Source organism: Acanthopagrus latus, chromosome 1 (assembly GCF_904848185.1).
Source record: "Acanthopagrus latus isolate v.2019 chromosome 1, fAcaLat1.1, whole genome shotgun sequence".
In the NCBI taxonomy this organism is placed as follows: Eukaryota; Metazoa; Chordata; class Actinopteri; order Spariformes; family Sparidae; genus Acanthopagrus; species Acanthopagrus latus.
The window spans coordinates 22,623,619-22,764,354 of record NC_051039.1 but is presented as its reverse complement, the minus strand read 5'-3'; the positions used below and the strand labels follow the sequence as shown (position 1 = coordinate 22,764,354).

At 43.1% G+C, this 140,736-nt stretch overlaps 13 protein-coding genes across 23 annotated transcripts in view; 4 read left to right on the top strand and 9 right to left on the bottom strand.

Moving 5' to 3' along the window:
• LOC119022682 (lysyl oxidase homolog 4-like) overlaps positions 1-10,214 on the bottom strand; it is a 23,162-nt gene extending 12,948 nt beyond the window's left edge. Inside the window, exons 1-4 of one of the 2 annotated variants that reach the window (XM_037105090.1) lie at positions 10,182-10,214; positions 7,408-7,676; positions 6,674-7,329; positions 5,752-5,957 (exon numbers count right to left, since the gene is read on the bottom strand). In XM_037105090.1, the coding sequence (XP_036960985.1) occupies positions 5,752-5,957; positions 6,674-7,329; positions 7,408-7,675 (1,130 nt within the window). In that variant the 5' untranslated portion in view covers position 7,676; positions 10,182-10,214. Of the gene's footprint in view, positions 1-5,751; positions 5,958-6,673; positions 7,330-7,407; positions 7,677-8,562; positions 8,637-10,181 lie in introns of those variants that run through there. The other variant, XM_037104276.1, reaches the window with a different exon arrangement.
• A 2,046-nt stretch (positions 10,215-12,260) lies between these two features.
• tekt4 (tektin 4) lies at positions 12,261-16,014 on the bottom strand. The gene is made up of 7 exons (XM_037109064.1): positions 15,351-16,014; positions 14,923-14,993; positions 14,689-14,832; positions 14,525-14,611; positions 14,229-14,364; positions 13,128-13,282; positions 12,261-13,054 (listed from the first exon to the last, which is right to left on the bottom strand). The coding sequence occupies exons 1-7, from the start codon at positions 15,876-15,878 to the stop codon at positions 12,841-12,843; spliced, it is 1,335 nt and encodes a 444-aa protein (XP_036964959.1). The 5' UTR covers positions 15,879-16,014; the 3' UTR covers positions 12,261-12,840.
• A 1,096-nt stretch (positions 16,015-17,110) lies between these two features.
• LOC119032168 (polymeric immunoglobulin receptor-like) lies at positions 17,111-31,405 on the bottom strand. The gene is made up of 16 exons (XM_037121097.1): positions 31,081-31,405; positions 29,506-29,552; positions 28,981-29,307; positions 27,587-27,907; positions 27,117-27,413; positions 26,407-26,505; positions 26,101-26,208; positions 24,893-24,963; positions 24,239-24,375; positions 21,255-21,301; positions 20,601-20,933; positions 20,217-20,516; positions 20,044-20,127; positions 19,155-19,253; positions 19,014-19,060; positions 17,111-18,391 (listed from the first exon to the last, which is right to left on the bottom strand). Exons 2-16 carry the CDS (start codon positions 29,546-29,548, stop codon positions 18,266-18,268), a joined length of 2,439 nt encoding a protein of 812 aa, XP_036976992.1. The 5' UTR covers positions 29,549-29,552; positions 31,081-31,405; the 3' UTR covers positions 17,111-18,265.
• Positions 31,406-34,845: 3,440 nt separating this feature from the next.
• On the bottom strand, positions 34,846-39,664 carry metrnlb (meteorin like, glial cell differentiation regulator b). Its single transcript, XM_037111392.1, has 5 exons — positions 39,219-39,664; positions 37,588-37,771; positions 37,252-37,477; positions 36,132-36,191; positions 34,846-35,706 (listed from the first exon to the last, which is right to left on the bottom strand). Exons 1-5 carry the CDS (start codon positions 39,311-39,313, stop codon positions 35,390-35,392), a joined length of 882 nt encoding a protein of 293 aa, XP_036967287.1. The 5' UTR covers positions 39,314-39,664; the 3' UTR covers positions 34,846-35,389.
• A 6,599-nt stretch (positions 39,665-46,263) lies between these two features.
• b3gntl1 (UDP-GlcNAc:betaGal beta-1,3-N-acetylglucosaminyltransferase-like 1) lies at positions 46,264-61,468 on the bottom strand. Its single transcript, XM_037109307.1, has 12 exons — positions 60,268-61,468; positions 59,807-59,923; positions 59,604-59,703; positions 58,992-59,056; positions 58,178-58,243; positions 56,538-56,633; positions 52,629-52,724; positions 51,649-51,773; positions 49,306-49,441; positions 49,093-49,161; positions 48,779-48,853; positions 46,264-47,762 (listed from the first exon to the last, which is right to left on the bottom strand). Exons 1-12 carry the CDS (start codon positions 60,364-60,366, stop codon positions 47,682-47,684), a joined length of 1,125 nt encoding a protein of 374 aa, XP_036965202.1. The 5' UTR covers positions 60,367-61,468; the 3' UTR covers positions 46,264-47,681.
• A 4,055-nt stretch (positions 61,469-65,523) lies between these two features.
• Positions 65,524-81,561, bottom strand: epn3b (epsin 3b). 3 transcript variants are annotated; one of them, XM_037109282.1, is made up of 12 exons: positions 81,080-81,561; positions 76,554-76,785; positions 76,207-76,365; positions 75,393-75,476; positions 74,701-74,998; positions 72,114-72,232; positions 71,315-71,401; positions 69,260-69,383; positions 68,972-69,148; positions 68,791-68,886; positions 68,076-68,369; positions 65,524-67,202 (listed from the first exon to the last, which is right to left on the bottom strand). In XM_037109282.1, exons 2-12 carry the CDS (start codon positions 76,620-76,622, stop codon positions 66,904-66,906), a joined length of 1,806 nt encoding a protein of 601 aa, XP_036965177.1. In that variant the 5' UTR covers positions 76,623-76,785; positions 81,080-81,561; the 3' UTR covers positions 65,524-66,903. The 3 variants fall into 3 exon arrangements, with proteins under 3 accessions (XP_036965177.1, XP_036965190.1, XP_036965182.1); XM_037109295.1 differs by lacking the exon at positions 81,080-81,561 and adding an exon at positions 80,525-81,058; XM_037109287.1 differs by lacking the exon at positions 81,080-81,561 and adding an exon at positions 79,417-79,852.
• Positions 81,562-82,053: 492 nt separating this feature from the next.
• On the bottom strand, positions 82,054-96,323 carry LOC119029185 (mycbp associated protein). Of its 2 annotated transcripts, none has more exons than XM_037115838.1 (20): positions 96,140-96,323; positions 94,725-94,846; positions 94,450-94,570; positions 93,955-94,061; positions 93,447-93,630; positions 92,722-92,810; positions 92,380-92,530; positions 91,562-91,671; positions 89,234-89,361; positions 88,777-88,885; positions 88,013-88,205; positions 87,676-87,863; positions 87,437-87,583; positions 85,874-85,972; positions 85,566-85,690; positions 85,299-85,426; positions 85,072-85,220; positions 83,149-83,328; positions 82,230-82,354; positions 82,054-82,149 (listed from the first exon to the last, which is right to left on the bottom strand). In XM_037115838.1, exons 1-19 carry the CDS (start codon positions 96,189-96,191, stop codon positions 82,265-82,267), a joined length of 2,472 nt encoding a protein of 823 aa, XP_036971733.1. In that variant the 5' UTR covers positions 96,192-96,323; the 3' UTR covers positions 82,054-82,149; positions 82,230-82,264. The 2 variants fall into 2 exon arrangements, with proteins under 2 accessions (XP_036971733.1, XP_036971742.1); XM_037115847.1 differs by having other exon boundaries at positions 82,119-82,161; positions 82,242-82,354.
• Positions 96,324-96,912: 589 nt separating this feature from the next.
• On the top strand, positions 96,913-98,492 carry si:dkey-27j5.5 (dexamethasone-induced Ras-related protein 1). Its single transcript, XM_037104101.1, has 2 exons — positions 96,913-97,644; positions 97,809-98,492. The coding sequence occupies exons 1-2, from the start codon at positions 97,017-97,019 to the stop codon at positions 98,351-98,353; spliced, it is 1,173 nt and encodes a 390-aa protein (XP_036959996.1). The 5' UTR covers positions 96,913-97,016; the 3' UTR covers positions 98,354-98,492.
• A 6,518-nt stretch (positions 98,493-105,010) lies between these two features.
• Positions 105,011-114,173, top strand: LOC119026010 (GTPase IMAP family member 4-like). Of its 5 annotated transcripts, none has more exons than XR_005076991.1 (6): positions 105,020-105,069; positions 107,468-107,531; positions 107,739-107,810; positions 109,552-110,652; positions 111,336-111,511; positions 114,039-114,173. XR_005076991.1 is itself a non-coding variant. In XM_037110101.1 (4 exons), exons 2-4 carry the CDS (start codon positions 107,522-107,524, stop codon positions 110,487-110,489), a joined length of 1,020 nt encoding a protein of 339 aa, XP_036965996.1. In that variant the 5' UTR covers positions 105,011-105,028; positions 107,468-107,521; the 3' UTR covers positions 110,490-111,315. The 5 variants fall into 5 exon arrangements, 3 of the variants coding, with proteins under 3 accessions (XP_036965996.1, XP_036965974.1, XP_036965987.1); XR_005076990.1 differs by having other exon boundaries at positions 111,333-111,511; XM_037110101.1 differs by lacking the exons at positions 111,336-111,511; positions 114,039-114,173 and having other exon boundaries at positions 105,011-105,028; positions 109,552-111,315.
• On the bottom strand, positions 113,739-116,083 carry LOC119026040 (GTPase IMAP family member 7-like). Its single transcript, XM_037110128.1, has 2 exons — positions 114,940-116,083; positions 113,739-114,842 (listed from the first exon to the last, which is right to left on the bottom strand). The coding sequence occupies exons 1-2, from the start codon at positions 114,959-114,961 to the stop codon at positions 114,019-114,021; spliced, it is 846 nt and encodes a 281-aa protein (XP_036966023.1). The 5' UTR covers positions 114,962-116,083; the 3' UTR covers positions 113,739-114,018.
• Positions 116,084-116,403: 320 nt separating this feature from the next.
• LOC119026029 (GTPase IMAP family member 7-like) lies at positions 116,404-118,461 on the bottom strand. Of its 2 annotated transcripts, XR_005076994.1 has the most exons (3): positions 118,117-118,461; positions 117,042-118,005; positions 116,404-116,988 (listed from the first exon to the last, which is right to left on the bottom strand). XR_005076994.1 is itself a non-coding variant. In XM_037110114.1 (2 exons), the coding sequence occupies exons 1-2, from the start codon at positions 118,136-118,138 to the stop codon at positions 117,143-117,145; spliced, it is 885 nt and encodes a 294-aa protein (XP_036966009.1). In that variant the 5' UTR covers positions 118,139-118,461; the 3' UTR covers positions 116,404-117,142. The 2 variants fall into 2 exon arrangements, 1 of the variants encoding a protein (XP_036966009.1); XM_037110114.1 differs by having other exon boundaries at positions 116,404-118,005.
• Positions 118,462-119,014: 553 nt separating this feature from the next.
• LOC119022757 (claudin-9-like) lies at positions 119,015-120,210 on the top strand. 2 transcript variants are annotated; one of them, XM_037104014.1, is made up of 2 exons: positions 119,015-119,121; positions 119,361-120,210. In XM_037104014.1, exon 2 carries the CDS (start codon positions 119,542-119,544, stop codon positions 120,208-120,210), a length of 669 nt encoding a protein of 222 aa, XP_036959909.1. In that variant the 5' UTR covers positions 119,015-119,121; positions 119,361-119,541. The 2 variants fall into 2 exon arrangements, with proteins under 2 accessions (XP_036959909.1, XP_036959901.1); XM_037104006.1 differs by having other exon boundaries at positions 119,039-119,121; positions 119,340-120,210.
• A 3,996-nt stretch (positions 120,211-124,206) lies between these two features.
• LOC119023293 (solute carrier family 25 member 10) lies at positions 124,207-137,953 on the top strand. The gene is made up of 11 exons (XM_037105120.1): positions 124,207-125,300; positions 131,590-131,709; positions 132,459-132,573; positions 132,711-132,759; positions 132,895-132,936; positions 133,045-133,088; positions 133,178-133,248; positions 134,398-134,490; positions 134,579-134,656; positions 134,779-134,835; positions 135,175-137,953. The coding sequence occupies exons 1-11, from the start codon at positions 125,211-125,213 to the stop codon at positions 135,274-135,276; spliced, it is 861 nt and encodes a 286-aa protein (XP_036961015.1). The 5' UTR covers positions 124,207-125,210; the 3' UTR covers positions 135,277-137,953.
• The last annotated feature ends 2,783 nt before the right edge of the window (positions 137,954-140,736 follow it).

Here is a 140,736-nt window from a genome sequence, read left to right as displayed (position 1 = left end):
GAAATATGCACTCACATATCAGCTTTCCCTGCCTTGCCTCTGTAAAAACAAAGCCCTTTAAAACCCCGGCGTCGTTACCCAACGTTATGACTGCATGCTGGGAAACATGGAGCGAGTGATGTAAGTCTGAACCCTTTGTGAACTTGATGACTTTTATAAGCGTTGCCCAACTTCACACGGTGACAAAAAAAGCTTGTGTTCCTTATCGTTGCCATTGACACTGAGTTGTCCTACTAAGAGTTGAAACTCAGATGGTCAGTGATGCTCAACCTCTCACACAGGTCGGAGCCGAGTTATGACTTTCTCGCTCTTATAAGGAGTTTTAAAGGAAGGGAAGGGAACCACAGCATCATGCCTCAGGCGCAACAAACAGGTTGTGACCACAGCACTGCTGAGGACTTTCTTACTTCTCAGGATCTTCAGCTCGGTGCCAGGTTTTTTATGCGACTCAGACCACACAATGCCATAAGCCGCACTGGAGCGGGGAGCTGACTGTCAGGAAAGCAGAGATAACCTGTTATTATACCGCATGAATGCAAAGCTGCCTGACTGGAACAATTGGCTCACAAAGGAGACAGCAGGTTGCCACACTGACTCCACAACAGCCTCTAGACAGTCCCATCATCCCTCATGGAACGAAAACTCATAGGGGTCATAATGATGTACTTTCCATGAAATGTGTTTTTTAATATAATTACCACAGAGGCATAGAAGTATTTTAAGTGCGGAGGAGAGAAGGAACAGGGTATAAAGTCAATTGAGCTGAAGAAGTTACTGTCGGCCTCAAAGAGAGTTGATGTGATGAAACACGGGAGCTGGAATATGGCTTTAGCTCTTGCCTTCTGTAAGCGCAGCAAAGTGGGGGAGTATTTAAACATCTGTAAAAATGCGCTGAGCAACTTAACAGGCTGAGACAAAGCCAGTCACACCAAAAAAACAACCACACAGCCAGAGAGGGGAGTGCTGACACAGCAAAGGGTGTGCAGCAGGTTCAGCCGAGAGAATATTCGCGATCAGAGGATCCCTCAGACCATAATTACAGCCATCCCAGTGGACGCAAACCCCAGCGAAGAGCAGGCATGGACCACAGCCAGCACAGCGGGTTGCACCGGGAGGACGTTACGTGACTGTTAGCATGTGGGGATCAATATAAACAAGAGCCTGAAGCCGCGCTGTGCAGCTGTCAGGCTGTACCAAGGCACAAAATACTAACATATGCATACTTGCATTTCAATATAACATGAACAGTTTAGCAGGTATGTTTACCATGAACACTATTTTATCACTAAGTTATCCAGCTAAGACTGAATGGGGATATCAGCAGGTATTTGATAAACCAAGGTCAAAATTTTGACCCAATGATGGCATGTACTACAAGGAACTAACACCTGATAGTGAAACACTCTCAACACACCTGTATTCATTTTTAATGCCCGTTACTGGGTTGGTTCCAACTGTTTTTTATGCAGATGCTGAATTGAGCAGTCCCACAGTCTGAGCAAAGAAGCTGCTCTGTAGTCTGGTGGTGCGGCGCAAAAACAAAGTTAACTTTTTTATATATTGCTTTTATTAATCTAACATCACCCCAAATCGATTTTTTTTTTTTACCTCATCACCATTCATCCCCAAACAGCTGTATCTAAAGATGTCATGTCATGTCATTGTCTGTAACCGCTTATCCCTTTCCATGGGGTCACGGGTTGTTGCTGCTGGAGCCAATCCCAGCTTTGTGTGTTTAAAGATAAGATGTTATTAAAAATGTGTTGCCCTTTTCTTTCACTCGCTTCCGGAACAAATGCACATGCTGGCCAGCTCGAGAACTTCAGGCACAAGGTGGTGGTGATCACACTGCATTTGTCCACAGGGGCCACCAGAATCAACAAAAAAAATAAATAAAGTGCCTTGTAGCTGCTTCAAGGGATTGTTACAATTGTCCTGATGAGAACTTGAATGTTGTTGAAACCAGATTTCCTGGCAATCCATCCAAAAGTTCTTGGTGTACAATTACCTTAAAAACACAAATGTCAACCTCATAGTGGAACTTGTTTGTGAGGTCTGTATGAAATTCTGAGACTGAGATCTATCCAGGAGCTGTTGAGATGTGAGCCCCATCCTCTGGGGACCATGACTGTCTGTACAAATGTAGGGACTGACAGACATCATCTGTCATACAGAGGGCAATACTGGTCAGTGACTAAAAATGGCCATTGTTGCCTGTCACTGGATAAGATTTTTTTTTTTCTGAGAACTTCTACCTCAGGAAACATTTTCAAAAATACACCTAACATAAATATCTACCAGATGCCAATGATCCACCTCCTGCTTCTGGTTCTTTCTGTTGAAAAAAACCTTCTTCTCCTCTCAGTTGTTTACTGCCGGACAAAAATGGCTACTGCGTTCGTCTCCCACGTAGCTGGGTGGAGGTTTACAAAAAACAAACAACATTCCCCTGGCCTGCTCCAGTCTTTACACAAGCTGCTGGTTGGGTTCTTGGCACAGACATACGGTGTTCTCTGAGGTGTTTTTCAGGGTTGTTGTCCACATTAGCATGGGACTTAGAAAGTTAGCGCAATAGACAACAAGACTTGGCCAGGTGATTACATCCCTGCTCATTCTTTAAACTGCAAGAGCTTCTAGCTTGAATAACAAAGTGAGGATAAATTGGGTAAATGTTTCTCGCGTCGCTGCATCTGAACAACACGGCTCTGAAGAAGCCTTAAAGGATAAGACACTGTGTGAGAGAGTTATTCATCGCTAGTTCTGTGGCTGTGGTGGTGAACTGGGCAGCTGAGGAGAAGCAGCCTGTATCCTGCAGCAGAGCTGAGCTGAGCAGGGCACAAGGGGTAATTATTGGCTGCATGGGGAGACAGATGGTACAGGGCAGGTCAGCGGTCAGTACAGTCGTTCTGTTAGCCAAGCCATAAAAAGACCTCTGTGGGCAGACAGATGGACACATTCACATGTGCACAAGCCTATGTGAATGTGTAAGATGCTGCACAACGAGGGTGGAGGGAGGGATGTATTAGCGTGCACACGCACGCATGTGTGTGTGTGTTTGTGAGGAATTTGGGTTTTGATGGTATTTGTGTAAGGGCTTTGAAGGTTTGAGTAGGTGCTTGTGTGGGTATTTATGGCTAAAGTTAGACGGATGAGCTGAATTTATAGAGACAAAATAAGCCTGACAACCTGACCTTATTAGTTGAGCAAATGATTTGTGTTTGAGGAACAATAAAAGAGTTAAGAAAAAATATATGAAATTGAAAGCTGGAGTTCTTTTTCCTTTCCGACCTAGTCTCTGTGCTAGATAGCTATGTTCAACTAAATGTGCATCTATCACTGTAAGTCGACGTAAAACATGCCCGCGTGTAGCCGTGACTGTTGATATACAACTTAGGATCGCGTTACACTCTTCAGGTGAAGCATTCCAGAATGCCTGAAGTCAAGCTTGCGTCACTTGAAGCCTCAGCGTTTGCGTACTTGCACTGACCATGCCTCTGGACTAATTTTGATGAAGTGATGTGATATATGATTCTGCTGGTTCTGCTGACGAGTCTGCAGAGGATGTTTTTTTTTTTTTTTTTAACTTGACTGTTCCTGTTTCCTACTTCCAGTCCTTCTGCTTGTGTTAAGTGGAGCCGAGCGGAGAGCCACTTCTGAAACGCACTATGGCATGTCTGTCAGCATCATGAGCATTGTCTACAGCAGCCACAGTGGTTGCGTTGTAGCCAGGATGCAACACAGGCGCACCCGATGGAATCAAGCCACAAGTCAACCAACTGTTGAAATTTCTCTGTTTTGTTACCACCTACCTCTCTGTCATTGAGTGATAACTGAGTCATGTCTCAAGATCATGCTGGTTACATTACAACAGGCAGAGATGACTCTTTATTGTATGATGATCTCTTCCTCCAGTTTAAGCTCCATGGACTCGGTTGGGAGCCAATCCAAAGATTGCTGCACTTAGTTCCACTCCATATCCTCACAATTTTTGAAACACTGTCTGCAGGAGCAAATGCTGTTCAGCGCACTCCTCTTGTGCTCCTCCTACTCATGATATCCAGTTTTGGCATTCTGGATGAGCAAGAATTCCCATGGCTGGACATGCGCTCTAATCTTTCTGAGCTGCACGCCATCTCTTATGGGACTATGATTGCTGTTGGAAATCATTTGCTTCAGTTATCGATACTTCCCAGCCTTGTTACCAAGCTATGGCTATGGCTAAGGTTTTTATAACCAGTGGCCTCCCTGAAGTGTCCCATCCAAAGTGTTCCTGAGTGATAGCCCCTCTCTGCTCTTACCTTCATCACTTAACTCGGTTGTAAGGAGGAATCAAGTGGTTGACGTTTCCTGCTGCAACCTTCTCTTTTAAAGTGTTCTTTCCCTCGGTTTTCTTTGATCCTAAACCAGTTTATTGGCATTTTGACCTCTCACTTTTTTATGAGCTTTGATCACCCAGAAACATGAAGGACGTCATCAGAATCGTTGGCGTCACCAGTGGAAGGAGAACCACACCCACTGACAGACTGATCGAGCAGGAGGTGCTCTAGGAACTACAGACTTCCCCCAGTTTGATGGCCATGTCTGGCCCATAATGCACAGATAAGGAAATGATTTTAGACTCTGATCTTAGTTTTATAAGCCATTTTAACATGCTTGAGGAAAAAACCACAATGTTTGCCTAAGTGGAACATATCTTTTAAAACTGATAGTAAAGTCCTTTTGCTTATTTACAAAGCTTTAAATCAGTGATTCCTTTCAACTTGACAACCGGAAACAACTCTCAGATCTTTCGCTGACTTTCTTTGAGAAGTTCCTTTAGAGTCCAGAACCCTCCTCATCGATCTAAGAACAGCAGGCTGCCTTGGCATTTTAAAAATAGATATCCTTTTAATTTGACTTGTAATTTGGGTTAACTTTGCTGGTATCATTTTTAATGTTTCATTGTCATGTGATGCAACTGTTTTTGGTATTGTTTTTTCCTCTCACCTTCTATGATAATGATAATAATGATAATAATAATAACAATAATAACAACAGTTATAATAATAATAATAATAATAATAATAATAATAATAATAATAATAATAATAATAATTCTTTATAATCCTGAACATGTTCATCTGATCTTGTTTACTGAGGTCCTTCGGGCTGCATCTATGCATGAAAGTTGCTATACAGTTATCATTTGTATTCATGTGAAAGTGCTGCTGTACACAGTTTCCATTCGGGGGCTCTTAATTATAAGAGATTAGACACCCTGTAATGAGGGTTTCACGTAAGGACACACACCATAATGATGATGATAATCCTGTAGTCTGGATCTGACATTAATAATATACTCACTGAGACTATTTTAAAGGTCTCTGTGAGGCCCAGTCAGCCGATGGGGCAGACAGGCCTGGCCTAACGGGCCACAGCGGACCTGTCATGCCAAGTGTGGTTGTACTAATGACAGCGGTCGTGGTTAACCTCTACTACGGGGGGTGGCGAGCAGCAATCCAGGCATGGGGCCGCCTAATCCGTGATATTCCACCACACTTTTCCATCCCTTTCATAACCACATGCGCACACACACACACACACACACACACACACACACACACACACGCACGCACGCACGCACGCACACGCACACACACACACACACGCACGCACGCACGCACGCACGCACGCACGCACACACACACACACACACACAAACACACTCACTTCTTCTCTGCCACTCTCCTGTGTTCACTCTCACACATTCACCTGTAGGCGTTTTGGTCGAACGCTTCTGCATCCGGGAATCCTAACATGCCACAGACGACACGGCTGCTGCTGAGGTCCCAGCCATTGCTGCACACATGACGCCACCTCCCAGCATTCTTCACCTCCAGCACTCCTTCCGTCACCAGGCCGCCATTGTTGGTGGACAGCACAGCCCGGAGACGAGCCTCCTCCAAGTGAGCAGATCCCTGTCCACGAGAAAACAAGCAGTTTTTAGAGATGATTTATAACTCTGTATTTATCCTAAATTAAGACGTTTATGTAAACTCTTCCCTGCCAGAGGATAGACATGGATCTTTGTCAGACTTTAAGAAGGCTTCAGCCTCAGCCCACATCAACCAGGCTTTTGTCCTGCATTCTAAAACAGGATTGACTTGAGTCAATAAACAGGACTTTGTTTAACTTTACAGGCGGAGACAGCACGCAATCGAGAGAGGAATAACGTGATAAGATGACACGCCACGTCTCTAATCATCCCACTCTCTAATCATCCATAGTATGCACTGTAGGCAGCAGGAAGGAAACTAACAGAAAACACAGTTTGTTTAATGTGACTGAGTATGTGTCATGGTGATCACAAAATGGTGAAGAAAGTGTAAACTCTGCAAGTTGGAAGGGAAGAAAGCCAAACACAAGTGACAATTTCCTTTCATCTGACTTTCTTGTGTGTTTGAGGAGTCGGGGCTGTAGATCTTCTGGTGGTTTGGTCCTAAACTTAAAGTCCTGCTGCTGCCCAAGAGCTGGTTCTGGAGAAGGTCTGGTTTTGGGTTTGCCTCTAATTATACATGTCCTCTGGCCTGTGGCTGTACAAATGACATTTATGTATGGGAGTCTGAATAAAGCTAGATTGGGCTACTTTTTTTTGGGTGTGTACTAGAGGTTGTGTGTCCGTGTGTGTTTTTACCTGTGTGTATTGTGCATCTGTCTCCACTCCCATGTCTGGATAAACAGGCTCAGGTTCGACATGGTTCCCACTGAGCTGCTGATTTCTGTCGCTTCGCCGCTCCAGCTGGGACTGCCTGTCTACCTGTCCCCCTGCGTCTCGTCTCACTGCTTGTGGACTGGTCCTCGCTGTCTCCTGCCTCTGCCTGTAGGATGCACCGTTTGCCAGACGTGGAGGCAGCTGGTGACCCTGTGGCAGAGCTGTGTTGACCTGTGAAGTTGCTCTGGAACTGCCTCGATTCCGTCGCAAGATCTGGATCTCGTGGCCATTTTCCTGCGGGTTGATGTTGCTGCGGCGGGAAGCCGTTGGGTTGCGATGGAGGGCGATCTCGTGGCCTCTTGAGGGAGAAGAGGAGATGCCGGCTGGGGCTGGTGGGGCAGCTGGAGGAGACACAGACTGTGGTGGATTTCTCTGTCTGGACTGGCTTGGCTGTTGCCTGGAGGATGACGGGGTCTCGTCCAGGGAGACAGGTGGGGAGCCAGGTCTCCTTTCTGGGCTGCAAATGACCCCCAGGTCCTCAGCGTGGGTGCAGTCATTGATTCCCCAACCATTGGATTGACAGTCTGCAATGGAAGCCTCTGAGCCCCTGCAGCGCACATTGTCCAACCAGATCAAACCTAAGAAGAAAAAGAAATACATTAGTTGTTCTTTATCAGTCAGGTGTTAAAAGCTTAAACACCATCAACTGGACATACCTTGCCCCTGGCCAAACTTGGCACTGTGCGCCCACGTAAAGCCACGCTGGAAGCCCAGCTGTCGGCACACCACATTGGCCAGGTTGAGATCCACCTCGTCGTCACACACCGTGCCCCATGCGCCATTGTAGAACACCTCCACTCGCCCCTCGTTCGCACCGCGCCGCCCAACGCCTGCAAGACGCAATTGCACCCCCTGGGCAGACAGCGGAGGGGGGTAGATGAGAAGCAGGAGGAGGAGTGTGGAGAGGGAGCTGAGGCACAGCATCCTGGAGGGAAAAGAAAAAAAAAAACAAGAAAAAAACGGGATGATGGGAAAGGAATGAAAGTGCTGCAATGATGGGAAAAGAGAGGCAAGGCATGACTGACAACAGAGAAGTTGCATGTAAAGCTGCAGCCCCCCATAGGCTCATGTTGCCACAAAAATCCCAAAAATCACACAGGGCCATCAAACTCACATTCCATACTCTGACAAAACATATAATTAGAAACTTCTCCTCTAACCCTAATGGGACATTCCACTTTAAAATGAAAGATTGATAGATGTTTTTTATCCTTTCAAATAATCAGTCATTCAAAGGACAGTCAGAGGCTTGAGAAACACTGTGAAAACGTGGCCCAGTCAGGGCAGAGGGAGTAATAACCGAAGCTAAAAGTAGCCCCTGCATCCAGCCAACGGAAACTTTGGCTTTCCGCAAACCCTCAGGCTTAGCTGCATGCATTTAGCTAACAGACACAAAAGCAAATAAACACCATCGTAAAAATGTTCTCACACATAAATAAAGCAGCAGGTCTGCGCCTGTGAGAGACGTTTTGGTTAATGAGCAATAATTAATTCATCCTCGGGCCACCCCTGAAACCTGCCTCTCACAGCAGAGAAACTGGAGAGATAAGGAGTGAGAGGAGAGGAGGTGTGGAGGATGAGATTCACCCACACAGGGATCAGGCAAATTCTGCCCTCCATGTACCTACATACAGTACAAGCAAATATGTCAATTAAAGTAATGTGACTAATGAGGGGTGAACTAATGATGTTGAAGGGGAGATACATGTGGATGAGTTTTGGCGGCTGCAGGGATGAAATCAATGATGAATTCTGGGAGAAAAAGCTGAAGTCAAATAAATGAAAGAGAATAGTGTTGAAGCAGAACTCACCTATCTGTTGATCTCAGCCTGGAGTCACCGGGAGAAAGAAGGGAGCGAGCACCAGAGGGAAAGAAGGCAGTGAGTTTTCTCCTGCTGTCTCTCTATTCTCCTCTTTTCCCTCCCTCTTTCTTTTTCTGTCACTCCCTCGGATCCACTTCTTCATCCATCCCTCCCATTTTCTTCATTTACACAACAATTTTTTCCCCTCCCTTTTTTCATCGAGTCACGTTTTGTCCCGTCCATCAAAGAAAATGTGCAAAAAATCAAAACTGACCACCAAAATCAATTAAAGCAACCAAGGAAAGACAATACAGACACAAGAAATGAATTTCAGCTTTTGTTCCTCCAGATGTCAAATCAGACTACTTAGATTTAATGATTTTGTCATAATTATAATTGTGCACAGACTTGTTAACACTTGTTTCGTCCACACGCAGCATGTTGCTGTTCCGCAGCAGGTAGTCCACATCAAACCCACCTCTTTCTCCCAGGCTGGTCACGTGGTCGGGACACCACAAGACACGTGAGCTGGACTTATAAAAGACTGTCATTTCATAAGGATTTTTTTTCTCCTCATTTTAAACACTCCGGTCAGTCATCTATATTTGTTTTACTGTTTATGTATTGAATGTCGAATCAAAGTCGTACCCAATCCTCAGTCTCATCTAATTGTAGACCTCTATGTAAAAAAAAAAATGAAAAAAAGGGAGAAATCACTTTCCCCTCTGAAGTCTGAGAGACTGTGAGGGTGTGCGTTTTCATCCCACACAATGGCAAAATCATATGCACACACACACACACACACACACACACACACACACACACACACACACACACACACACACACACACACGGTGCTGGCACCATCCCATGCCCACAGTTAGTGGTGTCATGAAATAAATACTATGTAAGAGCAGAGCTGCCTGTCTGAACTCTTTCTCTTTGCATAAAGTTCAGTTTCATAAGAGCCTAAGTCGTGGCACCTCCTCACTTAAAGGAAGCTCTCTCTAAGAATAGAGACGGATGGTTGCTCCATGTTTAAATGAAGAAGGGAAGCGACTCCCAAAAGTGAGGCTACGGTGCTTTACAGCCACAGAACTGAATCCAGAACTGATGAAAATGTAACAGAAGGTCCACAGTGTTTTTATAGAAATGGCAGGAATGTCAAGAAAAGTGTTCTTTTGAAAGTGTTTCCATATCTCATATGTTTGAATAGCTTCTTCTCCAATATTATGTAGGTTTCAGTGCTGCTCAGCAGAGATTCAACATGAATGAATAACTGTTTTTTAAAGGAAAGTTCACCCTAAAATTAAAACTCATTCATTATTCCACTCACCCCAATGCTTTCAGAAAGTCAAGTGATATTTTGTAGTTCACAAGACAATTCTGGAGCGTCACAGCAAAACAGCAGTATGACATTCTCCTAAATAAGTTTAGTGAATGGGGACTTGTTTTAAAACATAAAGAACAACCAGATAAAACACAAAAATGGCCTCATACTGCTAGTATCAATGTTTAAATGGCTCACACATAAAGAATTTACTGCAAGTTGTATACTTATGGCATGTTGATAAGTTTAAGAGTTAAAGGTTCACCGAAAAATGAGAATTCAGTCATATTCTACTCACCTCCATGCCCATGGAACGTCAGGTTAGGTTTGGTTGTCCACAAAACATTTCAGGTGTATTTACACCCTGAAATATTCACTGTAGTGGCCAAGCATGAAGCACTAGTACACATCCTGTCTGAGGTGAGCGCACCATTTTGCAAATATTGTCTTTTTTAATCAGTTTGGGATCTCAGGGCTTCTGGAGAATTAGATTACTTCGGACTAGCGGCATGGAGACCATTTATGTGTTTTGGGGAGTTGTTTATTTTAGATTTTACACAAGTCCCCATTTACTTCTATTGTCTACGAGGAGGCTGTTCTGCTGTGAAACTCCTGAAATGTTTTGTGGACCTGACCTTCCATTGACATGGGGGTGAGTAGATAATGACTGAATTCTCATTATTGGGTGAACCTGTCCTTTAAAACTCCTGAACTTGTATACTCCTGAACTTGATAAGTTCAGGAGTATACAATTTGGAGTACATTATTTAAGTGTGAACAGTTTTACGAGTCAGTGGATCCTCCACTAGATTTTCTCTCTGCTTTTGTGTGGAAGACAGCTCCCTGGAGGGCCAGGAGACTAAATACTGAGGCTCAAGGGCTCTCTCTAGTGGAGTAAATCAATACTGTTGAACATCAGTCTCATACACAACAAATTAAAAAAAATAGGCTTAAGGCAAACTAAACATCTTCACAACCTTGGTCAATGTCACCAAAAGGTGCAGCAAAACATTAAATCACAAGCAATTTAGGGAAATAAAGTCATCAATTTGTGCAACCAAAGGGAACACTCATTTAGAGAAGACAATCAAAATCAGAGAGTAAATATAAATACATACAGGTTAAGAGAGTTATCCAGCAGCAGATTACCCTCAGAAAGATTACAATGAATTAAGAAGGGTATAATTTGAGCAGAAGTAGAAATATCCTGAAATATCCTGAAATATCAGTCAAGAATTTGGGTTAAGCTTCAAGGGGAACTGAATATTACAACATGCTGTCATATACCAATATACCATAATATGTACCATTACCCCACAACTATTTCATTACATTCTTTTGACTGTTTGACTCTCTGACTGGCAGGCTACAGTATGTGTGCTTTTAACACTGCAGTCAGCAACCCTGCGGCCCCACAGGGGACTGTCCTCGCCTCCCTCCCTCTTCACCCGCCACACCACAAACTTCATCATCATCTCCAGAAGTTCTCGGATGACTCAGCAATAGTTTGATGTATAATTGAGGGTGCTGAGGATGAATACAGGACTGCTGTGGACAACCTTGTCGCATGATGTGAGCCGAACCATCTACAGCTCAATGTGACAAGGACCAAGGAACTGGTTGTGGACATGAGGAGGACCAAGTTGCCGCTGACCCCTGTTCCAATCCAGAGGGTCAGAGTGGACATTGTGGAGGATTATAAGTGTCTGGGGGTCGACATAGATAAATAACTGGACTGGCTAAAGCACACTGACGCCCTCTACGAGTATGGATGTTCAGGATGTTTTATGAGTCTGTGGTGGCCAGAGCTATCCTCCGTGCTGTTGTGTGCTGGGGCAGCAGGCTGAGGGTCGACTGAACAGACTGATCTGCAAGGACAGTGACGTTATGGGGGAGGAGCTGGTGGTGGTGGTGTCAGTGAGTGTTCAGCCACAGGAGTACATTCAGTACTAGACTGAAGGAGACTCTGGAGGCTTTGTTTCTCTGTAATGTGCAATAATTAAGACAAACAATGTACGATAACCCATATTTCAACTGTAGCATTATTTATTTCCCTGTATATATGAATATGTTCTAGTAGAATGTACATTTCTTTACATTTTCTTCTATTTTTATTTGTATTGTTCTTGCTTATTTATAGTTTACATTTTTTGTGTATTTCCGTAGCAGCTGTAATGCAAAGCAGTTTCTCCCTTGGGGATCGATCTAGTATTTCTGATTCTAATTCAGAGTTTCCTTCAAGTGTATGAGTCAATTCATGACTCTGATAAAAAGTTTCTGATAAAAGTTTATACTTTATTAATTCTCTCCCACAGTTAGCCGAAAGGAACCAATTTCCAAACCAGTACAGACATCTGGAATCATTCTGGTGTCAGACTGCAGATAAATAATCACATTATTTTAATTGTATTGCACCCATGACTGCTCATGAGATTATGACGTGTGCCACTGATATCACATGAGTAAATAAGCAGTTTCTCTTCTATTTCTTTTAGCAGATTTTAGTATGATAATCGTAACTTGCGCCTCTGAAATATGGAAGTTGAAGACTACGTAAAAAAAGACTTCACTGCAGAGGAAGATCTCTACTGGAATCAAATACAACCCCGGTGAAACAATTTGAACAGTGCATCCAACTGAGGTCAGGCTATGTATTTTAGGGTCACATTTTCTTACTGCTTGTATTGTTTCAACTAACTGCCAATCAGCACATATTCATATTGTCCAACCTTCTCATTGTTTGATCAAATGTAAGGGTAGTGTTTCCTCCATATACATATAGGGGGGTATGAAAATGAGGAAATCACCCTGTCAGTGGTTGTCAGCTTCTAATAATTTGATGAACTTGAAAATTACACCACCACACATCACAGCAAAGAGACAAACCAATCTGGGATTTTGACTTTTAAAACAGCAAATCCAAAACAAATTCCAAAACAAACGCTGAGTCGCTGTCTTCAGTATCCTGACAGTGTGGATACTGTTGGGTACCGTTTGCGGTGGGTCATACACTTGTCCCTCTCGATGAACAGCGAGTGAGTTTTACAGTTTATGTCCTTCTCAAGAGTGATGCGGGACTCCTCCAGGTGCGACAGGGAGCCTCTGGCCTCGCTCAGCTGCTGGTGCAGAGACGCCAGCGTGGCATCAAGCTGCCTCACCTCCCCTTCCAAACTACAGACACAGGACACAAGTGAAGATAGAGGGAAAGAAGGGAGATGATAGAATGAGATGAGACAGGCTGTACCTGAGCTGGGGTTGGTCTCTGCAGAGCTCCATGTTGGGTCTGAGGGAGCGCAGGTAAAGTCTGGACTGAGCGACTCTCAGTGGAGCCTCTTTGTTGTGGATGGCCTGCTGGAGAGCTACAATGTTCCTCTCCTGAGCCGCAATCTGCTCCAAGATCTGCACACACCATCAATAAACATACAAGAAAAAATCAGTTAGCTCCTCTGTCTGCAGTGGTGGAATGTCATGTCATGTCATTGACCGTAACCGCTTATCCCTTTCCATGGGGTCACGGGGTGTTGCTGCTGGAGCCAATCCCAGCTTTGTCTCAGGGCGAGGGCAGGGTACTCCCGGGATAAGTCGCCAGCTCATCGCAGGGCCCTCACTGATGAGCAATGTGGGGTTCAGTATCGTGCGCAAGGACACTTCGACATGCAGCTCAGCCTTGCCCGGAGCCGGGATTTGAACTAGCGACCTTTCGATCACTGCTCTACCCACTGAGCTACAGCCGCCCCAGTGGTGGAATGTAACGAAGTAAAATAATTTAAATACTGTGCTTAGATTTACATTTCGCACTTGAGTACATTGTTTTCATGCTACTTTATACTTTTACTTCACAACTTCTGTCAGAGGAAAATATTTTGTACTTTTTACAAAATACACATTTATCTGACAGCTTAAGGCATTGACACCTTGCAAACTAAGATTTCTATATAAAATAACATTCAAGAGCTTATAAAACATGATGTTCGTACATATCAATATATACAAGTAAAGCCAACGTGATTTGTTGATTGACAAGCTATTTTGATGGTGGCTTGAGTCATGTTTCAGGTACAAACATTTCATGGTATGGCCTTTTCCTTATAATAACCATAAAAACATTTTTTTTATTGACAACTTTTGGTTGCAGTGAAACAAGCATTGTGAAAAAATGCCTGTTTCTATCTGAATTTCCTGAATCTATAAGGAAAATAAAGGAAACGTAGAGAATGTTTCATAACCATTTCATAACTACAATTCCTTGTAGTATGTTGACAGAAATTATCCAAAAACCCCCTCCACCACTGTCTGTCTGTCTGTCTGTCTGTCTGTCTGTCTGTCTGTCTGTCTGTCTGTCCACCTGGGGGAGCTTGATCTCCAGCAGGGTCTTGGCCTCTATCAGCTGCACACAGCGCTGGCTGAAGGCTTGGTCCACTCTGGAGCACTGGACTCTCAGATCCTCCGTGGTGTCGTGCAGCACTCGCTCCACCAGCAGTCTGACACACACACACACACACACACACACACACACACACACACACACACACACACACACACACACACACAGCTTCACTATGTCTAACTGAAAACTTTAAATAACACGTCACACTGTCATGTTCAGCTGCCACCACCCCGCGGCAGATTAAACAGACTGACCTGAGACTGTTGGTGGCCTGTTCCTCCTGCATCGCCTTGGTCAGGTTGTCTTGTGTAAACTGTGTCCAAGATGTGCAGTTACACACCCTGCAGCAGACCAGAGGACAGGTTGTCTCAAAATCATGCGAGCTGTTTCGTAGTTTCCAGTGCTAGAGTTTACTCACTGGTCCTGCAAGGTGGCGGAGCTGGGGTGGTGCTGTGTATCTGGGCTCATGTTACTGTATCTTCCACTGTGGTCATCTAAGTTGTAGGCCTGGTACTTATCGGACCAGTCCAACTCCAACGTCTGCTTGGCCTCTCTGTTCATCCTGACACACACACAAAGACACACACACAAAGTAGGAGCCTCAAACCGAAGGAGGATATTATAGGAGAGTTTAACTTGTTTTGACACTCACTTGATCTGACAGACAACCTGAGCTGTAGTCCTCTTCAGAAGAGCCTGGACGCTCCGGATCAAGTCCACCTCCTGCAAAACACACAGCCACACTCCATGTTGATGTGTATGACATTACCTAACGAATATAGCAAACTACTCTCAGCCTATTAAATTGAAAGCAAGGTTGTTAAAATAATACTGTATTTGTCCTATTAATAATTAATTAATCTAACTATCATTTTATTTAAACATTTCACATTACATATATTTAAATGGTCCTCATTGACGTCCTCATACACAGCTCCACTTGGTCCATACAGTCTACTTATAGGACAAGTCCCCCCCTCAAGAAATTAAGTGGCCCATCTGTTCCCTCTATACAAAGTGTCTGTGTGCGCCCCTGCTCCTAGACTACATCATGCTGTGTTGTATAACTTAACTGCTCACCTGTAACAGCTCCTCTTCCACAGAGTCCCGGACCAGGTCTGGCCCCAGTCTTCTGGCCCTGCAGGTCAGGTTGTCGGTGGCGATGGCGTACGGAGCCTCGGAGGCGTCCAGCGCCTTCTCCAGCCTCTTCTTTAGCGCCAGCAGGGCCTCGGTGTCGGCCCGCAGCTGGTCGATGTGCCGCTGCAGCTCAGACTTCCAGTGGTGGATCTCCTGCAGTCTCTCTCCCAGGAGACGTGTTCCGTCGGCCTGGTTCTTCAGCGTGTCCGCCTCGGTATCCTGGTAGAGAACCTTGGACTCTCGCTGGACGCTCCTGGCCGTTTGGCCGTCGGTACCGGCCCGCTGGAGGATACTGTGGTAGTTGTAGAACCACTCGGACGGGCGGTATTTAGCGGAGCGGTACCCGGCGGTGGCCGAGCCCGAGGACGGCTGCGGGAGCTCCGGCCTCACTGGGGGCTCTTTGTCCGGCCCCCGCAGAGCCACAGCCCTGCTGTCATAGTGCGGCCTTGACACTAAAACCTCGGAGCTCATTTTCTTACACTTGAACAACAGGTGCAAGAACAATGAGGTGTTAAAAGCGGATTTTGAACCAAATTAAAAGCAGCACGAGTGACGCGCAGCTCCCAATGTCCTGCATCAGAGCTGTGTTTGTTTGGTGTTGCCTGGTTACACCTGCTGACAGGAGGCTCGGGTGACTGCCGAGCAAATGAACTGATGTCAATTAACTCAATGCCATTATGCTACACAAGAGAATACGTTAAAGACATAGGCCTGTAGTGATAATGATTTACACTGTCAGTCAAAAAGTATTTGTGTGAAATGATAAATGGAAGTTACATGCATGCATGCAGACCAGGGGATCAAACCAGCAACCTTTGTAGCTGGCCCTATCCCTGAGCCACAGACACCCACAAGTTCTGTATAGCAACAATCATGGCCCCAAAAGATGTTATTGTTTTGTAATGTACTGTTTGCTTTCTGATACTGTGACCTCACTACCACCTATATCCTCGCACCCACACTGCACTGCAAAGCATCATGGGCACTGAAACCAAATATCAGTAGAATGACTGTGTAACCAGAGGGGGCAGGATCAAAAGACAAAACTTTCTGTTGCACTTTGGAGAGCAGAACGGAAGCCGTACATCTGATCTAACACGTGTTGACCAAGCATGCAGATCTCTATTGAGCTCACAGTTTGAGGTCTGAACGTGGAATGAATTTCATAAATATGAATTTAGAATACGATAATATGCAAGACAGATGGGTGCAAAGGCATACATTCGGAAATGTATGTGCATATAGAATTTATACCGAAATGGAAAGTTCCTCCATGATACTACTGTTTTATCTGGTCCATCTCTCCATCATGTTGACGACAGATATCAGGCCAGTTTGCCACCCATGTGTTCTGACAGTCACACTGAGAATTGTTGCGTCATCAAGCACAAACCCTAACAGTTTTATTGATGTGGTCAGTTTGCTAAAGGGACAATACATTTTAGATGTTAAGCTAAACATTCAGACTATCTTGTTTTTCTTCAGTCATTAAATGTTGAAAATGGCTTCCTGCTCACAGTGTACAAACATGATCTTGAACACGATGGCACTTGTTGTTTTTCTTGTGTTCCAGGAGGTTTCATGGCAGTTGACTAGAGGCAAGCAACGATTGCATTGAAACTGAGAATACCGAATACAAATGTGGTTTCTCAAAGTTTAGATTTCAAATTGAATTTATTGTAGATATTTCATATATATATATTCAGATATTTTGATTTCAAATCTCATCTGCCCTGTCGGTACTCCATAGAACCGCTAGAGGTTTGCTTACCCACACTGGAGGAACTCTATGTTGGAACAGAGTTTTAGCTAAATGCTAAGAAAAACGTTTCAGTGTTGAGTAATAAAGCTGAGAAAGACTTCCAAAAAGACTGTTCCCAGAGACATGAGGTGATGAGTCAACAAACTGGCAAATGCTGTGTCATTAAGATTCAGGGACTCAGGCAGTCACAGGCACTGTCACGCAATGGCTAACATTTCTCTTCCTTACCAGGAAAACACACACACACACACACACACACACACACACACACACACACACACACACACACACACACACACACACACACTAGTTGATTTTGAGTCAAACTTACATACACTCCCTGCTGCCAAAAAACAAAAACAGTCCCCAACAAACGCACTTCAACAGCCCAGAGTTACACCACAGTACTTTATGTCTTCAAATGAATTATGTTGAACTGCTCAATCATTTCAAAAAACGGTTGACACTGTGCTGATAATGTGTCATTCCACCACTGATTATTAGTGGTGTGTTTATTTAGTTACTTTTAGAAAAGTTGCAAATACACTGCCAAAACACATGTGGGATATTTAGATTATACAGTCATCTGTACTTTTAAAGAAGCAGTGCAAGTGCATTAAAGATCTTATTGAAAACATTCAGCCACTAAATGTGATATTCCATCTCCTACATTCCAACATCGCTGTTGTTTATCTGCCCCCTCAAGTGGTTGCCAGGTTGTTGCACTAGCTAACATGGGTGGTGTTACGAACTGAATGTTAATGGTACCTGGCAAATGTAAGGGCAGTAGCTACAGTATGCCGGCCACACACTGTATGAAATCAGTCATTATGACATTTCTTTCCACAAACTGGCAACTACTAAGACTCTTGATCCTGACGAAACACTGAACCCATGTGATACCAGTGGTGTTATTCTGTTGACTGAAGGACCTTGTTAGGAGCTGGAGCCAATGAACCAAACAATCATTGTGGACCCGACAGACATTTTAAAACTATCTTTTGACAATGATAACAATGTTTTCTAAGGAAAAGAGATTATTGTATTCTTCACCTTAATGTATTACTTAAAAGGTTTTATCAGCATGATCTTTAAACTAAAATTCATTACAGTAGATACCTTCTGTCAAGGTGATGTTTTGATACACAGACTCTTGTTGATCTTCGACCTGCTTGGAGGGGCCCATGTTTGAGTAAACTGCAGCATCGTCAAGTTCATAAATCTGAAAGAGAAGAAAACATACGAAAAGATGAACAGGCACGGTTGCACTTACGAGAGCGGTGTAACATTTGGCTAACGTTTGGCTCCTGAGCGCTAATTTGTGTATACTGGTAAAAAAAAAAAAAAAATATTTGGCCTCTCTCTGGCAGCAGAGACTAAACATGGTGATGTCAGTCGTCACTCGATCAATTTGTCCATCAGGTTTGTCCTCATGAAGTCATCTTTGCGTCTTATGGACTTTTTATTTATCATCACTATCAGGCTTAATATTATAACATGCATATAGTAGCTATTTACGGAACACATTCATGTTTCATATGGAGGCCAATGTGAGATATGCACACAGATAAAGAAAACAGAAATATAGTAGATGATAGAAAAAAAGAAAAATACTCAGTTACATATATAAAGGACCTTATTGATTTATGTAATGATGCCATTTTCTGTACATTCATCTTATTTCAAAGCAAGTTGTCACTCCACTTTAGTGTCTCTAGGATGAACGGTATAAGCAGCATGTTCTACAGCATTTGCCACACTTTTATGAATGAATGATCATTTTGAATGATCATTATCGCCTCTTGGATCTTCTTGTGAGATTTGTGTCATTCATGTTCTCTTACTGTAGTCGTATCCATGGTTATTTTCCTGTTGACGTTGACTCCAGGTCCTGGAGACACACAAGTGTGCAACGTGACATGGTGATTCCCAGCTTCATGTGCAAGTGACTGTGTGAATTTGTGCATGTTGTGTGGGATGCATACCTCCTGCTTTGCATTTATAAACCATGACCAGGGCGAGTGCCAGTATCAACAGGACAACGGCAGGCACGCCAAGAACCACGGCGTGCATGGATGTAACATCTAGAAAAATACAGAACAGAGAGAAGAACACTTCCTGAAAACACACATCAACAGCACGACTCTGACATTCATGTTATATGAGGACATTGGCCTCAGTGTTGGCTCAATGCACCATGTGTAATTTCTGCTGCTTGGGGTCTCTCAATTAAAACAAAACAGAGGGACAATACAATGAGTACGATATGAAACTCCTGCTGCTGGGGAGCTCTGCTCAGCTGCTCGGAGCCGGCTAGAGATTCTGGATAAGGGCACGACCCTAAATAAACATCTGGAGTCACTTCAGATTGTCCCTTTTGATCAGGAACTGTTAACTGATGTGAGAGGAGCTCAGAAATTACTTTTACAATTTTGGGATTAAAATGCAGATTGATCTTCCCCTCCTGTTTATCAACCTGCAGCAGTGATCCATGCATCAGAAAAGAGTTTGGTAAGGTTGACTGCCGACTGGAGCAAGAGGGGAAATTAACTGAATGCACCAAGAGTTGCCTTGAACACACACACACCATCGCCATTAAAGCACCAGCACTGCTGATGAATATCTTATCAGTGACTCAGGCACAAATTGTTTCATTGAGTTAAGTTTTACGCCTTTAAGTTTTCCCTATCCCCGAAATAACAACTACATGAAACACACCGTTTCCTTGAGTAAACTTGTGTATTTCTCTGGGTTTGAATCTTGTCAAGGAGAAAAAAAAATTTACACAACTTAACAAAATGTAGAACAAAGGTCTAGGTGTTTTTAGACAGTCCGATAGACCTTCAAATCACATGAGTGCAAACACCCACATACCTTTGATACGGTCGCCGGGCACGAGTGTTGATTGGAACCCGACAGTGATGTGAGGGGTCACAGTGCTGCTCTGCTGTGGGAAGACTGTCACATAGAACCGCTTGTTTCCACAGAGTTTTAAAAATAAAATATGTTCATCTGTTGTTTTTATTCCTGTTGTTTTCAAATCTTACCGACTGATAGCTGAATCTTGGTGTAGTTATCGGGTCTCCACAGCGGGTCTGACCCACACCAGTATGTCCCAACATCACCTGCCTCCAGCTCTGTGATCGTCACCATGAAAGAGCTTGATGAGAGATGATCTTGTACTGAGAACCTGCTTTGACTCGTTGCCATGTCTGTACAGTTGCTGTAATGGGCTCCCCTACAGAGGAACTTCCTGTGGCTTCTGTGCTGTGGTGGATAGGGACACTGCAGAGTTAGTGGACGTCCTACGATGCCGCTCAGTTTGTTTGCCTTCACACAGCACCACTCTGTTAAAGTAGAAGGAGTTTAAAGTATTTGCACATCTGATAAGACATCTGCAATCATCCAATTTCATTGCTCTATTTATTTACTTGGCTCAACTTTCACTTTTACTTCAGAAGGGTAGTCATCAAATCCAAATTTGGACACGCCACACCAGTATTTTCCAGCATCCGTACGTCGAAGATCAGGGATGGTCACGGTGAAGACTTGTTTCTCTTTGTCATCGCGGATGGAGTATTTGTTCCTCTTCGCCTCCGTCGTGCTAATCAGAACATCACTGTCACTGCCACAGTCATTCCTGCACAGGTACTTCCTATTAGACATATATCCCCTGTCATAGGGACAGGACACTGTGACTGTTGTCCCTTCGTAGCCAGACACATCGATTGTCTTTGCTGCGTGTGTCACACAGCTCAGAGGAACTGCGAAGAGAAGACACAAGGAAATAGAAACAACTCTGGTTACAGGTCTTGATTTTAATCAGTAAAATACAAAAAACCCCCCAAAAAAACAAAACAAAACAAAAAAACAAAACAGAAGAAAATCTAACCCATGTTTGGAAAATTAAAGAACTAAGAACATGATGACAACAGTGTTACGTTTGGCTAAGTTTGAGTTGTTCTACAGTTCTTCACCCTAAATGAGTTTAACTTTACCTGTGATTAAATTACTAAACATCTAATAATTTTAATCTCACGGATTTTGACAAGTCCATTAAATGTGTTTTTGCAATTTGAACTTACTGCAGAGGATGAACAGCAGGTTTTGAGGGCTCCACATCTTGATTCTACTGCAAGGCAGGGTGACAAGTTACAGCTGAAGTAGCTGTGAAGGTGTGATTATTATCTCTCACCCCGACCCCCCCATACACACACACACACACACGCGTGCACACACACACACACACACACACACACACACACACACACACACACACACACACACACACACACACACACACTCTTTCTCTGACATTTAAACCTACTCAACTCTGTCATCAATAATGAATACAAACATTGCCTTTATTTCACTAATGGTACCACTTTAAATTAAGGTCCTAAGAGTTGTGGTAATAAGAGTTAGTTGAAGCTGCTGTTGGTGTTTTAGCTAACTTCCTGTCCTTTTTGCGGTTAGCAACCCCTCCCTGCTGTCACCCCATGAAAGTAGAGTGATAATCGCCAGACACAGCAGTCAACAGGATGATCGATTGAGATCTCTGTCCTGATCTCTGATTAGATAAAGAGGGCACGAATACCAGAAAATGTCTTTTCTCTTTTATTACATGAGCAGGGGTAGGGGGGACATGGGTTACTGACCAAACACTAAATAACAGTGATTACTGTTGGAAAATAGAGCTATTTAACACTTATTTTAATGAAAAAATCACTTACAGCAGCCCTATCAGACCTTAAGGGATAGTTATAAACATTATGTGTTAGTAAGACTGCATAGGTGTTAATAAAGCATGATACACATGCTTATGGTGGGAGTATAAAAAATTATAAACTCTTATAAGAAACTTATTAGTATAACTCTTAAGAAACTTGTAAACAGGTCATATATTGCTTACGAGCACTAATGAGTTTCTTGTGTTGTTTGTAATTGCTTTACATTGACATTTACTGAACACCTATTCTGTCGTTGTTAAAGGTCTAATATGAAAGAACTTGCCACTCATCAAATTAATACTCTCAACAAAAGGGGGGCAGCGTATCACCAGAGAAGCCGCTAACTGTTGCTAACTGTAGATGCCTTTGGATTGTTAGCTCAGCTAACCATGCAGCAAGCAGTCAGGTTATCTGGCTCTGCCTGGACTAGGAGCTCAGTGCACTGGAGAGGTGGTGTTGCTGTTTACTGTTGGACTAGTACAAAGTGGCTTTGGGCGAACTGGTTTGCATGCTAACTTTGATAGCTACCAACACATAGATGCCTTTGACAAAACCTCAAACTGTTATTCCTTCACATTCTGTTGATTATTTTAGAAAATCTTGAATTTATGAAAAACATTTTTTATTGAAATAAAATAAACTTTAAACCTGTGCTAAGTTTTCTTTTTGATTCATTAAGATGAGCAGATTTTAGACTGTCAAGCACTTAATGACAGCTGACTATGCTGTTTGCAGCTGAAGGTGTGAGAGCAAGGCCTTATTAAAAATATTACATCCTTATAAGGGCTGTATTACCTATTAACTCTTTACAGGCTTATCAGGGTTATTACAAAGACGTTAGTGTAAAGTCTTACCAATTTTTTCCACTTTTGGAAAGCTCTCTCAACCTGCTTTCAATAGCCATGGTAAATAAAGCTAACATCCCCTGGCCTTTGTGAAAACAAACATATTTACTAACATGTCAAACATTTTGTGTAAGACCTCCAAAATGGATGACTGCAGATTTCCATCGCACACTGAGTTTGCAGGCCTGAATCTTTACAGTAAAACACAAAGCAAGTGTGGCTAACCATCTTAGTGCATGATATGTGTTTAATTAAGTAACCTGAGCCTATATGCAGCTTTCTGCTCTCCGTCACCTCCATTCAGTGTGGTGCTGAGGTGAGATAGTTGTTGGATGTGTGAAGTTTGTATGAGAAACATCACCCCGTCTGTGTAACAAATTAAGTCATGCTGACCACATGCTCAGCACAACACCACTCGAGTATACAATGTGTTGCACTCTGCAGTTTTGGGGAAGATATTTGAATCAGAAGAGAAAGCTCTCGATAGATTTGTATGCCTGAACAAACTAAATAAACAAACTCTCTTTGTTTTCATGACTGAATAAGCAAACTGACCTTAATGGTCCCAATTTCACACTGTTTTACTGGCGGACCCTGCCCTGGAAAATGTCCTATTGATTCTTCTTTCCGTAGATCAACAATCTGATACTGGATTCAGTGTAATAGTGAAGGGCACCAGCAGAGGGCACATGCTGGCACACAACAATGTGTGTGTGTGTGTGTGTGTGTGTGTGTGTGTGTGTGTGTCAGGATGAACAATGCGGCCTCAGAGACGTTAGAGTTGGACTGGTCTGATATGCAACAGACCTATAACTTTGTGGAAGATACAGTAACATGACACAGAGCCAGTTATATAGAGTTTGGTAATTAAGTTCAGTAATTTCGAACATGGGGGTCGGGCCCCGCAAGTTTAATTTGAGGGGTCTTGACATGATTAATGGAAGAGGAAAGAGGAAAAAGGTTCAAGTACACATGTATATCCGGATTTTTTTACTGTTGAGAATATGAGATATTTTGAACTGTCTCAAATTGTAATTTAAATAAAACCATCTGATAAATTTAGAAGAAACTGTCTCTGACAGAACTGCTTACGCCTCAGGTACACCTGCATTCTTTCTATGGCAAAGTAAAGAGCGCCTTCGAGAAGCTAAACATATTAAAAATGTTAAGAAACCTTGCACAATATTCAAACATAAAATACACATATGCATGTTGTATTAAGCTGAAAGGGTTTAATGACAAGGAGTGCAGGCGTGCTTGACAGTTTGATACATTGACAAAAACAAACCTAACAAGTGTAAAGGTAAAGAGAAATGAAGTGCAAATAATCAGATTACTTTAGCTTTCAGGCAGAAAAATTTAAAAAAAAAGGTTGGAACACGGTGGTATGTGAGTATGTGTTGTTCAGTTGTTGAGACCAAACAAACAGGATCATACGGGTCCAAGTATGTCCTAAAGATGTGATGTTTCCTCTCAGGTTTGTGCGCTGCTCATCTCCTGGCTTTCATTGGAAACTGGTTACAGTAGACATCATCTGCTGTGTTTTGATACACAGACTCATCACCTGCATCGTCATAGTGATCATAGGAGTTGCCCTGGTTCATGCACACTACGTCTTGATTTGCATAAATCTAAAAAAGCAAAAAAGAATAAAAAATATATATATCACCAAACACTTAACAGAGAAAAGGGTGGTGTTACGCAGATGTGAAATCAAGATGGTATGCACACATTTTATTATTCACTTAATGCACCACAATATCCACCACTTAAAATGGTCTAATGATCAGCTTTGTGTTCTTGTGCTCAGTACTTAGGTACATAAAAATGCTTTCTGATAGTCACTATCAACCTCCAGACCGCCTTATTTTGCGGTAGACATTCATGGCCACCAGAGAAAGACCTTCCATGTGTTTGGCAACGACTCAAGTTTTCCGCCAAATTGTCCTTGTGCACCCGAAGAAATACCAAAATCTAATAGACCAGAAATTCTCTTACATGTTCATGCTCCCAAAGGGATGGAGACATCTGTATAGTACATTAGAGGGTGTAATAGACTCCAGTGAATTATCAGTGAGGTGTTTACAATATGGTGTCTAATGAACGCCACAGCCTCATTGGTCTACCAGCAACGCTTTGTTTACTTACGTCTTCTGCTTGGATCACTTTCTCTGCTCGCGCTGCCTTGGTTTTGTTGCCGCTGTCGGCGACTTCGGCTTCTGGAGACACACAGCAGAAGAAATGGTGACATTGCTTGTTTGCTTGGGTAGAAGGGTGGGAAAATAGCCTCTATCTAAGGTGAAAGAAAAATTGACCCCCCCTTATTTTCTTAATGTCTTGCTGATTGCAAGAGGATAACTTGTCCGTGTTCCTTACTGCCTCATGTTAAATGTGGTTAAAGCAACTCAAAATGAGCCATCACACTTCATGGACGTTAGATAAATATTCAGACGGTTTTATGGCTGATGTAGGCACTCAGAGACCGTGTTGGAATATTGTTCGGTACTGTACAGTGTATTATTTTCTCAAGGTAGCTTCCACTGTTTTAACCTACCTAACTTGAAATGGCTACATCTTAACTGTGTGAAGAGAATACTTTACGTTTGTTCGACACGTTTCGAAGTTAAAAAGGTGGCGAGTAGTGAATTCCTAAGCACATTTTGGTGAAAAGTATTCAATTTGGAGTTCAAGAGTTTTCTGTAAAGTATGGTAAATTTGTAGCAGTTTTGTGGCCTGGTAATTGTTGTTTAGACGGACACCACGTGATTTTGCTCTCTGTAAACGGACTGAAGAAGTTCTATAGTAAAAGGATAATATATGTGATATGTTTTTATTGTTTATTTACTGTTTTGTTGAATTGTTCTCATGCATTCGATATTGTAATGATGCAGTGGTGTTCAACTTACATGCAAGTATACCTATTGCTACAATACAGGAAGTTGGATTATTTCCTTTAACTTGGTAGGCCACTTTGAGTGGTTAGTGATGTGTGCATTTTGTGACTGTTAGTGAGGATACACTATATTTGATGCGTTCAAGTGCTTGTTTTTGACACAGAAATATGTTGTGGTTAACAATAATGTTGAGAAAGCTGAAGAATATTTTTGTGCTGGATTGCTGCCAAGCGACAGGCAAAATAAACACGGCATGCGAGTAGATCGCAGCCGGATAACTTGTCTCTGTTCCTTACTGGCTCACAGCTGCACAGCCACCCACGACTGTGCAGCAAAATAGCCTCTGGCCGAAGTACCCCTAGGCTAGTGGCCAGTAACATTTGCTATTGTGTATATGTGTGTATGCCTGTGTTTATGCATGCATGGGTTCTGTGCATGCATTCACCATAATTTAGAACATACCTTGCACTTTGTGACATTTGAATTTCCAAACTAAGACCAGGACAGCAAGCATTAGTACGAGCACCACAGCGGGCACGATGAAAACCACAAGATGGGTCTTCTTTGCATCTGCAACAAAAAAAATGAACAGAGCAAACTTTACACTTCCTTAAAACACAGCACTGTGAAGCAAACATCTCACTAATCTTATCACAATCTTTGAAAAAAAACAGGGGAAGGAGCACTAAATACTCGAAACTGTGGTGTCATATAATTCAATGTATTCAGTAAGTGTACTCCACATGTCCCCCCCACGCACACACACACCTATGGCAGGTGTTCCAGGGATGCCGACTGATGCTTGTGATCTTACAGGCTCCTCCACAGTGGTGTGAGGGATCATAGTGCTGCCCGGCACGTGAGAGTCTGGCAGGAAAAAAAAGCCTGTTAATACGGTAAACAAATATTCTGATCGTTAGACTTGTTAGCTGCAGGGCACAACGTTTTGTACAGATATTTACAATCCCTGGGTGTTTTTATATCAACATTTTATTTGTAAATATCACTGTGATTGTCAGTTTCATGACAAACCTTTTTTCATAAAAATACCTCAACAGTTGTTGGATGAATGACTGAGTGACTGTGTAATTATGAAGATTCCTTGACATTTCATCTGTGGAAAGTGATCGAATTACAGCTAAAACAAGTGATTACTGAGAGTGCGTGGTTTTGGGAGTCCAGGAGAAAGGCAGAGGGATTAAATCCATTATGTCATGGTGACATGATGCCAACTGAGCCTCAAAATAACTGGCATCAAACCCAGTGATGTGCACAAGGGGGGGCCTAATTGTTGAAAAATGCGTGCTAAAGTGCCCTCTTGGGAGCCAAAATGTGCGCTAAAGTGCGCTTCTTTTTGCCCCCTGCCCTTCAAAAAGTCTGCGCACGCCACTGATCAAGCCTGTATGCAACTTACATTCAACTTCACCGTCATATATTGAGCTGTGTTCTCTATCAATTTTCTCTTTTAATAATCTTACCTACGGATAGCTGAATCTTGGTGTAGTTAGCGGGTCTCCACAGTGGGTCTGACACACACCAGTACGTCCCAGCATCACCTGTTTTCAGCGCTTTGATTGTCACTGAGAAAACGCTGGAGGTGAGTTGATCTTGCGGCATGAACCTGCTCTGACTTGTCATGTCTGTGCAGTCTTTTCGGTGGTCACCCTTACAGAGGAACTTCCTGTAATCCTTGTGTTGTGGTGGATAGGGACACCTCACAGTCACTTGACTTCCCACGGTGCCGCTCAGTTTCTCTGACTTTACACAGCACCACTCTTTTAGAACAGGACGTGAGAGCCATCATTTTCTTAAGAATCTAACAACACTGCAGCCTCTTTGTAGGTCAGATTAGAAATGATGTGCATGGCTCAACTTTTCTTTCAAACATTTGACATGTGTAGGGTAACGGCTTACTCCTGTAGGATGAGGAAGAATCATTTTCACTCACCTTTGACTTGCAGGTCAACGGCAGTGAAAACATCCAGGCCGGTGTCTCTGTGCACACCACAAAGGTACCGCCCAGAATCTGCTTGGATCAAGCTGATAATCGTCACTTTGAATGTCTTCACCCTCGTGTCATCCTGAAGCCTGAACCTTCCACTTTGCTGGCTGGTAGAGTTGATCAACGCCTGCTGCAGACATGTGGAGCTCAGGTTTCCTCGGCAGACGTACTTCAGGTTGTTCTGGTCCGCAGGCGCATATGGACAATCGAAGGATGCTGTAGCTCCCTCGTGAGTTTGGAGTGTGATGGATTGGTCACAGCAGGTGTCTGCCAGTGAAATAAACAACATCACAGACTGTCGCAAGTACAGATGTATAAAAAAGCAAAGTCACAATGTAAAATAAGACAAAAAAAGTGTACTGAAGTGAAATGCGTTGAAATACAGTAGATTAAATGTGAAAGTGTTCATTATGCAGACACAGCTCCAGTATGGCTGTATGTGTTCCTTGTGCTGTTTGTCCTGTCCCCTCTGGCCCTTGAGCGATGAAGTGCACCTGGCCTCACAGAAAAGTGCTAAAAGGGTAACTTCACCAATTTTACTCAGTAAAGTGGAAAAAGTAGTATAAGGCCTTTTGTGGCTCCAGAGGGGGTTATGTGTAATCAGATAAATTGTTTCCAGTAATGTCATTCAGTCATACATCGTGGGTAGTGTAAGGAGGAATGTGTGGAATTAAAAAGGCAATATCTCTCTGCTGTATCCATTCACACAATTTGTCTTTAAACTGCTTGTAATGAGCCAAACAGTGTTATAGGAGTATCAAAAAATGCAATTTGGACACTGAGCGACATTGCTGGAAACAAGTCATCAGATTAGGTGCAGTGTCCAATTTCCAATTTCTACTTGACACAGCATATTGTGCTTTTATTCCATTACATTTATTTGATAACTTTAGTTACTAGTGACTTTGTAGATTGCAGGCGTCATCAGAGTCATACTAGAATGTTTTAGAATTCATGTAGTTAATTTGCAGTCAGATAGAAAGAACAACAAAAACATAGATTCCATGTTTTTTTTTTAAATGCTGAATATCAGACACAATAATGGGCCAGGTCAACAATCAGACGACCCATAGTATAAAGTGCATGTGTAAGTATTACTTTTACTTGTACGTTTGATACAGAAGTACATTTATTGCCGGAAATGACTACTGATACTTAAGTACAGTTAATATGAGACACTTTCAGACTTTTACTGTAGTACTATTCGTATGGATGACTTTCACTTTTACCAAAGTAATATTTTAAAACAATATATCTGCTTTTATTTAAATACAACCTCCAGCTACTCTATACAATACTGGTAAAATTTTATTTTACTGTTTCTATTGTTATTTACTTACCTTGTTCTACTTCCAGCCTTACTTCACTGTAGATGTCCTTTCCACTCCTTTCCACCACACACCAGTACTTGCCAGCATCTGCACGACTCAACTTAGAGATGGTCACTGTGAACACTCGACTTGTTTTGTCATCTCTGATGGAGTATTTGCTCTCCCATGCTCCCTCTGTCTTGACAACAACATCCTCGTAGGCACAGTCGTTCTTGCACAGGTACTTCACATAAGAGTCATATCCCTCTTCATAGGGACAAGGAACATCAACCTCTCTCCCTTCATATCCATAGACATGGATCAACCCTGCTGCTCTGGTCACACAGCTCAGAGCAACTGCAAGGAGTAGACAAGATGGAATTCATCAAAACAAACAAACAAACAAACAAACAAACAAACAATCAAACAAACAAACAAACAAACAAAGCATTTGGAAATTGTCATATATGTTCCCATTTTAGGTTTAAGCAGCCTCAATTTTGTCAATTTTATCTTATCATAGACAGAAACATGGGTAGCTGTAATGAAACATACCGCAGAGGGTGAACAGCAGGCTCTGAAGGCTCCACATCCTCATTCTACTGCGAAGAAACAGAAACACATCTAATATTAAAATTGCCATGGTGGGTTAGGGTGGTGACAGTGTGACAGTGTGACAGTGTGCACTGCAAACTGTCACTTCCTCATTCTGATCACCAACCTTGACCAATATATATATATATATATATATATATATATAGAGAGAGAGAGAGAGAGAGAGAGAGAGCGAGAGAGAGAGATATAGATATATATATAGATATACTGTATATCGATAGATATAGATGTACCTATGTGGTACAGAGGAAACAAGCTCCACTTCACTCCAGTCAGGGCAGTGGTAATTAATATCTACATTCATTGATTTTATGGCATCCTTGTTAACATCCGAAGTACAAACAGTTCCTTTAAGATCATAGTTTGTGAAATTTGCTTTACAAGTTCAATCAAGTGTTCACACTGCTGCCACAAAGGGGCACTATACCCTACCCTATATACTCATACACTGACACAGTAAATGGTACATAAATAAAACTCATAAATGAACTATCAATCAGAACATGGTTATCTGTCTGATATAATTCAATATTTTGTCTTGTTTGGGAGAAATATTTTAGGAGTGCTCAGAAAGTGAAAGTGAAGACACTTTCACTTTCAAGTTATGAGATGCAATGCACACTGACATGTCTGAATCTTAATACACAAGAATAAAGTGGTGGCCATCTGGCTTTCAAATAAACCTTTCAGAGGTTTTATAATGAAATACTACAGGCTCAAAGAAGTACTGTATTTCACAGTAGTTGTAGTAACTGTTGTCTTTTAAGAAGATATAAATACAGTAAAAGTAGACCACAAGAAAAACATACTCAATATTACCGACCTGTATTTGTTATTTTGTGGCGGAAACAACCTTCAGAAGCTCTCATTCATAAAATCAACAGCTAGGAGCTATTAAATGTCACTCAACATCACACACATTGTACGCTGCTAAAGACCCTGCCCCTTGCACTTCCTGAGCCTGCCACTGACTGAAGAACCAGTAGCTGCAATTCTTCCGATGGCAGGCTTCATATTCAGACCCACATATTACAACACCCAAGTTTACAGGAGAAACACAAGTTTTGGTCTCTATTGCTAATTTTTCCACTAATCACAACTGTAAAGGCTTGAATTTTTATACAACTCAATTGTTTAAAGTTCAGTAACTAAATAACTAATTAATGTCACCATGAAAGAGCTAATAAAGTGATACTTTTATCAGCAAAGTTATGTGTTTCCTGTGAAAACAGGCATCAGTCTGTCTCACTCCCAGTGGACACCGTCCGACCAGGAAGGAAGAATGAGAAGAAGACAGTGGCTAACATTGCCAAGGGAATACGGTACTGGGTTGTCTTTTTTGCCAGGTTTGGGGAGACAGGCAACCTAACAAAATGAAATAAAAAGTGCCACAAAGCAACGTTACAGGACCAAACAGTAAAAGTAAAAGAAACACGCTTAAAAGTGGAGAAGTATCTGTCATCCTGTCTGTCCTAATGCCTCTGTCACATTTCACAAACAAAAACTTTTACTCACCATGTGTTTGTCTCCTTCCACTATTTTGTTGTTGTAGTTACTGTCTTGCAAAAAATTACCACGACCTCCCGACTTAGACTTCAATGAACTTTCCCCCAGAAAACAGCCTCCCTCACTGTGAGTGAGAGAGGCAGACAACATCTTAGTTTACTGATGCAGTGATTACGTAAGATACGTAATTATGTAACATAGAGCAAAAAACAACTTTCCAGGCTCTTTGGTGGGTCAGGATCTTGATCACAACACAGTACAACATCATCAATAAGATTATAAACAGTCAGCAGGTACATGTATAGATTGACAGGAAGACACCGGGCCAACACCTTAAAAAAAACACACACACACACACACACACACAGACGTCATCGTCATGACAGGTACCATCACGCCTCTTTAGGATCTGCAACGCCAGCTTTCTGTGTGAATTACACACTGGTGTGTCCTCACGCCGGAGCTGCTTGGTTCTGTGTGAACAAACAACGGCAGAGCATTGGTGAACCGCCACTGCAGAGATAATGCAGAGTCTGTGTGAAAAGGGCTACTCTGTCTACAGGTACCACGAAACCCCATAAATTCCTGGCCTCCACCATCATTCTTGAAGGCTATGTACAGTCTGGAGCTGCTCCCAGACAGGCAGCTGGTTATCAGAACGTTTGTTCGCACTTGCTTTAGCAACAAGGAAAGCTATCTGTCCAGAGCTGCTTGAGACAAAGCAGCAGTGGGAAAACCAGCAAAATAGTTTCTCCATTAAACGTGACCCAATGTCACCCAAAATATTGAATAAAGTTATAAAGTTGTGTTTTCAATCATACATTCAACGCAGCGTCATTAAAATGAAGAAACTTTTTATTGGACAGACCAAAAAAAGATCAACATATGCCCCTGAGTGCAGGATGAGTCATCCACATTTGAAATGATTTTACAGGAAGTTACAAACAAAAGTAGTATTCAAAAAATACCCTTGCAATAGTCTTACTGCCTCTGCTGGGCCTGATACTGGTGTATATGCGAGATATGGAGCAAGACATACGTGATGCAAACACTTAACCAGCGATTTAAACCTCACAGGAACTTCAAGGGTGCGGCCACTTCTGGTGACAGCTAGTCGCTGGCTGTCATCAAACAGGTTTCATCACCATGACATCATGCTTTTTCATCAGAGCTTCAGAGCCTTATTCTGCCAGACAACTGTTTTCACAGGGTGAGCAGAAATTCTTGATGTACTTTATGTGGCAACAAAACCAATTCATAAAAACCTTTAAAAAAATCATTTTAGAAATCCATTTAGCAATGTATTGATGCAGGATGTTCTGAGTTGTGTCTCTGACATTACTTGAGCACTGAATTCTAAACATTACCAAAAATCATTTAGCTCCTCAGACAGAAACACTGAAAATGTCAAGAATCATTGCAGTTGTTATTCTAGCAGTAAAAGGAGTGTAAGATCTGCAGTTAAAACACGTTTGGTTTTAATAAGATGATCTTCAGGCTGAATCCTTCTCTGTGCGTACAGCTTCATAAGATGTCACAATTAGCTCGGACCCTCTGTAGAAACCAGACATATTCACGGCCTGAGATATTGTGCCACTGCTACAACCACTGACCCCACCCTGGCCAGTGCATTATAAAATACCAGTGGCGGTATATGTGGGTGAAAGCATGTGTGTATTTTCCCTGAGCTCAGCCATTCCCTCGACTCCAGCTGACCGCTCAGCTGTGCCTCTCGCATACTGCGGCACAAACTGTTTCCATATCCCGCACATTCTCCCACCGAAAGGTTAACATTAGGACCCCTGTGCAGCGGGGTAAGTGCGTCCCGAATTAGCGAGGATGCCAAGGCGAGCTGAGCTGTTGCCAGGTTGGGTTGCCAAGGGGGGTTTTGGGTGTTGTACCGTGGGTTGGGTTTCTGCAGTGTGGCCTGTTTGCATGTCGGCAGTGTGCAGGGCGCGTGTGTTGTGGTCTTCTCAAGCTACAGCCCAAGGCAGACAAACACACAGGCACACGCACGCATGCACACAAACACACACACACACAGGGGAGGGGACTGTTATATATAGGCGACCCTCTCAAGTCTTTAGGGCCTATCTTAAACCTTAAAGCTATGTGCCATGTCTCCCTCTACGTCTTACTCTCTTGACTTCTCTCTCACACACTTTACTCACATCAGAGGAAGTCAGTTAACGTCACAGAACTGACTGCTGCATCTGAGGCTATGATTTCTTTTGCAAAATTCATCAAATAAATTCAGTCTCGAACTTGCACTGACTTTGTGTCAATTCCTGTGGCCCTCAGGTGAATTCAGGCCCATCCTATCTTTGTTTGCACGGTATGCAATCTCAACCGCCACTAAAACTCACTTTGCTTTCTGTCTGAACAAACCTTAAAAGTCCGGGTAACTCAGCCCGCTGCCTTGATTTTGGCCATTCTTTATATAATCAACTTCATGGGAGTGCAACTCTTTGGGGTGGCCCTTTAAAGGTGTTATTGATAACATTCAGCCACGAAATGCACCATTCCAACCCCCCCTCCCCGTTCCATCACATTCACATTACACCACCACTGTTTTTCGAATCAGCTGCCCCCTCAAGTGGCTGCAGGTTTGTGCACAAGCTAATGTAGCTAATGCTAGTTAATGTCGACATTAGTTAACATTAGCAACGTTAGCTAGCAAATGCTGGCTAACATTAAAAGACCCCGGTACCATACTAGGTATTTCCTGTGGAAATGAGGCTCTTCTCTCCCTGTCTGTGCACCACTGCAGACTGAAACCACAGAAACGCTGCTTTCACTCACCTCAATGTTGATTACTATGCATGCCGGGAATTAAGGAATAATACAGTGGAAGTTTAAGGGCGATTTCATTTCGTAGTACAGTTTGCCACTGCAAAGGGAAGTGTGTGTGTGTGTGTGTGTGTGTGTGTGCGTGGGAGGGGACATTCCACACATTCTTGCTCTTCCTGAGGAAAGTGTCACACACACACACACAACTGCTGACAGCAGTGCAAGGGAGAGGTGGGCACACACCCCTCTAAGGTCACTCACACATCCGCCTCTTCTTTCAGCTCTCCACCCATCAAGCTCTCATAGTCTCAGCCGTCCATCCATCTGATAGTAGTTGAAATTTTGACAGGAGAGTTTCGGCTGCTGTCAGGCCCCATCGCCGTCCTGTAGCCTCTTGTTAGTCTGAACATTCTGTGTGCGATATTTCAGGCCTCAAGAGTCTGTTCTCATGAAACTCAAGGGGAAAAAACATTAGCTACTGAACTGGACCTGATCGTCTACGTGGAAAAAATAATCACCTCTCTTGCTTTTACTCTTACTCTCAGCTATTGCATGAACACACACACACACACACACACACACACACACACACACACACACACACACACACACACACACAGGCTAGAGGATGCCAACAAGAACAGTGGCTCGTCAAAGCTCCGTGGGGGTAGCTACGCCAGCAGTGACGCACTGCTGCTCTCCTGCCAGCTTATGGTCGTCGTTAGGTGGACAATACGTCTTTGTTTGTGTCCATGTGGACCGACCGAGAGGCTGGTGACTTTTGATGCTTCATTTTTTTGGCCCTACTATTAACGTCAGTCGCCTTTTGTTTTTATTCATCTGCAGCGCTACCACACTGAGCCTGGCCTTGCCCCAGAGTGTGTGAGACGAGACTGAGTTGCTAATGGAATATAAGGAAAGGCCCCTAATTGAAATGAAAAATCTAATATATACACCTTTTGTGAATTAAACAGAAACACAAGCTGAAGGACGGCGTTTTATTTTCTGGAAATATATAGACCCTTTGAACTCATTAGCAAAACACACAGACACACACTTAGTACATGAAGACTCACAGAGCTGCACACTGTTCACTTCTGTCAGAAGACTCCTAAACTTTACAGAAAGCTTTTTACAAAGCAAACTTTCATTTCAAGAATGATCACACAAGCGGTATCGTCACGAGCATAAAAACAGAAACCGGTAAGGCACAAAATTAATTTAAGCTCATCGTTCATTCATTCATTCATTCATTCATTCATTCATTCATTCATTCATTCATTCATTCATTCATTCTATCACTGTGTCACTCCTGCACAACCACATTTACACAAAAAGCACAGGCAGCACATTGGCTACTGAAATGTTCAGACTGTCTTTTCTTCTGCAAGGCAACAATAAGTTGCATGGCGCCACAGAATGAAGGCCAGAGGGCCATTTTCTGTTTATTCCTCTTTGCGTCTTTCTCACCGACTTTTTTTAAGAGGCGCTCCACCTTGTGTCGCCCAGGGCCATGAAGAGAGATCTCTCAGTCCGTGTCTATCTGACATGGGTTTTTTCCTGCTTTCTGCGCTCTCACATACAGCTTCAGGAAGTCCTTGTAGCGAGGCGCGCAGCCAAGCCAGGCTTCGCCAAAATGAACAGAGCCAGTCAAAAGGTACTCATCCCGTCCAGGATGCACACCACACTGTGCTGGAACACTGATGTGTCCACTCCAGCGTCTTCCTCTGGCTCCACTCCAGGCAAACACCCTGCTCTTCTGTCGGAACAGCCGACTCAGAGTCACCATGGCAGCAGTGTGGTCGTTAGTGCCCGGCGCCACTCGATGAAACGTGCCACTGCCGGCTACAGAGACAGGAACAGGAGAGATGAAGAGGAGATTTAATCAATCAATCAATCAATCAATCAATGAAAGAGTGTGCCTATGTAACTTAAACTTCTGAAACAAACGACACTGACAACAATAAAACCAATATTATGTGCACCATTACCACTACCTCTCAATATCATGTGCAATACTACTCCTCATTTTTAGTAACGTTTAGTAATGTGTGGTCACCATGTTGTTATCACTTTCAATATTCCCACTGTTTCCAGTCTTCGTGCTAAGCTAACGTGGTTCTGGCTCGGGTTTTATCAATATCGCAGGGACGTGAGCGCGCTAACGATCTCCTCATCTGACTCGCCACAAGAAATGGAAAAAGTGTGTTTCCCAAGATGTCAAACCATTCCTTCGATGTGTACATGTGTGCCTGTGTTTGTGTATTTACCAAAGTCACTGGTGCACACAGCCATAAGGACCTCCTCATCAGAGCAGGGTTTGCAGGTGACTAAAATGGAAAACGTGAAAACATTGAATACTTTCACAAAAGAAAAAAACAACACTTTTTTCTTCTTTTTTTCCATGATTCATTTTCATTGGTCAGTCGCATTTGTATCATCCTGTGACTTTTGCCACGCATACTCTGCTTCCTGTTCTCTCTTTCGCTGCTTATGAGACCAAAGAGAGACATCAAGAGAGCATGTGAGTGAGAACAGCAGGTGAGGGGGGAGGCGTAATCACAGAATTACCCCTTGACCCCGTCAGCTATAAAAACAGCTATAAACCGTCCAGACACACACACACACACACACACACACACACACACACACACACACACACACACACAGGCTGTCTTCTGTCTCATTAGGAGAGCGCTTGACTCATATGGGTGGGCTACCCAAAATTCCCTGTCTTGGTTTTTGTCCGGGGGGGGGGTTGTTGGTAAGTCTGTTCTTGATTGACAGTTGAGAGACGATTGGCTGACCCTTTTGCTTGGCCCTAACGTGACCTTTTGATTGGTCTGCTTGTTTTCATAAGTCTATCTGTGACAAGGGAGAGTGGGAGTGAGGAAGTGGGGGAGGTATGGGTGTTGGAGCATGGAGGTGAGATGAAGAAATAGGGGTGACACAGAAAAGTGGCCTTTTGTCAACTTCACTTCATGTCAGCGAGAAGACGGCCTGTGTCAGGTCTGAGGAGTCTAACCAGTTGAATCATTTCTTTCATAAACAGACAGCACGAAAAACAACTTCAAGTAAACGCAGTCTCACTTAAGACAGTTCAGCTACTGCATTGGTTATTGTGGTTTAACTGTGTTTTTTCACAGAAAAATAATTTACACAATGGTTTCCATTCTCAACTTAAATGAATTAGAAATTGAATTAGGCATGTAGATAAAACATTCAGTGTCACTGTTCACACAGAAAATCACAACACACGTGACTTTTCCTGGTGGAACAAATCTCAGTGCCTTTAAAAGCCAACAACACAACACCAGGGCCAAATAAAAATAATGAATAATACTAATATAATGCAATTCTACTAGTACTACTGCTAATGAATTCTCTTACCTAAACCAGGGTGCAGGTATGGATACATGTGTGTCCCGGGGCCCTGACTGGGCACCAGCTCGTACTGGAAAGCTGTGATCCTCCGGCTGATGTCTGTCTGAGGGATGGCCTCCACAAAGAGAGCTCCCTGTGCCAGGCTGAAGCAGCGCACCGTGTCCAGAGCGTGGTCCTTCTCTGCCAGCAGCAGCGTCAGATCCCCGGCACGCTCCAGATACACATGAGAACCCTGAACACCAAGGACCAGGAGCGCACGTATGAGCTCCATCCATCTGACACATCATACTGCAGTGGTTACATTCTGAACATTCATTTCTTATACGTGGCGCCATAATGTACCTGGGAGTGCGTGTGGGGTTTGATGCACACATGGAGACCTGCCATGTGTCCAGATGAGGGCTCTGTGTTCGGCCGCAGGTTGACAATGATGGCTCCTGTGGGGTAGAGCCACTCCAGGGACCCCTGAGAGCAGCGTAGGTAGATCTGCTCCACATCTCGACGGTGAGACTCGTGGCTCAAACCGCTGCGGATGACAGGGCAGATTACATTTCTGCAATATTTTTAACAACAGGCGTGCAAGTTTGCTCTCTGGAGATTTGGATCGAGTGCCTAAAACCGTCGAGCAACCAGCAATAAGGAAACTTGGATCCAGGATCTTCAGAGCCCTAAAATATGTTCCTGTATAAAAATCTATGATGCCGGAGTTATGGAAACATGCAAGGGATTTAATAATACTGCAGCACTCATTAAGAGCAACTCTGGCGCAGCTGCCTGCCAACAAATCTCTCACTTCGGGCGGATGAGGTCGCTCGTCTCTGATGTGCATAAGCTACCTCAACACCAGGAACTGATTGGGCTATTAAGTCGTTAGAAGTCGGTGGCCGAGAAACTTTACAACACACAGTGCAAAGTCATTTTTTATGACTTGGGGACTTGGAGGCGTGATCAAAGGCCCCATATAGCCATATTTACTCAAGATAGGAACCGGAGCAGAGACATTCCTCTGATCACAAGGAGAGTTCCATGATCTTAAAGGGGCAGTATGTAGTTTTGGATTGTAGTTTGTGTTTGCGTTTTTATTCATTTATCTTTTATTTTATACCTAAAGAACCTAAATAATCAAACTCTCTTTGTTTTCATGCCTGAATAAACAAACTAACCTTAAGGGACAACACGACTTCATACTGTTTACCCTGTTCATATGTGGCGGACCCTGCCATGTTTCTAGCTTCAGACGGGGCTCTGAGACCTTATTTTTCCTTCTTTGTTTATCCAGTTGAGTTTGTATCATTACTTCACTTCTCTTGTTTTTGAGTTTGAATTTCTTCTCCAAAACCACACAGTGCCCCTTTAAAGTGGAGAATCTCGTCAAAACGGTTCAATACAGGCGCTTCCTGACCAAACTGAATTGTTATTACCAGTTCCTTTCTTGGACGGATTTAGAAGAATAGACTTTGATACAAATGCCCACATGAATTTACGGAGATCTGACGTCATAAGATTTCTGAGTAGTAACCACAAGCAGCGGCACAAAGCGGCCAGTAGCATCCTCCGCTGCCTTTCACTGCAGGAGGATGTGAGAGTCACTCATTCTACTCTCTGACCTTCCACTGCCCTTCCCGAGGGTTACATGGAAATCTTAATCGAACACCCATGCGTGTAGTTACCCCATTTGAGATCCCCTGTAATGCACAACAGAACCGGTTCAAAGACGCAGCCTCCCTCTCACACACGGCTGAAGCTCCTCTCATGACTCCCACACGACTTACTATCCACAGATATTAGTGCAAAGTTCAAGATCACTTCACAGAACAACCTTACGATTGTGTTATTCCTGAAGAAAATGACTCTAACGTGCCGATAACATCCCCGAATCGCGCGCTAGGTGTGTTTTCTTTGTCTCCGGTGGTAACAGTACACTCTCCTTCTCTCATCGGTTGCTTGCTATCTGCTCCTGATCTCATCCTCACCTTCCTCGCCAGCTGCACTGGTCGCTGGAGTACTGCGCCACCGCCCCGCACAGGAGCGCAGCGGTGATCCAGTGCGCAGCCCACGGCCGGAGCATGGTGGCCCGTCCGCCCCGGCGGTCCCCGGATCCCGCACGGCAGACCAGCGATCCCGCGCGCTCTGCTGCTCCCGAACCGCAAAAAATCCAGCCGCGAGATATCCCCCAGAGATCCGTTCGGCGCGCGCGGACTACATGGCGGGTTCAGCCGAGGCAAACGATGCGTCCGAGGCAGGAACACATTTTGACGAGAGATGTCGGGGAAGCGGAGCCGTGTGTGTGCGCGCGCTGCAGGACTGGGAGACTGTTAAAAACACTTCTGCTGCGTGCGCTCTGCGTCATGTCACCGGGGGCGCGTGCCAGAAGCGGAGTAGACTGGAGTGACACGCGAGCGGCCGCTCCAAACCACCCCCACATGTTCCCACTGAAAGATGTGTGTGTGTGTGTGTGTGTGGGTGTGTGTGTGTGTGTGTGTGTGTGTGTGTGGAGAGAGAACGCCCTCGAGCTTCTTATTTCAGATTTAAAAAGTGCCATCAAACTTTTACGCACGTGAAATCGGACCATTGATTGGTAAAGAGCACTCACCAGAGCCCGAGACAGTGATAATCAATAATTGGAGCAGTGTTTGAAACGTTCACCATAAAGAGATAGAGAGTAAAAAATACAATCAACAAATTAAAAAAATCAATAAATCACACAAACGGTCAACTTTTACAGTTTTAATTCGCTTCCATTCGGCCTATCAGCTCCTTGTGTTCGGTTAAATCCGCTCCCAGTGCCAGGGACAAACAGTATGAGCCTGTGTGTCTGTGTGTGAGTGTGTGTGCTTTGCAAACAGATGGATCGTATTAAAGCAGTGCAAATGAGAGCAGCATGCAGGTTTGGAGGAGCAGCATCCAAAGACTTCTGCCGCTCCCTCAGACCTTCACTAAAAAAACTCGGCAGTCGGTAAAGATATTTGGGATCGTCTGTTTTTTTAAAAACACCTTTTTCTGTGTCATTCCTGTAATTCAACAGTCGACCTGCCTCTTGGGAAAAGAGAAAGGGGCCTTGACAGAACAAATAGTCACACGTGTGCTCCAAACGCCTGTTTGGTTCTCGGGCGGTTTTCCCGTGAGAAAACAGTCGGAACAGCAAGCATGTAACCGACTCGTCACATTCCCCCACACAGCCAGAGCTATGTAACGCATTTCGAGAAATACCGAAACACAGACTCCCCTACACACACACACACACACACACACACACACACACACACACACACACACACACACACACACACACACACACAATGCTATAGTAGGCCTCTGTGTTGGGATGGCCAGTTAAAGCATCAAAACTCATTCAGAGAGATTTTTATACGAACATTTTATAATATTATTAAAATATTATTCATTTCCCTTTTTGTGTTGAAGCCAAAGGAAACTGCAAAACACTCAAAGTGATCTGAGTGAATGGAGTCTGGAAACACTTTCTGACAAGGCACCCCACAGGGATGGAGCCATGACATGTTTTTGTGGGCTAACCAGGAAGTTAGCATCGCCCTGGTTCCCTCCACAAAGCCTGAGGGATTTTTAAATTGGATTTTGGAATATCGCCAAAAAATAAAATCTGTGGCAAACACAAGTTTATGATACTAACAGGTTTTGTTTAGCAAAGTTAATCTTCACAGATGAACACGATATATCGCTAGAGGTAAAAAGCTAATGCTACAAACAGACTACACTGCGGTCGCATGACTTAAATGTTACCACCATTAAGCGTCTTACGACTCAATTACTATGCAACCTCCAAGTTTTAAAGTTAGAGTTAGAATAGTTTTGAACTAAAGTCCACTTGTTAAGATGGTGAGTAGACGAGTCTGCATCTTTGGGATGACGATGTCTAATGTCCCTGACAACCACCTGTTAGCAACTGCTGATTTTAAGATACGTGACCGGTTTATAATCAAATTAAGGATGAATTTTTTGACGTGTAACAAGTCATGTAAATATCTTAAGCATGTGGTAACCACAGCCCCTCTTTCAGGCATTAAGCCGAAAACCCATTCAAAAAACCCCACTGACTTTGAGATGAGGGAACCGGGTGTGCAAAAATGCTACCTGATTTCCATGTTTTGGACTCATTACTGCATCAATCTATAGGCAGTTTATAAGTCGTAACTTATGGCTTCAATCAGTGTGTGTTAACGCTTTATAGATCAGTTCAGCCAGTAACGAGTACAACACTTATGGGAAAGATCCTTTTGATTTATTTGACCAAAAACATGAACATTCTTACATGCTGCACCTCTAAGCTTAGGTGCATTGGCATATCCCTCTATCAAGTGACCTGACAGGCAAGGTGATTTTCTACGCTTCCCCTCTAATGCACAAAACATGTTCTCCCGGTTCCTGGATTTGAAAATGACGCAGATTGAAGCCCAGAGATCTGCAGTCTGACCTGAGTCTAATCTTGTCACCACAGCCGAGGAAGTCTGAGCCGCTGATGTGCCGTTTGACCTCATGTGCTCCTTCACCATGTGAAGTATTTACAGAGCAGCAGAGCCTCTGACCCGCTCCCCTTCTCCCCCCCGCCGTCACCTGGCTCTTCTCAAGAGGCCTGACAGGAGGAACGCTCCGTCTGTCCACACACGGCTTCCTCACGGAGCCACACACACACATTCCTCTATCTCTGATTTCAGTCTTCATGACCTTTATTTCCTCACAACTCGCGCACAGCAGACTCCTCTCTCTTTTTAAAAAACCTTTATTTACCCGCGGGGGCCAGCGGAGCAGCTCCCAACTGGATTTGCTTGGGAGGTTAAGCGCCTTGCTCAAGGGCAGCTTGACAGCCGTTGCTGAGAGAGGAGGAAACATCACTCAGCAGCACCAACAACTTCATGCTGAAGAAAGCATTACAAAAGCAGTGGAAATAAAAATGAATGAAATGCTTATTCAGGCAGACCAGCTGACTGCACAGACCTATGGCAGACACATACCTTTATTTCCTGTTTAGGCAGAGGAAGTAATGCAGTTGCGGTTTTGGGACCGTCTCTTGAGAGGGAAACACAGCAGCATCTCTCCTACAAGTCATATGAACTGTGTGCTAGTATCTGCCTGTTTACACCGAGGATAAAAAGTGCAACACTTCTGCATTGAAATGAAGAAGAACTACTGGACCTTTGTTGCATATTTTGTCAAGTAATTGCATTATTTTTCCTCTAACAAAGTTATAATCCAGAGAAATCCATCATGTTATTCAAGGTCAAAGTTTGATTCATTTGGTCGCCCGTCGCTACAGCTTCTAACATCATGGAGTGAGCTGGAGAGTAAGGAATGGAACTGAGCACATGTGAATAAAATGTCAACACATTAGGCTTTGTGAGTCTGTGAACATTTCTGCGTCTGAGTCTAGATGATAGATCACACAGCAGCCTCCCACATCATGCTCAGGGTGGGGAACTTTGGGTATTGCTGCTGTGTTACGGGTTGCAATTGTATAAACGTAGGTAGTCTGACAAATTATTGACATTATGGAGTTTCCCAATTGACCAGCAATCAAAAACATGACAGATAGTGAAAAATCTGGAGGCACACTCAGCGGTATGTCAAGAGAAAAACAACATATTTCATAAGTCCTTAGCCAACGTTAGCATTCAACAACTTCCCTGCCTTTTGTCTACAAGATGTGTGTTGAAATTTCTGAAGTAACTTACACTTTTCCTGATTGTATTACATCGAAACAGTATCCTATCAAATAATAAGCTGGAACGTGGTTGAATGCTAATGTTAGCTGTTGTCTCTATGATTGCTGATCAATCAGGAAACAGTTAAATGATAACAATTTGTCAGATTGCCAATAATCTGACTTCTGGCATCCCAGAACACAGCAGTATGGCATTTAAAGCTTCCCAGCACTGAGTGACGAGCGTGGTGTCGGAGCAAAATGGCCCCTATGGGCGAATGGTCTCTGGTGGTTGTTGACGGCAATAAGTCCCATGATCCCACACTACTTCAAGCACGTCATCGAACTCCATTTTTCCATTTCCGTTGTTTTCACTTAGAGATTCCTAGGGGCAGAAATGATAAACTGTGCTTCAAATATTTACAATATCTTCAATTTAAATAATCTGAAAGGTAGTTTAACTACATCAAGTCATGTGAATTTCATGAAGCTAATTAGCTTTAACAGAAGCATCACCAGGTGATTTGGTGCTGCATTGATTAATTTTGTTATATTATAACAAAATGAATAATCACAATGTTTCATCAAAGAGGATTATTTTGTCATCAGCAAGAGAACAATAAAGTAAATTATCGTGGAAAGAGAGAGATGTTGAAACACAGGAATGTGGTTAAAGTTCCAGGTGAATGAAAAGGCCTTGAGTGTGTGACCTCTGTCAGCTCTCTTCACCCAAACACACCCAACTTTTATCTCTTCTTCTTATCAGCTGCACTGCCAGAGAGCACACGGCTGTGTCAGTGCATATGTGTGTGTGTGCGCGCGCTTTGTTTCCACGCACATGCACGTTTGTTTGACCAGCGAGGGCAAGCAGGCTCTGGGGTCAGGGTCATTCATTGTGTGTGTGTGTGTGTGTGTGTGTGTGTGTGTGTGTGTGTGTGTGTGTGTGTGTGTGTGTGTGCGTTATCAGGTCTGATGTCTGCAGAGAGACAGAGTGTAAACACTGAGTAAAGCTCTGTTTACGCTCTTTCTGAGTCTCTTTCATAGATTCTCCATTAGAGCTCGCTCTGATCATCTACCAAGTGCTTCATCACGAGGGCAGAGTGGGTAAAGCAGACAGGATGTATGTAGACAGAGTGCGGCCTTAACTTAAACAAATCACTTTAGTTTGTTACATCCTTAAATATATGGTCTCCGTTCGGTGGACATTCATCCAAAGCACCTTATAGCTCTGTGACTGTGTATATGAGAGTGACCACAAATAACTGTCAGGCCTGCTGTTCACTCAAATATTTAGCAACAGTCCTGGTGAGCACAGGTGATGAATGTGTTCAGCGTGTGTCCCATAAAAAGTTATGAGGGATTAAAAAAAGCCTCAAAAATTTACTTAGGCACAGCAGTGATTTGACCTCAATGCAAATGTAAATATATGCTAACATGCTGATGGTGAAATGTGAACTGTTTTTAAGCAAATGCAATGTTTATCATGTTCCCCATCTCAGTTTATCGAGTTAGCCTGCTAATGTTTAATGATTAGCTGCAAAGGTTAAGCACAACTGAAGGAAATGGGAATGTCTTTAGCGTAGCATGAATTGATTAATGAATTAAGGTATTTCTAACACTCATCAACTTTTGACCTGATAGTGGAGCTTGGAGGAAAATTCTGTGGCTCACCAACATTATCATAATTTATCTGGAATGTCAAGGTACTCCACAGAAAAATGGTTGATCTGAAGGTGGAGGATCATTGATTTCATCAGGATACATCCTCCACCTTCAGATCAGATTACATGCAGCTTCCTCTGGAGCCACAAAATACTTTATACTACTTTTGTCTTTCTTTTTTTACATATGCAGTTCACGCTTTGTGTAAAATTGGTGGAATTACCCTTTAAGTTATAGATTTATACAAACAATTGTCCAAAGAATTCAAATCTTGCAAAGCAGAGCCAAATGATCAACATTAATTAATTAATTATTATTGATCAAAAAATAATCTGCAATTATTTTAATCATTTAAGTTAGTCTTTAAGCAAAAGTACCAGACAGTGAACTAAATATCTATAGCTTTTACACTGAAAACAAGCTATCTGAATACACCACCATGGGTTTTAGGAAAATATAACGAGTATTCTGTACTATTTTGTCCCTCCATATAGACAAAAACTATGACTCAATTAACCAAGAAACTAATCATCGGATCAATCAGCAATTATCAGTGGTTGCAGCCCTTCTGCAAACAATGACATGTCTAAGGAAAACACCGTCTGGTTTCAGTGTTTGTGTATAGAATTACAGAAGGGGAAGAGGGTCTAGATGGAGACTAAGTGCTAAGTGGATGTGATATTTTTCTCAGCCCCTACACAGCACTGTACCGTGGGTGGCAGAGGCCTCAGGGTTTTCACCTCAAACCCCAGGCTGAGTCAGGCCCAAACAGTCTTACAATTTATCAAAAACAATGAATTCAAGCCAAACTTCTAATATGGTGCAGTGACTCTGTGCCTTCACACCACTGTGCAAATGTACGTTCAGTCTATGATAACAAACAAAAGGTAGTGAAAATAAAACTCTGGCAGAGTTGAAGACCCTTCTCCAGTTTTTTTACTGCCACTGCTGTTTCCTTACAAACTGCTGCGGCCAGATTTACAGTAAGGCGGACCACGTCGCCGACCCAGGAAACACCGCGGGAGATTTTGTGGGGAAAGGTCTGTTTACCTTTGGGCAGAAAAACTCCACAGTCTGTGAGGTAAAATAAACTTTTTGTGTGTGTTTATGTATCAGAACTGTTCCCTCTTAAAGAGGTTATTGTTCTTTAGATTTCATAAGAGACCCAGGGAAAGAGAAACAAATACGCAGTATCCATGGTTGTACATTTGTAGCAGATGTGTGTGTGGATTTGATTTTGCACGGTTGCATCAGAGAAGACTGTTAAGAAATCAGTGAACCAGCCAGGCTATAAAACATCTCACCCTCAGTAAGCTGAACGTTCTGCGATGACACGCTGATAGTTTCCTTCAAATTTCCAGTATAAAGGTAAGCACATACCAGTCTCAGTCCACTCAAGATAATAGAAAACACAATAATTTTTTATTCCTACAATGGTTAACACTGGCAATCATCACATCCTCTGGCACGTTAAGAGTGAAATATAAGGGCCTTTAACATGGAATTCATTGCCAAATCATCTTGTCTTGTCTTCTTTCTCGCCAAATCTTTCAACTCTGGGTCAGGTTGTGGCGACCTCTATCAGCTTAAACATCCTTGTTTCAGCTTGTAAAAAGCTGTCAAAAAATTGTCTCTCTTGCCTAAGTTTTTGGCTATTTGATAAGAATATCAACACCACTTTAATATCCGCCGATTGAATATGAAGCTATATCCAAGAGTCTTTACACAAAGACAAGAAACAGATGGAAACAACAAAGCTCTGTTTAATCTATATAAAAACTGTAGAAATGAATACTGCACCCATATAGCCATTTTTATCACTGATACACTAATACTATTATTGACTTACAAGCACTGTGTGGTTTGGGGCCTCACACATCTCTGATGTCCATGATCAGAACCAAACATTGCAGAGGAGCCTTCGGTTTCTGAAACAAACTCCCAGAACATTTGAGGTCTGCTCCAACCCTGTGGTCTTTTAAACACATAGTAAGTGTTCTGAAGCAATGAAGACAAAAGACATAGTGTAATGATGACGTGAAGTAGCGTGGAATCATGGGAGTCGTCATTGTCGAGCCAAACTCTGCCAAGAAAAATCTATCTGACATCACTCTGGCAGAGATCAGGTTTCAGGCCAGGTAAAGTTTTATTTACATTATGTTAAGTTAGTTCACCAACTTCCTTCCTCATTCTCTGAGGTATCATCAGGAGTTTACCTACAAGCTACTGTATTGTGACGAGTGACTGAGATGAAACAGGTCATTTCCTTGTTTAACATCACAGATCTCTTGGGGTTTGAACATTGTTGGAAACACAACTCAATGGGATATGTAACAAAGACTGAGTTGTTTTTCAACATTTTAAGGCTGAAAAGTTATAAGCATGAAATGAGGCTTCAAACATTCCTGTTTACCTCTGACTTTCCAGAGGGCATTTAAAAATATTACATTTCTATATGTTTGCTCTTCTTACATCTTTTAAATCTACTTTATTTCTACTGTTTTATATAAATCATTGTATCTATTTATTTAATCTTGTATAAATTGTCTTATTTCTTGTGTTTTTCTAGTTTATGTAATTTTATGATATCATGTAAAACATTTTGAAGTGCCGTTGGCCATAAAAATTGCAATTCATATAAACTTGCTTTGCCCAAACAAACACGTTATTAAATGTTTAGGCTCATTTTTGCTCATTTGTATTTCCTTTTGTTTCCGGTCTTTGTGCTAAGCGAAGCATCTCCTGTCTGCCGCAGCTTCATATTTAATGGCCAGATATGAGATGGTGGTTTCAGTTTTCCCCCAGTGCTGTGGATCAGGTGTGAGGCAGAGAACTCAGGGCTGGGATGTGTCGTTCCGTCAACTCTGCCAAGTAAAACTTGAAGAACATTTCCACATTCTTTCCCATGCATGAAAAACATCTTTTAACACTTACAATAAATAATAACCATCTCTTTCCTTTGTCTTGGTAGTCTCCATTCCAGTGTCGAGTTCACGTTTCCTGTTATCACCTGCCTGCCAATCCCTCAGTCCTCTGCCTTCCTCTCAGCTGCCTGTTAAGTCTGCAGGGATCCTCCTGTCTTCTCCGTCACCCTGAGCAGTCAGTTGAAGTGGAAGTAATCTATTCCTTCCTTTAGCTGCAAAGAGTTGAGGTTCTCCTCGAGGACGCCTCCTGTCATGTCCTACGCATTAAACAACAATACGAGAGAAGCAACAGGAACAGAAAGCATGGTAGAAGGTCAACGCCAAAACATGAGAAAAAAATGTATCTGCTTTGTGTTTTAGAGGTGCTATTTGTAAGAGAAGTTGATTTTTGAGTCTCATTCCCAACGCTCTGGGATTGTAGGACAGGCCGGCCGCCATCCCAGTGCTGCAAGAATAAGGCTCAAACATGAACCTTTCTTACAAATGGCACCTTTAAACGAAGGAACGAAAGTCCTTCATGTCCTCAGTATTCTGTACTGCTTTACCTACTGAACTACAGTCAAAGGTTATATACAGTACACTCGGTTTAACAAAGTTCACATGAATTTGTTGATTACATTTATTCAACATCTAGGCATAAAAAAAACGTGTGATTGAGTCCAGGTGTTTGTGTGTGTGTGTGATATAGAATGAGACAGAGGGAGGATAATTGAGTCCAGATCTCCTCGTCCTCTGACTATAATTACTTCTCCCAGTTCCCATAATTGAGCAATTAGTAGCCCCTGTAGGTGGGGTCACTCTGGATTTGATGTCTGAATCTGGCTAGGTGGTAAATAGGCAATTAGTGATTTGGCTGCCAGAACGGCCGTGCGCGTGTGTGTGTGTGTGTGTGTGTGTGTGTGTGTGTGTATGTGGTACTTTAAATTAATAAAAACTGAACGAATAGAGTGAATCATAGGAAAAGGCTAAGCAATAGTTATCAGTATTGCAAGTCTTCTGGAGCACAACATGTTCAAAAGTCGACAGTGGCAAAAACATCAAATGTTTGTACAAGCATCATGTGATCAAAGATCAGGCTGCTGTCTCTACCCATTTCCTGACTGCCGAGTGTTTGTGTGTGTGTGTGTGTGTGTGTGTGTGTGTGTGTGTGTGTGTTATGTCCTGTGCCAGGCACACGCCCTTGATCATTATGTCGTTAACTTAGATTACAGACCTGAGGGACAGGCGGCCAGAAACAGCAAACATACAACACACAAACACGCTTTCTGCTCACCAGTTTAACACAGATAATGAAAGGGGCGGAGGCGTCTTTATAGTGCAGTACTGGGATTTTTGGCTTCGGTCTTTGCTGGAGGGATATCAGGAGAGAGAGAGAGAGAGAGAGAGAGAGAGAGAGAGAGAGAGAGAGAGAGAGAGAGAGAGACCCAAAGCACATATCATTGTTGGTCACAGCTTCATAGAAATCTGATTCAGCGGAATAACGCGGTTGTGACCTTTTGATTTGAATCTTATCTTATGAAGCTTAAAAAGCTCATCCTTGGCTTGAGGACCTTGTTTACACTGAATCACAATGATGGTTGACCTCACCTTGGATTCCTCATACGTGTAGAAGCCTTTCTGGATCTTGTTCTCATCGACATCGCAGAAAGCCTTCACCTGATAAATGAATCAGAACGGTGGTGAAGGACAAAACGAGACTTTTTCCACCACCTCTACCCACTGACAGGCAATACAACAGTAAGAAATTGAAATAATTTGGCTGGTGATTCACATCTGACTGCATAGCTGCCGGTAACGTACCTTCTCCTGATTGGTCGGGCTGAGGCATCGGTATAGCTTCCGGCCCTGCTTCCCAGCGTTCCATATGGTGAAGCTCTCCCATTGGCTAAGAACTCTCTCCTGCAGGAAGTCCACTCGCAGCTTCCAAATGGTTTCTCTGGAGACGGAGGAGATGAGTACAGGATGAGAGGGTGGATAAACGCAGGAAGTGTACATGCTTTAAATGAGAGATGCTGTCAAGATTGATGGATTCTCTGAGTGTGAAAAAGACTCTGAACTGAGGAAGAGGAGCGGACAGATATACTTTACGCACTGATGCGATATAATGAAGTACATTTACTCAATTTGACATACTTGTATTTTACCGTTTTCATACTACAGCTGTTTTTGTGGCAAAACGGGGACTTTAACAATATCAGACAGGATGTTGTAATGTGTATATTCCACCATCACCTCCTTCTGACTGAACTGACTATGGGCGACTTCACTAACCACGACTGAATGATATTTAAATGGAGTGTTTAGATCATTTGGCTAGATTGTCGATGTGTTTACAGCCTGTCTGATCGTCTGACTGCTTGTGATTTTTTTCGCATGCCAGACTGTTTTAGTGAAGCCGCCAAGTCCTCGGATCTCAGTGATCACTTTGTTGAGCGCGACGCTGAAAACAACTGAAAACAATTCAAGATACAACCTCAGAATTACGACCTAAACTGTATTAAACTCAAACAATCCTCGCTCCTCTTTGAACACATTTTCCAAAAGGATTCACTGTATTTAACAAAAAAAAACTACAGACAGATTTTACAAGTGGATAGAAAAATGGCGCCTGTTTTAAATTGGCTCGTTTTCCTGTTGCATGCACCTTGACTGATATGCACAGCTGTGCACAGGCGCTTCACACACACACACACACACACACACGCGCACACACCCCTTTACACTCAGATTTGTCTTCACACTTTATTCAGATTCTTACCCCTTTCTTCCTCTCTCTCTGTCTCTCTCTCTCACACACACACACACACACACACACACACACACACACACACACACACACACACACACACACACACACACAGATATTGAGTAACTATACGGATATATGCACGGGAGGTGCTGCACTCTCATCTCCTGATGAGAGTCTAACATTGGGCCTCACTTGACAAACAAACCCAAACCCACCGCCATGGAGGAGCGCGGGTGGTCTCCAGACTGATCCTCTGTACATTCTCCATACAGGCTTTGATTCTTCTAAGACACGGCAAAAACATGGCAGCGACTTACTATAAACTCTGTCTGTATACACATACTGAAGCCTTCATCCTCCTAATACCCTGCAGATCAAGAGGCAAACACACTTTCACGCACTCTGGTGTAGATTTGCATGCGCACGCTCACATTTCTAAACACAGCCCTTCTGTGTTAAGAAGCCTCTCATCTCAGTTACTCATTGGCACCATCTTAACTTCATTTAAACACACTTCTCACCTCACCGACATGGCCTCTACTATTACGTGTGTGTGTGTGTGTGTGCGACACAGAGAGAAGATGATGGTTTCATTTGCCTACAGAGAGGAAGTAGGTAGGCAGTGGCCGAGGAGGGGTGACAAGAAGTAGGGGAGAGTGGAAAGCAGGCTTGAAATAGCCATCCAAAAATAGACAGATGATAGATGAAGACAGAGAGGAGGATGATCGGTGAAGGAGTGCGTCAGTGTGGGCAGATATACGAGCAGCGGACAGATGCAGCGGAGGAAGGAAGGAAGGAAGGAAAGACGGTAAAGGAAAGGAGGGAGGGATAACAGGAAAAGGTGAGATGAAAGGGAGAGAGCTGTGGGGGAGGAGGGGAAACAAGAAAGACCCCCTCCTTTTGCTGCGTTTAACATTTTGAGGCACACCTGCAGACTCTGCATGACCTTTGCTGCAGTGCAGGCAGCAGCAGGAGTGATAGGTCTTTCACCCACCCACCCACACACCCACCCACACACACACACACGCACGCACGCACGCACGCACGCACGCACGCACGCAAGCACGCAAGCACGCAAGCACGCAAGCAAGAAGATCAGATTCCCTACCAACAGTGTGTGAGAGATTCTAAACATTCCAAGGGGAGAGGAAAACAGGTTGAATTCCTGATTAATATGCTGGGAAAGTGTCAGGAATTCCCAAAACATTCTAAAAATCTGAAGATTATGAAACATACGTCCGTGTGTGTATATATTAGTGTGTGAGAGAATCAGGCCCTGAGAAAATCTGGGATGCCAGCAGGCAGCTGTGAGTAGGTGGAGGATCAACGCTGTGTCCAAGTATGTGTGTGTGTGTGTGTGTGTGTGTGTGTTTGTGTTTGTGCGAGGGACTGACTCTTTCACAGAGTGTGTGGCAGCCTTCTCGTGGTAACGGTAAACCAGCAGGCACTGGTCAACTCTGGCCACGCCCCCTCCTTGGCGAATACTCTGGTAGAAGAAGAGCAAGTCCTCTGGTACTCCCTGGAGAGGGAGAAGTATAGTGTGACAGGATCAATATCAGTATTACAGTTGTATATTAGTCTGACTGATGCATCACATGGCTGTCATTATTGGCCGATACTGGCCTACCACAGATACATTGTAGCGGCTAATATTTTGTTGGATATTCATTGATATGAAATAAATTTTTTGTTTTTAGAGAAAACAAAGAAAACTAAATCTTTGCCTTATCAATAATGATTCAATATCCAATATAGTTTACTGTTTCTGTGCACTGATGTCATTTTAGACAATAGAGTTTATTGTACACTCCTCCTGAAATCAATTAAAATAGTAACCTGATTATTGACTCAATTGCTCAATTCACTCAGTCTGCCATTGTTCAGTCCAGTTCAGGCGTTTGTCAAAAACAGCGCATTTATTCCACTTGGAACAAAGAAAAGTTTATACCCATTGCTCTTTGACCTGGGGAGCCTGTATCTCCAACCAGATGACAGAAGAACAAATTCCTCCCAGACTGGATGGTCAGAGCAAGCCAAGATCGACCTTGCACTCCTCAGAATTTGTCTATCTCAAATATCTGACATAGAAAGCTGCTGTGTCCTAAATATCATGCCGGCAGTTTTTATATGATATTGGACAGCCGGCCTATTTGACTTACTCAACAAATCTAAGTTGTGGCTAATGAATCAGAGGTTTGGAGCGAGGCAAACGTTTTAAAATAAAGCGAGCAAAGAGAGAATATGGAGCTCAACTGGGGGTGGATTGACACTTGGACTGTGTTAAATTAGGGTAAGCAAGAATGAGATAAACAAGAAAAAAACACTAACGCAGAGTGAGAAGTCTTTGGGAGCAGTAATGGGTGTGAACTCTGACCTTGCCTCCCTCGTCAAATGGTCCAACCTTCAGGGACCAGCTCCTCGAGCAGAACCATGTTGGCATGACGACTGTGGGACCATGAGACGTGTATACCTGAGACACAAGAACAGTTCAGGCTATGTGTACAACATTTGGACATACACAGTCACATAATAACTGTCATACACTACTGTATACAGCGTTCATAGTGTACAAAGACCTTCATGGAAATGTTTAATCTGAGAACTCAGGAACCAACATGTCTATTTCTACATGTCTTGCTCTATCTTAAACATAGTGGAACCACACAGCTAAGAGATCTCACCTGAAACCACAAAAATGAAAGGAAAAGCCAACATTAAGTGTGTTAGTAATGTGTTGGGTCACTCCAAGTCAAAAGATATTCCCCCATTTGGTGCATTGACAAGGACAGGTTAAACAAGATTAATGATATGAGAGGAAACTACAGCATGATGAGTACACCTGATAGAGAGTATAAATAAAGTTTTATCATTTTCATATAAAAATCACTTCATGTTAAATGCAAACAAACAAACAAACAGGTCTGCACTCAGGTTTCCACAATCCTGAAAGAGTGACATGTATGTATTTACATTCATCTTCTGCAGTTCATCAAGCCCCCCCAGTCACACACACACAAATACACACACCTGGTGCAGGAAATAACATTTTATTTCAGCTTCATGAATAAAAGAACTTCTATTCGTGGTTAGAAACCTCTCTGGGATTTGGCAGACAGCTCAGGGATTTTTCCCAGTTGGCTTTTAAGGAACAGACAGTTGAATGGAGAGGGACTCGGCGTAAGATAACTTTGAATACTCCAAACAAAACAGGTTAGAGTGCAGCCACATGAGCTCTCTTGCAGAAGTGCACGCTTCCTGGAGTGTGCAGGGGGAGGATATGAAATCCCACCCTCTGGCACGTGATCGTTGACTAATGAGTTTGTTTTGGCCTCTATTTCTCTTTCTAACCACAACCTCTTTAATACATCAGGACCACTTTATGGCCTCTAGAATTCTTCTCTTTATACCCCCATCTCGTGCCTACGCATCTCTCCAGATCCCCCCCCCCCCTTCTTGTTCCTTATTTTCATCTGTGTGTGAGTGAGTGTATGCTTTGTACAGCAGTAGTGTTTCTGTTTGAATCAGGGGGTCATTCCAGGTGGATATTTCTTCGTCACAGTGTTTCAAATGCTGAGCTTATATATCTGTGTGTACATGTGCATGTGTGTATGATTGTTCTTGGTGGAAGTGGAACACTACTGCATAACTGTAATGCATCACAGATGAAGGAAATTGTGAAAAACATCTGGATTCAGCCAGTTGAACAGCTGGACAGAATCGAGTGAGTGAGTGTGTGTATGTGTGTGTGTGTGTCTGTGTGTCCACCTACGTACCACTCCTCTCCCTTCTGTTGTAATATTGCAACATTTTGCAGATGTATGCTGTGGCCAGAAGCATGAATAAGAGGAATAAGAATGAGTTCTGGGAAACCAAGGGGACAGAAAGGGGGACACAGTCAGCGTGGATGGGAGAAGTAAGTGGGGTTGGGCAGGTTTAGGATAACCATATCTAATGTACTGCAGATGAACGCTCAGGTTCCAGCTCTGGATCAGGTTAAACGAGCACCACCCTGTGTAAATCTCTGGTTTAACTCCCTTAGATTCAGTTTCTTTTACCCAGAAACTGAAAGTAAGGGCACATAAAGTAAAGCAAGAGAAGGGGAAGGGAAAGGAGCTGCTTTTAAGCCCGCAGAATCAACGTATGATCTCATTCTCATGCTCCATGAAACTTAATATCATATAAATATCCTGGAATGTCTGCTAAGGAGTTATGCAGACGGTGTGTGTGTGTGTGTGTGTGTGTGTGTGTGTGTTTCAGAGAGAGTGAGTCCAGGTTGTCTTGTATCCTTGGTGACAGTCTGTTTTGTTCAGTTGGTTTCCATCTCTACATAAATAGAAATAGTGCCAGTGATTTACTTATCATTCGGTGATTAATGGGGCTATCTTGTGTGGTCAAGGTTTTTAGTTGTAAAAGTTGAAAGTGCAAAGATTTTCACTCAAAAACACCTTAAGGGGCAGTGTCTAAGATGTGGCTAAAATTTGAAGGTCACCCCAAACAAATAGGGAATATCATCTGACGATAAAGCAAAGAGTCGCTGTCCAGCTGCCTGCTGTATGTTATCTCCTTCACACATGGCAGGGCGCTGCTGAGGACCCAAGGAATTTGCTGCAATTTGGACACATATTCAATATAAAAAAACTAAACAGCGAACACCGCTCTGTGCAGCAGCGGTGGTGCGGCTTCAACGCTCTGACCCCATGCCTCACACATGATCCCCCTCTTGTGATCTCATGGGGAAGTAGATGTAAACAAAATGGAGATCATTGTGGTGCAACAACTTGCGGAAGTTACAAAAAACTAAACCAAAGCAAAAAGTTACATGAGTCTGGAAGTGTTAGGTGACAAAGTCAGTAGGGACTGTCTATTCTTCAGCGAGAACTGGAGGTGAGATTTGAAGTTTCTGCAAAATGCAGGATGCTAGCTAACGTCAGCTCCCAAGTGAATGCAGCTGAACTGAGAAAAAACAGCACAGACCGATCCCAGTTTGAAGACAGGTGAATTACTACGGCTCCGACAAGGGCCCTGACTCCAAGAGTGGTTAAGCGGGAGAGGAGTGAGAGGAAGTAAGGTCTTCACATCTTAATTTCACATCTGACTCGGTGACCTCAGTGAGAATTATTTCGACAGAACCACTGGTGATTGTTGTGAGTGAAATGTGTGACAAAGCAGTTAATCTTTGGGTGAAATTTGAATTCAGATGGTGTTCAGTTTTCTGATAGTAAGGAAAACAGAAAATGGTTAATTTCCTTAAATTTGACGGCTTATTTTGTTTATTTATGTGAAGAAAAAGCTAAAAGAGCTTGTGAAACATAGAAAACTGTCCACTCCTATACATCTCCCAGTTGAAGCAACAGGGAGCTGTCAGATGATAAAGTGGTTTTACAAAACAGGGGTGCTGCTAGCTGGTTAGCAGTATTGTGTTGCAGTAGAAATCTCTGCAACACAATACATAGACGTCACACTCTGCTGATGATGTCTGTTCAGTTTCTGAATATCTTAAATTAAAGTTATGTTTACATTTTACATTGTCTGTTGTCATAAAGTATTTCATATCTATATATTTTTTTCTGATATAAACTGTCAAAACATCAACATCAGTTTCTCTAATCACAGCGTGATGTGAGTTTAATTACGGACATCACTGTGCCAGAGTAGCGACATGTTATCAGTGTTGTTATTTGAAATGATCTGATCAGGTGATATTAGAGGTGAGACATGTCAGATGACACATGGATCCTGACCAATCAGAACTTGCCATCTTCATTTATTTCACCATCTGCAAAAGCAAGAAGCTCTGACTCCAGCTGCTCTGGCACAACAGCAGCCATTTTTCTGTTCTGGGCCATAAAACAAGCGGAGGCTGAGCCTTTTTGCCTTTGGATTTGTTTACACTAACGATACTATTGTCTATAGTGATGCTAATATGTGACAACTTTCACACAGCAGTATACTACAACAAGAACTATCTCAGCTGAAACAAAAACACGATAAATTGAACTTTCCACTGCCAACAGTTTCCACTATGGACTACCCCCAGCAGACAGCTGGCAGTGTGACAGTCTGTTTCCTGTGGTGGGACTGAGATGGACAGAGAGATGCTGCATCCTCCGTCCAGCCTGCTGCCACATTTCCGTGGAAACTGCAGACGGCAGGTACGTATCCTGTTTCTGTCTGACCTGGCTGCTGCCTGGCACATGACCTCTTCCATCCACACACACACATACACAGACATAGCATGTGTGCCCAGACACACACACACTGTGCCAGGCTGGGGGGTATTTACCTGTGTGATGAGCTGATCCTGACTGATTGTGTTGATCCAGCGAGTGTAACGCTCAGTAGACCCCTCTGGTATCCTCTGTACTTTACAGCCAATCAGCTATCATGAAAACACACATACATGTAGAGTGTTTATGAGCATGGCATGTTTTTTTGTCAGAAACCACTGGAAACGTTTCCAGAAAGTCTGGAAATTGCTGCCATACATGTTACTAGAATGTTTCTTTGTCATGGATTAGTGTAAAGCTGTAAATCACTTCTGTTTTTGACAGAATAAAGGTACAGCTAAACAATCGAAAAAACACATCAATGTTTAAAGGTCCAGCACACAACATTCAGCTTCACTAGATGACAGGAAACAACTGTTTGCTATGAAAAGATGTACTAGAGTAAAGATGTCCTGAGCTGAGCGTGACGTCACATTCCCTCTTTGCATCTTCTGTTTTTTGTTTTGGATAGCCAGTCCAGCTCCTTCCAGAAGCTTTGGACTGCTCAGTTTATAGCTACAGTGAGCAGGATTGGGGACAAACAACAGAATCAAGACTGCATTTGCATGAAAATAGGTCTACCTAGCCTTCCACACTTCAAAAGTAACCCATTTCCGCAGGAAAACAGCAGACTTTCGCGCGAAGCAAATATCACATCCTCTCGCTTGCCTAATGTACTTACATTGCCACTTGACGTGGTCACCTCTCTCATGTGTTGAGGGGATGTTTTTACATACAGCGGCCACTACAGTTTCTTCTATACGCTTGGAGAGAGAAGATGTATTTAGCTGGTTGCGACCTGCAGCCTCTCCACTAGATGCCGCTAAGTCCTCCCCACCAGGTCCTTCACATCAATAAATCTGTCGATGGTTGGAACACTAATTTACAACAAATTCATCAGTTAACTGTTTAAATCAATTTTAACCAAAAACCTGCCTGTTCCAGCTTCTGAAATGAAAATATTTGCAGCAGGTTTTGAGCAGTTTTTTTTTTTTAAAAAGGTCACAGTTGGCTCTGAAAACTTGTGATGGAAACTGTCCTGACATTTGACAGGTCAAACAATTCACTGATGAAAACAATGGTTAGTTAGATAAACATTATGTAGAAATTGGCATTTTTCTGTGATTTGGCGCCCCCCACTGTTACACCACCCCCCCATATACATATGCCATCAACATGTAGTACAGTGATAGTATAACAATAAAGAGGGCCTTACATGAAGAAGAGAGAGGTAACGCAGAAGTGAAAAAAAAACAGGACCACACATTTATCCAACAGCCTAAAATATTACAGTCATAACAGAGGGAGTCAGGTTGTTTGTGCAGGGCAGCAAGCCTGCTGTCTCCATGCTGTCTCCCTCACTTCCCTCACACACATGACCTTTAACCTCTGACCTGGCAGGCCACAGAAAGCATCAACACCGGATACTCATGTTATGCATGCCAACTGCATAGAAGCACACACGCGCGCACACACACGCGCGCGCTCACTGACGCCAACAACATGAACCTTTCTGATTTTCAGGGAGGGATCGGTCAGAGAGAGAAAGGAAAGAGGAGGGAGGGATGCAAGGAGTAAAGAAGGGGAGGAGGGGTGAGGGGAGAATGAAACAGAGGGGGAAGGAAGTGAGTAAGCGAATACTTGAGGGAGAACTTACAGAGTTTGGGTGGAGGAGAGATGCCTCATACTGCAGGCGAACTCTTTCAGGCAACATAACATCATCCTGGAAAACCAAAGATTATTAACTAACACACAGATGACATGTTAATTATAGTAAATATAGTTTTACCATTACCTTATATGTGAGCTGTCAGTATCTACAGTATCTATACCACAAGCTAGCTAAACATCTATTTCAGAGTGATAGGTAGTTTACGAGCAAGCCAGATAGCTCGCTAGCAAGACAGTTTACCAGTCTCGACAGGGAAACTGCAGTTTTACAGCAGCTACTTCACATAAGAAACGCTGACATAAAATAACTTGTGTAAAATGGAGACACAAAATTAGCAGAAGTATAACAGAATAAAAGATATATTGTATGACTCAGAAACAAAATAAATATGAATGTGAGGTCACAAATTCAGATGTTGTGGCCTTCGATTTGCAGTTTTAACAACTCAGCCTTCGGACAAGTGACCTTAAGCACCGACAGCAGACATTCACATGACCATGCACATATAAGACACACACACACACACACACACACACACACACACACACACACACACACACACACACATATCAAGTACGACTCTCAGCTCATTAATCATGTGTTCTGACAGGTCTGACAAACAGTCATTGAGCTGCTGATGTGTCTACGTACAGCCTGTATATTTGAACAAACCAACATGATCTAACTAGTTTTGACTCACTACTGTATGTTTTATGGAAAACATCTGGAGAGTGAAATTAAACATGTTCTCTGACACACACACGCACACACACACACACACACACACACACACTCTTACCGCATCCTGAAAGCACAAGTATTGTCCACGACTCTGAGATATTGCCTTATTCTTGGCATATCCCACTGAAAGAAAAAACAACAGTGTATATTTATGTTAGTGAGTGTGCATTTCCAGTATGATATTCAATCATTACATGTGGCAACATCAAAAATAACCTAATCACAGTTGCACACGAGGCAAGGGGCCCATCACAGTGATCATCACGCTGTTTTACTTCTGTCAGACCTCACTGATCCCTGATAAAGTCCATCCCTGCAAAAATACTAACAACGGTCCATTGGCAGATAACCCCGGTCGTCTGTGAACACCAGACACAAACTGGTCACAGGATATTTCTGGGAAAATGTCACGAGAGTCTGAGCATATAGATCTAGCTCTATGACAAGCTGAAGAATCTGAGATATGATTGAAAGCTCCAGAAAGGCTAGTAACTGACCTTTGAGTTACATGTGTTGTGCAATTTAACTGATTTTAGGGCCCCTCATTTGTCTATTCTTTCAGTCAACATATCTGGCTTCATACGTAATGAACTTCTGTTCATAGTTTGAACAGATTATCCAATCAGGACCTGGAATTGATTGCCGATCAGCAACCTAAAAGTCTACTGACCTCCTCGGGGCTGTGCAGAGTCGTGACCAGAGATCACTAAAGAGATGCCCCTCGCCTCCAGCCTCTCCCTCCAACCCTCCACCACTTTCCTGGAGTCATCCTTACGGACACAAACATACACAGCATTGAACGTCAACTGGGGTCTCACATTCTGTGACAAATTAACCTCTCGGATCATTAAATATGCCAACAAACGGACTCACAGTGCTTGCATCGTCAAAGACAGAGAGCTCCATGGTCCCAGTGAAGTCCTGGTGTAACACGGCCTGCAGACATTCATCCAGCCAGCAGGATGCATTGTACATCGGCATGACAATACTCTGATCTCAGAAAACACAGGGAGGGATTTTTACAGTCAGTGTACTCAGCAAAAAAAAAAAAAAAAAAAAAAAAAAGAAAGAAAGAAAGAAAGAAAAAAAGAATAAAAATCCTAGCACAGCATGAAAATAAATAAGAGGATTTAAATTGGAAAATGGATGAAACTGCTGCTTGGGACACTCCTTAAAGACGAATTCTGATTGATTTCTGGGACAAATGATGAATGTACAGATTTTTAATTTAATTTAATTTTAATTTAACCGTGTCACAAGAATACCCTCGTTCTTATATTATCTTAGTACATCACTGTTGGCTGCGCACGGGAGAGTGTCAATCTGTCACCCACCACATCCACTGCCCTCTCCTCCTCCTCCTCCTCCTCCCGCCCCCCCGGCGGTGCTTCCGCTTCAATGTCGTCGGTGCGGAGCCGCTTCGGTGGGTTCATGTCTGAGCCACCCCCGGTCCCGCTGCCCGGAGAGTCCGCTACTTATCTGGGCAATGAAGCAGCCGCAAGCCGACGTCTGAACTCAGCAGACTGAAAGTGGGATGCAACACAATGAAGTTGAGCCGAGTTGTGTTCAGAAGGACTCGGAGACGAGCAGTAACTCACGCGCGGTACATGTGAGAAAAGATATCCGTTACAAGTAATTTTTTTTAACTGTTCTGTAACGCTAATGGATCCAAGTCAACACAAACATATTCTGTTGGACCTCTGTGCATTTAAATGACGGTAAAGGAGACAAACTTGGCAAAACGTGTACTGAAAACTCGCTGCGTGGGGAACTGCTTCACAACTTCCGCAAACACTGACTTCCTGACGCTCATTGGCTCGTGCAAAACACGGACAGACACCGGATTAGCTGGAGCCGACTGTCAATCATCTAGAATAGTGACGTCTCAGATAGCTTGTGGAAAAGCTGTTGGCTTCGTGTGTGTGTGTGTGTGTGTGTGTGTGTGTGTGTGTGTGTGTGTGTGTGCGCGTGTGTCGCGGAAAAGGCTGTTTTGTGATTTATTTATTTTTCTCTCAAGTAAATGCATATCGTAAAATAATAAGACCGAACATTTCAAATGAAAATATACAATGTGACGGAATTTGCATACATTCAATCTCACGGAATAAGCATTTAAAATATTTAATACGCATCATTTAGATACTGCTTGAAATATTTCTTCTATTTGTCTGGAATAACCCTTTCAAGAATGTATGTTTTGTTTATTCAGAAGGACAACTACAGAGTGATTGAACTTTCTTTTTTTCATTTTCAAATACATTTCTGATCATTTTTGGATTTTGAAGACAAATACTAACTGAAAAATGTTCCCTTCATATCTCCGTAATTGTTTTGTTTGCAACAGTGCAGCTCTCAATTCTCTTGAATACTGAACCACATCAGTGTGTGTTTTTTTATGTTAACGTTGGCAGCGTGGGAGGTTTGTCTTGGTGAGCTGACAGAAAAACAGGATGGGCTGAAATAGTGTTTTTGACTGTTTTCATTTTCTCTAGTGTCAGTGTGTGTGTGTGTGTGTGTGTGTGTGTGTGTGTGGTTTATTGCAGTCCATTTAATGGTATGTTTTGTACCAGTTCCTGGTGCCGCATCAGTACGTGTGAGTTAAAATGGCACTGCACTGAACTTAAGCAGCGATACTCCAACAGTTTTAATTCAACAGCATCACTCCTGGATTATGAATTATCCAAACTCTGGAGTACAGAAATCACTTTAATCCTTCTTTTAATCCTTTAATTGATGTGTTTGGTTGCTGTGACAAAACAATTCATGAGCACTAAAAAAAGAAAAAAAGCTGCTTAACTTCTTGCCCACTTCCTCTTTACTGTAGCTAAAGTCCCCATGATATTTTTAATGAAGACCTCAGTTTCACTTCATAGAAACACAATCCTGTTAAATCAGGACACCACTCAGGCAGGATGTTGTTCAGAGATTGTGCTGCAGTATAATTGCTCCCACATTGCAGCAGCATCTCCACCAGACTTTGCTTAATTTATCACTTTGAATGCGTCTTTAAATTGGACTGATGCCTCACTGCAGGCCAGGAACAACAGCTCCAAATGGGGGGGCATACCAAGGCCAGGATCAGGGATTATTCTCTCATGCTTGAGTGCATGATAAATGGGATCAAGAGGGAACTTGTGCTGGCTGTGCAGACGCTAACACTGTGCACACACGCCTGCTTGACAGGATAGTTGGTAAAAAATGACGGTGTGTACTCTCATGAAAACAGCTAACAAAGATAAATGTTGTTAAATGTTTGGAACACTGTGAGAGTCCACAGACACCTTCCATTGATCCCTGCAGGAGTGTTGCACCAGGGCCTGTGAGGCAAAGCAGATATTAATTTCTGACTCATAGAGATTAATAGTTTCAGACAGCCATGCATGATGAGCTAAGAGTCGAGCATAGTACTCAGGTGTTTCACTCCCAGAGGTTCAGGTGGAGGTTATGAGTCCCTCTGAGTCTGTTCAGACTGTGGCTGTGAAGTTTCTCCAGGTCGTTGCACTGCAGGTCCACAGGGTCTCTGATACACTTTTGCAAGAAAACAAAATACTCTGCACTCGCTCTCACGACCGGTCTCACAATCTATCACCGCCGCCTGTTTGCCAAATCAACACCACATGGCGATGTCGCATTTCAAACGTGCACACGAGTTGAGTTACGGCATCTGGAGGTCGAGACTGCAGCTGTTTCGATCTGTGATCCGACTGCATTTGCTTTTGCTCGAGCAGAAGTTGCAGACATTAAAGGGATGGGAAGAGTGCGAGACGGGGCCATGATTGGATTTCCTTCATGCTGTTCTGCTTTGGGATTTGTGCCTAGTTGACCTTTTAAGAGAATTTTTGGTGGTTTTAATTTGAACCTGGCGATTTATCCATTGTCTTCTGGTTTTGGCCCATTACAGATATATTGATATCGGTCAATATGAAACTGTGATTTGTGTGATTTATAAATGAAGTAAATTTTACTGTTTCAGTTCACTAATGTCATTTTAGACAATAAAGTTTAGTATTAAACTGTAGAGTATCCTATTGGTCAGGCTCTAGTTGTAATCTATCTAGTGTAACCACACACACACACACACACACACACACACACACACACACACACACACACACACACACACACACACACACACACACACACACACACACACACACACACACACACTGATAGTAGATACACAACACTTTGACAGGGGCCATTGTCAGTCGTTCTTTCATTTTAAAACTTGTCCAGAGAAAGACATTTCCACAACAATGGGCTGTGCTGCCAAGAAGATTTCCCCTTGACTCTAGTGGAAAATGATGTAATGGGTAAAAACTGAAAAAGCCCAATTTCCATGATCCCAGCGACCAAAGCATTAGTTTTATGTGCTGATTGTCTTAAGAGCAGGATAAGTTGAAGGTGCAATATGTAGTTTTGGGGCAGAACATTGATTTGGAAGAGAAAGTTCTTCATTGATGGACTTTTTTTTCTTCCCTAAACAAACTAAATAAACAAACTTTCTTTGTTTTCATGACTGAATAAACAGAACAAACAAAGTGACCTTAAAGGACAACACAGTTTCATGCTGTTTTACTTTGCATTTGGAGGACCATGCCACCTTTCTAGCTTCAAACAGTGTTCTGAACCCTTTTAATTCTCTCTCTCTCGCTTTGATGTGTACATCCTATAAACATGCTAGATGTGAAAGTCAGTGGTAGATGTATTCAGATCCTTTACTAAAACTACACCGTTTTAAAAACTAAACACAACAACATACTTGGTACTGGGCAGGACGAGTGTGTAAAATTGTAATCTGTGAAGTGAAGTGGAGTGAGGTGAAATGTACAATATTTGCCTAAGATGTATTTGAGTAAAAGTATAAAAATGGATACACTCAATTAATGTACCGCACATTTTCACTTGGGTACCGTACCTGAGTAAATGTACTTTCTTCAGTGAGAGAGAAGAAGATGTTTACAGCAAAGATCATCAGTTTCCTTTCTTCAGAGGGTGTTGGGCGTTCCCATCATCAGTGAAATCAGCTGCTGCTGTGTTTGGCTGGATTTAAAAAAGCACACGCACACACACAGCTGGATGTGGTGTTACCGTGTAACACCTCATCACCACTGTGGTACAGCTGTTGTTTTTCGGTGCTAATTCTTGGAACATGAAGTGTGCTGGCTGCTGTCTGAGTCACTCACAGACATGTAGTTGTGTGCATTTTGAATCACAGTTGTGAAATCTGACTGGATAGCTCGAGAGCAAAACTGCAGGGTGCAGGGTGCAGAGTGTGTTGATACCACCATCTAGTGTTGAAAGAGCTGACCAGCTCGTATCATCTCCACGCTTTCCTCAGCAGCAACCAACAGTGCACACACTCTGGCCTTGGTTGCTGTTATGTTAGTGCATGCGTGAGTGGTGGACAAGCAGAACATTTAATAGCTGTTTAAATGAATGCAGCTGTTCTTAGTAGAGTTTGGTCAAAGAAAGGAACGTGCCCTCGGCTGATTCTGCAGCTCCCATGTGATGATGTATCGGCAATGTTAGCAAAACAGAACAAACAGAACAATGTTACTATTGGTAGCCAGATAAAATCTATCCTGCGACACATATGGGACGCAGTAGGGCCCATTTTTACATGCCAGGATGCTGAGTAGGCCCTGTAGGAGACCCCCTGCTGGAGGGGCGTCAGTGAGGATGAATGACTTTTATTTCATTTCAGACACCCGATCTGTTTTAAAAAGATAGCAATGCTGCTTAGGCATGTATTTCATTGTTAAGTAAACTCAGTGGTTGTACTGCAATGCCCCCCCTTCTCCCAATGGGAACAGTTCACTGCAGGCTGAAGCTTACTGTCATATTATGAATTAAAAAGCTCTGCAGCGGGTGATTAAAACCACCCAGAACACAATTGGCACCCATCTCCAGGGCATCAGTGATACTGGTGAAGTGAGGTGCACAGAGCCAAAAGGACTCAGCCCAGCCACAGTCTGTTCACTAAATGTTAACGCACTAATCCTAAGTCCCTTTTAGTTCCCTTTGTTCATATCATCATCATTACTGGCTTATCTGTGACTGATGTTCAATTCTGTCACATTTTGTTGGGCGGTGGCCAATGTGTCCGCCACCAGTGGCAATAATAGGATAACTGTAAATGCTAAAATGTAGCATAGCATTACCATGAGTCAACCTGACCCATGAATAGGAATAAGAACTGATAAGATGTTATTTATACTGATGCCATTATTGATTCTGCTCGTGGTTCAGATTCTCTCCTCTATTGATTCCTGATCAACCTTGGTCGGGCTGGCTGTAGACTGATATAGTGGTACTCATGTTACAACATAGTATATTGAGCGTTGGTACCGCAGAGGGAGTCGTTCATAGAGTGTGTATGCGTATGTGGCATTACTGTATTTTAAGTCCCTGTTGCATAAATGCAGTTTGTAGACACGAGTTTGCCGTCATTGTTTCCAGAAAACATGAACCAGATCATTTTCTCAATAAATCATTGACGAAAGACCTGTTATAAATGTGTAAGAAAGAATGAAAGAAATGAGTGTTTCACTCATCAATCAAACAACTGAACACTGGAGAAATTATAATGCAAACACCATTCATTTATTGGTATAATGTTCTATAATACTTTATAGGTATCATTCTGTTAAATACATATGTACTAAGCCTGTGTGTGTATCTATAGGCAGGCATTTCACATTCAGGTCCAGGTTCAGTGCAGTGATGACCAAACATCTCGTCTCGTCAGGTCCTTTGGATCCTGACACAGAAGTGAACGAGGAGCCGAGGAGACGAGCCCGACACACCGGTCAATCATCTGTAATAGTTTCGCCTTCTCACTCCGCCTTTATCTCTTCATCTCTCATTTTTTTTTTACGATCAAGTCACTGATCTTGTCGTTTTTACTCTCTGTAGACTAAATGCCTTTCCATTCGTTCCTTGGGTTGAATCTCATTGGAGGAGGGACAGAGCGGTCTCCCTGAGGTCCTCCTCAAATGGCGCCAATATCAACCAGCCGGGAATGGATTGTGGGTCAGCTGTAGAGACAGGCACGCGGGTCCGATAGGGTACAATCAGTGATCAGTTTAGGTCCAGGTTGTGACAGTAAGGTCTAGCGTAGGCTGGTTTAGTCCAGTTTTGAATCCACTTGGATCCTCTTGGGGTTACTTGCCTTTAAGGGCAATCTAACTTAGGACCAGATGCTATGGAGCTTGCAGGGTAACAAGGCAATGCAAAATAGATATAAGTATGTTGGTGTAAGAAGGGATACCTGAGTCAAGTCAAGTTCTTGAACTGTCTTGAATCTCACAGTAACACACTCCTGGGGCCTTTCTCCGGTGATTCAATTGGGCCGATAAAGCTCAAGATACCGTTTGACTCGGCAGAGAGAGAGAGGATTTATTTGATGAACTCGTCTCAGGTGCTCGGGTAGAATAGCATAGTTTGGAGTCTTGGGGGAGTGGGATGCATTCATGCTTTTGTCGGTGAAGCAGCAGCGGTAAGGGTCCTTGTGAATCTCTGTGGACAATCAGAGTTTGTGGCTTCATCCAAATCTTCTAAGGAACAGCTTTGTCTCTGTGGTCAGAGGGAGCTCTGAGTCGTCACTGATGATGGGGAAAAAAGGCATCGAGGGGACTGTTGAGATACACCCTGTTAGTTTGGTGGCGTGTGCATGTTTGTGTCTGTGCACCCTTAAGTGCGCCTGAGTGCGTGTGTGTGTATGTGGGAGTGAGCGAGTTAGCTTTTCTTCAAGAGTTCAGGTTATATAGCAGCTGATGTGTCTCTAGACAGACACACATACATCCAGTCCAAGGTTGATCCGCTTCAAGTGCGCACAATGACATCAGACCAGGATCTGCAGTCCAGTTCAGGCTCATTTGACATTAGTCTCCTTGTAGTCAGCATAGATGGATCCAAAAAGAGTCCATTTTCCCTCTGCAGGCCAGAGCGTGAAAGATGCGGGCGTCTCAGAGGAAGGGGTTGTGGCTGTGTGTCTGTGTCTGCGACTGAGTGCGGTGCGCCGGTCGGGGAGAAAGGGGGAGCAGCGGCTGCGGGAGGTTGGAGGGAAGGTCCAGGAGTCCGGCAGGAGGTTGTGTAAGAGAGGAGGGGAGGACGGGTGGCTGGTGGTGCAGAGGGAGGGGCAGCGACGGGCTGTAGGAGAGCATGTGCGGGGGCAGCGGGGACGTGGAGGAAGGTCGCATCTGGTTGAGGGTGAGGCGAGGCTGGTCGCAGTGGAAGGGGTTGGTGGGAGACGGAGCACTCAGACCTGAGAAGACAGAAACGGGGGGAAAACATTTTTTTTTTAACAACATCACATTAATGTTCCTTCTTATTCCTGGAAATGTTTTTGAAAATCCTTATCGCAGTCAAGCCTAACAAAAACTCAAAGCCGTAGTTGAACTATTGGGAGTACGCGCGTGGTTTAGTACTCTTTTGAAAGGTTGTAAGGTGCACTCTGTAAGTGCTGTCAGAGTTTGAAACACACTGGAATATTTATTTGTTTTGGTCGCCTACTTTTATTAATGCAAAAATAAGCCTGAAGATGACCTGTAACTGCTGTTGTTAGCTGGAAAACACAATGGGTCCACATCAAATTATAAAATGAGAAAACAGGATCACTGGAAAGGAAATGAACACGCAGCACTTGTTTTTCTGATTGAATATCCATGTGCTGGGCAAAGAAATTAAATTTTATGATCTCAATATATAAGCATCAGGGGCAAAATCTCATTGTAGTTCTTCTTTATTTACACTAACTTTGTGTATATAAAATAGTAAAAAAAAAACCCAGAGTGCTTTGGGGGAACAAACAGCCCATTAAAGAGCAAAAAAACGTAAGACTACATAGTCTATGAACAGTCTATGAACTTTTCAAGTTTATGGATTTAAATACTGTAATTAACATATATTACAGGATTTGAAATCTCATTGGCTACATGATGCACCAGTCATCCAGAGACATCGGGCGTGTAAGTGGCTCAGGAGAGAGGAGAATGACAGTGGGCCACTTGTATACACGATCACAGATTGGCTGTTTCAGGCTTTAGGGCGGGCTTAGTTGCTGACTTTTTAAGTAGAGAAGGTTTTTAAGTACAGAATGTGAGTTGTTCTTGTGTGTTCTTGAATGGCTGTTGGTTACCTGAGAGGAAGGGGTTGTTGTGCATCTTGCTTGGCGGGTTGGAGGGTATCAGAGCGTCTAAATTGACCAACGAGGCTCCTGTGGGTCCCAGAAAGGCCTCAGGGGTTCGACACACACGTGTAGGCGGGGCGCTGAGTGGGGGTGCTAGCCGGGACAGGTCAAACATCTCTGGGCTGGACGACTCCCGTCCGTTTACCTGGGGTTTCACTGGAGGGTCACTCCCAAATGGATCAGGATTGGAATCTGCATCAGCAAACGGGTCAGAGTTCACTTTAAACCCGAACAGCTCCGCATCTGCATCAAGACAAAGACAAAAGATTATTAAAATAGTTATTGGAGCATATGATACAATATAATGATGTATGGGTGACAAATCAAAGAACAAGCCAACATATTGTGCACAATGTCGTAGTGAGCTCAACAACAGCTTTTGGACTCATCTGGAGGGATGAACACCATCCTTATTCTTAGGATATTTGGTGTTTTGACGATGGTGGTGCGCTGACATGATGCTCCAAAATTTCACTTATCTTAATTAGGTCAAAATCAGGTGCCACTGAAAACTACAACCTATGATTCACATGGTTTTTAGGACTTTCAGTGACCCATTTAGCTCTGCAAGGAAAGTAATAACAAGGACTTTACATTATAATGTAATGTAAAAACAGTTCTACGACATATGACAATCCACAGTGTCTGTCCCGTACCACCCTACCTGTGGGACTAGCTGGTTGAGGGGAGGACACCTGCGGAACCTCTTGTTTAGGCTTCTCCTCTTCCTGTGCAGCAAACGGATCTCCTCTATCACCACCTGCACATGGCCACGGTAAAATCTTTAATTCTGGGACACAGAAATCCTCAACATACATAATGAGACCTGTGTTTTTGAAGGGTACCTCTGTCTGTTGGGCTGTCCCACGCTTGATCAACAGGACTGGAGGAGACCTGCGCTCCCTCCCAGGGGTCTGTGCATGAGTCGGGGCACGGAGCCCAAGGATTGGCCGCATCAGAGGATGAGGGAGGGGCTGGCCCCGCCCAAGGGCTGCCTATCACAGGAGTGCTGGAGTGGACCGCTGTGAGGAGTGACACGACTCAGTGTGTAGCATTAAAAACATACAGAGAGGACACGATGACAGTAAGTGGAACATCTTGTGGCCTTTGTGTGCTTGTGATGAACCACTCACCTACAGAGTCCCAGGGGTCAGAGGTGGCGTTACAGGTGGGTTCGGCAGAGTTCCAAGGGTCACTAGGTGGAGGTGGGGCCTCAGATGAGGTGCCAAATATGTCCACCAGATCCAGCATGGCTGACTACAGAGGGGACAGAAAACTTTTCTGTAAATATGTGCCAAATATTCTCGGGTTGGCAACCAACACACACGTGAAAGGCTGTGTCTGGACACACTGTTCGGTTTGTCTGTTCTGGGCTACGGTAGAAACATTGTGGTGTCACATGTCGAACTTCACTGACTCTCCCTCTGTAGATATGTAAAACTCATTCTAAGATAACAAACATTTCAGGTGATTTTACACCAATGGAAACTCAGTTAAATATAATATATTCTATTTCTGCCAGTACATCCTCCTAGAGCCTTCACAATGGACCTTTAATGAGAACACCTCTGAGGAGGAGAGTATGAGGTCTCCTACAGTTACTGTGACCGTGATGCTGGGGCTGAATGTTCATCCTATGAACCCCATGTTCAACCAGATTTAATCATTTTCATTTTTCCAGACACACTGAGGGATAGTGTGTCTTTATGGTTTGAAAATTCTGAAAAAAGAAAAGACAACGTCACAGTTTATTTGAAGCTGATGTTGGTCTTTATTCACCGACCGGTAAATGGTTAGTTCATTGTACAAAATACAAACTGTGTTGTTTCCCTTGAGCCTGTACAAGAACAAGTGTTTACAGTGTGTTTCGCTGCCACTTAACTGAATACACACATTAACAGTCTGACTTATATAATCATTCACTGGCCTGTTATTGTGGAGTCAGAGGGACACATCAGAGAGACACAATGAGACTACCTGACATAATGCAGTGAAAAGCGCTTGAAGTGTTTCAGAGAAAGCTTGTCGGGCTGCGGCTGAGCTCCACTGTTTACTCCGCAGCAGTTGGCAGAGCAGACAGCAGAGCAGTCTGATGACAACGTTTTGTTTACTGCTCAGCCGCACATATGGGATCACTGTAACAGCACTCTGAGGGACGCTCACTTTGTGTACATACAGCAGAGACAGAGTATCTGTCATATCTCACACAACATGTTAACATATGTGATCTTAAAACCCTCTCAGACTGGCTGTGCAGTATGACGACATGTTAAGTGTCTATTTGGAAGTGTGATGCCATTAAAAACTGTGTGAGTCCTACACATCTAGAACATGTAATTGTGATATCATCAAAAAATGGCATCTATTATTATTGTTTTGTTTTTAAATGACATTGACCACACCTTGATTACATCCACATAGCCTCTCTTATCTACCTTCCTTGGATATTTCAACTCTTTTAAACACCGTTTAATTACATTCTGAACATGAGGGGACCAGTGGCAGACTCAGGATGTTTGAGGGGCAGGGGCGAACAGAATGAAGGTTGTGACATATTTATAGTACAGTATAGTATTTGTCCACCGGAAGGGCAACCTAGAGGTGCACTTTATCATGTTTCACCTACAATATGGGCATCCAAGAGGGCACTTTGGGGTGGGTCGAACCCCAACCCTAACCCCCCCCACCCCCAGAGCACCTGAAAGCTCCATGAATTCCATGATAAACAACGTAATATGATCAATTACACGCCATGAGGACCTTTACATAAGGCAGCTGGTGACTCTGATAGGCTCTTTGATGGGCCAATGAGTAAAGGAGCTACGAGATATGAGAGTATGCTTTCAGGGAAATGTCATGCTGAGCTCAAGGTTAGACGAGACAAAGTCATTGTCATTCAGCAGGCATCTCTTTCTCCTCTCTCGCAGCTCTCTAGTGTTTCTCGCTCAAACCTCCCTCATTATGCTGATCTATGTCTTTTCTGTCTCGTTTCCCTCCCTAGCCCACAGTCCGCACTATAAACTCTACTTCATTCTCCAAATGTCTGCCAGCAACCACCTACAAATGCACTCGCCCACCTCTCCATGCAAACACACACTCGTGTAGCACGCATACACCCACACAAGTACTGTACAGGGCACTCGTGCGCGCACACACACACACACACACACACACGTTTTTAAACTCACCTCCTGTGTCCCTGACTGGCTCTCTCTCCTGCTCTCATCCAGGGCCTTCTGCAACAGCGACTCGTCTCCTTGACGACAGCACTGCTCCTGCAGGGGCGGCATCGTGACATCATCAACATTATCGCCGTGGCATCAGGCGCAGACGCACTTACGCGCACACACACACACACACACACACAGACACACACACACACACACACACACACACACACACACACACACACACCAGCATTAGTGAAACGGCCGTTGGTTTTGGCCCAGTAAGATGAAGGCGGCACTGGTGGCTTTTTTGGGCTGTTGAAATATTTAGTTGACAGAGAGCAGAAGCTGGTCCAGAGCAGAGCAGAGAGAGAGAATGTTTCAAATGCAGAAGTTTAAACATTCAGGCAAAACCTAAAGAGCCTGAGAGCCACTGGGAGACACAGCTGAGGTCCTGGGTGGGAGCAAGCCGGCTACAGAAGGAAAAAGGTTAGATGGCCGCAGAGACGCACATCAGTTGAGATGTAATTAACAACAGAGGATTAATAAACGTGGATACTGAATGTTCAGGAGCGAGGCATTTTTCTGTGTGTATGTACCTGCTCACGCTCCTTTTGGCTAAGGCTTTAGGCAATCTGTAGCTGTGTATGTCTCCATCCATCTCTATGGTAACAGGGGAATGAACGGCTAGCTAGATGAAGGTGGGCGAATGTTCAGATTTTTGTGTAACAGAATTTTCATCATTGGAATCAGCAAGACGTATGAGACATGTGGTTAGAGCACAAAGAAGGCGTGTGTGCGTGTGTGTGTGTGGTTTCACCTTCTGACTCTCCTCCCTGCTCATGGCTAAGGCCAGCTGGAGCTGCAGCTCCTCCTCACCGCTGGTCTGCGGTCGGGCCTGCTCCAGATCTGAGGCGGCGCGAGGGGACGAGGACGAGGCTGCAGATGGGAAAAAGTGATGGAGTTTGAGGGAGGTCTCAAAGATGGCGCACGTGGAGGAATGGTCGGACTGACGTGGGGTTGCAGGAGACACAGGAAGTGTGGGGCTGATTTGAATAATTTCAGGCGGACACTGCAGTATTGATAATCTATGTGCTGGATTGTCCAAAGTGCTGGGCTACAGCACAAATTGCATTTCACTTGGGGATCAGCCTGAGTACAAGTGTGTATTTTTAACACCAGATCCAATTATTCACACATTGCCAATACATGAAATAAGTTGTGCTCCGTGTAAGATAAGCACATACAGTCCATGGTTTTGTAATAACGATGACAGAGTGAAAGCAGCCGCTCATAATGATGAACCTACAGAGAATTATCACCTGAATCTGCAGCTTCCTTCTGCTTTATGAAGCTTAATATTGAGTTCCAGCTCATTGTTTTCCTGCCCAGTCTGCAACTTAACTGTTTTGGCTCGCTGTCACTCGTAGGTATCATTTACACTCGGGACATGTCCCCACCACTTTTTAAAAATGCTAATTTTGTCTCCATCACTTTTTAAAAAGCCAGTGGGTAAAATGAGCCAAGGTAACCCTCAACAAAAGGAGTCATGTTACCACAAATGGACAGAGTGGTAAGCAAACTAGATTTGAAAAAAAAAGAAAAGAAAACGATTATTTACATGCCGAATTATCAATCCTGTATCTTAAATAAGACAGACAGATTTGGAAACTACATTGTGATAATATCAGACTTTGTAAGTTACAAAACAAAGCTATAAACTTAACATTGCATTAGTTAGCTTAGTATTATTGTTCATTAGATGATAGATGTCAGCATCTAGCCACCGTAGCTTAAGGTCTGGAGATGATGGTACATAATCAGATGGTAAATGACATGCAGCTGGGAATCAAACCAGTAACCTTCTGATTGCTGGACGACCTTCTTTACCTTCTGAGCTACAGATGCCTGTAATGGTGACCCCTCTTTTCTCCTTGACATAGTGCAGTTCAATTTGCTTGAATTTAAATGAACTGCCCATTTCTATTTAAATGTAGCTAACTACTGTTCTCTTCTAGGGTCATGATTGGTTGAACTTGGCCCTTGAATTCTTGGGCACTCCTTGTTTCTCTAACGTTAAAAAAAGTGTGCATGAGGATTAGCATGATGAGTGATGATGAGTATGTTCGTAATTCATGAGGAAAACTAAGGAGAAACCACACTACACGGATGAAATAATGGATACTACAGTTACAGGCCACAGGGCCTCAACTTTCCATTTTCCATTTCTCTTCTCTGAACTAATCCGCTTACCTGAACAGTCAATCAGAATGAATTGACGCTCACTGATTGCACTGACAATGCCCGACAAATGACGGTCAGCCTGGTGAGTAGGGGCTTTGAAAGAAAATGTTGTCATCAGAGTTCTTATATTCCCTCCACTTTTTGACACAAAGTAATGTTCTTGTCCCTGTTTTTTCTGGGGAGCAGCTGTGTGCAGCTCTTCAATGGAGATTGGGCGGCTGGCCACTTGTACAACCAACCAGTTAGTCCAAATCCCTGAAGCCTTTTCTTTCCCCAAACTGAAAAACACTCTTTAGAGCAATTCGAAGCAAAAATCTGTGCTCATTGTTGCCCCTTATGTGAGGGGAAAATCACCATCATGACTTCGGTTCTCACCAGGTCATAAAAAACAAGTGGTTGTGAGTGTCTCTCTGGCCTCCGGGGGCACTAAAGGGCCGTTTACGGCTTCTTTGCATTGTTGTGGTACGTCACCACAACTGAGGCGAAGAAGATGCTGCCCTGGGAAACTTACATAGACAAGCAACACCAAGGTGAGAATTATGCTTGATCGGAACAACAAACAGTGTCTTTTATTTTTGCGGTTTTGTGGTTTTCAAATATCTCCCACGCAGCAGATGGAACAGACATGACTGCGGCTATTAAAAAACCCTGCTCAGCACCAGACAGCTGAACAGGGTTTTTTTTTTTAACAGCCCCTTCCATTGTATTCACGCCACAACACCTATGTTGTTCGAATTATCTGCCCCCTGAAGTGGCTGCCAGTTTGTTTCACTCCCCAGGGTTGCTAACACTAGCTAATGTTTGCGCTGATAACACTAGTGGGCTCGCATTAACGTTACTAATTCTGCCTATATGACAATGCTAACACAAGTTAATGCTAGCTAACATCAGGGCAGTACAGTATGCTGGACTCATAATGACGAAATCAGTAATTTTTATCTGTCTCTTTTTCAACAAACTGCAAACTACCAAGATGATGATGAAACACTGACAAAACGTGATACCACCAGCATTAGACTATTGGCTCGCAAACCTGGCAAGAGGCTGGAAATGATTTGTCCACATAAAAACATGACATTTAAAGGTAATGAAATGTGCAAAAAAAAGCTTGTTTGTGCTGCCCTCTACTGACCACAAAATCTCTAAATACCCACAATACTCACAGTTGAAGGAGGATGGAGAGCCTCTGGAGCGGCTGAACTCCTCCCCGTACAGCACAGCCATGCTGGGCTGGCTCGTCCTCCTGCCTGGGTGGTAAGACGGCGGTATCCCTCCATACACACCCCCACCGCCTCCACTGCCTCCCCCAGCCATTCGCTCTTTGGTCTTGAGGGCTTGACTTCTCTCCTGGCGGAGCCGCTCCTCGTCCCGGAGGAGACACACCAGTTGGCGTGCTTTTTCTCTCACGTTGGCCCCCTGGTCTCTGCCGTCACGGTCGACGTATTGGAAGTCACGGAGCGTCTGAACCACACGTGGACAAGAGACATTTCCATGACCTTTTAGAGATGAATATGAGCTGAGCCTCAGAAAAGTAATGGCATTACAGTTTGATCAGAACTCAGCTAAATGATCATTTACTCTCAACTTTGTTATTTCATTCCAAGGTTCTAGTAAAAATGTAGGTCATGCAATAAACAGGGAACAAGATTATTTTCTCAACTGGTTTATTTTTTTTTCAATGTTTGAATGTATTTTTACTGTTATTTATACTGAACATAGCGTAATTTTTACTGATTATGCTGTTTTTTTTTCCTTTATGTTTTCCAAGGTAACAACTGGCAATGATCAAATGAACAATAAACCAGCTCTGAGCCGATCAGGCCGCTGGGGTTCTCGTCGTGTTGCGGTCCAGTACCTGAATAGTGAATGCGTTCTCTCGGCACTGCTGGGCCACTCTTTCTGATCCTGTCTTCAGCAGGTAATCCAACAGAGTCAGGGCCTGCAGGCAAATGCAGATTACCACACTGAATTGCACTCACTCACAGATTGACAATATATTTAACAAAATAATGCCCTATCACACAATTTTAAATAAAGTGAGAACTAGTTCCTGGATCCACATCAAATGTTAATGGGCATCTATTCTGGGCTGAGATCCATCCTCCATACAAGTTTCACCAAAATCCATTCAGCAGTTTTTGTGTAATCCCTCTGACAAACCAACCAGCCAACAAACAAACAGATATGAGTTAAAATACAACCTCCTTTACAGAGGTTAATAGTCAACCTCATAGTGACACAAAAGGAAAAAATAAGATTATCAGCGCGGCCATTAACCTCGCGGGACCTTGAATATCTGCTCTAAATTTCACGAGCAGTTCATCTGAAAGAAGACGTTTCCCTCTGAGCCGCAAATGTCAACCTGGTGTTGGAAGTGGAGGAGAAGTCAGGAGAGCATGGCTGAAACCTGAAAGCGGCTGAATTTTTCAGAGGCAGGCAGAGGTGTGAAGGTGAAGTGTGTTTGCGGAGGGAAAGAAGAATCGATTTTTTAAGGGGAAAAGGTGAGGGGAGGGAAGAGGCGGTGAGGAGCAAGCGGTCAGAGGGAGGCTTAATAAAACCAAACTAAAGTCAGCGAGCAGAGAGGAAGAGAAACACATACACACAGGATTTATGTCCTTTTAAACTGAGTGTTAACAGCCGACAGATGACAGTGTCTTTCATTAGGTTACCTTGTAGACATGTCTCCAGTTCTTGCCGCTGTCGTTGAGGCGTTTCCACACCATGCCCATGACCTCGGCAAATGCCACCACGTTGAAGGTCAAGTCAGCGATCTCTGACATGAGAGACGATGACGGGCCCCATGGATCATTGGAGGTGGCCTCGCGGACCTACACATCACCGGAGGACGGGCAAAGAGGCCTATTTGTTAACATAAGTATGTTTATTTCCTCCATGTAGTGATGTTTTTTCACCCAGCACCAATCCAAACGTCAATGTTAGTCCAAACTCTTCCCAACACATAAAAGCTCCTACACATCAACAACACTTGATGGAGAGCGAAGATCATTTAAAATACCTTTATCTCCGCCTCTGAATAGTTGTGCACAATATTCTTCACCTGCCGGCGTAGGGCTGAGGTTGTCATGGTGACAGGTGATGGAGGATGTGGAGGGAAAGACAGTGGCAAACAAACACTCGACAGATGAAGAGAGGTGGTGAATGGGGGATCGTGAACTGGAGGAGGAGGAGAGGAGCAGTAGCTATGGTGATGAAGGCTCCTCTTCTCTGTCAGGAGTTACAGGACACCCCTGTAAGTGAGAGATGGAGACAATATATTAAACATTTTCTCATAGTTTTAAGGTACTCTGTCACACCCCAGTCAAACCAACCCCATATGGATTCAGGGAGTAATGTTGACTACAACTTCAGCCATGTTATACTCTCTTCATTTACATTTTGGTCAATTAGCACCATCGAAACTATGCCGAATCATCTGTTAGCGGGTGCTGTGTCCCTGGATTTATAGAAAAGTATCACAGGATTAGTTTGATGTGGAAGAAAACTTAAAAGCATGAAGATTCTCAGGCAAGTTCTGGAGTCACAAGGAGGCTCCTTTTTCTACGATTTACTATCTCACAGTTCCGACTAACGTGCAGATGTTGCCGCAAGAGTAACGTTTACTGTGTTCCCCATCTTAGTTTAACATGCTAACGTTTGACAGTGAAACTACAGATGTCATCGGTTTTGCAGATATATGCACGTGAACAACTGTGCCGGACAGGTTGAAACGCTGACGTGATGACGGAGCTAGGTGACGAGTTAAGGGATAAGCAGCGTTACTATACTCCACACTGAGAGAGGGCCACATCATCATCCAAACTGTAGGGCTACATCGCTCGCATGGTTAGAAACAACAAGTCAAGGTAAAAGCTGCCCTCGCTGATTTACTGCTCGGCTATTTATGTCAATATGAAAACACCCAGCAGTGTAAACAATGACTGATTATAGTGACTGAATGAGTGGCTCATAATTGCGGCCCACTCAGGAAGTAGGACATACACAAGCTCTGGCACTCAGGTGTCTGATGAAGCTTCTCGGTAGCTTATTTTATTCAGGCCACACACACACACACACACACACACACACACACACACACACAACCCATTTCTCTCTTCCAAATTCATATTTCACAGAGGACACGGGGGAATTGATCATTAAAGATTCCTGTGATACTTCTCCCTCTGCGTGCGACTCAGCCAGCACTGGAGCAGAGCTGAACTAGGGTGACCTCACTAAACTAAACCTCCTCTCGGCAGTGATCGTCTCACTATGAAATGTCGCATCGCTGTCGATTGGGGAAGTGACATTTGGAAGGATCAGGTAAGCTCCTGGGTGTCCCAACGCATCATCTGCAACTAACAAAATCCACCGGTGAACTATATAGCATTTCTTTAATTAGTGATTACTGTGCAAACACAAATGTTCACTTGCTTTAGAGTTTTTTTTTATTCAAGACTAAACCACTATGTCTTCCAGTGGTGAGTGTATCTACAGAGACTGTATGTCTTAGACACATTAGATTTGAGATATTGTTATATTCTAATATAACAAGGCATAAGTGTTAAAATGTAAAGTGTCATTTTATTCTCACAATCATGAGAATGTGAATTAAATTCCATTTTGAAGTAATAGTTCTGCAATAATTTAATAATGTAATGTTGTTTTTTTTTAATCTATTTCATGCCACACTGGGATTATGAGACAAAGGTTTGAGTTCAGCGTTCCCTCTTTTGGCTGTGAATAGAAGAACATTATTACCAGACGGCTCGCTGTAATCACTACTTACATTAATAATTCTGTGTAACAATTACTGGCTTGTTCTTCCTTCCTTTTATGTTTGATTTATTTTTCATGTCACTGTCCACTGCTGCCCAAAAGCAGCTCACAAAGACTGCCACAGTGAAACAAGTCACAGGACGCCTCATCCTGCCGAAAAGCAAACATCAGCAGAAGCACAGAGGACCTGAGATGCACACAGCAGGGACCCAGACAGAAAACTCTGAGAGGAGGACGACGAGCCTGACAACATTTGTGCATGTGAGCAACAGAGACAGTGAAGGGCAGGAAGAAGAAAGTGAGGCTCAGCAACTTCAATCCAGTATCACCTTTCTGCATAATCATCTTCAGCTTTGTGTTTGGACACACACACACTCTCTCACAAGTGCACACACACACACACACACACACACACACACACACACACACACACACACACACACACACGCGCGCACACACACACACAGACACACACAGGTTATTAAAGGCTGGTGCTGTCAACTGTATGAGGTGTTTGAGACTATTGGTCGTTACTCCTCTTCATCCCTTTATCTGACCCTCACACCACAACAGATAATTCACTTTGTGGGAGTAATGTGATCTTTTTCTGTACTCTAAAAAAAAAATCTGAGAGGACAAGGGGAACGAGTCATCGGCTGAAAGAGTGTGCTTATGTTGCTGTTCAAATCATAAACACATCCACCATTGTAACAGAAGATGTTTCCCCTTTCTGCACAATTGTGAGCCGAGTATGTGCTGCTTCCATTCACCCAACTGTTTATACTGTCTATATACAATGTTTTGTTTTTTATTTCATTACATTCTAAATTGAAATATTTCATATACGTCCTACGTGTGTTTAGCATGAAGGGGTGACAGGTTTTGTGCAGCCCTGTGTTGTAAGATTACACAATTAGCCTTAATTATGGCTTAAAAAAGCAAAAAGAGCCAGTGTTTGATTTGTCTGTTCTGGGTTACTGTAGAAACATGGTGCAACATGGTGGACCCTTTGCAAGGGGACCTGCGCTGACTGAAAACATCAATTTGTGGAAGATGGCCAGAATTCGAAGGTAGCTCCAAAAACAAATGGGGCAGCATATCACCTGAGTAATGAGGCAAGTGGTGCGCTTTGCTAGCTGTCCTTGGCTGTCGTCGGTTAATCAGCTGTTTGCTCATTGTCAGCTGTGGAGCCAGTGGTGACAGAGTTTGTCTGGATTGAGACCATGGTTCACAGGGGAGTGAACCAAGGTCCACCATGGGCAACAGCACCCAGCTCAACTGGATATGGGAATAAAGTACAGAGGTGATTTACAGCAGTTCCAGCCAAGACCATGAGGTTGACAAGACACAGCAGGCAGGAACAGGAGAAGCATACAGCAGGGGTGGAGCAGCAGAGAGTTGGACATCACCGGCAGGTAAAAACGTAGAAAATATTTTCACATTTTACCTAATGCTCAGTTAATGAGGCAAATGAGCTGCTAAAAGCAAGAAACTTGAATTCAGAGTGTGTACAGTTGTCTTTTTCTGTTTAGAAAAGAAAACAGAAGTGAGAGCATTTCTTCCCCTCTTGACATTTTGTGAGTTTATTTTGTTCATTTATTGCATTAACAGCTGGCAGAATCTTGCCTCTTGCCAGCTCTGATTAGCATGCAAACTTCTGTAGACTATTCTGCAACACAGCACAAATACTTCTTTGAAATACCATCACCACTGTTGTTTCTCAACACTCTGGTGATTATGTTTGTTTACTTATTAAAAATACATGTAAAATTCCGGCCATGACTTACATACTGACCCTTTGGCGACACTGTCAGTTGAGGTGTAAGCAGCACTGAAATGCTGGAGTTGGTTTAGGTGGAGCTCATTTGAACTACTACAGCTTTTAATGTGTACAGTCGAGGAAGACTCATGCAGCACACACTCTCACACTCTCTCTCTCTCTGTCTCACACGCGCGCGCGCGCACACACACACACACACACACACACACACACACACACACACACACAAAGAATGATGTAGTCACTCGGGGACAAACTGTGGAGCTGCTGTGTGAACAATCCAACAACTCCATGCACACAGTGACAGCCCCCGTGTTGGTCTCACTGGGATGCGGGTACACGCTGTGACTCACCGCCACAAGCGCTACATTCAAATGACTCATCTGAGTGTAACAACATGAATTCCCTCCGGGCCACAGCCGCTCGGTCACCTGGTGCAACCATCAGCTCAGGTCGTGACGCTCAGCTCCGGGGAGACAGCCGCTCTCCACTTGCAACACGACGACTCCATCACACCGGCTGATCCGTCCACGTTAGTGACCGGGTGCGTGTAAAGTTCGTGAGTTCGTGAGCTCCCGTATGATGCGTCAAAATGCCCAAACACGGACATCTTACGTCACCCCGTCGTCCACGTTTATGCACGCGCATGCGTGCCGGGGGAAGCAGGTGTACCGTGTTTTTCAGGTGGCTATGGGGAAGGGGGGGTGCGCCCATGGTGGGTATGCATAATGCATTTCTAATCCCCCTTCCCTCCATTACACACACACACACACACACACACACACACACACACACACATACACACACTTGCAGTGGATTCCCTGTGCGGGTTGCCATGTGTAGCACAGAATCCAGCGCGAGGCCAGCTGCCACTGGAGTGACATGTAGGTCGGCGGCGCAGCTCCGCGCACTGCAGACCGCGTGTTCCCGTTACGACTGTGTTATCAGTGTTGTTACTCTCATCCCAGCGACACGCAGCAGCCTACCTTGCCCATCGCTCATCTCCCGCCGTGTCCACAGAGCATCCTCGCCTCTCTGCCACCACCTCTCCAAGTCGCCGTTAATGCTGCGTGCCCTCCGCTGGGATCGGGTAAGCAGGGCAACCACGGCGGTCCCCCGCCCTGCACCTAGATCCGGTCACCGTGAGAGGAGAGGAGCCGAGCGGCGCGCGTTTTGAGGGGAGCCGCTGAATGGGAATGTCAGCGGCTGAATCCCGGCCTACCCTGGGTGACGCGAGCCGCTCGGGCAGGCAGTCAGCGGCGAAATCCGCATAGGACAAGGATAAGCCATACACAGCACACGGCAGCTCGCTCACTCCCTCTCTCACTCAGGCAGCGGCGGCGGCAGCAGCAGCAGCAGCAGCAGCAGCCCTCATCCACACAAGCACACGGCACCGGCAGTATGGCAGGTCACGCACACACACCGCAGCGCAGCGCAGCGCTCAGCGCACGGCAGAAACAACGGGGAGCGTGAAAGGAGAGGCGGGCACGGGGGCGAGTCTTTGCAGAGTCAGCGGTACTGGTAACCCCAGTGGTGGAATGTAACTAAGTACATGTACTCGAGTACAAAGAATACATTAGAGGCACTTCATACTAATACTCCACTACCTGTCATTTTGTTTCACAATTACTTTTCACAAACTAAAGCGTAAAAGAAGGTCTCCAAATTGTGTGACTTTGAATTTCTTCATCCCAACTACAAAGTGTCCCTTTAAGCTAAATGAACTCTTTTAAAAAAACTCTTTTTTTAAAATAAACCCTTCCTGTATTGGCTACACTGTCACAACACTGAACAACTGCTACTCTGACATCTGACATGGTTTTGGATATGCAGGACTTTAACTTGTAGTTCAGTATTACACAGTGTCTTATTAGTACTTTGACTTTAAAGCTGAATAATTCTTCTGCACTGGTGATGAGTGTGAAAGAGTGAATAACACAAATGAATGAACAAACGTTACTCCAGATCCACTGTGCCAGAGGAACAAAGAGTTTTATTGAACAATATTAGGTAAAAACAGAGAAATCTATGTGACACATTTTATTACATTTAGTGTATATATATATATATATATATATATATATATATATATATATATATATATATATATATATATATATATATATATATATATATATATATATATATTGACTGGCTTCTGTGCCTGGGTCCTAATAGTGTGTGTCCTGTTCATCTCCCTCATTAGGCTCATCAAGCAGGTCACACATGTTGTCCACCAGGTCCTCCATCAGAGCATAAACCTGCCAGATAGACAGAAAAAAAAATCTCTCTCTCTATATATAGATTACTGATCCACAGGATGTAAGACTCTGGGACAATCTAAAAGAGTACTCGAGGGACACAGGAGAGATAGTTAAAAATAAAAGAAAGGTAAAAAATAGTAACAATGGCCGAGACGATCTCACTTTTAATCACTAGTAAAATACTACTAGTTTAATCACTAATATAGATCAAAGCTGTATAGAAACTGGATACTACAGTTTCCATGTTGCAGGAGGATAACGTCTAAATGGCCACTTCTTTTTAACGTCCACCTCCTCCTGTAATGCCAGTCACAAACCTAACCCGAGATGATCCTGATGACACCTAAACAACAACACACTGTCGAAAACTCCTCCAGACATTTACATCCGCTAAGGAGGTTATGTTTTCACCCCTGTCTGTGTTGGTTTGTGAGCAGGATTTCACAAAAACTACTGAACTGATTTTCACAAAACTTGGATGGACGATGGATCACAGCCCAGAATGGACCCAATACATGTTTTGTATGCATGTGGGTTAAAGGGACATATCCAGGACATTTCTTGTAAAGTGCAATATATAAGATTTTTAGTTTAAAGTATTCAAAATTTATTTATCAACAGAATGTAAAGAGATGAAAGTTCAGAGAGCGTTTCAGTTTCTGACAAATGTGCGCCGCTGAGTGCCATTCTAGTTTACAAGTGTTTTCACAGGTTGAGTGGTACTCAAAATTGGTGTCCTGAAAAATTTGAAAAAATAAAAACCGCATGAAAAGATAAACAAAAAGACTTGCCTTTTTGTGCAGGAGCCTCGTGTAAATGACCATCAGCCCCGGCTCAACATTTGGGTCATCAGGAGTTTGTGGACGGGCGCTCTCTGCACGTGTGTCGGTCAGCGAGGCCGGTTCCTGCCCTTGCTTCTTCATCGTGTGTTTCCCCGCTTCATCCCTTCTTTTGCCCTTCTTTCTGCTGTCCTGTTCACATAATGGATGGATAGAAGACGGACAGAGTTAGAAAGAGAGAAATGCGTTGGTGTGAACTGCCGATGAATGGCGGTGGAGTATCCGCTGGGGAGTTGACACTGGTTTGGCTGATAAGTGGATGCATGCGTCATACGTAATTGAAATGACCTCCCACATACTTCAAGCCGTTTGTTATGTCCTGTGCTGCTTGACTTAACGTATAGCTGTGTGTGTGTGTGTGTGTGTGTGTGTGTGTGTGTGTGTGTGTGTGTGTGTGTATGTGCGGGCGCGTGCACCACAGATGGCTTGGACGAGTCTGAGTGCTATTACTTCACACCATGGGCACACAATTGGAGAGCAGGTGCACGTTTTCACGCAGTGCTCAGTTACCATGGTACCCTGTGAGTAATAAGGCTGTACCTACCATGACTCAACCATCACACAGAGGAGAAAATCACTCAGCAAAATATGGACAAAACTGTGTCTCCAGCCTATTTCTAAATTTAATCTCAAATCCTTTTTTTTTTTTTTTGCCTTTGATGGCTGACAATAGAAGCATCAGAAGAGAGATCTTACACGTCCAAGAAGACCAAAAGGGGTTGTTTCTGCCACCAGGATGCAGCATCTCGTGTCTATTTGAATGTCACAGTCAGCCTCCTCATTAATATTCTTCGGTCTTTGTGCTGACTATGAAAAGTTGCTGAAATTCAGATTTGTGAATAGGACGATGCAAAGTGGCTGTAATGACGATGGGCGCAGGAAAACAATCATCCGCATTCAAATGAACGGCTGCTGTAAGTGACATTTTCTACTCATTATCTCACCTGCCCAGTCACACTGACATGAGACATGACTGGCCACATTGAAATACTTTGAAATACTTTCTCTGGGGAAACAAAACGCTGCAACACACACACACACACACACACACGCACACACGCACACACACACACACACACACACACAGACACCAACGAACACACACTTGCTCCCAGGAATTTCTCGCGAAACAACGTGAAATCAGAGAATGTTGTGCCCACAGAGAATGTCCCAACCACAACTTCTCGGATCAAACTGTTGGGGCCGATGGTGGACTGTGTCCTAGGCCGACAGAGCGCAGGACTACACCTGCTGGACAAGGACAGGTGGACACTGTGTTTTCAACGTTGATGCTTGTTGGTCACACACAGTCACAGCTTGTGGACAGTGTTCCCCAGATGTCAAACTCTTAATATGATGATGCTGACCACATTATCCTCAGCATCATGTTGCTGCTGCTGACATACACCCTGACACAGATTCACAAGATGCACTGCATGTTGATGTATAATTGTACATGCATAACTGCAAAAAAAATTCATTTCATTCTGCAACCTTGTGTTGTGTAATGACCAATAAATTACCATTTACCTTGTCTCCTGATTGTGCATGAATTAGCCTCGAACACTAAAAATACTGGTTTCACAGTTGCATTTTGTGGCAAAGGTGCCCCTCCATTCTTTGTTTTAGAAAACTGGCCTGTATGACATAACATTGTAGGTGTATGCAATAATGAGAACCAGGCTGTAGGTGGCTTGTTTGAAGTGGTGATTCATGAAACCCAGCTGAAGTGATGTGTTGTGTCTTACAATACATGATATTTCATTCATGCTCATAATCTAAATATGTTAGAATCGGCTGCCACTAAGTGTCAAAATATTTGTCCCATCTTGTATTATATGATCGGCTACAGGAACACATTTACTTTCCCTTCACCTCCAGTGATTTTTCACTTGTTGCTGACTTGGACTCTCCTTTGTTGACATCTTTAAATCTCGACCTCGACCCCCTCCGCTCCTCTTTAGCAGCTGCTCCCCCCCTTTTCTCACTCTTCTTATCGTCATCGTCTTTGCTGTCGGCCATATCTGTGATATAATAACACAGGTGTGAGCGGCATGAATCCGAAAATCCTCCTGTGTCTTAAAAGAAAGTCTAAATCTCACCAGCATCAGAGATTTGGGATTCCTCCTCCTCATTGATCCATGTGTCTTTTTCTGGAAGGCCCAGAAGTTTTCTGAGCCACATGGCCTGACTAACCATCATGTCCAGCAGTTTCCTCCACAGCTGCAGCCTGCAGGGGGCACCACACACCACCATAACCTGTATGTTCACCACACTGGGTGTGCAACTGAGGAGCTTGGGTGTGTGTATAAAGCTGTCAAGATGCTACAACAAAGATGCTACATGACTCATGTGTGTTGATGCCTCACCCCACAGCTGCTGCTGTTAGATGATGTGTCGGTTCAGTAGGATCACAAAGCTGCAGAAGCAGAGAGTTGAGCTGGGCCAGACCCGTTTCCTGAGCTGACTCTGGTTCGGGCAGGGACAGCAGAACCTTACGTAGGGGGAACAGATGAATGGACAAATATGTTACGTCTCTGACGCCTCATCATGAAATAAAAATGTACATATGTGTACACAGTGCATTCAACAACCATATAACATGCTGAATCGATAAATCAGCTAAATTCACTGCTACACATACTGTCTAAGCATCACATATACATATCATCTGTACCTGGTGGAGTGTATTAACAGAGAGGTCCCAGATGTGTCCTGGCTTCACCTCTTGCCACAGCCTCTTCAGGTCATCCACTGGCTGATCACGGTACTGCAACTAAAATAATTGATGGGGCAGTAACAAAAGCATGAACATGTGACCACAAGACCACAATGAACAGAACTTGCTGTCAAGCTCCAGAATGATGATTGCCATTGTTAGTTATGCTCATCTAACAACTGTAATGCATGTCATTATTGTTATTCTCCCCACAAGGGAAGAGAAGAAATATGTGCGCCGCCTTTTGTAGTGTAATATGAGCAACAGCTAAGAGAGCTGTAATCATCCTAATATTTGATGATGACAGATGTGACATTGAAAAGAAAGGTCACCCAATATTCCATTTACAGGTGAGATGGGCTATAATAAAAGATCGTATTTTTTTATGTTGGCTTACACTTTCCTATGTTGTTTCCAATCATTACCTCCACATCTATGGCTTTCTGCCATATTTACCCACCCCGGTTCAATATTTTCCCCACTTGACGTTTAAAAAAGGTACTGCCCAATGTCAGTCCTTGCATTTTCTCAAATATTAATAAACTGGTATTTTTCCTCATCACCATAAACATACGTGTGTTCAATCCAAGGTTTAACCAACCTCTTAGCCTGCTTACTCTCAGCATCTACCACCCTATATCTAAAATATCTGTTGGTGAAATGTTGGAGAAGAGTATCAATCTCGATTTAAACCTCTACACAGTGCTGGGACAACCTAAATAAAGGTGACAAATGATTTACTCCTCCCCCGCCCAGTGGTTGTCAGTTTGTTGCACACTGCAGCTAATATTAAGGTCAATAACTCTAGCTGATGTCAACATCACAAATGCTAGCTATCTAACTACTGTTACGCAGGACAGTATGCTGGGCCCATCCTGTAAAAATCAGCATAATAGATCATTTTTTGTCAAATGTAGCTGTGGAGACTTATTCACTAGATCAAACTAATCACCCTCCCAATTAAAGCCAAGTTCCTATTGTACTGCCATGGCAACATAAACTCTTTATATTTCCCTTCGTACAGTGCAGAGCCAGTAGTGCCTGATTTAAGATATGAGCAGTTATGATCTATCATAGGTTAATGAGCTGTCATGAATTACGATGGCAGTAATATAACTGTGGCGAACAAAATGAATGGAACAGAACAGAACAGAAGTCATTAAAAGCAGGTTGCGAAGGGGCAGCCATGATGGGCTGATTGTGCCCCTGCCCACAGTCAGAGAATTGTCAAAGAGGAACAACACCTTCCTGGGTCATCTCACACTGACCGAGGTGGTATAAATTAAACCATGAAAGATGTCTGAAACATCGGCGACTCATGAAACCAGGCCACCCAGATGCATGATTAGCAACGTGTCTCAAGCTACATGTGAAATAAAAAATTACAAATTGTGCGTTGTCATGCTCGGTAGACAACACTGGATATATTTATATTTTGTACAAACTCCAAGGAGGGTTTGCACAAAGTAAGACCACGACGTCACTGATCACTAAAAGAGTGGCTGAATCAGTCAGAATAACCTTGGGGTTTTTGCTTAAAAACTCTTGCTCTTCAGTGATGTAGAGTTCTGCAGGAGAGCTGGGTCTCTCTGGGCTGTGGACCCCCCGTAGCATCTCATACACAATCGACCGACACTGTTTCACTGCCACTATCTTTTCCAGCTTCGTCTGCACACACAAGAAACACAGACAAAAACACATATGGGTGTCTGTTTGTGCAAAAGCGTTAACAGCAGACACACAGTTTAATTGTACGGCACCTCGAGGAAGAGCCTCTGGTCTGCAGTTTTGTCCTGGTACAGCGACACTCCCCTCAATGTGACCTGTATGGAGGCTCCTTGCAGCAACACGGGGTGGGTATTAAGCTGCCACTGTTCTGTTTTGATGCCCGGCGTCTCTGATTTAAATATGAACACCATCCGCTTGGTATCACCTGGAAGGATCACATCTTGGATTGGAAGCGGGGGAGCAAAATAAAAAGCAGAGAGGCTGGTTGAGCACTGGTTGAAAGACACAGGGTGACGGGCTGACACAGGGACAAACAACGTGTGACGCAAGAGTGGTGCCAGCAGGTGTCTGATTATGTTTGTTTGTTACCAGAGGAGGAGTTGAAGTGGAAGCACAAAGTCTTTCTTTGTGACCGCAGGTTAGGAAAGTGGCATGGCACGACAAGCTGCTGCCAGCTGTAGTAGATAGCTGTGCTGCCCTCATTGTGGAGCTCCAGGTGGGTTGTGGCAATTTCTCCAGTCAGGGTCTCAAAGATTACTGTGGCACTGATTCCCACTTCTCCCTGATCCACGAGCGCAGGAGAAAGAGACGTGTGACAGTTCAAAGCAATACAGGACTCAAGTGCAAAAGTCAGCAAAGCAAAGACTGTGTTTTGTACAGTATGTTTACCACAACAGCTCACCATTATGGTAATTTCCAGCAGAGTCATGTTATAGTCATCACTCTGAAGATTACAGTTTCTGGTTTTAATAATAATAATTCTAAAACATAATTATACAAATAATTAATATAAATGACTGTTTATACTGTTTTTACATGTTGTGAGGTGAAAATGATCTTTTAATATGTAGAATCCCCAGTTACTACTTATTTTTCATCAGAGCATGACAGGCAGAGTGACACTTTGTGCAGGAAAATAACACTTTGGATGTTTCCTCTTTGACTGGGCCACACTAGTAACTTTCACTTTCAACCCACCAAAGGAAAAAAGGCTTCAATCGATTCCAGTCATTTCTTCTTTAGTCCTGATTGATGTAAAGATGCACTCAACAAATCAATCTTGGAGCTTCTGGATACTTGGAATACCCTGGACAAGCTGTATGGAGCCATAGTGATTAAAGGACGCTCTGTACCTGGTTAGTGGTAGAGTTTCCAGTCCAGGGAGCAAGCAGACCACAGAACCTCAAGGCAGGAAAGGGTAGAGTGTCTGACCAAACATCATCATACTGTGCCAGTGGATCACTGAGGAAGACAGAGAGACAGAGGAACCACAAGTTAGACAATATGAATATGTATGCTATTATTATCAGTGACACAATTTAGCTGCTGCAATTAATGATTATTTTCATCAAAGATTAACTGTTGAGTCAACAATAGGTTAAAACAAAGGTGAAAAAATGCTAATCCCAGTTTTCCAGATTCTACGAATTGCACCTTTTGTCCAACCAACAGTCCCGAACCCAATCACATATTGACATAAATGTGTGTATATATAGCAGCATTACTGGCCCATTTTCCACTTATTCCAATTAGAAAAATGTAACTTTTGTTAGGAAGTATGGCAAACATAATCAACATTTTTTTCCTCACAGGTTCGCCTTCTTCGTCTCCTTGTACTCCTTCTTCTTCTCTTCTTCCTTTTCCAGTGAGGGACTACGACACAGTGTGACAAAAGTGCATGGCTTGCCTAAGCCAATCGACTCCCGTGCATAGATGGTCTGTAATCAAAGTGACACAGACAAGTCAGCTGGTTCCTGTAGTTGAAAAGCATTTTAGTCCAACTTCAATAGATATGTATGTAAGTCCTGGTCTCTCATATCCAGGCAGTACAGCCGGAGAGAAAATTAGGAAATATTTATCATTTTTCTGATTATTGGAATCAGTGTTTATTCAGATTGCTGATAAAATAAATACACTATAAAAAGTGCTAATTGTCTCAGATGCAGACTGCAATCTGCTAAGTAACTAGTAGCTAAAGTTATCAGATAAATGCAGTGGAGTTAAAGTGCAACACGTTCCTCCAAAATACAGTGGAGTGGAAGTATCAAGTAGCAGAAAAATAGAAATACTCAAGTAAAGTACAAGAACCTCAAAATTGTACTTAAGTATAGTACTTGAGTCAATGTACTCAGTAAAACTCAGTCAGACAGTTAGATGAGGGTTACTGCCCCAAAAAGCTACCAGGACAAAGTCACGCTGCAGGTATAAAACAACTCGTACATATCGCAAAAAATGGAAATGTAATTGTCAGGTTTTTCTGGTCATAAAATCAGTGATCTGTTGATCTTTGCAAATTCAAATTCGATACTCTAACAATATCATAGCTGTCAGAATCACAACACCACTAGTTTCTCCTGTATTTCAAACTTCTCCACTGTAGCACTCGTGACTTGATTTCCTTTCTCTCCTCCCTTCCACTGGGCTTTCCGTCTCACTTTTTGTCTGCAACAAAGCAACAGACAAGTTGGCTGCTGACAGGACAATCTGTCTCTGTCTGTGTGTTAGTCAGAAGGCACTTCAGAACTCAAATCACCTCAGCATCACGAGCCTCCAGCATGACAGCCACCAATTCCTCTTATGTCAAATATGCGTGCGTGTGTGTGTGTTTTCAGGGGTGTGTGTGTGTGTAAAGAGAAGGAGAAATAGTGAGAGGAAGTCATTTGAATAAGACTTCCCATCATCAGCACCTGTTCCTCGGAGTGTTAATAAGATTTATTGGGAACTGGCTGTGCAAAGAAGTGCAGATTTATTTATTCATTTATTTAAGTGTTTATGCCAGAACCTCCTACCCCTGCTGATGGAGTCATTGTGATGCGGACAGAGCAGTAAGGCACGTTCGGTCCCTTCTCCTGGGCTCTGTTAGTCCACAGACCTCAGCAGTGCTACTCTATGAGTGGTCACGCTCAAGATTTCATAACTGTACCGCTGCTGTGTTAGGATGTATTTAAACACAGAATGTTTATACCATGGTGCTTAATTTACTATCTCATTATGCGTGTGTGTTTTACAGGTAATCAAATTATATCATCACATATTCGCCACAGTATTGTGACCAGCCCTTCTGTGTGTGTTTTTCGCCCTGGTGCCTGAAAGCGTGTGTATACGCGTGGGCGTGCTTGTGCATTTGCTTGTCTGCCTTGCCCGTGTGATGCAGTTTGTTCCATGTACAGAAAACCAAGAACAGTGTGGCCGATGATGGGTGTTCTCAAGCTGTTGTGAAGAAAGTGATCATGAGCAGCTCCAGCAGCTAGAGACAGAGTGTCCTGAGGGTGTGACCAGCTTCAGCGTGATGTGTGGTTGGACAATTGGTCCGATGACTGGCTGTTTGTGTCGATGTGCAATCTAGATCTGTAATTATGAACATGCATTTACAAGTATGTATACTTTATACTTTATACTAAGTGATGGTTTGGCGGTGGCATTATTGACCTGGCAAATTATCAGATCTGATATAAGGCAGATTGAGACTTACAAAATGAGTCTCGTTCTTACGAGTCTGCTGAGGGCAGATGCCTTGAATGTGCCTTGAACTTGACAGAAACAAAGTTCATAATTTGTGTTAAAGAACTTACTGCACTTGTTGTAAGGAACTGCTAATAGCTGATTCAACACACTTTTGATGGTGTCAATTTGGTGGTAATACCTCAAAACATGCTGCACACAATCCTGTCCTGCAGTCTCTTGTTACACATACAGTACATGATATTAACTGTAGCACTTGGCTCAGACTATATATTGGTCCAACTTTAGCAGAAAACCTTTGTCCAATCAACCCTCTACAGTTTTTAAAGCTCATCAGAGAGCATTGGCTTTAATACAGGGGCCTATTATTGAGGTGTAATAGGACCAGTTTTATGAACTTGAAATGCTACTGAGCAAAACCAGCATTCACAGTTAAAGTATCAATGCTTGTGTTACCTTTTTGCTGTCCACATCCTGAAGGACCTCTCCAAGCTCCTGGCACTGGTGATGCATGTGCTCACTCTGGTCCAAAGTCTGAGAGTCTTGGCGCAGAGTCTCCTCTCCTCCTGCAGGATGAAACGTTTCCGGCATTGAGAACACAGTAGCTTTTATTGTCTTTCCTAGTTCGGATGCAAACATTCACATCCACTTCAGGTTGCATTACCTTCTCCTAATTTTAACAATCCTCTTGGAAGATGTTTTTGGATCACCCTCATTGCCTTACCATATGAAGTGGCTGGATTTTGAGGATCAGGTGGTCATCAGGTGGTCTAGCGAATCCATCTTTACAGGCTTGTGACCAAACCACAATGGTCACATATGGTCAATATTTATTCAGTGCTATTTTATATCATTTTGATGTGAGGTCCACACGACCATTTAAATGGTTATGTGGGCACAATTTATTGCCCACATAACCATTGATTGATATTTTTATTGATTGCATTGATTGGTTGAAATTAGACTGATATCATGTTATAGACAGATGGTTCATCCAATCACCAGCCAAGGATTTTTACAAGGACGGTTTCCCAGACGGTGTAACAAACCATCTGGCATGTCAGGTTACTTGATGCCAAGTGTGGTTGTTAAAAATGTGTCATCAGAGGGAGAAGTGGATGGCTTAACTGTCACTTCACAGAGCGTTATTCTTCTTTCTTTTTTTTTTGGACACCGCTAGCTTTCAGGTGAACACACAATCAAAAGGGACGCGTTCAAGAACAAGGCGGAAGAACAGAGATTCAACACGGTGTACTGTAGGCGTCTGTGTGTACCTGATTCCTGGCGTGTGCTGCTCGGCTGTGTCACATGTGTGACAGGTTCCCATCTGCCCCTCTCTGTCTGAGGCAGAGTGGGTGTGATGCCTCCCATTTCATCTTCAGAACACTGGCGGAGATTCCCAAAGTCAATGCCCACAGGGTGACCCTGAGACATCGAAGAAAAGTCGCAAGTGACTGAAAACGCTTCAGAGAAAATTAGAACCGAGCTTTAGAGCTTTTAGCGATTGGAGAACAATAGCATGTATGAGAAATGAATCCAACAGATGACTAAAGACAAAGTGGACCAGAGAAAGCAAATGTTTGTCATACATATCCAGAGTGGATGAGTGGCATTACCTGGATTATAAATTCCCTCTGCTCCTGAGTTTCTCTGACACGGTTGGCATGGTTCATCAGCAAGTTTTCGGCTGGCCTGTCGAGCAAGTCTTCAACGATGACAGTGAACAGAGCAGCAGAAAGAACAGAGACAGCGATAAGACATTAAAGCATAGTGAGTGAACCAAATACATATCTTTTTAAAATGTGCAGATAGCTTGCTCTTTAAAGCAACACTATGCAACTTTTATACCTTCAGCTTCAAAATCTCATTTATGGTACAGTGTTGTAACAGCCACAGCCACTAACATTGTTATGATATAATGAGTTTTGTTTATAGTTGGCACCTACATTTCTCATAAGTTGTTATAGACCTGGGATTTGTATTTAGGACAGTGGTATAGCACTCAGAAACTGAAACTGTGGGGGGTGCCAAATCGCGTAAAAATAAAAAAAGGCAATTTCTACATAATGTTGCCTTAACTGAGATGAGACACCTATTTTGAGATTACGCATGTATGAGGCTTGTATATAAACACCTGATTCAGGTACAAGTATGTCTATTATGTGATGCTCGTGGTTCTGGTCAGTTCACTAGTTTGGCTAAAGTCAATATAAATTCAGGTAAGAGAGTTTATTGTGGCTTCCCTCATGTTTCCTGCTGTTGTGTACAGGTTGAGGCTGTAATAACGATGCTAATTTGATCTCTCTCTGGTGCAGGTCACTGTGCTCTCCAATCATCTCACCAGATAAGAGGCCCTGCTGACGTCTGCGCTGCATCATATGTATGTCCCAACGCTGCAGGGCATTACTCTGGATATTTCTGTGGCCAGAGGGGAGCCCACGCTCATTCTCCACAGCCTCAGAGGGAGGCCACCCTGGGGTCTCTGATGGTGGATCTCTCTGGGACTTTGGTATTCGCGTTAACAACTGGACAGTGGAGGGAGGATGTAAGGAACCAGAGGTGATTAATTCATTAATTACTTGAATTGATCTTCAAGCACAGTTGTTAGTGGAGCTGCCAAGATTCACTGATTAAGTAAATTGAGATCTCTCATAGTTTCAGAGATTAATCAATTAATTGTTGAAAACTATTGGCGGAATAATCAATAATGAAAACAATCATCAGTTGCAGTTGCAGTTACAGAGCCTTCACTGCCATTGTTTGATTTTTTTTTTTTAAAATACTATATTTTCAAAATTAATCATCTTTTGAAATGTTCACCCATTACAGTGTTTGTGTTCTGAAAGCACCTCTGTCATCCCTTTGGCCTCCAGATAACTTCTGAAATCCTCTAAACTACCCAGGATGCAATGTGGAAGAACCATGCCTTGGTCATCAAACCGAAGCCATTCTGACCCTGAAAAGAGAAGAGCATGGGAGACAAAACAAAACAAAAAACAATCCAAGAGACAGAGGTAAAAGCAATTTTAGCCATAAAGGAACAGTTCACCCCAAAATGAAACTTCAATCATTATCTACCCCCCCCCCATTCTGATGCAAAGTCTTCCATTTTGCTGCCCACAAAACATTTTGTGGAGCTGCAAACACTGTGTTGCAGTGAAGCTCCAGAAATGTTTTGTGGACTACAAAACTTAACTTGAACTTCCACTGGCATGAGGGTAAGAAGATAATGACTGATTTAAAATGTATTTTTATAAGAATGCATATAATGACTGTGTTGATGTCTTTCAATATGCTACTGTACAGTATGTTATTGTCCATGAGGACGAAGGAAAACAAATAACCTGTGCAGTCTGGAGGTAGAGATTCAGGGTCCAGGTTCAATGAATGAGTTGGTTGTGTCTTATGTGCACGAGCCATGAGCACTGGTTTTTGACGGCCCTTCGGTGGCCTTGGTATATGAAGCTGCGGTCATAATCACATACTCAGTTGCATGTACTACTGCTTTAAAAGAAAGTACCTTGATGTCATGTCACACACATGATTTATATTGCATTTAGGGAGAAAAACAATCTTCTGTTAAATGGTAAATTAGTGCATATGAGTGAAGTAGGTTTACTTTCTTAAGGTCAGGGGGGTGAACAGCCAGAGCCTGGGAATCCTCGGCTTTAGGAGTAAAGTTCTTGGACTGGTCATCACTCAGAATGTACACCTGCTCTGATGGTTCTGATATCTTGTGTTCTGGAGGAAAGAAAATGACAACGTAGTGTGTGTGTGTGTGACTAACAGGCCATGACAAACTGGGTGCTAGAATACTGAAAAGGATTGTCTCTCTCTCTCTCTCTGTATCTCGAAAAACGGACTATGATGATTCATCTTAGTGATGTCCTGATTTTAACCTTTTAAAAGTGAAAAGAGGTTAAACTTCATTGTACACAAGCACACACACGCACACTTACACACACACACACACACACACACACACACACACACACACACACACACACACACACACACACACACACACACACACACACTCACTCACTGAGCCAAAGAGTAAAACCTGGCAACACTGACATGGTTATGCAATTCTGTTAAATTCTCTTTGTCACACCAGGCCTAATTATGGTTTCCATGGCCACAGCAACAACCATCATGAGTCCTTGGCTTTTTGTGTTTCACTTTGTTTCCTGCATGTTTTCAATCACAGACTTGGTTCAGATTATTAGAGTGTAGAATATTATATGAGTGCTTTGCTTCACAGGAGGCAAGAAATGCCCTTGGCCTTTGAGGAAAGATATTGCTGCAGCGTTTTAATACATCTTTGCATGATACTGACATATTTACTTATTTATAATTTGGTTATTCCTTCCTCTGGTTTCAGGCATCCACAAAAGCATGGATGTGTTGCCTCCTACGCTGACTATATGAAAACAGTTGTGGAAGGCATCTAAGTAGGCGAGCTGCATTTACAGAGATACTGCTCTTAAATGCTGATTTGAGGTACATTTTTAACATGTATTAAATAAGTTGATGAAGGTTCTCAGTCATCCAGTTGTCTTTCTGTCTGCTGTGGATCTTTTAGAGGTTTTGACAAAGGTGCAGTTTGTTTCATTAAATAACGTTACCAGTTCCTCTGCATATTCTCATCACAGATTACAATCAATAAATATGCTTAGATGTATTGTTACAGGTTAGGATCAAATAAGACTGTATTGATCCCTGGGGGGGGGGGATTCTCAGACTAGCCTAGTATCTAATGATTAATATGCTCTACTTGCTAGAAGTAGTAGCCTTGTTAAAAGTGAATGTATCTCTTTATATATTAATCTCACGTGCATGACAAATAGGCTACATTTACGTGGATATGTAGGCCTATTTTGATGATAAGGCCTATGGGCTTTTACTTGACTGCATTACTGATAAAGGAAGAGGAGGAGCAGGTTGGTTAATCGCAGTACTGTGGCTAACACTTAGCCTCCAAACAGAAATACAGACAGAGTTGAAGTACAGAGACTCATGGTTGTAGCTGACCTGGGTGACCTGCAAGTCCTAACTCCTTCTTCGGTGATTCACCGCAGCTCATTTTGTCTAAAAGTCGTTAAAAAACAGTAGTTAGCAGCCAGCTAACGTTGTGTAGCCTATCGAAAGTTATCTGTGCTAAACGAGCAAGCTAACTGCTAGTGTGGTATGCCGTAACCATGGCAACGGACGCTCCAAAACGGCCGAGCAGCTCTCTCTCTCTCTCTCTCTCTCTCTCTCTCTCTCTCTCTCTCTCTCTCTCGCTCTCTCCAAATGCATTGTTGGAAAAACAAATGTAGTTTATTTTAATAAAAAGCTTTTCACTCTCATCGACTGTGCTTTCCCCGGTTAACTGCCGTCTGCGATCTTAATCTTCAAATGTAAATTCAATATCTATTTATGATTATCTCCATATATGTACAAACATTCAATCATTTTCTACATCAGCCAAACAGCAAACTTGAGCAAGTCTTCCAAAGTGACATGTCGTCCATTTATAATTTACATTATTATTCATTGTATTATTATTATTATTATTATTATTATTATTATTATTATTATTATTATTATTATTATTATTATTATTATTATTGTTGTTGTTGTTGTTGTCGTTTTTGTTGTTGTTCTTATCATCATCTTATTATCTCCAGCCACACATCATGGGTAAATAAGCAGACAGAAATCCGGTCTTTGCTCCGTGGAGCCGACATTAAATTTCCTGAAAACACGGCGCCCTCCTAAAGAACACAGTCCCATCTGTCAATCAGCATGACGCGGTTCGGGAGAGCCTATTGAGACAGCTGACATCAGCCAGCTCGAGCGGACCTATAAAAGGTCGGATCACAGCCACTGCTCACTTTGTTGTGGGTAACCACGGGCCGAAGCAACGATGGAAGTGGGCAGCATCTCCACCGGCGCACAGATCACCTCCAGCCCTGCTCCGCACCGGCTCAGCTGCCCCTCCATAGACGGTCCACAGTTTCACGGTAACGTGGACGGGCAGTGCGCAGGCTCCTCCAAAGTCTTAATGGCCTACAAAAACGCGTCGCAGCACCTGAGTTCTTCGGGACTCAAAGCGGGCTTGGGGTTACTGAAAGTGGCCACGTCTCAGTGGAAACAGGAGAAGAAGACGCGCGCAGAGGCAGCCGTGAGGCAGCTGTCCACTGTCAACAGCAGTCACCCCTGCAAAAGATCTCCACTGGATCAGCTGGCAGCTCTGGTTCTCCACGGTCAAACCCGGCAGCGCCACATCGGCCAAGAGCACCGGCAGGACCCCGTCCACTCCACCAAGCCGCAGAACTGTAAGCGCATCGTGGTTCTTGGTGCGCCACGGGTCGGCAAGACCTCCATCCTGAGAAGATACCTCCGGGACGGATTTGTGGAGGAGTACAGTCCCACCTCAGAGGATTTCCTCAGGAAACTGTTTCGTATCCGCGGAGAGACGTACCAAATTGACATCCTGGACGCGTCCAGGGAAAGAGACTTCCCAGCCAAGCGGCGGCTGTCTATCCTCACCGGTGAGTACCATGGCTCTGTCATCTCTGTCCTGCGGGCTGTTTGCTTTATTTGCTCATAACAGAAGAATCAGTGCAGGTGGTAGATGCATGCGTAAAAAGTGCCCGGATATGTCGAGAAAAACAAACTCTTGGAGGAAAATAATTGGGACATATTTCTTTTGCAGGAGACATTTTTCTGCTGGTATTCAGTCTGGATGACCGGAGCTCTTTCGAAGAGGTGTGCGCCCTGCGAGCGGAGATCCTGGCTGCTAAATCCAAGCTCACCAAATCCTCTGTGCCAGAGCAGTGCGCACGGCCGCCGGTTCCCCTGGTGGTCTGCGCCAACAAAGTGGACCTCCTGGAGTCTGAGAGAGGAATATCAAAGGCGGAGGTGCTGCGAGTCCTCGGAGACGACTGTGCCTATTTTGAAACGTCTGCGAAGGACAGCACGAATCTCGAGAAAGTCTTCGAGACTTTGGCAAAGCGAGGCGGGCTGCCGGCCGAAACCGGCCCGTCTCAGCACCGCAAAGTCTCTCTCCGCTCGTACCAGGAGCTGCGCACGGGCCGTGTGCCGGGCAGGGGGAGCCAGGCCCCGGGGCGCGATGATCCCTGCGGCGCCCTGCACCCGCTGGCTCGCCGGCCCAGTTTTCGCACGGATCTCCGACAAGTCATTGGGCCACATACGGCAAGAAAACCCGGCAGAGCGCTGGAGAAATGTCAGATCCAGTGAGAGACTTAAAAGAGTTTGAGTGTTGTGGAGCGAGTAAAACAAAAAGCACCGATATTCATTGAAATATATAATGTATTATCGCTGTCAAGTTACATGGACATGAGTGTATGTTTTCAAAATAAAATATTTTTTAATATCACGGCGGCTTGCTTCTATCTATCTATCTATCTATCTATCTATCTATCTATCTATCTATCTATCTATCTATCTATCTATCTGTGTGTGTGTGTGTGTGTGTGTGTGTGTGTGTGTGTGTGTGTGTACGTGTGTGCGCGTGTGTGTTTGTTATTCAATCACTCAACTGTGAAGGAGAAAGTGGGAGTATGTTGAGTCAGGAACCTTGATCGTTTGATTACTGTATGACTCTTGCATAATCTGTATTCAGAAATCTATTAGGTGGCAACTCTCTCCCACTCTTTTTTCCTTTTCCTGTGTGTGTGTGTGTGTGTGTGTGTGTGTGAGAGAGAGAGAGAGAGAGAGAGTGTGTGTGTGAGTGTTTGTTATGCATGGGTTCGTGATTGCCAGAGGTCTACAGCCTGAATCCCACACATCCTGAGCAACCGCATCAAAGTCAGGGTTTCCAGTTGGCATATACCTTCCCGTCCCACACTTCTCTATAAATGACTCTTTATCCTGTGCACCCCCCATGCACGTCAACCATGAGTCCACGCAAGTTATGCAGCTTTCACCTCCACGTTCGGTGTTGTGTGAAGGGGCCCCTCTGCAACAGGCGGATGGGTGGATGTGAGGCGGGTGAGTTGTCCTGCTTACATCCCTCCAAGTGTGGCAGGGCAGCGCCAAGACATGACGTGTCAGGCTGAAAGTCCTGTCACCAGACTACTTGAAATGTAATGTGCGAAAGAAACAGTTGGACCGCAGGAACTGCTCTGACACGGTCTGAGACACCTCACACACATCCATGGGTCGCTGGAAGCATTTAAAGAGGGTGGGACAACTTTTTCTGTAATAGAGTAGCTGTCATTCCACATATTCTTGTGCCTTTATAAGTGGAAGGCTTAGAGTTTGCAATGTGATCCAGAGAAAGTTCCCACAACCGCACATTTGAAGAAGCATATAAAAGGTCGAATCACAGACACTGCTCACTTTGTTGTGGGTAACCGAAGCAGCGATGGAAGTGAGCAGCATCTCCACGGGTGCACAGATCACCTCCAGCCCTGCTCTGCACCGGCTCAGCTGCCCCTCCATAGACGGTCCACAGTTTCATGGTAACGTGGAAAAGCTAGACATGCGTACACTGATTCAGTGACAAACTCATAATAGCTTTGTGGCACAGGATCATGATACTGTCCTTTTTTTTTGCCAATAAATACACATTAGCCAACATCTTTAAATAGAAAATAACTTACAATTCAACCAAAAACTCAAATGAAATATCCAGATTATTGTGATGCAACGATTCACCAGCAATGATAATACGTTAGGGAAATAGTTACACTAAATTGTCTGTATGTGTGAATATGAGTGTGACTGGTTGTGTGTCCCTATGTCTCAGCCCTGTGATGAACAGGTTGCATCCCGCCGCCGCTTGATGTCAGCTGGGATTGGCTTTAGGCCCCCGTGACCCCGAAAAAGAACAAGCAGTTTCGGATAATGGACGGGTGGATCGTTATACCCCCTGCTGTCCCTGCTACCTAGTTTACTCTCTCTGTTCGTGGCGTTTTGTGGTGACAATGTCTGACCCATCTCGACTCAGCTGCCTGGTGTATGCGTGTAGTCTGTGTCAGTCAGCCTCGGCGCAAGGTTGCAGTGAAAAGGAGTGTCATTCATTTGGAGCAATCTCTCAGTAGATTGAGATTGGTTTCAATAGCTAATGGAGCACAGATGGTATTTTCAACATGGTAAAAGTGAGTGTCTGAGTGTGTGTGTGTGTGAGTGTGTGACTGTCTGTGTGCCAATTTGTAACAAACTAAGTAATCGGACGCTGGCTCTCGTGCACTGATGAATGGACTAATAACACCCATCCCACGCTGTCGCCCAAAAGTAGTCATAAAAGTGCTACCTCTCACCCCTCGTCTTTACGTCTGTAATGTAATAATCACAGCATTGTCACTGTCCGGCCCCCATGTGTATTTTTTTTTCTTTCTCAGAGAGGCAAACGTGAGAGTGGTTTCTCTGGCAGCCCTAATTGGGCACCACTGTGAAAGGTGTGCGGTCAGGACGTGTGAGTCACGGTGCCTGGGAGCCTCAGAACTCGAGCCTATTTTGGAGTATAAAGAGCCCCTCCTGACAATGCATGCAGGGAAGCTCATATCCACTTAAAGGTATTGGATTCATAACATGCATAGCCCGATGACCTGTGATCATGACACAGGCTAAGCAGTGCACAACGGTAGCGAGGTCAGGTTTACCATTCCAGTGCAGTGCAGCAAACTGAGCGATCGCAGGGGGGGCGTTTAGCATGTTACACACAGCTTCCTCCAGAGCCACTAAATGCTTTTCTTTTTTTTTTTCGCATATGCAGTAGTACTCCCCAAGACTTGTAAACACACTTTGGTGGTTACCCCCTAATTTAAAGACGTACTGTTCCCCTTTAGCTTACGTACCCCCATTTTCCTCGGGATTCTTCGCAATACCACTCAAGTGAGCTCATGTACCATCAGTGGCACAAAACTCTACAGGCAAAGTACAGCACAGGCAAACTGTGGTCGGCCACACACAAGTCAAACACACAAGGCGGCCGGCAACTTGGATACAGGAGTCCTGAGAGAATCAAGCAGATTTACATTTTGTCGGCACCAGGCCTGCCATTCCAAAGGTCCTCCAGCAGAAATCTTCTCAATGACCCACCCAAATGGTCTTACGAGGCAGAATATCATCGTCCGTGCACGTAGACAAAATCAAATAGACAAAATTATTGGAGAACAATCTGCACTCAGACCAGGGTGAGACACCCACTAGAGTGGATAACCACACTTTAATGAATCTTTTTATGTTTTTCCTCCAGGGTCTGCATACAGAGGATCCCTCTTACTAGAGCTGCATACACACCACTTAAAGCTCTGTTAATACTCTGACTGGACACTCGCTAATTGTTTGTCCATAAAGCTCGTGTCGTGTTTTGGTCACAACAGGCCCACTCAAATGTAGTACCATCGAAGGACTGACTGTGCAAGAGACATTCGTTGCGGATGCTGAAAGGCTGCGTGTTCGTGTTTTCTCTCTCTGTAAGTGTGTCAGTCTGAACTCGACCTCGCTGCTGTCGTGTGCCGGCAAGTTCACATTGCAGGAAACTGCGGCCATTTTCTGTCCTGTGTGGCCCCGACGACGTTTGCTGCACGTGTAGTCGTACTTGTCATCCAGCTCTTTGTTACAGAGGTCACTGCGTCCTACTACACAAGGACACGCACACACACACACACACACACACACACCCACGCCCCTGCTTCTGTCTGTTTGCACGTGTGGAGGATTCACATATGTTCCTGTTGTTCTGTCTGTTGGTCTGTCACTCTGACACACACACACACACACACACACACACACACACACACACACTACTGAAATGTGATGCTGTTTTTCCACTCAGCCTTGTCCTTCCCCAGAACAAATGTTCTGATCATAAGCTGTTAGTTCTACAAGCCCAGCTTCTTTACATTTTCTTGTTGCATCTGCATCAGATGATCAGAAGGAGGCTGGACTGACATTATAATCTTACTTACCAGCGATTTTCTGCTCAGTGTTTGTGAGTGTAGAATAATCTACATCTCCTTTTCTCTAATCTTGCCATTTGAGGAGTCTTCCTCGCCTGTGAAACCTGCTGAGACACACACAGGGATACAAATAAACCTGACCTGCCTGTGAGCGTGTCTGTGTCTGTGTCTGTGTCTCATCTGGGACAGGACATGTCTACAAAGTCTTGTCAACACCTCCTCTACTACGATTTCAGACCTCCTTAAGTATGAATGCACGCAACCAGCAGGATCAGAGCGTCCACTACTGCCGTCGTCACATCATTTCCTGACTTTCTGTGAGTGCAAACACGAGGTGGAGACACGATGATGTCCACACCTGGCGTATGGAAAGTCGTTTTTGTCAACAGTCCAATCAGTCGCTAGTTCACTGCGGCAGGGCCTAGATCATGCCACAGAGATAAGGCTGTGGGGAGGCAGGCAGCTAGTCACGCAAAGAGATGACAGAGAAATGAAATGACAGCGACGGGAACAGGCTGAAATGATGCTGAAATTTGTTTTGAGGTTAAAAATGATAACATATCCTTGAGTGAGTAAAACCATACAAAAGTTAAAAACTGTAAAATCTGACAATTTGAATTTGCTAAAAAGTTGCTTATCTTTTTTTAAAAAAGAAAAAAATCGATGTCAAATGCATCATAGTTAACGATGTCGATGTCGCGCCCCATCACAGTTTGTGAACTTCCTGCAGAAGGACTGTCTGTCCACCCCTCTAGCTTCAAACAGTGTTCTGGGGACCTCATTTTCCTCTGAGGACAGCCTGTTTATTCAGTTATTGAAACAATACATATTCATGAGTTTGTTAAGCAGTTCATTAATATTGTAAACATTAAAATCATTCTCCAAAACTACACAGTGCAACATTCAGTAGCTACATTTACAGGACAGTCATGTGATTATCATTTAAAGAGCTTGAAGGCTGCTTATTGTGTGACACTGGAGCATACACATACACAGACCTGTTCACAGACCCAGGGAGCTGTGGACGCCCCCTGCAGGCAGGAAGAGCCCTACAAGGAGGAATTGAAAGTGAAGCTACTGCAGCAGCAGAACACAATAAGGAGCTATGAATGATATTATAACAGTTTGTGTAAATTAGGGGTTTTAGGGCAAGTATGTGTGTGTGTGCCTTGTACCAGTGAGCTTCTGACTGTCGAGTGCAGCCACGATTTTCGTGTGTGAACTGTGAATTTAATTTACGTTCAAAGTTAAACAACTCTCTGTCTCTCTGTCTCTGTCTCTCCTTCTAAAGGAGCTGAACTTACAGAGATGATGCGAGGTTGGATCCCAGGTTCAGTTCTGCTCGTGCCATTCATGTTATGTGATCAAATCCATGGCCGTTATCAGCACAAAGGTTCTGCACATTACACGCATCATGAAGACTGCTTTCACAGGGATGCGTCTGTTTGTAATAGTCACACAAACACAGTGACACAAATACACAAACAGGGGTGCAGCACAGCAGGTATGACGGTGGGGAGTGCTGCCATGCTTCTTACTGTCCACTAGAGGGCAGACAGAGCACTATGTATGTATATTTGTGACATTTTCAGAAGACCTTTCATAAATTCATTATTGAACCAAACTCCATGAATTCTTTTTGAGACAACGTAGCTTGTGAATGTAGCGGAGCCGCGTCTAGAATATTGTGAAGTGCCCCCGAGGTCAAGTAACTTCCAGGTTGTCAAAGAGATAGATGAAACACTCGCCGACGGTGTTAAATTCATTTTTAAAAAAGTGTAAGCAGTGGTTTGGTTGGCGATGGTGGTTTTTCAACTACTTGACTCGTCTACTTGATCTACCATTTCATCTAAAGCAGATCAGAACATGGATGCAGGTCAGAGTAAATTCCCCAATGGTGGCATGAGGCAAAATGTGTGTGTGTGTCTGCCTTGAGAACCTGTTAACCCTGACCCTTTGACTGTGGCTGTGGCTGTGCAGCCTCAAATGTGAATACACGTGTACACACATTGTAATCTGTAATGTCTGCTTCATGTTTTCATGCACTTTAATGATGATAACGTCTTGGAGAGTTCTGTGATCAGATTAAGCCGCCTCGTTCTTGACAGTATGAGAGAAAGTGAGAGGTGTCTCGGTTATCACTTTCCAAGGGAATACTTAACCTGCATTATATGATCAAAACATGTAATGCAATTTTTATCATGTTGTTTTCATTCTAGTCGTTAGTTCATTGGAGTCTGATTTCTTAGGTTCCAATGTTTTAGTTACAGTTAAAGTTTAACTTAGAACAAGGTAACATAAAGGATTGACTCTTACAGGACAAAATCTGTCTGATTCTTCTGCTTTGGAAAGTAGATCAGTGCTCTGTGTTCTGCTGCTCAGCACTGTGAACCATTAGCTGAACAGAAACTAAAACAGAAACTAAAACTTCACATTGTTTGTTGAGATCAACAGTCAGAACAGGGTTGGGGAGTGTCCACTGAAAAGTACTCATCAGCAGTTACAGGAGGAACAAAGTTATGAAGTGAGGTATTAAGTTTTCGCTGAAGTCACATCTCCCCTCATTCTCCTGATTATTTCTCCCTGTTTTCAGGTATGTTATCGATCTTTAACGCAGCGTTCTTCACTCATTTAGTTTTGTTACTTTTTAATGTTGTATCTTTGGAGTTGTTTTCTTTGTATGTTCATCATTTAGTCATATGTGAAACAGAGGAGCTGCTGTTCAAGCTGTTCAAGAAAAATACACATTAGCATTAGTGAGGGCAGGTATGTCTTATTTCATTCTATTATTTCATTTATGTATTTATATGTGCGTGTGTTTGTGCCTCTTCTTGGTAACAGACAGTAATCGTGACTGTGCTGATTAATTTGCATGAAATCTTTCTTTTTTTCTTCAAGGCCTCTGCAGAGTTAACAGTGACAGAGATGATGCGAGGTTGGATCCCAGGTTTATTTCTGCTTGTGCCATTCATGTTATGTGATCAAATCTGTTATCAGCATAAAGGTACTGCACATTACACACACCATGAAGACTGCTTTCACAGGGTAGGTCAGTTTATAATAGACACACACACACACACACACACACACACACACACACACACACACACACACACACACACAGTGACACAGATACACAAACAGGGGTGCAGCACAGCAGGTATGACAGTGGGGAAGAGTGAATGAGTGTCTCTGGTTCGCTGGTAATGCTTCATAATGTCCACTAGAGGGCAGACAGAGGACTGAGAGGTAGGTTAAGTTTGACTTCACAACACAAAGGTAGGTGATATGAAGCAATGTCTCTGCAGGTTTATCATGAGATAGTCATAAAGATAACTAAGCTATATAATTACTAATATATAACTAAGCTATATAAATGCCTTAAAGGGGCACTATGTAGTTTTTAATCAGAAGAGAAAAATGTGGCAGACTCTGCCACCTCTTTAGCTTCAAACAGTGTTGTGGGAACGGCTTGTTTATTCAGGATTTGAAAAAATCAATTCTGGTCTGTGTTTGGTTTATGACCTCATTGATATTGTAAATATTACAATTCTGACTGTGAAAACTCCAAAACTATTTAGTAACTCGAAGAGGAGAGGAAAAAGAGGGAGGAGGAGGACGAACAAGCGGAAGCAAGAGGAAGAGAGGATCAGGTGGACGGAGAGGAGAAAGTGGGAAGAGGAGAAATGGTGGGAGGTGGGAGGAAGAGCTTAGGAAAAAGAGAGAGTGAGAGAGAGTCAAACAGGAGGAGGGCAAGTTTGATTGGCGTGACATGGTAGTTTTTGTTGAACTGCTAAGGGTCGGTGCAGATTATTATAACAATAACCTTGAAGTCGCCAAGGAAATAAACCAAGCAATTGTTGAAGGTTCTAAATACATTAAAGATGGCGCTAAGCAGTTGTTCAAGCAACTCATGGACGGACTAAATAATGCCTATAACTGAACCAAGCACATGCATTTACTAAGATGGCTCAGCATGAAGTGAAGGAGTATCAGCGTGCTGTCTGTACTGCACAGGAACATAACAGCCCAGCATCTAATTGTAATACAGTCACAGCTGTGAATAGACCAACAGCTGTGATAACACATTACCAAAGTTGGCAGTGACATTTGGAATTTATTGAGATGCATCTGTTCAGTTGATATGTCCATACTGTCTAGACGGCAACTGAAAATGATCTTTCAAATTATAAATCTCTTTGTTAACATCTGCACCACTCGATTAATGTATCTTTGACCTCCCTCTAGGATGGTGATGAATTGTCAAACTAAACACAACTTTTCTGTGTGTGTAATAATGTTGCATATGTGCACGATGAGTGCTGAGCATTTTTTTCTGTTCAAGAATTTTTTTGTTTTATGTTGTGTGAAAAAAACACATCTTAGTCCCAGTAGTCGACAAAAAGTGTCGATCCCCGAGTGCGACCTAACAGGAAGGGGAGTAATGGTGGGCCGCTCCTCAAGCCTTCCTGTTAGGTTGCACTCGGGGATCAACACTTTTGTCTGCCATGATGGCAGCGCGCTGAATATACAGCTGCTAACGTGAGTTGTTCAAAAACCTTCTTTTTAGTAAACTCTGTGTACACAAACAATGTTCTTACTGTGCTCATGTGTAGAGACCCTGGTGATACTACAAGCAAAGTTTCATGTTATGTTGAGTGTTCGTTCTTTGTGTTTTAAAAATAGCGATTTTGATGCTAGCGCATGAGTGTCCCTGCACCCCAATGAAAATTAGCTAGCCCGAAAATGAAACCACTGTAAATCTTAAAAGTGCCTATTTCGTCGTAATAATGCTTTTACACGAAGGTTTGACTCGTATACATTCACAAATAAACTCTAGGTTGCTTTTTGGAGAGAGTTTCACTTTAAAACAACATTATGTAGAAATTTACACTTTGTGCAATTTGGCGCCCCCCAGAGTTTGAATGCAAGACTGCTGTAAATACAAATCCCAGGTCTTTAACAGTTTGTCAGATGTAATATACCCCTCAACATGCTGGTGCCCCTTTTATATTTTTTCCGCCCCTGCCCCTCAAACATCCTGAGTCCGCCACTGGGTCTAAGATATTTAAGGGACGTCAACAATTGAAGGATGTGGTGTCATTCAAAAGGTTTTCTTGTTCCCTCCCTTTTTAAACAATGTGGCCTTATATGGTTATAATAAGATGGCCTACTGTTTATCAGCTAAACAGCTTGAATGCAGTTTCCATGTTGTGGCCACACTTTTCTAAAACTTACCAGCCATAGCCAGACACAAACCTGTTCTACATATTCAGAGAGCGGAGGACAGCCTCTGTGGGGGATGCACATCTTTTAGATGTAAACCGAAGACAATACAAGGAAATAGGAAGCCCCCTGTGCATAACTTAGGCCAGGCTTCCAGAAGTTTCCCAGAAACCTAACGTGCGAGTCAAGCCACTGAGCTTTTATGTTCACTACTCAGGCCTGGAACGACGCATTTGGCCACCTGGGAGCTGGAAAAGGTCAATCCGCAGTAATGGCTGAAGGTAGGACAATCTGCGTGACTTGATGATAAAACACAAAGAATGATCCTTTGATCAGATATCAGATGTGTGACACTCGCTGGGATACTGTGACACTGGGACGACCACAAGGAGGAAATAGGAAATTGAAATGCAGACCTTGATGAAGATCTCAGTGACTGTTGTCTGATATATTCTTTTGTGTCTCAATGGTATCATTTCATATCACAGAAATACCACTGCGAGAGAAGAAGCAGAGAACTCTACCTCGGACTGATGGGTGTGGTCTGAACAACTTTGACGGTATGCTCATTCATTGCCTCTCTCATTAAACCTCTCAGTATAATTTGACATATACATTCATGCCAGTCTCTAACAATGAATGCTTTAGTGACATTAGAGACTTTATTCATGTTTGATATGCGGTTTCTTGTTCCTGAAATCGGCAACACATTTTGGGTTGCCAGGTTGTGAAAAGTCCCCCAGTTTCTGAAGTTTATCCTTCTCGAGTGTTGCTTGCTCGATCTCTGTAGCTGCTCAGCTTATCAAAAAAGAGAACCGGGTGACTCTTCTTTAAAGATTTCTTGACTTTTGATTTCTTGCAACTTATGATCATGGGACTGGAGTTGTCCCTGTCACAAAGTTATGAATGAAAAAGTTTATCCTCTACAATTGGACAAATGAGCATAATAATTAATGTAATGAACGGGTCATAAACAAGTTCAGGCTCCAGCTGCCCTGTAACTATTTTGCAAACAGGACGGTAAGCGATTGAATTCGCTTCCTGAGAGATGAAAGCTGCTCCAAGTTCAAAACACATTGTGTATATGCAATGTTGACTTTTATAATATTTCAAATGACTCGATGTTGTGTTATAAGAAATGGATACGAGACTGCCGAGTCATTTGAATGAAAATCACGCACAGTTTTGGTGTTTCTAGCTTTGCTTCCGCATTGTGCGACCCACTGCCCACAAGCTTTAATGTCTGTCCTGCTGGCCCCGCCCGTGTGGTGCTACTAACAAATACCTTTTCTCGCAAAAATGCAACTCCATGGTTTAAAAAGGCATAACAGACAGTAATAACCAAGTTATTTGATGTTTGAGGTGTCTTAGAAACATTTTACATGCGTCTTTTTTTTTTTTTATAATACTTTTTGGGCCATTTAGGGTATTTTTTCAGCTGCAGCTGACAGTGCCTCACTCTCACCAACTTTTGTTTATGAAGTCATTATGGAATTTAGTGGACTCAACTTGTTTTTTCTAATTCACTTAATGTAAATATAAGTTTTGTTCAGTTAAAGTTTATTAAACTTATATTTTTTCATATTTAGGCCACTTTCAGAACATTTATAGAAAGATTCCTTGAACCTTGACTTCAGTGTTTTGACTTTAATGATGACTTGGAAGAATAAAACAACTTGATGACAGCTGATGAATGTAATGGACAGAGTTCAATCAACTACTTCAAATATGTTTCTAATGAGACATGATCAACGTCTGAGCAGACTTCCCAGCATACTTTGTAAAAAAAGTTAAAACGCTCCTCCTTTTTCATAGTTTGAAGAAAACACATATGACGTGTTTTAAATGCAATTTAAGATAAGTTATGGTTGTTTTTTTCACAATAATGAAAGAAACATTGCTAGCCATGTAAAGGACAAAGAATTGTCAGTAGGAGCAGCTGCTGCAGGACCTTGTGTGAAATGCTAGGTGTTTCTTCAAACTGGGAAAATACAAAGGAAAATTACATTTTAATTAACTTAAAATTACGCTTTACCAAATGAGAAAACTTAAGATGACTAACTTACGAAACTATCCAACTGAAGTTAACTCAGATATTGAATGCAGAAATTGAACTTACATTTTGAAGTTGAAACAGCCCCAAATATTTACAATCTACATTGAAAGAAACAGCTAAAAGATGAATCAGGTTGTACTAGAGGGAGACACACAACGCCCACAGAGGTCTTTCACCAGCCAGGCAGCCCAGGTAGTGCCAACAAATCAGGACTGCAAATACTAATTTGACTTCTGTTGTTACAGCTCTGGATCTGTCAGGAGGGTTGAGGATTGTCCTGGTGGGCAAGACAGGATCAGGGAAGAGTGCATCAGGAAACACTATCCTTGGGAGGGCCGCCTTCAAAGAGGACCCGAGCCCTGTGTCTGTGACCAAGCACTGTGAGACCCAGAGCGGGGAAGTGGACGGGACTCTAGTCCAGGTCATTGACACTCCAGGTCTGTTTGATACAGGCATCACAGAGGAAGAATTAAAAACCAGAATAGAGGAGTGCGTCAAGATGTCGGTGCCCGGCCCTCACGCCTTCCTGCTGGTGATCCGGCTCGGAGTAAGGTTCACCGAGGAGGAGAGGAACGCCGTGAAGTGGATCCAGGATAACTTTGGGGACGACGCCTCCATGTACACTATCATGCTGTTTACGTGTAAAGACCAGGCCAAAGCTGACAGTGCTCTGAAGGAGTGCAAGGAGCTGCGGAGACTCTCGATTACGTTCGGACGCAGATACCACGCCTTCAACAACAACGACGCGGACGACCGGGTGCAGGTCACGGAGCTGATCACCATGATCAAGGAGATGATACAGGACAACGGCGGGAAGCACTACACGAATGAGATGTACGAGAAAGCCCAGAGGAAGCTGAGGGAGGAGGAGGAGCAAAAGAGGCAGCAGGAGGAGGAGAAGAAGGAGGAGGAGAGGAAAATGTGGGACGCAGAGAGGGAGAAGGAAGTGAAAGAGAGAGAAAAGAAGAAAAGGGTTAAGAGAAAGAATATACGCGTGGCGTCGGCTGCCGCTGTCTTGCTGGTAGCAGCTGGGGTGGTTATAGCGGTGGGGGCCGACATGACGGTGGCTTTGGCTCTTGGGGCCCCGGTGCTCATCATGGGAGTGCTGTGTGGCATTCTTTCCATTTGCATATGGAAGGGGAAGGACATAAGATGCAGAGCCAAAGCAAGTGATCCAGTATAACCAGTGACAAGGACAATGTCGACCCACCGCAGTATTAGTATTGCACAAATTACTACTGACTGCTTAGAACCAATCAGTGATGATGTTTTTTTTTTTTGTTTTTTTTTAGCCTTTTCTGCATTCTGCTTCGGAGATGTTTAGACACAACACTGCAGTAACAGAAGTATGTGAATTTAATGTGAAGTAAACGGTATGAAATGCAGTTCCTGGTTTTTGTTTGTTGTCTTTTGGCTCATTTGGTGTTTGGATATATACACGAAGCCCACGTCATGACCTCGGGCTGGGTCCAGGCAGTAGGCATTTGTGGCACATGCAGAGAGCCGTACTGCAGCTAGGGGGCTGCAATGCATTTTGAAATGTTTTAAAAGTATACAAGTCAAGGGATCTCAAGTCTTGATCTTTATTTGAATATTTTTTCATTAGTTTTTAAACACACACCATAGTTATTCTTTTCTTATACGTGCATGCCTGACCAATTGTGTATGAACAAATAAGCTAAAATTTATACCTGACTAAATTGATAATTAGTAGAGTAAGTTAAGTAATACAATTGTCTGTTTGTTTGTTCACCAAATACCAAAATGTGTGAAAGGGGCCCCAGAGAAAATAGTCTGTTGTAAGTGATCTGTCCATTAAGTCCGGCCCCGGTCATGATTTATACTTGAAAAGGTGTGTTTCTGGTTTATGAGAAACCCTTTGAATTGACATGCTGGTAAATTTCGTAAGGTTGGAAAATGCAGTTTTATAACTTATATGATAGCTGATTAGATAAAATATTTGTGTAGGTTTATTTCTGTTCCTTATTTAAACTATGATGCACTCTTGCCCTGTCTTTATTATTAGCAGCATTACAAGCTCACTTCCCCGAGAGGAAATGAGAGACAATGGCAAATGTCCGCCGGCCAATCGCTGTTAAGTGAGCTTAAGAGAGCAACCACTCACCATACTGCCACTGCTTCACTGTGGGTACACACCATCTGCAACAGAATGACCAAGACAGGCCTCAAAGAAATGAACCATTGGTAGGTCTGTGTCAGCCGCATGTTAATTAAAGCCATTTTGCTTTATTATCTGGTGATGAAGCTGAATCCCATCTCTTCAGAAACTGTTTTGTGAATGAAGCGATATTCAGTATTTCTTAATATTTGTATCCATCGCATCAAGATTCGAACCCATGAGAGGCGATCTCCTCTCTTTGTGACACTATCTTAGTAGGAGAGAAGTTTGGCCGAAGCCTGCTCTTCCATTCTTTATTAGCAAGTTTCGAATTCAGATACAAGACTCAAAATCAGAGAGGGTAATGAGGTGTGTTATATATTCAACACTTTTACATTTTCAAAGTGTAATGATTAAATGTTACATTCACAGTATTTGGCATTTGAGATGACTTATGTATTTACGTGTTATATGGGTTATCTTTAAATCTAAACCTGTTAGAGCAAGAATGAATTGTATAAATTACAGGTCAAGACACTCAGACTGAACAGTTAATGTCTTTTATGCCTTTCAAAAGTCTTAAAGGGGCAATATGATGTAAGAATTTTGGTTTAAGACATTTAAAATTTAGCTAAAATTACGGTATAAACATAATGTGGAGAAATAACAGTTTTTTGACATCATGTGGGAGATGTCCTTGTATTGTGATATATATATATATCGACATTAGCATGCTAACCAGTTAGCCCCTTGCTGATTTGTAACAAGAGGTGATAGTCCGATGGTAATCAACACCAGGATCAGTTTATGCGACTGCTAGCTGCGTAACTGAGCCTACTAGCTAATAGCAGCTATAGTTAGCAGCCGTCAGCGGTTGTTCTAGTGATTTGCTGCCACATGTTTGTTTGGGGTAAGAATTTGACAGGTGGCCAATTCTTACATAGTGCACCTTTAAAGTGGTTATTACATTTGACAGGATTTTTTATGCACTTGATCTCTCACATGTCTCGCAAGGTTCTGGGATTAGGTTCAGTTTTGTTGTCTTTGTATATCATAGGGTTAGAATTAAATGTACTGGAGTTGTAGTCTCCTCCACACTAAACAAAACATGTTTAAATAAGTCAAATATTTTTAGAACAGAGCAAAACAATAAAAATTGGCAACAGACTTAAATAAAGTAGATTACAACAGGTAGCACTAAAGGACATAACAATAGAATACAAATGAATGTATTCTATTTACATTAACAGATACTCATATATATATATATATATATACCATATATGGTGTACTGTAGAGGTAGAAGCTTATTTTTAACCATCACAGTTGCAATTGACCCCAAAAAACATACTTTATTGTTAGGTTTTCGTTGTTGTTTACACATCTCTGCTACTACTCCAATACAGTGTGAAGGAAAAGGAGTTTTGTTTGTGGTGCCACTGCATTGACAAAATGATATTTAAATAAGTTCAGCATCAGAGATAATCACAGAATGACTTCTGGAGAGTGGCAGACAGGAAATAATGGCACAGCTTCTGATTGCCCAGTGTAACAAAAAGTAGGATGTTAGGAATAATACGGGATGAGTCCTACACAGCATTTTATAATTCACCTGTGATTTATTTCTAATCATCACTAAATTAGAGGAATGCAGATCATAACGGTCTCTAAATAATGTTACATTTGTGTTTTTACTTGAGAGGTCAAGGAAAACAAGTGTTTTCAGGAACACTCTGAAGGCCTGTTGCCTTAAGTGGACTTACTCATGGGATACAATACTGTACAATACTGCAGCCTGAAGTGTTTCAAGTTTACAATGTTGACAGAGGGTTTGTTATGTTCATTGTTATGATTGTTCATTGAGTTCATTGTTATGGAATACAGGAAGTTGAACAGCTTCTTTATGATGAGACAGCTGTAGAAGATGATAGAGTATTTATGAGGACACAGCCAGCAGATGGTTTTACCTTAGCAAGGACTAAAAACAGCTGGACTGGGCTGGCTCTGTCCAAATCTAATAAAATCCACATGCCAGCACCTCTAAAACTCAGTGCTCTGTTTATCGATGCAAAAACTGAAGCACAAAGATGACATGCGGTGCTAATGTGCTGAAAGTGGTATTGATCATAGTTAAATTAAAAAACTTTTTAAAAAAGCAGTCAACATGCCTATGAACAGTTTAAAACTGCATTTTTAAAATTGTCCTATGATGTTTCTGTCAGTGCCAGCTTAAAGTAGAGTTCACCCTGACTGGGTTTATCTCAGGCGTCCTGCTCTCATAACTGAGTCATTCAACCAAAACACTTGTGGAAGTTGTCGTCAAGTGGTTTTATTCTTCCAAGTCAAACATTAAACATGATAAAGCGTTCTCAACACACAATGGTATTCTGGACAAGAGTGCACATTTAAAAGAGAGGGCATGGGTGTTTCAAAGCAGACAGGCTGTAACTAAACTGTATGAATATACATCAACGAAGTGATGAAAAGACATCAAATTTTTGCAACAAATTAAACAAGTTTGCGATTGAGAATAAAAAAGCATTTAGATGAACTGACTACAGAACTTTGCCAACATTTGATGGCTTGATACAACTTAGCTGTTTTTTGTTTTAGGTCTCATCCACCACCCGATGGCTTTAGAGATCCCTGCGCCTGCGAACATTAAAACTGACCCCATGGCAGCACCAGGCGAACGGATGCCAACTGCAGCTGTGACTACTCCTGCCTGGAACATCTGATCAGCTGCCGAGTTCATATTGTTTCCCCACTCTGTCCACCGTTCATCTGATTTCATTTTTCTCTGGGCCTCTTCATAAATGCTGCTGGTATAATGGTTACCATTTAACTGCACTATCTTGTCTATCTTTTCAAACAGATCAGCCACCTGAGTGCGATTTCCCCTGCATGTGTTGTCAAACACAAAGTACCCAGCTGTAGACCTCCTGATGAACTCTTTGAGCGCAGGACTTTCGTTTAAATAATCCTCAATGGACTTTTGCTGGAGCTCATCTCCCCGAGTGAAAAGCACCAGCGTGTACTTCGAGGCTTTCTCACCAAAGTTGTCTGTGATCCACTTGACAGTATTTTTCTCCTCCTCTGTGAATCGAGCATTCAGTCTGACCACCAGCAGGAAAACATGCGGTCCTGGCACAGACATCATGATACATTGCTCTATTTCACTTTTCAGCTCAATGTCTGTAATGGACGTGTCGAAGATGCCAGGAGTGTCGACGACACTCACAGTTCTTTCATCAAGTTGAGAGGTTGCTTTTTTAGAATTTCTTGTCACAGAGGAGGGAGAGACGTCTGTGCCAAAAGCGTCTCGTCCCAGGATGGTGTTCCCTGTTGTACTCTTTCCTGACCCAGTCTTCCCCAGCAGGACAATCCTCAGGTCGCTGATTACTGGAGAGCTGGAGTCTGTGGACAAAAAGACATTGAAGCTTGTATGAATTCTTTGGTTTTGGGTCAGCTAATAAGAAGTGTGTATCTCTGAGTCACATGTCTGTGAAAATACCTTCAGTTAAGCTCAAACCCATGTTGTTGTAGAGAAAGAAATACCAGGAAACACAGGTCAGACCGGACTTTGAACAACAGAAGCTGGTCTTGCAGCTCACAAAACGTCTGCAGCTTGTGTGTGGTACTTATACCTCCCTCTCTCCCACTTTTCTCTTTCTCCCCCTCAGTCGTTTCCCAAGAAATGAAACTCTCTCTGCCCATCCCTCTCCCTCACAGGAAACAGTTCCCAGGAAAATGAAACTGAACTTACAGAGAGCAATTGGAATGGCTTCCAAACATCATTTAATACGTTCAGACTGAAACTCTGACATGCTGAATCTAACCTCAGCTTTTTGACGCACTCTTGGATTGGACTGGGCATTTTAACTCATTTGTGCTGCCTTTTTTAGACAGAGACCAGAGATCTAGTCAACAACATGAGCTGACACATTTTTTTATTTTTATTGACGTGTCTCATTCACTGATAATCAATGTTCAAGGTTTATTTAGATTGGCACTTTATAATGCAGCATTTCACAATGAAATGCAGCTGCCAGCCCTCCACGTTGGACACTCCAGAGAATGTCAAGCACAGAGAACACAACTACAGAAGCCAACCAATCAGAGGCAGAGTGGGGCCTATCACTGAGCTGTGGGGAGGGGATAGAGAGGGATGCCAGGTTAATAAGTCCCGCCTGAAATGGAAACTTGTTTTCATGTAAAAATATTAATAGAGACCCTGGTGACACTACGAGCAAAGTTTCATGTTGTGTCGAGTCTTCTTACTGTTTTGAAAATAGCGATTTTGATGCCATCGTAAAAGTGCCCCAAGCACTCCCATTGAATATGAGTTTGCCCAAAAACTAAACCATGCTAAATTTTACAAGTGCCTCTTTCATCATGATTATGCTCTTACATGAAGGTTTGACTCATATTCAGTTGCAAATAAAGCCTAGGTTGCTTTTTGGCAAGAGTTTCACTTTAAGACATCACCATCACTCATTCATTATAGATGCATTATAATGCATTGTATATGTAGGCTACCAACATTTATGTCCTTACTGCTTTGAGAGTTTGACATTTTGGAAAATACTGATTCACTTTCTTTGCAGAGTTAGATAAGAGGCTAAATAACACAGTGTACATGTCTTTATTTTCGTTTTTTTTATCAGATAAAAAATGTATCTCTCCCATCTGTTAACTGATAAAAGCATGAACTATAGTCATAATCAACGTGCCCGCAGTTTAATCATGTGGTCAAAGGTCAGTACACAACAGTATACAAATATTTCTTCGTGATGTGTTCCTCTAAATTATGTCGACGCTTCACTTTACTCTGATGGGTGAAAACTGTAGTGTCATACTAAAATAAGTTTTAAAGCTGATGATCTTTTCTTTTGAGATAAGACCTACAGTGGTTCTATCAGTGCCAGCGCCCTCTGATAAATTCACCCTCGCTTCATCAAACATCAAACATCACATCTTAAGGTTGTCATGGAATTATTTTATTCAATTTTTACAAATCAAACAGGAAAATTACAATAGTGTTCTCTACACAAATTTACAATAGCGTACAGAATCGACATTCAAAATGTTTGTCATAAAAGGTTAATTTATTATTCAAAGCGCTGAGGCAGCGCTAATGAAATCTCAATAACGTTCTGACAAGAAAGGTAAAATGAAGCTGCACTCATCAATGAATCAGCAATAAATAGTATGAGTTCAGAAGTTTGCTTCACTTTCATCACATAAATCATATTTAATATAAAATGAATTTACTGAGCACCCCAAGAATAAACCCCTGCTACAACAATAGTAGCTTATTTCAACTTATTGCCTCTTAAAAAATATAAAGTTATGTTATTAATGTCATCTGTCATCATTTTTGCTTGAAACAGCAACTTTTTATCTCAGGTGCATTATATGATAATATAATTTATTTAAGACAAACATTAGATGTTGTTTATTTATGATGCGAAACCGACCTGAGTAATTGTGACCCCCAAATTATCTTTAAATCGGTGTCCTCTGCGTGTGTCTGTCTCCTTCACAACTACTGTAAAAAGCACTGGTTTATAGAGACAAAGAAAACAATAATATGAAGTCATTAGAAGGACAGAGGAAGAATGACAGAATAAAGCACCTGTGAGATATGATCAAGTAAACCTCTGATGCTTGTGGTCCCCCTGCCTGGAGGATTATGGTTTAAGGTTCATAGCTTTTCACAACTTGTCTTGTCCGCTGTCTGTTGTTTTAGGTGTCATCCACGTCCCGATTGCTTTCGAAATGCCTCCAGCTCCAGCTACTGCGCTGGCGGGCCCAATGGACATAGCTGCTACCTCCTCTGCTATCACAGCAGGGCCAACTGCAGGGGCAGCCATGGCTGCTGCTGCCACAATCAAATGATTACCTACAGTGTTCATTACGTTTCCAAACTTTCTCCACCGTTCATCTGATTTCATTTTTCTCTGGGCCTCTTCATAAATGCTGCTGGTATAATGGTTACCATTTAACTGCACTATCTTGTCTATGTTTTCAAACAGATCAGCCACCTGAGTGCGATTTCCCCTGCATGTGTTGTCAAACACAAAGTACCCAGCTGTAGACCTCCTGATGAACTCTTTGAGCGCAGGACTTTGGTTTAAATACGCCTCAATAGACTTTCCCTGGAGCTCATCTCCCCGAGTGAAAAGCACCAGCGTGTACTTCGAGGCTTCCTCACCAAAGTTGTCAGTGATCCACTTGATGGCATTTTTCTCCTCCTCTGTGAATCGAGCATTCAGTCTGACCACCAGCAGGAAAACATGTGGTCCTGGCACAGACATCATGATACATTGCTCTATTTCACTTTTCAGCTCAATGTCTGTAATGGACGTGTCGAAGATGCCAGGAGTGTCGACGACACTCACAGTTCTTTCATCAAGTTGAGAGGTTGCTTTTTCAGAATTTTTTGTCACAGAGGAGGGAGAGACGTCTGTGCCAAAAGCGCCTTGTCCCAGGATGGTGTTCCCTGTTGTACTCTTTCCTGACCCAGTCTTCCCCAGCAGGACAATCCTCAGGTCGCCGATTACTGAAGAGCTGGAGTCTGTGGACAAAAAGACATTGAAACAGCTTGAAATAATTCTCCATTCGGGACAGCTTACTTAAGGAGTGTAAAAGCCTGAATAATTGTCTACACAAGAGTAACGACACTGACCTTTGGTTGAGCTTAAAGGCATGTTGCTGTCGAGAGGTACCACAAAATACAAGTCAGACCTGAATTTCAACTACAGAGACTGTCTGTGTGTCCCAGCTTTACCCTGCAGCTTGTCAGTACTTCTGTTTGGTAATCACACCTTCTCTGTGCCTCCACCTCAGTGGTTTCCCAAGAAATGAAACTCTCTAGCTGTCTCCCTCCCCCAAAGCAGTTTCCTGGAAACTGTTGACATGGCATTGAAACATTATTAAAACTGTTTCCACATGCTGAATCTACATCCAATCTCATCTGTTTCACACAGTTTTGAAGGAAACTAGCTCATTTGTGTTTCCTTTTGTAAAGAGAAACAGACACAAGTGAAAACCTCACCTCCTTGGTGAGGGTAATAATGAAGTAATGAAGTGAAATGGTATTGAAGCCAGTGTGGGTGTGGTCTCTTGTGCCATCTAGTGGCTCTATGGAGCAGCTTTTTCATTTACCCTACTGGATGCTGTCAGTGTCCACATAGCTCAATACATTTTTTTCACTACAATAGGTTACTATCTGTAAAGGCGGTTTCCACTCCTTTTGGAGGTTTTGCACTGTGATATGTGTCATGTTGTTCAAGTTAGGCTCCAATCGGCTTTCACATACACGTCTTTGGCTCCGTCCATCGCCTCAGTGACTCCGACTCCAACAAATGACAGCATGGTAGCAATAAACAGTGTCTGTAACAAAGTGTCCTTGTGCTGTCATTTTCATTTTTTCCATAACTATCTGTGTGTGTGTGTGTGTGTGTGTGTGTGTGTGTGTGTGTGTGTGTGTGTGTGTGTGTTTAGTATGCAGCATTACACAGTGCTGCCCTCCTACACTCCTGTGTATGACATCCAGAGGGACAAGCTGGCCACTCATAACAGAAGAAAGACATCAGCTACTCACAACACACAGCTACACCACCAAGAAACACACAAAGGATCATCATCACGCTGTCTGTGGACATCTGACCGCTTGATTACTGATTGAAACGTGAGTTTTATTTTAGAGCCTTTTTGAGATCCCTGCCTGAAATGTGAACTGCTGATGAACTGCTTTTACTTGAATTTTAAATTCAGTGATATTATTTTGTTTGCTTTACATTGCACAATTATTTGTTGTACTGCTCTTTAATCAGATCTATAGTTACTTAACAAGTTCATTTACAATGTGCTTTTTAAATGTAAATTGTCTGAAAACTCATTTAACAGTACATACCTCGGGTGTTACAGAGAAGACAGGCCCTCATCTCAACAACTCTCAGTCGCTGGACATCTTACTGAATATCTCTGTCAAGACTTTCACTTGCTGAGTGAGAGCACAACTCTCAGCAACCTCCACGTCCAGAGAAACAAGAAAAAATCAGCACTGAGGTCTGTCAGACAAACTTTTAGCAAAGTTTCTTCTGTGGCCATGGCATCAACAGGTCTTCAGCTGCTGGGCTTGGTGTTGGCCGTGCTGGGTTGGGTGTTTGGGGCGTTGGTGTGTGCCGCTCCCCTGTGGCGCGTGTCTGCCTTTGTGGGTGGAGAGCTGGTGATCGCCCAGGTGTTGTGGGAGGGACTGTGGATGAACTGCCTGTCTCAGTCCACAGGCCAGATCCAGTGCAAGACCTATGACTCCACCCTGGCCCTGCCCACGTCTGCCCAAGCTGCCCGGGGCCTCACCGTGCTCTCCCTGCTCCTCTGCCTTCTGGCCCTCATTCTCGGGGTGGCAGGGGCCAAGTGCACTCACTGTATGGGTGACGCTAACCAGGCCTCCAAGGCTCGGCTGGCCAGGATAGCAGGGGTGCTCTACCTCGTGGCTGGCCTCGCCTACTTGATACCCATCTGCTGGACTGCCTACGCCATCATCCGGGATTTCTATGATCCAAACATTGCAGCGCCTTTGAAGAGAGAGCTGGGCCCGGCTCTGTACCTGGGCTGGGGGGCCTGTGTGCTGCTTCTGGTGGGGGGCGCTCTTCTGCATGTTGGCTCCTCTCCGCCAGGAGGAAGAACTCTGCCTGTTTTTGGAGGAGCAGCCAAAGACAACCCACATACAGTGGCAGCAGGAGAGGGGAAGCAACAGGAAAAATCTTTTGTATGAGAATATTTTAATGGACATGTGAGGTACAAAAAAACAAGGAGGTCATAACCTCACCAGACTGACAACTGCAAGGTAACCTATTGAATATATATATACATACATACAAACACATATACAAACACACACACACACACACACACACACACACACACACACACACACACACACACACACACACACACACACACACACACACATATAATCAGCCTATACCGTGCTCTAAATCTTATAAAGCAGAGTTGGTATATCTTTAAAGGAGCAGTTCACCCAAAATGAAAATTCTGTCTTTATCTACCCACTCTTATAATGACGTAAAGTCAGGTCCAGTTGATGAAACATTCCTGGAGCTTCACAGAAAAACAGCATAACAGCATTCTTCTAAACAACTCTAGTAGATGGGAACTTGCTTTAAAGTAAACATACAACCAAAAAAACCCCAAACAAAAATCACCAACCCAAACATAAAATGGCTCCGTGCAACTGATCTGGTGTATTCTCAGTCTCGGTTACTTCAATAAATAACAATAAATCCTTATCCATTTCAGTTGGTGGAAAGAACGCTGCAACACTGTTTTGATCTAGATCTCCATAAATGTTTTGTGGGCTGTGGACAGCATGTAGGTAAGCAGACAGTGACTGAATTGTTATTTTAGGGTGAACTGTCCCTTTAAGTTTCAATGTGGATTTCATTACATGTTGGTAAATGATGGTTTTGCATTTTTCACTGAATTAACATAATACACTTTAAACACATTAAAACCGTTTCTAATAGAATTCCCATAATGTTGTAGCTTTGTATCTGAGTGGGAGGTCACATGAGCTGTGGGAGGATTTAAGATGTTTGGAGATTTACTAATGTGTGTGACTTACATTTCTCAAATTCCAATCTGCCTCTGCTTGTATATGTGTGTGTGCGTGCATGTGTGCATGTGTGCATGTGTGTGTGTGTGTGTGTGTGTGTGTGTGTGTGTGCGTGGGCAGTCTGTGTACAGTAGGCCAGTGTACATAGTATATCTGTGTACACTGATGTGTTTGCTGACAATATGTGTGGGCAGTCAGAGCTGATGCTTGTTTATTTAATTTTCATGAATGCTTCTGAGTAATTGGACTTTTCCAGAATTACTCTGTACATTTTATTTTTTGAAAAAAATGTATTTCTCTATTCTTGTTTACATTTGTTTGACTGTGGTTCTGCAATATGTATTTTTACTTTACCTTTATAAATACCCTTATTTGGAGCTTGTTCCTATTGCCTACACATAAGAAATGTTGGTTTAATTTTATTTAATATCATCACCTCCAGTGATCGTGGTTTTGTTATTTAGTTTAAGGCAGCTACTGAAACATTCGTTTTGTGTTGATTCTTGCGGCCCCTGTGGACAAACGTGGAATGAGCAGCGCTGCCTCCTGTCATGATTTGGATTTGTTTTGAAAGCAACTGAAAGAACAATACAACATGTTTTTAATACTACTTTCCTTTATAAAGCATAGCTGTATTGAGGGTGTGTTGCAATGAGTTAATGAATCTATTTGTGAATATGTAAGATTAAAAACTGCAATATGACTTTAATGAAAAAAGCTCGATGTAACAGCCTTTTTCCGCAGGCTGTCAGAGCCCTCAACTCATCCTCAGCACTCTGCCATATAATAAAGAATTTCAATTTTATGACATATCTGACACAGATAAGTCGAAAGAGACAGGTAATAATTTGTTCCATAAACAGTTAAGTTGCTGATCTATCTAAACTGAATTTTGAAATTGTGTTCTCTTAAATTACTAGCTCTCATCATTCTATAGATGTCTTCTTTGGGCTCTGGCTGGGTGAGGATTTTTAGGTTAAGGTTAAGGTTAGGATGACATAGTCTAGATCTGAATCTTGACACACCTCTAAACTGACTTAATAATATTACACCTTATAAATTACTACGTACATAAGTGTGACATTGTATTTTGCACCTTTGTTTTATTGACTGTCTTTTGGATAATTTATACAAATTATAACCACTTGTGCTGACTAAATATATGTGTTTGCATTCCACTACAACTGTTTCTTTTTTTTTCTTTTCTTTTTTTTTTAATTTTACGTAGGATGTAAACCCTATGTGATGTAATACACTGTGTGTTTATGTGCCAAATAAATACCTACTCTGTCACACTTTCTCGCTATCGTGTTTCCAAGGACAACGAAACACATACAGATGACATCGACCAGAGCTGTGTACGCTACCTGACTTGTGTTTCACTTTGCTGAAATGATTAAACAATGAACAGGCAATGTTATACTGTATGTTCAAGGCTAGTGGAAATAAGCAACACTTGCACACCCAATCCAATCTATATATCCCAGTTGGCTTCCGAACCATAATTTGTGATGGTGATAGCAGACATAGCACACTTGGGGGCGGTAATCACTAAGCAACAGATGTGCTCTCTAACATGAACTGCAGCACTGATTATTTACAGGTAATGGACAAGACAATGAAAACACCCATATGAGCTATGTATTTGCATTAAGTTTGAGAGACAGTTTGTCATACCCTTGCACTTAAAGGGTAACTCCACCAATTGTATGCATACAATATGTTTAGCATATGCTTACAGGTCTTTGGGAGTATTACTGGACATGTGAAAAAGTAGCTGCATATAAAATTTATTTTTCAAAACCCGGCGCCTGCATTACCCACAATGCAACTTAGCTACTGTGCAACATCACCGGAGGCAGTTTTTCAGATTTTATGCAGCTTCCTCTGGTGCCATTAAATGCTACAAGAAATACACTGCTTCTATCACATATTCAGTAATACTCCCCAAGACCTGTAAACACACTTTGATTTGTAAAATTGGTGGAGTTTTCCTTTAATGTGTGCCATATATAGGCTTTTTCACAGTACGTAGTTGACCCCTGGGATAACTTAACTTCTTTGCACACCTGCATTGTTAACCGGGGCTTTAATAAAAGCATGTGCAATGTTTCACACTGCACTTCTACAGGGCTTAGGTTAAATGTCTGTTGAATGAGGTGTGACTGCTCTGTTTACCTTAGAGCTGTTTCGCAATGTGTACAATTTTCTAGGGATAACCCCACAAATCTGCCCAGGAGCAGAGTCAGTAAGTCCTAGGCCAAAGTCTGGGTTTGCCCACTTTGAAATGTGCTAGTATCATGGCAGTGTGAAGGCTTTCTTAGCTTGGGGCTAGCAAGGGTCGAAAAAAGGTTTTAGCCCCAGGCAAGGTGAGCCCTCGACTCTATGATTGCTGCACTCTCTGCCAAAATACAAAACTCCTCCTAAATTGTGACCTGGCAATGTTGTATGTTTGCAAGTGTGAAAACAATAAGGCTTCAGCTGCTTCTTAGCTGATGTTGGTGCTACTAAACAATTATGTTGTATAACCTGGAGAAGTTTCAAACGTGCCAATGCATGTCCACGTCTCTATCTAAACGGCTATAATCCCTTCAGAGGGATCCAGAGGTTGTAGGTGTGTGAGTTATGTGTGTTGGAAAGGGGCTCCAAGGACACAGTTTTTATTGGACACATGAAAGATACTGACGACAGCATGGTGCCGACAGTCAGCCAAGAAAAGGAACATATGTCCAACAGTGTCTCCAAGTAGTCTGGCCTGCATGTTGCTCTTCTAGACTTTTGTTTTGAGAGCTTAAAGGACTGGTCTTTTGGTGATGCTAACTTACAGGTAGGACCTTAAAAATAAGTCATCCCTACAGCACTGCATGGGAAATTGACACCTCCCTTCAGATACAATAAAGAAACAGCCAGTTTTATGAATCTGTTTATTGTAAAGAAATAAAATACTATAGATAAATCAATATAATATGCTAAAAGGTAAAAAAAATATCTTTCTTTCCTTTATCGTTGTGTCATATGTGCTATATTTGCTGTAGACAAAGTCTACTCGACATATTTTCATGAGGATTTAACTCAAGTCTCTGTCATAACCCCTGTGTGTGTGTGTGTGTGTGTGTGTGTGTGTGTGTGTGTGTGTGTGTGTGTGTGTGTGTTTGTGTTTGTGAACCTTACAATGCTATATGGACATGTTATCATAATAATACCGAAACTGCATTTTCATTTTTCAATTTTTAAAAATGTTTATGCATCAACAAATTAAGTAGCAAACTCTTCCTCTGATGAATGAACAAACTTTAAGGGCAACACAGATTCATACTGTTATACTTTCTACTTTCAAACAGTTTTCTTGGACCCTATTTTATTCAGTTTCATTTTATTTTTCATTTATCAAAAAAATAATTATAATAGTCTATCTTATTACCTCATAATTATTATAAATATTAACATAATGGGTCTGAACATCCTGTCCAAAACTACATAGTGCCTCTTTAAGGGACTCAAATCTCTGTTTGGTGGAGAAAGTCGACTATTGTCCTCTTAAAGACACAGCGTGTGTTCGCGCGCTCTCGCAGCTGCAGGAAGGGTGCGTATGACTTTAAAGCCACATGACAGTTCACGGTGGGGAAAGTGGGCTGTGTGTGTGTGTGTGTGTGTGTGTGTGTGTGTATGTGTGTGTTGCTTTTTGGGGCTACAGCATTCTCAAACCCCGCTGTCGACCTTTGGATCTCGGAGCCGCGGGGCGGGTAGGGCAGCTCCTCCGTACACGCTGGCAATTGGCTGCGCTCCTATCTTGTGTCTTCAGCCGCTTCCTTCCTGCACATCGTGGCTCAAACTCAGACGAACCCACACACACATACACACAGACAGACACACACGTTCTCGCACGCGCGCGCTATGTGGCGTGAGTGCGCGCGATGCCGCTGGAGCCCAAAGTCCCACTGGTCCGTGGCGCCGTCTCTTATCGAAATGTTTGAAGATTAACGAGATTGTCCGAGTCCTGTAGAGCACAGGCTACTGCCAGCGGTACCCTGCAGGCCAGCAGCGCAGACAGAGCGGGCGGACGGCGTGTCTAGAACGGACTGGGAGGACAGAAGTCACCGCTGTAACTGCTGGATCGGACTGCTGCACCGCCCGGAACCATGACCGAGAAGCGGATGTCGCGTTGGTATTTCGGAGGGCTGGCGTCGTGTGGAGCCGCCTGCTGCACGCATCCTCTGGATCTCATCAAGGTGAGGGGCCGAGGTCGGCGTGTTACCCTCCGTCCGGCGGTGGGTGAAGGAGTGCGGGCCTGAACACCGGGCCACAGCCGTCTCTAGTAGGAGTCACACATGACGGGCTGCGCTACCACCTGACCTGTCACCATATTGCTATATATGTCTGTTAGATATCTGCAGCTTAGGGAGCTTATCGTGGCCTGACATGCTCTCACTGAGGCATCACGTTTTCTGCGGAATCAGTTCAATTCAAGGCTGTTAAAGGTGCAGTGTGTAGCTTTGAGGAAGACACTGTAATCAGAAGAGAAAGGTCTTCATTGACTTTTTTTTTAAATGCCAAAACCAACCAAGTAAACAAAGCTTGTTAATTCAGTCATGGAGTCAAAATATTTGTGAGTTTATAGTAGTACCTTATAAATACTGTAAACATTTCTTCATGGTGCCACTTTGTAGTTTTGGTAAAGAAATTCAGAATCTCAGAAAGTAACGTTCACAATGAGGATAAGATGTTTAAAATTTCCATAACTGAATAAACAAGCTGTTCCCAGAGGAAAATAAGGTCGCAGAACACAGTTTGAAGCTAGAAAGGTGGCAGGGTCCGCCACATATCAACAAAGTTAAACAGTATGAAACTGTGTTGTCCTTTTAAGATCAGTTTGTTTGTCATGGAAGAAAGAGAGTTTGCTTATTTAGTTTGTCTGAGCATGAAGATCAAAATTTCTTGTTAAAAACCACGTGGTGCACCTTTTGAAATATAGGACACATACTCACTGATAATCAATAGTGTGTTAAATACAGAAGACAGTAGTTGTTAGATGGCAGAGAATGGTCCAATATAGCTGCAGCTTCACCTTTTAGTTATTCATTTCGAACTTGGTAACTAAAACCTCCACCAGCCTGTGTTAGTGCTTGACAGCGGGTGTGTATCTCAGCAGGGTCTTGCATGTCCATTCTTGTTAATCTTTGACGCAATGCTCTGCACACAGCAGTCAATCACAAACATCCCAGCCCAGTGCCAAAATCCGTACTCGGTTCACTTCCACCTCTCACTTAGTTGCGTTGAATGCAACCGCACATGACTCCAGCACACTAATTGGTGGTCATGCAGTCATGTGGTGCTTAATTATATAGACATGGCTGGTAATCGCCACGTTGCAGCTAAAGTCAGGGCTTCATTTCTCTCCTAACCTGCTTGTTAGCCAGTGATGCCATATCCAGTTATAGTAGCATAAGACTGAGGCTTCTCGTACCTCTACTGCAGCTTCATCTTCCTGAAAAGGGTTTTTTCTTTATTTCTTTCTGTTTTAAACTTTTTTTTGGTCAATTCTGGCAATTAAGCACCTTTTTAAAAAGTGTGTTGAATTAGTGTTTAGATGCTGATGTTTGCAATGTTGCCCTGCCCTTACAGACTACAATCCAGCGATTATTTAAATACTGACGAAAGCCGAAAAAAAACATGTTATGACTGTGAGAAGGGGTGCCATTTCTGACCGTGTGCTTTTTGGGTAAGGGCAGCAACTTTCAGAAAATACTTGACAGTCTTTTAAATTCTACCACGATCCAGCTGTGACCTATCCGATCCCCGGTTGGAGAGCGCGGCCGGCAGAGCCTGCTAATAAGTCTAAGTTTTCTAACACACAGTTTGGTTCTCTCACTGTTGTCATACCTAAACCAAGTCTGTCGCTGCCAGTAGTCCCTCACAGGATGCTGACGGGTCCAAGCCACTGTCAGGATGGATTCATCGTGAGTCCTTCCTCACAAGGTCATCATCTGCTGACGATGTTGCCAGATGTCAAGGCAAATCTGACTCACTTCGCTTTGTGTTTACAAGACCAGCATGCGCTCGTCTATTTCACCTCATGCAGTATCTTTGCTTCACGTCTCTCCCTCCACAGCCCCACCTCCCGTACAGCTCCCCCATGCGACCCAGTTAGAGAACCTCCGCTCAGTCGTAGTCTTGAAAGTGGTCCTGTTGGGACCAGAGAACACGGTCACGTTTCTCCAACCATCTCTTCCACTCTTTCTTCAAGTGACTGACGTCACACACTAAAATTCAGTCAGTATCAGTTGCCTGCATTGAGTTGAGCGCAGCATTTCAACTCTGTTCCTTGCTGCCTCATTGTGTGGTTGGAGCCTTTGCATGTTCAACTGTTTTTAGTGACCTTTAGTGCACAAGAGCAGGTATTGAGGACCCTGTTTCATTCTGTGATAAAAGCAGCTTGGTATTTGTTACAAGAAGCAGACAGCACTTATTTAAAGAGGGGGAAATTCAGTATTGGAAGCAGTGATTTATAAAGTTCAACTTGTACAGCAGTCAAAAGTGGCTGAGGATGAGCTGTTTATACTTTGGGCTAGCCTGACCCTATATGGATATGAACAGCTTTAAAATTAAGGCTTGAGTGCTTGAACCACAAAGTCATTGTTTGATCTCCTGATCATTGTGCTGGAGTACAGAGCTGGCAGAACAATAGAATGCGTCACTGTCCAAATACCTAGAAAAGACATGTTATCTCCAAGCAGTCAGAGATCTAGTTACAGTGGCGTTTGTTGCTGGTGTTAGATGTAGCTGACACCCTATTTGGTCCCCTATCAGGACCGGTACTTTCATGAAAAGGTGCTCAAGCTGGGAAAGTTGCGTGTTGCAGATTACATAATGATATCAAATGTTAAAAACGTGCTCTCAAAAACTCAAAGTATTTGAGAACATGTGAAAGAATACTTTAAAAACTAGTGTTCATCAGTTGGCGTCTAACTACAGCGCAGTGGATGATCAAACTGTTGCCGTCTAATTACCTTGTTGGTAATAAACAAGTCCATGAGTTTTAAGGAAAGCTATCATTCATTTGCAGAAATGAGAACGTGTGATGAAAGCTGGAGACAGCACTGTGTTAATCATTGTCATCTCCTGTGACAGAGTAGATCAGTGCTCACATGGTGAACACTGTTCATATTTGTACGACGTTAAGTGAATTTCAACAGCAACCGTTTCTCTGTCGCAAGCTTTACAAGGCAACGCCAACACCACCGCTTTTCCCATCACTGCTTGAGAAACGACGGCTTGAATAAAAGGAGGGTGGCATCCTGAACGAGACAGTCTTGATGTCTGCTCAGAACAGGCACTTTTTTCTTTAAAACGATTGATAACGTAAAGCAGATGTGAGTAAAATCACATAGAAAATGATCAAACTGATGTTCGAAACAAAGAGGCTGTTAGCATTTGGTTCATTCAGAGCGATCCAATCACAAGCAGACAGCTTTTAGTGTGTCACTTCACACCTGGCATTAAATATGTCCCGGCATGACCTATGATCGGGTCTAACATCCCTGATCTACATGCAGTATACACCTACATCACCGGCACAAACTGATATAATGTTTTTCACGGAAAGAAAAAATGCAGCTACTCTCAAAATGTAGTCTGGGGGCTTTCTCCATGTACTTCAAAGAAGAACCCTATATTCGTTAATATTTGCTGTGTTTGTAAAAACTTACATTGACTGTCGATATGTTGACAGTGTATTCGTTGATGGAGGTATGACGAGCTACAGACACAGAACCAGACAACTGGTACAGTGTTTCCGTAACAAATGAACACTTTACAAGGAAAGAAACATCTCAATGTATATTTGATGCTGAATTCACAAGAGGGCACGGATGATTTAGGATTTACCGTTGTGGTTTTGCAAAGTTTGATAGGTCATGCAATCTGTAAGGGAGTCTTGAGATGTTTCTGTTAGGCGCCCCAGGACACCTCTCCAGTGTGGTGATCGGATCTCAAATGTGTGTCCTCGGCATGTCTCGAAGGTGTTCACACCTGGACTTTGAGCTGTCCACTTGTGATTGGATCACTCAGGGTCAGTGACCTGTGCCCCACTGTTAAGTATTGCATGAAATCAAGCCTGCGGAACAAACTGTAACTCATTCTGTTAAAATTTAATCAGACAATAATAGCTCTCAAACAATAAAAACAATCACTTTGTCTGCTATTGTTCAGCCTGATCAGTCCAATTGTTTTATGCTCTTGTGTAGGAGGCTGTAGCTTTGGTCCAAAATGCATCAGTGGAACTGAACATTATTGCATCTGTTTTGCTCTGGTGAAAACACACTGTTCTGATGATTTTAAAAATGTTTTACCCGCAAAGCATATAAAAGACACGAAAACCCAGTTTGCTCTGTTTTCTGTCACAGCAGACTGAGGCAGACGGGGACTTTGCAGAGACGGCTTGCAGAGCTGGAAAATGCTGTACACCTATCACATCCCTGCAAAAGTAAACAACAGAGAATTTAGGACTGAAGTATAATGTAGACGAGACAGTATGGCAATGTGGTGTTTAGCAGGCAAGAAGAGCTTTAACATACACACATATCACAGGGCAAAGATTGCCTCCTCATCTTTTATTGATTTCCTCCTTTGTGTTAGCCCAGGCATTGACTACACCATCAAATAAACTGCTGTGTCACTACTCTCATCTGATACAGCGGGGTTGCCAAACAAGATCCGTCTGTATCACCTGAAAAAGACTTTAAGCCACGCACTTATCAACTCATCTGGGTGTGATATCTCTGTTGCTGTGCCTGTGCAGCTCGGCTTCCTGATGGCTCAATAGGACGTTGTCTTAACACATTTCTGCACTGTGTGGTTTCCTTAATCAGAGCATCAGGAAAAATAGCAGTCACAGTCAGTTCTGTGTACATTGAGGTTAAATTCCCTGAAGTCGTTTATTTTGTGTGAAACTTGGCTCAGGAATAGACTGTTCTCACGTGTTGTAGATTGTGAGCCATGTTTGCTGTCTCTGGAAGGTCTTTTTTTTTTTTTCATTTGTTCTGACACTTTGTACTGCAGACTGAAATATCTCAACAGCTTGGCTTAAATGAGGGCACACATTCAGGTTCTCCAGAGGAGGAATCCATACGTCCTTTGCTGACCCCCTGACTTACCTCTCGCACCACCAGGATGTCCAATTTTCTACTTATCCAGTTATTATTACTAATAGTTATGTCAATATTTACTGTATGTATTGCTGCAAACTTTTGCACAGACAGCCACGTTCGCCTCAGGGTGACTCGTTACAACTTTAATCCCTTTTCTCAGGTCAACATGGGGCTGGGCAATATATACGATATTCTGTGTGTAAACAATATATATTGTTATCGTGATATGAGACTATATATGGATCATCTTAGATTTTGGATATCATTATATTGTGATATGGCGTAAGTACAGTCTTTTCCTGGCTTTGAAGGAAACATTGCAGAAAAGTGATGTCATTTTCTGAACTTACTAGAACTTGCCTTGTTCTAATTCTTATACTGGTATCACCATTAATGATGATTATTTATCAAAGTATCAGTGTGGAGGCCCAAAAATATAGTAATTCTTGCCAATTAATGCTTTTGAGGACATTTCAAAAGAGAGATAAATTGTGTGTATTGCAATATAGCCTAAAAATATAGCAGGATTATTTCAGGAGCGTATCCCCAGCCCTACTCTCACCCTCTCTATGCAGAGCTGTGGCAGTTTGACAGCTCCTCCATTCATGAGATCGTCTCACCCAGATGTGAGATGAAGCGCTTCAGGTGTCCTCACTCCGACCGGCCAGCTTGTAATCTTGTTTCATATTACTCTCGTATTATTTATTTACTGATTCTGTCCTCCTGCCCCTCCTACAGCTGAATCCCCCCTCCTGGAAATCAGTAAACGAATAGATTATGCCATCTTACATTAATAAAGGTTCTGCCTTGAAGTGGCCCTCAAACTGAAATACTGATTGGAACAAAGGACAAAGGCCACATTGTAGTGCTGCTGACCTGCTGTGAGAGGGACAGCACACCACACACACACACACACACACACACTGGTTCTCTTTCTCTACCAGTACACACATATACACATGAAGCTCATCTGAGTCATTGTGGTTAGCAGTGCTCAGCCTGTGAAAACATTTGCATGACGTCCGCTGTGACGTGGAGCCACAGTATCTTGATCTCTGATGATTAGACTTTGGGCCCTTTTTTTGTTGTTTTGTTTTTCTCTCCTAACTTTATGTGAAGGCAGTTCTGGAGTGCACTGGAGTGCCTCTTTAAAGGGAGGCACATTGGACTCCTTTGACACATTCAGTCGCCCAAATGAGAGCTGTTGTCTGAGTTACCCAGAAAGACGGAACAAAAATGTAAAGTTGCTGTGTCAGCGCCCACAGGACTAAGGATTCTCTCTGTTCTTAGAGCGGTTGAGTGCGTTCCGTCAAGCTGGTATTGAGAATGTCACCAATGCTTTATTTAATGGCTGTATGTAATATCATTCCAGGTGCACCTGCAGACCCAGCAGGAGGTGAAGAAGAGGATGGTGGGGATGGCGCTTCATGTGGTGAAGACCGACGGGGTGCTGGCTCTTTACAATGGCCTCTCTGCCTCGCTTTGTAGACAGGTGTGTGTCTGTGTGATGTCCCAGTCTGTTCTTGAGCCTGTGTGTGTAGAGTGTGGATTAGTTTGTCAATTATTTATAAAAGAAATAAAAGATAACCTACACCAGATGGATCCCGATGAAGGAAACCTTTGTTCCAAGGAACCTAGAAAAAAAAAGGATTGCAGGCAAACAATGCAAAATCCAATGGAAGATACAACTACTGAAACAGGTAATAATACAAAGTAAAGCTAAAGGAAGGGAGCGAATATGTACAATTAAGAGTAGGGTCAACTGCTATAAACACTGCAATAGTCTCGGGTTGTACCAGAGCTATCAGACTTGCTGTGGTTTGGAGGATTTCATCAACACTATGAAACAGCTGCTCACTCTTTTTGACTGTTTTATTGTTCATCCCATCTGCAGTCAGCAGTCTGTGTCTAGATCATCTACTCCAAATGGATGATTCTTTTTGTAACATAGAGGAAGATTTCATAGCGTGTACTGATGACTGGTATGACAAAACCCCTTAAAAATAAGATATGTAGAAAGTCTGCATTAGACTAAACAAAAACAACCAGGTCCATACATTATCCCAAATGTCTCCCAACAGTGTTCAAATGCAGAGAAATCAACAAGTTTACTCTCCTTCAGTTCTTTCAGGTTAGGGAAGTCAGCGAACAAGACTAAAGTAAATGTGACTCTCCTCTCCTCTCCTCTCCTCTCCTCTCCTCTCCTCTCCTCTCCTCTCCTCTCCTCTCCTCTCCTCTCAGATGTCCTATTCACTCACCAGATTTGCCATCTATGAGACAGTGAGGGACATGATGGGCAGCACAGGCCAGGGCCCCATGCCCTTTTACCAGAAGGTCCTGCTGGGAGCCTTCGGAGGTGCGAACACACATGAACGCACACACACACACACACACACACACACGCTCTGTTTCTCCCCCCTCTCTCTCAATAACATGTAAACATGCAGTCTCACAGCCTGGGATTTGTTGCCAACAACAGTTTTCTGCCAACAGGTTTCACCGGTGGGTTTGTCGGCACGCCAGCAGACATGGTGAATGTCAGGTAACACCCCACAAAAATTTTCATTAACATCTTCAGAGTTTAAATGACGCTTGACAAGCTGTGGTTAGGGTCTTGGCCCGGGCTTGACCATTGCATGTACCGTGATCAAAAATTCTGAAATGTTTCTGCTTCCAGGATGCAGAACGACATGAAACTACCACCAGAACTGAGGAGAAAGTGAGTGTTGTGACTTACTCAGTTTAAAATGTTCAGTTTAAATGTTCTAATTACCTTAATTTGAAATTGAATGTGTTTTTTATTATTATTTTTTTTTTTGTCTTTCAGCTACAAACATGCCATCGACGGGCTCTACAGAGTCTTCAGAGAAGGTAAATCTCAACAATGTAGTGTATGTAACGTCATGTCACTCACACGTTGTCATCATGTCTGATTTCTGACCCCGTGTCCTGTCCTACAGAGGGTGTGAGGAGACTGTTCTCAGGAGCCACCATGGCCTCCAGCAGAGGAGCGTTGGTCACTGTGGGACAGGCAAGTCACAGAGCTACTCAATAAGCTGATGATTTTGATCAGGAGCCTTTGTTTTAAATATCATTGTTAACCGCCCAGACATCCAGCTGCCTTATCCGACCACTCTCCGACCACTCCGTTGCCTCTTGTCTGACCCGCTGGGCAGAAAAGTTGCATTGAAACACACTGCTTCGACGTGCTGCCTACTCCACAGTAGCGTATACGTTCTGCGCTTGGGCAAGATGCAATAAGCGGGTGGCGCTTGTGTTGTGAGTTGTAAATGAGACCCAAGGGATTCTCTGGCCAGTGAAGAGCAATTATTAAACCCTGAACTATCACAATTACACTTTGGATTGATTCTTCCTCTTCAGTCATGTAAAATTCAGAATCCCCCTAAACGTCCTGTAATAATAATCTCCTAGATGAATTGGCTACTTTTCTAAATGGTTCCACTGAACAATGCATAATGCATTATGCATTAATCTACATAAACTCTTCACTTTTTATGGAGCCTGTGTAGGCAAGCGTATCCAGTGGGTTCAGACTGTAGCACTGATACAACTGTTCACATCCAATTAGTCAAAAAATGTATTCATATAATCTAAGTATTCATACAGAATGACTGAAGGCCACACACACAGAAGAGACAGGGACAGAGGAGAATACGCTGTGTGTGCGTACAGCCTGGGTCTGGAGGTGTTCATTGAGAAGCTGCTGGTTATCAACACGTTTGGGAGCAGTTACCTTAGCAACAAATGAAGCTATTCAGAGTGGTCGCCGCTAAAAATCCATGGCTGCGTCATAAAGAAAACGTTTGTTTGATGAAAAATGAATACATGCCCCCGAGTTCAGGATGAGTCATCAATTTTTTAAAATGGTTTTCGAGGCAGTTACAAACGGCCTCGAAACACCACTACTTTTATTGCACAGTTGGCCTTGATACTGGTGTGTAGGTGAGATATGGACCAAGACATTTGTAAAAAAAAAAACAAAAAACACTTAAACAACAATTTTTACTTCATGGGAACTTTGAAACTTGAGGCTAAACTTGCAGGTGGCTTCCGCTGGCAAAGCTAAAACTCGGGGAGTAATAACTACATCAACCCAGACTGTTAGTGTCACCAATAAAATGTCACAGATCTTCCTCCTCCATTTCCTCTGCTCCTTTAGTTGGCGTGTTACGACCAGGCCAAGCAGCTCGTCCTGGGAACAGGCATGATGGGAGATAACATACTCACACACTTTCTGTCCAGCTTCATTGCCGTAAGTATCTGCTTGTATTCGTGAGCCCTGGGAGTCAGTGGCAGGTTTGCAGGGCTCTTCTGTGCACTGATGAACTGTTCCTCTGCAGGGAGGCTGCGCTACATTCTTGTGTCAACCTCTGGACGTGCTGAAGACGAGGCTGATGAGCTCAAAGGGAGAGTACACGGTGAGTGGATCCGTCTCTCTTTTTTAGTTGCTCCACGGAGCCTTTCATTCCTCTGTTTCTGCCCATCCATCTTCTTTACCCCTTAGTGTTCACTCTAACCCGGTGTGTCTCTCTCTTCTCAGGGGGTGTCGCACTGCTTGCGTGAAACTGCCAAGCTGGGTCCGCTGGCGTTTTACAAGGTAAAAACCCTTTTACAGGCAGTAATTAAACACCAGTGTGGTTTTAAGTGGATGTTCTTTATTACAGGTTTTCATTAGTATCTCAGTTATTCGAGTCAAATCCAGAATCATCCTCTGGTGCGTCATTTCACACCGACCAGTCAGAGTACAGCTCATGTTTTCCGAACAGAGACATCGTTGTTGAGTTTTTTAGATGAATTTTTGGTGCCATCTAGCTCCATTATATTTCAGAAAACTCAAATGAACCAAATGAATCTAGATGGATAAACAGCACGACAGATGAGAGGGAAACTACACCCGTTAATCTGATGCCACTTTTTGTTGTTGTTGTTGTCGCAGGGTCTCGTCCCCGCAGGGATCCGCTTGGTCCCTCACACGGTTCTCACCTTCATCTTCCTCGAGCAGCTCAAGAAGTACTTCGGCATTCGCATCATCTCCTGAGCGTGCCCTTTGACCGGCCACTCTTCGACCACCCCCCGTCACTGCCGCTCACAGTGCCCCATCATCGCTCTGCTCTTGGCATTTAAAAGAACACAAGGGAACAAAAGGAGCCGTGCACAGCTTATCGCAGGCTTGTGCATGTTTCCTTCTCCTTTTGCGCTACCTCTTATCTCACTACCATGACTCTGACTATTATGAGAACTTCTGGAAGGGATGAATACTGGAATCAACAGACCATCTCCTTCTGTCACTACAGATGATCAGTAGGATGCTAAGAAAAGAAGATGCCATGTGAAGCTGCTGCTCTGGGGTTCTTAGAAGAGAGGACATTAGAAGTAGCTCTAGCAGATGTTTGATAGAGTTGTCCAGTTTAATTTCAGGTACGGTTAGCAAACGTACGAATGAGACGTTTTTGAGATTAAGTGTTCATTTTGATTTAAGGAACAATTCATCTGTCACGTTGACGGCAGACTAAACAATGACTTCAGCTAATTCCAGACCAGATTTTGTGATTTATGCAGTGCTCGCGCCTTGGTCAGCGTCTTCACAGCCCTCGATTTACAGTGACTGAGGCTTATAAAGTTTGCGCCAGAAATGTGTTTCCTTTTTCGTCCTTTACAAAACTTTTATTGTTGTCATACAAACTCGATTCCAAAACCGTTGGGATGCTGAATAAATCATAAATAAAAACAGATTGACGGTTTTACAAAGTGTTCCGGGGCCCATGCGGAGCCCAAAGTGTGAAAGCTGTGAGGTTCAGATCGGCCCACCAGATGTTTCTAGAGAACAAATCTATATTTAAAGGCAAAATATACAAGAATTTTAGTGGGAAGCGTGAAAAAAAAAATCTGAAATTGTCAACGGAACGGCCTGGCCTGTCCTGGTCTAAAACTCCTGCACCCACACTTCTCATGGTGCTCCTGCTCACAGTCTGGACCACCAGCTGGACTGCGACCTGAGTTAACCCAGCATTTGGCGCTGACTCTGTTGAAATGCTGCCCCCTGTTTGCTCTAACTATGAATTCCATAGGTGGCAAAATTCTTCCATCTTACATATTGCGACTTTTAAATAATTAGGATATAAATGTCTGTTTATGCTGTTTTATTTTGTGTGGGAAAAGTTCTTGCAGGAGTGACACTTTTTTTTTTTTTGTCAGCTGGGATCCTTGTACCATGCTGCATCTTAAAAAGAGTTTAGACCAGGTGGCCCAGACCTGCTGTTAAGTTGCAGGTTCTGGCCCTCAAAGGGAGAAAGTTCGGGCTCCCCTGTTTTATACACTCACGTGTCTCACAAAGCTGTGAACCTCACCTCATCCCTGCTTGTGAACAACCGAGCCTTTCGAGGGTGCCCCTTACACAATGACAATGCCAAGTTGAAGAGGTAAAACATTGAAATATGTTGTCTTGTTCTCTACTGTTTTTAATTGTGTTTGTATCAGAAGGATTAGCAAATGATCTGTTTCCTTTATGTTTTGCACAGCGTCCCAACTTCAGTGGTAGAGAATGCCAACAAACACAGTGTAGCCTTGTCAGCAGTGCCATTCTTTTCCAGAGGCGGTTTCTTTAACATGTCTGAACAGACTGGTACTCAGTCAGATAGAAACCATTCCCAACAAATGTGGTGACCAAATATGATGCACCCTGAATTTAGCAGAGATGATTTATTGTTTTTCCTTTTTCTTTGCTAATTTAACATTTTAGAGCCGGAAATAAATACTAGCAGGTCAAAGTGTTGTTAACTTTTACCAGATTCTCCTTGACGTCATTCCAATCCTCTTTCATCATTTCAATCTCAAAGCTTTTGGAGAAGACAACCAAGCACATTTGTTTCTTTTCTTTTTTTTTAAATAAGGCAGGAGTTCAGGGGGAAGCTGTGAAGCAGAGAGAGTCGATGGTGGCAGTAGTGGCTCTTCTCGTTGTTTCCAGTCCCAGTGAAATTCTGTGCGACCACTTGATCTCTTAAAAGTTTTTATTGTTTCGAATAGAGATGCCTGTAGAGAACTGCTGCGCTGTTAAGGTGTATATGTAGCATATCCATCCTTAATGTCACTGTGTTGTTTACCTGAATGCTATGACTCAGGATGCCACTCTGATTCATGAGGCACTTTACTGACTCACCTGCTGCGTAGAAACATACATGCTGCATACTAATCCATGTTCTGAAAGTAGAAACGGAGATGTTTTTCACCTGTTTAGAATTAATGTTGGTGGTTCCAATTTCGGGCAGTCTGTAATGTTCTGTGACAGTTTTTTTTAGTCCAATGACAAGTTTCTTGGTTCACCAAATACACTATTCTGACCTGTGCCTGCTCTGTTGACAGAGTCCTAGTCAAGTCATGTTGCCTTACAGTAGACGCCCTCCAGGGGGCAGTGTAGTAACGTGAGTACCATGCCAACAACCTCAATGATCCTGCTTGAGCATCCTGTCAAGCCCTCCACCTTCATCCCACATGTTTATAAAGAGATAGATAATGACTGTGTATAAATGCACGTTTGTATGTCCATAAATGTTCCTCAGTAATGTGAGGTACTGTAGAGCAGCCATAGACAGTAATGTTAACCAAACTTTACTCATATGCACAGAAATGAAACTGGAGGCACCCACGTTTGTGGTTGTTGTATTTTGTAGATCACTGATTAATGATTTTTGAATTAAAATACTAATGTGAAAACACAAGTTTTTGTGTTCTTTGACTGTCTGCTTTGTTAAATGTCAACTCCACCAATTTTATACATTAAAGTGCGTTTACAAGGTCTCTGGGAGTACTGCTGCCCATGTGGAAAAAGCAGCAAAAAGCCTTTTGTCACCGTAGAGGACGATGCATGTAATGCGATAAACTTTACTCTAGTGATGTCACTCGATGGCACTGTAGTCATTACGAATGAATTTGAGTTGAAAACGCTCAAAAGTCAGCTAAAATGATCAAAAAATGTGAATAAATAGACAAAATATGTTTTCTGTATTGTGTTGCAGAGATATCCTCTTAAGTTAGCATGCTGACCGGCCCACCCGGGTCTTATCCTGTGCTGTGAGGTGTAAACACAGACCCACCCACGGGTCCCTCCAATTCTTTATTACTGTGGAGGTATGGCTAAAAACTATGCAGGAGTTTTAGATATTTTCATTGGCGCTACACTTCTCAGCACTTCTCAGTACTTTTCCACTGTGACTGTGAATCAAGCTTCACCCTCCTTCATCAGAGCAAGGACGTATCTTAATGTTCGCCCCACCAGCCTCTCACAGGCCTGAGATTCTCAGAATTACAGCCTGCTCCATGTAGCAGCACCGTCCAGCTAAATGGTAGCAATCAACCGCAATGATGAATGTGCGACTCTGCCCCTCTGCCTCGATGAACTTTGCTGTCCGTTCCTTTATTAACACTATCCATCACACGCACAGCATTAATGGCTGTGACCACCTACCTCTACCATCACATGCATGTGTGGGAATTCATGAGCCGGCATGTCTCTGCACACATGTGTGTCCAGTGAATCGGAGGATCGGGCGGCAGGAGGACTCGCGACGCTCCGACTTGAGAAATGTGCGTTCATTTCAGGGGGGAAGCATCCTCTCAGCCACACTCATTAACCATGAAGCACTGCAGGTTCTGTGTCTGTAAATATCTCGTCCTTTCACAGAATATACAATGAAATTAAGGTCGTTACAAACACATGCGTGCAAGGACGATTGAGACTAACCTCTTGAGTTTTTGAGAGTACTCTGGAGAAGATAGCACGTTGTCAAGGGTGGTCGATAGTGTCAGTGCACTGAAAGCTGATTCCCAGGCTGAAAGCAGGATGTATTTCTACGACTTCTTTTTGATTAACTTCTTTGAATAATTCTCTATGTTCAAAGCACAGACTCCGACTTGTATTCTGTGTATTCCTCCTTGACATTTGTGCACAATATTCTGTACCGCAGCGTTTTTATTCACGCCGACAGTTGACAGGAACATCGCCCTGGGGGATAATGAAATACCAAATCAGATCATACAACAGCAAAGCCATGCGGCAGGAGCGAAAGAAATCCAATTGCAGATAAAATAAATGTAATTCAAAATGTAATAACGTCTCTCTGATGCAGCATGCGATCGGCGGAGTAACTAGTAACCCAAGTTTTCGAATAAATGTAGTGCAACATTCGCCTCCAAAATATAGCGGAGTGGAGTGAAAATACTCAAGAGAAGTACAAGTACCTCAAAGTTGTATGACAAGCACACTTGAATAAATGTACCCAGTGACATGCCTTCATGTAAAATGACATCGCATTTGCAAATCTTTTCAGCTCCCGTTCTTTAACGTCATCCTTCGCTCATCACCCTGCAAGACACCGAGAAAAAAGAAAGAATTAGAAAAAAAGACTTGGAGAGATTAAACGTGTTGGAGCTCCAAACCTCACAAAAGAAGACCTTGTCAGTGGAACAAACATTTGCTCTGTTCCATAAAACGACAAAGGCAAAAAGCGACATTAATTAAACGGAGAAGCAGGTTTTCTTTCTCCTCAAGGTTTCGAAACCTTTCTTTAGCATTAAATGACACAAACTCTCACAGCCGTGACTCCCCTGACATGTAGTCATATTCATGCAGGTGCACAACACGGACAGTGTAACTAAGCCTTTAAACAAAAGGCAATACTACTTTAACTACTTCTTTCACATATGCAGATGTACACCCAGAGACCTGTATACACACTTTCTTGTGTAGAATTGGTGGAGTTACCCTTTAAGAGCTGCGATGATACACAAATCACAACTTCCATCTACAGAATATTCAATCTAACGTCCTTCTTCTAACACTGAGGCCGTGACCACCGCTACCTTGTACTGACTTTAATTCTCATCATAACAAAGACTCATCTAATCTGTACGTTCTAATGAGCTCATTAAAAAGAAATTCATTGACTGTCTGTTATCTATGGAGTGCGATGAACCCGATGCTTAAAGTCATCCGTCACAGCCAGCGGTTGAAATGATCAGGTTAGCATTAGCACACCGCCTCTCCTGTCTGATCGGCAGAAGATCAGGCAGACTATCGTGACTTCCCCACTGCGACGAGCGAGCAGGGGGCCGCGATCAATAGGCTGCCCGACAGAGATGTTGTAAATCTTAAGCCGGGTTCCCTTTAACGTCATCAAGATGGTTAATGACGATGCTTTGCACGGCCAGGCGAACACACTCTGAAAGCATCTCTGCACTCTGGTGCCCAACCTCATACAGCTGGTGCCCCGTTTGTTATTTCTGCCCCCGACCGCTTAAACCGTCCACCACTGCACCTAAAAACACAGGAAGTGGAAACTTATTTTATTTCAGTTCATCCTTACTTTTTAAGATGTGTTCTTTCTTCCACATCGCTTCATAGCCCTTTTTATTGTGGAATGTAGTTTTATTTTTCAATCTATCTAATGTAACGATTCATGAGTCAGACACATGACAATGACAGACACAAACACAACTGGAATAG

Coding starts and splice junctions, on each gene's coding strand:
- tekt4 (XM_037109064.1), bottom strand. CDS start 15,878: ATGAGCTCCGAGGTTTTAGTGTCAAGGCCGCACTATGACAGCAGGGCT. Junction 14,994..15,350: donor TGGAAGAGGAGCTGTTACAG/GTGAGCAGTTAA, acceptor TGTGTTTTGCAG/GAGGTGGACTTGATCCGGAG. Junction 13,283..14,228: donor TGGAGATCAAGCTCCCCCAG/GTGGACAGACAG, acceptor TGGTGTGTGCAG/ATCTTGGAGCAGATTGCGGC.
- LOC119032168 (XM_037121097.1), bottom strand. CDS start 29,548: ATGAGGATGTGGAGCCTTCAGAGCCTGCTGTTCACCCTCTGCG. Junction 19,254..20,043: donor GCCCGGCGACCGTATCAAAG/GTATGTGGGTGT, acceptor GTATTTTTCTAG/ATGTTACATCCATGCACGCC. Junction 19,061..19,154: donor TTATAAATGCAAAGCAGGAG/GTATGCATCCCA, acceptor GTGTGTCTCCAG/GACCTGGAGTCAACGTCAAC.
- metrnlb (XM_037111392.1), bottom strand. CDS start 39,313: ATGCTCCGGCCGTGGGCTGCGCACTGGATCACCGCTGCGCTCCTGTGC. Junction 37,478..37,587: donor AACCCCACACGCACTCCCAG/GTACATTATGGC, acceptor CTTGGTGTTCAG/GGTTCTCATGTGTATCTGGA. Junction 36,192..37,251: donor ATACCTGCACCCTGGTTTAG/GTAAGAGAATTC, acceptor TTTCCATTTTAG/TCACCTGCAAACCCTGCTCT.
- b3gntl1 (XM_037109307.1), bottom strand. CDS start 60,366: ATGAACCCACCGAAGCGGCTCCGCACCGACGACATTGAAGCGGAAGCA. Junction 59,704..59,806: donor TCTTTGACGATGCAAGCACT/GTGAGTCCGTTT, acceptor TGTGTCCGTAAG/GATGACTCCAGGAAAGTGGT. Junction 52,725..56,537: donor AGGATCAGCTCATCACACAG/GTAAATACCCCC, acceptor CTTGTGTCTCAG/GTATACACGTCTCATGGTCC.
- epn3b (XM_037109282.1), bottom strand. CDS start 76,622: ATGACAACCTCAGCCCTACGCCGGCAGGTGAAGAATATTGTGCACAAC. Junction 76,366..76,553: donor ATTCAGAGGCGGAGATAAAG/GTATTTTAAATG, acceptor GGTGATGTGTAG/GTCCGCGAGGCCACCTCCAA. Junction 74,999..75,392: donor AGAACGCATTCACTATTCAG/GTACTGGACCGC, acceptor CGTGTGGTTCAG/ACGCTCCGTGACTTCCAATA.
- LOC119029185 (XM_037115838.1), bottom strand. CDS start 96,191: ATGAGCTGCGGTGAATCACCGAAGAAGGAGTTAGGACTTGCAGGTCAC. Junction 94,062..94,449: donor TCTACCTCCAGACTGCACAG/GTTATTTGTTTT, acceptor TTCTCTTTTCAG/GGTCAGAATGGCTTCGGTTT. Junction 85,221..85,298: donor ATCCCAAATCTCTGATGCTG/GTGAGATTTAGA, acceptor ATTATATCACAG/ATATGGCCGACAGCAAAGAC.
- si:dkey-27j5.5 (XM_037104101.1), top strand. CDS start 97,017: ATGGAAGTGGGCAGCATCTCCACCGGCGCACAGATCACCTCCAGCCCT. Junction 97,645..97,808: donor GCGGCTGTCTATCCTCACCG/GTGAGTACCATG, acceptor TTTCTTTTGCAG/GAGACATTTTTCTGCTGGTA.
- LOC119026010 (XM_037110092.1), top strand. CDS start 107,453: ATGTTCACTACTCAGGCCTGGAACGACGCATTTGGCCACCTGGGAGCT. Junction 107,532..107,738: donor ATCCGCAGTAATGGCTGAAG/GTAGGACAATCT, acceptor TTCATATCACAG/AAATACCACTGCGAGAGAAG. Junction 107,811..109,551: donor TGGTCTGAACAACTTTGACG/GTATGCTCATTC, acceptor CTGTTGTTACAG/CTCTGGATCTGTCAGGAGGG.
- LOC119026040 (XM_037110128.1), bottom strand. CDS start 114,961: ATGGGTTTGAGCTTAACTGAAG. Junction 114,843..114,939: donor GGGTTTGAGCTTAACTGAAG/GTATTTTCACAG, acceptor TTTTGTCCACAG/ACTCCAGCTCTCCAGTAATC.
- LOC119026029 (XM_037110114.1), bottom strand. CDS start 118,138: ATGCCTTTAAGCTCAACCAAAG. Junction 118,006..118,116: donor GCCTTTAAGCTCAACCAAAG/GTCAGTGTCGTT, acceptor TTTTGTCCACAG/ACTCCAGCTCTTCAGTAATC.
- LOC119022757 (XM_037104014.1), top strand. CDS start 119,542: ATGGCATCAACAGGTCTTCAGCTGCTGGGCTTGGTGTTGGCCGTGCTG.
- LOC119023293 (XM_037105120.1), top strand. CDS start 125,211: ATGACCGAGAAGCGGATGTCGCGTTGGTATTTCGGAGGGCTGGCGTCG. Junction 131,710..132,458: donor CTGCCTCGCTTTGTAGACAG/GTGTGTGTCTGT, acceptor CTCTCCTCTCAG/ATGTCCTATTCACTCACCAG. Junction 133,089..133,177: donor CTACAGAGTCTTCAGAGAAG/GTAAATCTCAAC, acceptor CCTGTCCTACAG/AGGGTGTGAGGAGACTGTTC.